Source organism: Pan troglodytes, chromosome Y, assembly GCF_028858775.2.
Source record: "Pan troglodytes isolate AG18354 chromosome Y, NHGRI_mPanTro3-v2.0_pri, whole genome shotgun sequence".
Classification (NCBI taxonomy): Eukaryota; Metazoa; Chordata; class Mammalia; order Primates; family Hominidae; genus Pan; species Pan troglodytes.
Window position 1 is genome coordinate 18664464 of NC_072422.2, and position 144179 is coordinate 18808642.

The 144179-nt window shown below is 38.8% G+C and overlaps 2 pseudogenes; one reads left to right on the top strand and one right to left on the bottom strand.

The window, feature by feature from the left end:
- Positions 1-22011: 22011 nt before the first annotated feature.
- Positions 22012-77625, bottom strand: LOC112208922 (centriole and centriolar satellite protein OFD1-like; annotated as a pseudogene).
- Positions 77626-96333: 18708 nt separating this feature from the next.
- On the top strand, positions 96334-105736 carry LOC473903 (RNA-binding motif protein, Y chromosome, family 1 member A1-like; annotated as a pseudogene).
- The last annotated feature ends 38443 nt before the right edge of the window (positions 105737-144179 follow it).

Sequence of the window (144179 nt, forward strand, 5' to 3'; positions counted from 1 at the left end):
AACCACAGACCCAAATATGTTTCATGTAATTTTGCTCCATAAATATTTTTCTTAAATAGAAAATGTTACTTTATTAAAATGACCCCCCAGTTTTAACCATTTCAGTGGTCTAGTTAAACAGTTTCATACCAACTCTCTAAAACCTAAATTCAAACTGACCATAGGCCACTAATCTCTTACTTTTATAGACTTGAAGACAGAATTTAAATTAGGTTTAGTATTTATTTGTTTAATCTAAATCTTAGTTTCCTGGAATAATAAAGTTTGATGTTTAGCAAGAAAAGTACTTGAGTTTAAGCCAGTTTCAATACAAGCTTGCCTTCTGCATTATTATTGAGTAGCAGACATTAAGTGACTACAGTTACTGGGTATTAGTGATGGTAAACTTTGTGTTTTTCATTATGAAATAATCTGTGTAACTGTTGGGTATATCAGTGCTTTCAAATGTGCTGCTGCTTAGAATAGGATTAACTGTGTAAATTCATGTCAAGAATTAACTTGTGATTTGGCTGTTTCCTGAATTTTATAATATACATGTGCAGAAATGTATTCAAAGTTGAGTAAGGAAGCACACCTCTATCAGCGTGCTATTAAACTTGAACATCAAGTATCATATATCGGTAGAGTTTTGGGGTTTTTTTTATTATTTGGGATTTTTTTTTAATTGAGAGAAGCTCTCTTCTGTGCAGAACGGCTATTTCAAAATATATCACTGTTTGTTTTCCTGTTCCATGACTATTTTTTCCAGCAGTGGTGATGCATCGAAGTCCAGTTTTCTAGAAGGGGAGTGTCTCAACCCTAATTTTACTTTTCTAATTCTGGTAGCTGCAGGAATTTTTGAAAGTTTTGTTTAAGTAGTCTAATATTTTTTATGTAAAGAGCATTAAATTTTGCTGTGTATAAATTGTCATAATCTAAAAGTGAATCAACATTTTCAATCCTTGAATCCTAGAACTTTTGGGAGGCCGAGGCATGTGGATCATGAGATCAGGAGATTGAGCCCATCCTGACTAACACGGTAAAACGCAGTCTCTACTAAAAATACAAAAAATTAGCCGGGCGTTGTGGCAGGCGCCTGTAGTCCCAGCTACTCCAGACGCTGAGGCCAGAGGATGGCATGAACCCGGGAGGCAAAGCTTGCAGTGAGCCAAGATTGCACCAATTCTCTCCAGCCTGGGCAACAGGGCAGACTCCATCTCAAAAAAAAAGAAGAAAAAAGAAAAAACTTCCGTCAGTGCCCAAGTGCCAAGCGCTTCCTATAGTCCTAATCAAGCGTTACAATAAATACTTGTAGAAAATAGTCAATATTTATGCATGCTTATTTTACTGACATCCATAGGTGGAAATAGTTGTAGATGTACTAAGAGTAATGAAGTAATATTATAGCTTCATTTACTTGCCTTTTTACTATATATAAATCTATCTTTGTCCCCAGTATGGTGTCACATTTGAATAATGTGCATAGTAAAGATTTCATGTTGTTATAAAAATCAAGTCTGTGAGTGCTACTTGTTTTATTTTTGGCAAAAATCTCTTCAGCAATTTAAGAAAATATTATAATCCACTGGGCTGTATTGGGCATAAAAGTGCCACTAACACTTCTGTAGTTCTCTGTATAAAGTTATACATTTTATGACCAGTTTTGCAACAAATAAAATCTATCTACCAGTAAGATTAACAAGGCTTAAACTTGGGCAAAGTACAACAATAAGGTTCCCTGTGTAGTTGGTTATTTTTTCAAATCAATAGTACAAAATTCTATGGAAAGGTTTACTCAGGAATATAAAAAAGAAAAAAACCTGGTTCTAACAGTTACTCTCTAGAGTAGCAGAGCTAAATATGTTACTCAGGATTTTATTTAATAATCTGTTTGAACTCCTTATCTGTCAACATGATTCTAAATTTGGGTTCTCTGCATCTGACATTTCTTAGTGCCTCATAGTCTTTATCACTATTGACACATGGCCATCTCTAATTCAGGTTCTGACTCTGGATCATCTCCTTTCATTCATGCATGGCAGGAGAAGAGTCCACAGTTCAATTGGTGTACTATTTGTTACACTACATACTACCTTCTGTTTAAGTAACAATTTGTGCAATTATTTAATTCAAACAAATCAACAGAGGAAAGTGTAAGTAATAGATAGGATCACCAGAAGTCTCTAAATTGTCAAAAGTGATCTTGCCACCTGGGAAGGAACCCTATATTTATAAACTAATGAAATACTTGAAGCCAATTCATGAAATATTATGACCAAAGTTTCCACAATAGAGATGCTATCTCAGTATCTTCCTGTTCCTATAACACAATACCTTAGACTGGGTAAGTTACGAAACCAGAAATATGTTTCTTACCATTTTAGAGGTTGGGAAGCCCAAGGTAAAGGCACTGGCAGGTTCAATGCCTGGCGTAGGCCTAGTTTCTGCTTCCAAGATGGTATCTTGTTGCTGTGTTCTCCAGAGAGGACAAATAAAGTGTCCTTAAATGGTGGAAGGGCAAAAGGGCCTAGTTATTTCCATTGAGCCCTTTTATAGGGTTGCTAATTGCACTCTTAATTGCCTCCAGAAGCCCCCACCTTTTAATTCTATCACGCTGGAGGGTTTAAATTCCAACATATGAACTCTGGAGGGACACACACATTCAAACCACAGGTATTAAATGTAAAGATCAGAGGCAATATTGTACTATTCATAAAGCCTAGGAATTTCTGTGTGTTTTTATGTTCCGGGAGAAAACTGAAATGTGCTGGCAAAAGATGACCTCATTTTACAGATGGCGGTCCTTCACTGGAGAGGAAAGAAAATAGCTTAATCTTTAAAGAGTAGGCCTGGAGTTGATCAATATGATAGGTTATACTCATTTAAAATTTAGGAAATATAAGCTTACAAAAACAGCTCTTTTTAGTGTAATGAATGAGAAATTCTGTGACTGGAGAAGCTGTCGAACATCTTCATTGATTCCAGAATCATCGTCTCTAAAACAGATGGGCATGAAAGCACAAAATACACAAACACATTTATAAAACCTTTTAAGTGTTTAAAAATGCAGTACTATAATTCCAACGTGTATGCCAGTGAACTAATTTTTAAAATTGGAATCATTGCTATCATCAATGGAAAACAAATAGGTCATCTCAATGAAGGAAGTGATTAGTTTCCCTCAAGTGTCCTGTGCTTCAGATTTGAATTAACCAGGAATCTAAGGAACATTCATATGTTGCTGTAATTCAAGCAAGACTTAGCAGGTCTATTAATTGGACAGATAAATTTATCTGCTAGGCCAGAATCAGAATATGGAAGGGAAGCAGAGAACCAGAGGAAGGAGGGAGGCAATGTATGCCCCTGGAAGCAACCTTGGACTGGCAGCCACCTTCACAGTTTGGTTCTTCTACAGCCAACTAGCTGACATTGACAGCCTCTTATTTCAGCTCTTTTTTTAATTTATTATTATTCTTAATTTTTTGTTTGTGTTGAAACTGAGTCTTGCAAATGGATGGCAGCCCTTCTTAGAGTTTCAGCGATTACTCTGATGTGGATCCTTTCCATATCTTTTACTCTACTCCTGATCTCTATACCTAGCCTCCCATCCACATTTCTGAGAGTTTCCTTCCATACACATGTAGAAACTCCACAGCACCAGCTTCATCCCAGGAGTGATCATCCCAGTCCTTCGCTCATGAGCCATCTTCCATCCACCCAGTAACTAGCCCTGGCACATTCACACTCTCTGTCCTGTGGCTGCAAGAGGGGTCTTCCTCATCATCTGCCTGGAATACTGAAACAGCCCTGTCAAGGCTCTCTGTGAATTCAGTCTCTGCCTGTGAGAAACCTGTGCTCATCTGCACCAGGCATTCCCTGAGGGGAAGATTGTATCTCATGTACAGTGTCTCTACTCTGGTAGAGTCCAATGCCATGGTATTCTGGGCTCTGATAATCTGCCTTTTTCTTTCCAGATTGATTTCACATAACACCACCAACATTGTACTACAAATGTTTCATCTGTACCAACCCATTTTCTGGGGTCTGACTATGGCTGTAGCTTCCTTGCTTGGCATTTGCCTTCACTATCTCCTCAGCTGGTGACATTTCCATTCTGACATAAAGGGTGATATGCTGTTGGAGACCAAACTGAAATTCCAACTCTTCCTTATTTCTGAAGTGAAAAGTAATCACTCCAGCACATTAATTGTGCAATATCTTGTACCTGCTTCTTGAAAATATACACATACTTGTTTCTTCTATTTCTATTTCTTCCAGGGAAGGCCCATATTTCAACAAATTGTCTGTTCCCTCTGCATCATGGCACGGGTCCCTACATCTCAAATGTTTAAATAGACCTCATTCTCAGAAACAATTATGCTGACCTTTCTCTTCCAGTTCTACCCATAACCTATTTTTTTATGAGTAAGCAATGCAAATATACAGAAGAATTTATAGATTCACCAGAGGGTCATGAACCTTTTTGCTCTGCCTTGTTCTAAAGTCATCAGCAGAGACTGAGTTAGTTTCAAAAACAGGAGAAAAGCAACACAGTTTTTTCTCTGTCTCCACCCGCCATCTCTTCTCAATCCTTCTCATGAAATTAAAATACCTTAAGAGACAGTTGATCATTTCTGCAAGTAGAAATGCAACTTTCTGTGTGCTAGAAGAACAAGAAGAAAAAAGTTACTTATAAATGAGATTGCTTTCTTATATGAAATAGTAATTTCAAGATAGTAATATTATTTAAGCACCTCTTTATTAAGGAAGAAAGGAAGCAAAACTACTTCACTGCTCTGGTTTATATTTTGTACCTACGTGGTGGAATACTGAAACCTCTTTGGACACAATGGAAAGAAATGAAGTATGTCCATTGTGCCCCTTGCATCAGAGAGAGCATATTTCAGCCTTTTCCATTTCCATTGAGCCTAGAAGAAGTGAAATGATGAATATAAAACATTCTCAGTAACACCAATGTTACTCACTATGCTGCTTAATAATTTATTATTATTATTATTATTATTATTATTATTATTATTATTATTGAATCTCACTCTTTCACCTAGGCTGGAGTGCAGTTGAGCAGTCAGCTTAATGCAACCTCCACCCCCTGGGTTCAATTGATTCTCCTGCCTCAGCCTCACAAGTAGGTGGGATTACAAGCCTGTGACACCATGCCTGGCTAATTTTTGTATTTTTAGTAGAGATGGTGTTTCACCACGTTAGCCAGGATGGTCTCAATCTCCTGACCTCGTGATGCACTCATCTCAGCCTCCAAAAGAGCCACTGCACCCAGTAAATAATTTCTAAATCCAGTATTATAATCTACATTCCACCTCAGAGGCAGAACACCAAGTTATTCAGTTGAATTCCTTTATCTTATTACCTTGTTTTAGTCCCTTTCCCAGGTCTGTGAGAAATGGCTGCCGGTCAAAACTCCCTCTTGTAGCCATGGCCCCTACTCATCTGCTTCAGCCCAACTCTACTGCAGTCTTGGGTAATGGTTTGCTGACCATCTGCCTCAGTGTCTAGAAATTCAGGATGACACGAGCTTGGTTTGATTCACTGTTGTATCATCAGCCCCAAGGAAACTGCCCAGCAGAGACAGGCTGTAGATCAGGTCTTACAGAGTGGTTTCCAAAACGCATTTATTCTGGAATAAGCAAAATCAAACTTCTCAAAATCCCTTGCCTCTTTAAGTAATTCTATATGTTACTGAATGCCATGACTATACCCAAGAAACTGCTAACCAGACATTTTGGAAATATTTTTAAGATGTATTTCCAATGTTTGGGAGGGACTAAGAGGTGGCTTTACTTGAGAAAATTACTTTCATATTTGAGGATGAAACACTTTGGTCCCAAAAGAAAAGAGCCTGGCTGTTTGCTCATCCCTGAAACAAAGGACAAAGCTCCCACTCTTGTGGGAATTAAGGGACAGGAGAGACCAATGGGTGGAACAGGAGGATTTTATTGGGCGTACGTTGACTTAGCGGAATAACATTTAAAGACTGAGCCCTGAACAAAGATAGGGCTTGACTTTCATACATGCAACTGAAGAGGGTTGGCCAGCTAATGGCATGAAATCTGCAGGATGGGCAAGCAAGCTTATAGAAGTAGAACGAAGAGAGTTTTTTAAAAAGTGACAGGTGTTATAACTCAGGCATGTATCATGACTTTCAGTAATATACAGATGGGAAAACAGAAACCTACAAAATTTTTGTCAACTTCCAGAAGTAGTTATAAAAATATATGTGAGAGCAGATCAAAGAATAACGGTATTGGGTGAGAGTACTATAGAGGGGAAACAGATAAGAACGTGTTATTTTCACTCCTGCTCCTGGAACCCATTCTTTACATCTCTGCTGATAGTGCTATCAGAGCCCCAACAGGGCCTGGCTTATCCCTGGGTTTTTGGAGTGAGTCAGCTCAGTACACAGAATATGTTTTTTTTTTTAACATTCCCTGTTTCATTTCCACCTTTCATGCTTTTTGTAAATGAGGATTAATAGAGAGAATCACATAGTAATTCTTCAAGGGGGAGCAGTTCCCTATTTGGCAGGGGTTGATGTTTAGTTAGAGCCATTAGTTGAGTAGTCATGTGTTTGTTTACAAGAGCCTCTATGGCTGCTTGAATGTTTTTAACAAGGAGGGTAAGAGACAAATTAGAACAAGGCAGAATCCTAGTATGCCTAGAACTATTTTTACTAAGATCTTAAATTCTTCAAAGGATGAAAACAAGCCCCCAAAGAGGGAAACTGGAGACTACCCTTTAAAAGGCTGGACTGTAACATGGGCCAATTTTTGGATTTTGGAAGTTGTATTCTTAATGATCTTTCTGTTGGTATTAATTCCTAGGCAGCATTTAGTTAGATTGAACTTTCCACATACCCTTCCTTCCTGGACTAGGAAGTAGTTTAAAGACAGTCTATTTTGATGAATAGCATTCTTCATTTTTGTGGCTTGTCGGGCCTGCAGATTTAGGGTCTTTGCAGTGTTATTAGTAATAATTTTCAGCACTGCCTGTAACCTTATGTTGTGGTAGAATATGTAAATAGGAGTGCAGTATCCCCAAATTCCATTTTCTGTCCAGGTGGCTGAGCCATGGTGTTGGAATTTTTAGGGGGTCATTTATTGTTTTACCAATTTCTTATGGTTATGTCTTTTGTTTGTTTGTTCTGTATTTGTTTTATAATAGACCGGATACCATAAAGGTCCTCCCTGTCCTAAGGCGATTAGAAAGGAGACAGCCTAATTTTTTCCAGTACACTGGCCCCTGACCATTTAGCCAGCAATGGGCAATACGCCCATGGCCCACAGATCCAGTAGAGCTCAGAGGGCACCTGACGGGTATTAGGAGCGTTAAGTTGGTACAAACAATGCTTTAAAGAAGGGAATCAGGAGAATGGGCCTGGTTGGGGCAGTTTGGAATTATTTTTACCCCAACATACAGTTTTTCCTACTCTTTTATTGTAACATTATTGTTCTAGGCAAGTTGACTTTCCTACTGGGCCTGTAAGGTTTTTTCTCCAACAAGAAATGCATAATATTATGATAATGGAGGTCTTTAAGAATCAGATGCTCTGGCTTGTGAACACAGGTTCAGGGGAAGAGACAATAAGTGTGAAGTTATCTTGGGGCATTACCTTTCTTGCCTCCCATGGCCATTGGTGTCCCATGTTGGTCCAACCACAAACATAGCATGAGGAGATATGTAGGCTGCTGGCTATGTTTTCAGCCAGTTGAATATACATCAACTGAATAGGCTTCCATATACTTCAGCTGAATAGGCTTCTGGCTAAGAGAGAGAGTTCAAACAGTTCCTGGTTGAAATTTTTACAGAATGATTTTAAAACAGAGTTTTCAAGTGTAACCATCCGAGATTTCTTGATAATATGTAAATAGGCTTTTGAGTCTGTTTTCTGGCCACTAACTTGTATTCCTAGAGGAGCCTTTAAACTTGTAGCCCATACAGCCAGATACGGTTTTAAGGTACTGAGATTTTCCAGGTAGCAAGTGCTTGCCTTACAGTTTGTTTTTGATGTAAGTATGACTCACCCCAGTGATTGCAGGTTACAGGACTGAATTATGCAGTTCCAGCAAATTGTCTCTGAGAAACTGGCAAAGAAAGCAAGGGGTGAACATATATTTTTGTGGCAACTATTATAGTGCTCTTCGGAATTAGAGATTATGGGAAAGGTTGAGCCCATGGATGTTAACTGGCATATATTAAAGGATAAGGACATAACTCCCCAATAGGAGGATGAGACCTTGGTTTGGTGTAGCAGGTTTCCTTCTATTGACCCGTGAATTTTAAAAGAGGTCTCAGGTAGGAATTTGGGGTTATAACATGTATAAGTCTAGCCATTTCCTGGGTCACAGACTGAGTAGTTTCAATGTGAGTACAAGTTTCTAGGCGGGTCCCTGTACACTTTTAATAAGTGTGACATAACAGGGTTTTGGTTATGGTGCTCCCTGACCATATTGTTATTTCAGTGTGGGCACTCTTCTCTGGTCTCCTTTTCTGAAACAAATAAGGGGAGTATTATAGTTAGGAGGAAAAGAAGTGGGCTTAGCTTTCCTTGTGCCTGGAATAGGAAATAAGTAAAGAGTAACATGTTTATACCAGGGAGGAAAAGAAGAAGTTTTTACACGGGGGAGGAGGGTGAGCAAAGTGACAGAACAATAGTAAAACAATGATTGGATTTAAGATTTTTATCACTATTTTATTATATTTTACTCCAGCTTCAAACGTATGTAGAGTAGTCAGCTTCCAGGATGACTAGAGCAGGGCTGTTGACTCCTGAAGTTTTAGCTGAGAACAGACTAGTCAGCTTTCGGAATGACCAGAGTAGGACTTCATCATTTCTCATGGCAACTTGGTCACAGGATTAGCCAGCTCAGATGGTCTGGGTCATGTTTGCTGGTCCACTTGTCTTGGGCTGCAAGTTTTAGTTGACTGTGGTGGATCCAACGCACAATTTCTGCAATGTTAACAGCAGTGGAAGTGGACAAGGTTGCAGGATGGGGCCCATCCCATATGGGTTCTAGAGTGGTTGGATTTTATTTCTGACCTACACAGAGTCCCCAGGTCTAAAGTAGTGTGCTGTGTTTGTTGGGCTTATGGACAATCTTTCCCATACCCAGCCATGGACCTCTTGCATGGCTCTCTTTAACGCCTGCATTTGCCTTCTTAAAGTTAATTCCCTAGTTTGCAAAGTTCACCCCTAATTTGAGCTATGATTGGGGATGGCCAGTGGAAAATAGTCCCTGAACTGTCTCGGTCACAAATTTCAGTCCATTTTCTGACCCTAGAGTTAGAGGCATTCTCAATCTGGGGATATCGTCTCTTAACAGTACTTCTGTTACTTCTCATGATTTCTCTGTTAGGGTGGGCAAAGCCTCAACTCATCCTGAAAAGGTACAGAAAATCACCAGTATGTACTTACAGCCCACTGATTGGGGCATCTCAGTGAAGTTTCTAAGAAGGTTTTCACAGGGTGTGGCTCCCATTTCCTGAATTCCCAGGCGCCAAGTGGGCCCTTGTCATGGAATGTTCTGGGCACAAGTTAGACATTGTTTGCAGACAGATCAAGTGATGACTGTGAGCTGCGGCACATAGAAATGGTGTCCTAACAGTGTTTTCAGTGCCATTTTTCCCATGTGGGTTCCTTGATGGAATTGTTTCACAAATTTTGGGGCCAGCATTTCGTGGTTGGCTAGCCTCCTATTGGAGAATTTTCACCATCTCTTTTTATATATTTTCCAGACCCTTGGGAAAAGCAGAGCTTCTCATTTGGAGGTAACTTGAAACCTCTGAGAGGTGCATATTTGGGAGGAGAGTCAGCTATGGCTGTCTGTCTGTCTATGGGTAGTCATTGCTGCCCCTTTTGCATACCTGTCTACCTTTTTGTTCCTTTTGGCTTCCAGTGATCCTGGCTTTTGGTGCCCCTTGCAGTGCATAGCAGCTGTCTTCTTTGGAGTCCATACAGCATCTAAGAGTTGCAGAAGTTTTTCTTTGTACTTTTTTTTTTTTTTTGGCCCACCGCAGTTAAGAATCCTTTTTCTTTATATATAGCCCCATTATCAGGCAGCGTGGCAAAAGTATATTTGGAATCAGTATAAACATTGGCCATTTTACGTTTTGTCAGCAGAACGCTCTCATTGGGGCTATTAGCTCTGCCTTTTGGGCTGATGTTCTGGTGGGCTGAGCTTCTACTACTGAATCTAATGTTATTACTGCATACCCAGTTTCATGGACCCCTTTCAGTATATAGTATTTACCATCTGGGTCCCAGAGGGGTTGCTCTATAAGGTCTTTCTGGCTTGAGAATACATCATCTACTGTTTCCACAGAGTCATGAAGGAGGACCCCCGCTTTGATTGGGACTAAGGTAGCCAGGTTAAGAGTGTTTATTATTTCCAAAGTTATGTCGGGATTTTTGCTTATGAGCCCCTGGTACTGAGTCACTCTTGGATTTGATAACTAATAGTGCGCTGTCTAATCCAGTAAAGTTAGAACTGACTGTGGTATACCCGGATGGTCAGTTGTTGTCTTAGAGCTAGTTTTCTATCTTGTTGTTCCAATAGGGTGGTGGCAGCTAGTGCCCTAAGGCAAGGAGACTATGCTAGGGCCAAGGAGTTCAATTGTGTGGATAAGTACATCACTGGGCGAATTCATGATTTCACAACTTGGGTCAGGACACCTATAGCCAATCCCTTTTATTCATGGACATGTGGAAAGAAAGGCTTACTTATATTTGGCAGTCTTATGGCTTGGGCCTGTGTTAAGGCTTCTTTGGCTTGTTTAAATACCTTCTTTTCCTGGACAGCCTCTCAAAGGAGGGGTTTCCTTTCCCCTCTCTTTGTGCCTTTATATAAGGGCTTGGCAATTAGTGAGAAATTTGGGATCCAGATACAGCAGAACCCTGCATTCCCCAAGAATTTTCTCATTTGGCACTGGGTGGTTTGAATTGAGAGTGCATAAAGACATGGCTTTTGCTCACTGCTGAGCTGGTGTTCCCATTGGCTTACTATGAAGTCCAGATATTTGACACTTTCTTGGCAAATTTGGCCTTCTTTCTGAATACCTTATAACCAGTTTTCCATAAAGGAGATGGAGGAAGTCTTGGATTCCTTGGTAGCTGCCCCCTGGGGTTGGGGCTGCTAGGAGAAGGTCGTTTATGTATTGTAGCAAGGTGTAGTTGTCATTTGGTGTGGTGAAGGCCTTGATGTCTGAGGCCAGTGTGTCTCCAAAGATTGTAGGAGTGTTTTTGAATCTTTGTGGTAGTCCATGTGAGCTGCTCCCCTGTGCCTGTGACTCAATCGTCCCATTGAAATGCAAAGATGGGCTGACTAATTGGTGCCAGGCAAAGACAGAAGAAAATATTCTTTAAGTCTAGTCAAGTAAATTAGGCAGCACTTGCCAGAATGAATCTTATTAGCATGTACGGATTTGGTATCACCAGGTGGAAGGTTACAGCAGCCTGGTTCATTTCATGTAAGTTTTGCACTGGTTTAGATTTACCAGACTCTGTATTTTGTTTTGGTAGCAGTGGAGTGTTCCAGGGTGACTCACACCAGACTAAGATTCTGTGTTTGAAGGGTCACTTTAAATGTTTGTGAATACCCCACGTGTCTTCTCAGAGAAATAGGTATTGGTGAACCTGAACTGGAGTTGCTCCTGGTTTTAGCTTTACTATTATCAGTGCCTGATTTACAGCCTTTACAGCCAGGCTCAGTGGGTTATTGTTAGCCCATACTCCAAAATTTTTACTCAGTAGTGTAAACACTTTCTCCAGCCCTGGCTTATGAGACAGTTCTGGTGACTGTTTTGTCTATATTCTTCATTCCTCAGCCTGCAGAATAATGAGGGTTAACACCATGACCTTTGGGTGAGTTAGGCTTAAAGTTATAGCCTCGTGTGGCCCAAAAGAAATCTGTGCTGTCAGTTTCTGGAGCAGATCTCTTCCAAGTAGGGGATCTGAGCAACTTGGGAGGTATAGGAATTCATGTTGGACTTCTTGTCCCTCTATGACATACCTTCTAGGCCAGCAAGATGGCCTCCTTTCTGGATCCCTTGTAGCCCCAATAATAGTTGTATCATGTTTAGATAGTGGCCCTATGGGCTGTGTCACTACTGGTGTTCACCATAAAGTCCATCTGTTGCTCCCCTACTTCTACTGTGATCATGGGCTCCTGGGGACTTGGGAGATGGAGCCCGGTCTTGCATAGTCTTCCTATTTTTCGGTCTCTGCCAGCCCAATTAAGTTGATGCCTGGCTCCCTCATGGTGTGGTGGTCATTGGCTGGCTGTTTGATAGTTTTGTGTCCTCTGTTATTTCTTTTACTACCCTCTAAACACTTATTTTTCCAGGGACCCCCTTTTTTTGCAGTGCAAATATTGATCCCTATCTAGTCTCAGCTGACTTTTGGGTCTCTGCCCTGCTTGGCCCCTTCCACATCTGTGTCTGCATCTGCATCTGCTTGTGATGATAGCTTCCCTTTCCATGAGCGCTGCCACTAGCAGATCGGCCTTCTTCCTGAGTCTCCAATCAGCCTCACTTTGTGCTTTCTGGTCACAGTTAACGTACACCTTGGTGGCCAATTCTGAAAGCTGGGTGGCATTCATGCCTGCAAAACCATCTAGCTTTTGCAGTTTTCATCTTATGTCCCCCTGGGCTTGTCCTACAAATGCTGCATTTACTATCTGCTGGTTCTTATCCTTGGGGTCAAATGGAGTGTAAAGCCAGAATGCCTCAAACAGTTTTTAATAAAACTTGCTAGGGCTCTCGTCAGTTTCTTGAAGCACTTCTGAGATTTTTTCTGTATTGATTACCTGTTTTCTGCCTTCCTTTAGCCTTTGCAAGAGTGGTTTTCAGTATGCCTGCAGATGCTGAAACTGGTCAAATCATTTGGGTCCCAGTGGGAGTGCGCTTCTGGGAACTGGACCTGAGAGTATGCCCGGAAATTAAATGTGCCTTCTGGCACAGGGGCTTCTGGCCAGTTGAGGGCTGAATGAGCCATCCTTCTGTGCTCTTTGGTGTTAAACAGCATCAGGAGAAGATGTTTATTATCTGGACAAATTGAATTATGTGTCTGGAAAATGGACTGTATCAGATCTATGAGGGCCAGGGGCTTCTCCATGTAGGAGAGAATATGGTGTTTCCAGTTAGGGGATCAGTGATTGAAATAGGCTGGTAGATAAGGGTCCATTTCCCCCTTACGTATGGCCATATTCATCAAAGTAGAGGCCTCCCCAAGTCTCCTTGAAAGGCATCTGCAGAACCAGGGCATGGCCATAGCAGAGGCAGCTCACTTGATTATTCTGACACTCCTCCTTGACCTCCTGGGGCAGGGGCTCTGATTTCTCCCTTTGGGGTGAAACCCAGGGTGTGTCACCATCTGAATTTGACTCCTCATGGGCCATTGGCCTTGGTAAAAGGGGGCTAATTGGGGTATAGGAGGAGGGATTTCTGTCTCTTCTGGTGGTTTCCACAAAGCCAGTTTTTCTTGCCCTTCTTATGGCTTTCCCTTTTTCTCCATTGCTGCTGGTGAAGCTGATTCCTCTTTCACTTTAGGCTCAGCTTGAGCAACAAGCGTTTTGCAGTAAGCCATCAGGAAGGACTGTAGCCATGCTGGTTGGGATGATATTTAGCCATAAGTCAATATAAAAAAATTGGTCTGGATACCCTGGCTATTCTCTGACCCCAGTCACCACTTGATGTGCATGGCCAATTATTCCCCATCTATTGTTCCTTCAGCTGGCCACCCAACACTAAAATAGGGCTACTCTATTTTACAAAGACTCTTTTACCTCTGGGGAGTCGACTTGATACTACAATTCCCAGTGTAACATTTCTTAAACTTTTTAACGTGTATTCTAATATGGTGGGTTTTGACCACTTCCCTCACATTTCCTCCCAGTTATAGTGTCATACACTTACTATTTTACTTTTGCTTCAGAATGATTAGACAACCTCTCTTGTGGGAGTATTTCAGATGATGCTTAGCTTTAATGGATGGTTTGTATAACCCCTGAACCCAGACCATCACAATCACTAAATTGTGTGGTGCCTGACTAAGCCATATGTGGTAGTTCCGGAGGACATTTGCCAGTAATCCCGGTTGGTCCCACACTTCACTTGGGACATATGGTCTATGCTAAGAGATTTGCAGCCCCACATACATCACCCTACTCTTGCACATGCATTCACACAGTTTCCACTCTCAGTTCCTCTTCCGAGGTTGTGGCGTAGGTTTCATCTGAATTAGAGAGCAAATCTTGTGTCCTGGTTTGGATAACTAGATACACACTGGGAGGTGATCAGACTCCCATTCCATCTTTATGGTATGGGTCCTTCCTTGGGCCCCAAACCTTCCCATGGTTCAGCTGCATGCTGTCCCTGGAATTGTCCTGTAGCCCCTTAAGTTCCATTGTGCTTTCGGGGGCTGCATAGGGTCACAGGACATCTGGCCTCTCTTTCAGGTTGAAGTTCTTCTGATGGTGCACCTGGGGTCACAGGTCTTTCCTGGCCTGGGGCTCCAGTCTGACAGGCAAAAGAAACAGCATACCTGTTGTCTCCAATCCTGGATGAGCTCCCAGAAAATGTTGCAGGAATTAAGGAATAGTAGAGACCAGTGGGTGGAAAAGAAGAATTGTATTGTGTGCACCCTGATTTAGCAGATTAACGTTTAAACACTGAGCCCCAAACAAAGACAGGGCCTGACTTTTGAGTAGCTTGGATATTCTCTCTAGAAGTGTTCTTTGGATTTGTGTGTTGGTAGGTCATCCTCTTCTGGTTCATTGACTGGGAGAAAACAGTATTTCCTTGAAGCCCTTTTTATCTGTGCCTATTGGACTTTGTCAATTAGAAGCTTCTACAGTCCATCATCTGGGATACATGAAAGACCTAAAAATCCCAGTAAATTTACATACTGTCACTCTTCAAGTTGTGAAGTCCCTAGAGAAAATGTCTTCCTCTTTCTACTTTTCAGAGTCTGTGTTTCCCTTCTGACATTATGTCAGAAACATTGGTATGTTGCAGTGTAACTGGGAATTCTAAAAAGTGAAAGTTATAGAAAGGCTTTTAAAGTATCATGCAAAGAAATCATAGGAAGATAATATTACAGAGAATGGCATGATTAGATTTACCTACAATGAACTGATTGTATAAAATAAAGTTTTCGCCAAAATTAAATAATCTCAAAGAAGTCTTTATAATATATGTGAAATATATGTGAAATAGCCAATGATTTATAGCATATAAATAATATAGGACAGTGAAGAAAAGATAGAATACCTTCCATACACTTGGAAAAATAATATCGTTGGCAATGCTTTCAGAAAATGTAAGCAAAAATATGTCTTGCCTAAACTGCAGAAGGGATATAGTAATAACACCTTTCTCAGAGGTTTTCTTTGTTAAGTAACAAGTGATTTCATAGAAATCAAGCACTTATTTCTAGCTCTCTGGAGCAAAGTGAAAATTTGCAAAAGCAACTCTCATGACAGCCAGAGACTATAAGTGTAAGACAAAATTATTTTTTAAAAATTCAAACTCACTATCAAGAAAAACATCATTTCTGAGGTTTGGACTCCAATAATATTGGTTGAGATTAACCTTAGTAGTTTGTTGAAGTAGTCAATTGAGGAGTAAAGTTGGATATACTCCCAGGAAAGAAACCATTTCTTTGTTCAAGAGGGCTGGACCCCCTGCCTAAATCATTGGTGAAAGTTCGTATTGCTCAGACATTTAGTGGGAACATTTGAGTCAATACTGAAAGCCATGCCCACAGATACTGGGATCTAACACAGAATGAGGTTTTTACTCAAAGCCATGACATAAAATTTCATATCTCAACCTCTATCCAGTGTGATATTCTAGACTGAAGAGATGATTTTCATATTACCTGACATATACAACCACCTTAAAATAAGAAACTGGAATAAAATACTAGATTGAACAATTAAGTTCTTAAAAACCTGAAAAGATTAATATAAAACTGCCCACCCACCAATAATAACTTTACATTTAAAAGGTTAACTTTTATTTACCACTTCAAAGACAACATTGCAAAATCAATGTTGGAAGTTCCATGCCCTAAGAGATAGTCAAGATGCTTAGGGGTCACCCTCAAAAATGAAAAGTTAAATCAAAAGAGTCTTCATAATAACTAGGGTTAGGTGTTTTGGGGGATGAAGAAATGGAATCTAAGGGAAAAACAAGTGGGTAACAGGATACAAATTTTTTAAATAGACAATTATTCATCATTGTCTAAATGAAGCATATATTAAGGGAAATCAAATAATTTTTTTTTTTTTTTGACGTGGAGTCTCGTTCAGTCACCCAGGCTGGAGTACAGTGGCACGATCTCGGCTCACTGCAAGCTCCGCCTCCCGGGTTCATGCCATTCTCTTGCCTCAGCCTCCCAAGTAGCTGGGACTACAGGCGCCCGCCACTATGCCTGACTAATGGTTTTTGTATTTTTAGTAGAGACGGGGTTTCACCGTGTTAGCCAGGATGGTCTTGATCTCCTGATCTTGTGATCCGCCCGCCTTGGCCTCCCAAAGTGCTGGGATTACAGGCGTGAGCCACCGCGCCTGGCCTGTTTGTTTTTTATACAGAAGATTCAGCATAAATATAGCAAGAATAAGTAATTTCCTAAGTAGATGTGAAAGTAAGGTTGCCAGATGTAGGGGGAAAATACAGGAATTTAAATATCACATTTTAATTTGAAATTTGGCAATGTATTGACAAACAACAAAGAATTATATTTCAGTGTAAGTCTGTCCATGCAATATTGAGAATATTACTAAATTACAAAGCTATTGAGAATTATACTAAAATGCTGTTTGTTGTTTATTTAAAATGAAAATGTAACTGGGAATCCTTCATTTTATCTGGTGACCATACATGAAAGGGAAGTTATGAAAGTTGAGCTCAGATTAGGAAACTTTCATCTGCATTTAAAAAAAACACCATGAGACAAAAATGTTTAGAAAGGGCAACAGGCAGAATACAAAAATAATCTCTACACAGAATATTATTCCACATATGTTTTTGTTACTTAGAGATACATTTTTCAACTTATGAAGACTATGCAAATATCAAAGACCTATCAAAACATCAAGGAAAAGAAGAATAAAAGTTTCCTTGTTTCCTTTTTTTAGCAAGAAGAATAAATATCCAAATGAAAGAGGTATTACAAGAATTTTTTATGAGGCTAATAAATGTTTTACTTTGTTAGAAAAAAGTTAACTGGGTTCTACTGATTAGCTAACAAAGTTTAGAAATATCGTGACAAATGTCAAAAGCAGGAAAAGAAATAAATATGAGTAAGAAAATTAAATCAACACAATTAGGAAAATAGGTGGCAGGTGGGGAAGGGGAGAGAAGAACTAAGGCAGATATGCCAAAGCAGAGACAAAGAAAATCTAGGGTAGAACAACTCTCTAATCAGATATTAGTTAGAGAGATATGAGAGTAACCATATTAGATGTAAACAGTTTATATTTCTGTGTTAAAATATAAAGTACTCTAATATTAGATTGAGAAAAAATTGCTTTTACCTAGAAATAATCACCCTGAAATATTGAAAATAAAGGTTTAGAGAAAATCAACAGGTATTTATCAAAAAAGTAAGGTCACTGATATTATACAAGGCAAAGGAGAGTTTTAAGGAAAATACAAACAATAAAGAGGGATAATAAAATAATTTATGAGGTAACAGACAAAATAAGAAATATCAAAATATGAAAATATCTTTTAAAGATAATATAACAGTCACAAATTTAAATGTCTCAGCAGCATTGTCTCAACCTACACCTGAGGCAAATTTTATGAATATCTATTTATGTAGACAAATCCCGATTGTAGTGAGAGGTGTTTAATATATTACTCACTTAGACTGATGAGTATACAGAAATTTAATAGTTAATAGATATACTTTGCAATGTTTATGTACTTACTTTTCTTCAGGTTTTTAAAGTGAAGCCTAGTAGTAGAGCACATTTTCAGGATTTGACAGCTCTGCTAGTAGAGAAAGAATTAATACAGAATAACCCTCATCCCCTTTAACATCAAGTCTCTCTAATCTAAGTAGCACCTTGCTTTACCTTCTGACATGCTCACTAGTCATCATGCTCAACCTTCTTTTCCAGATCCACTTTCTCATGATACTGTCTTCTAACTGGCTTACATGGATGCCAGCAAAATACAGGCTTACCAGGGTATCAAAGCAAAGAAAGAACACAAACTGCAAGATATCCGGTTTCTCTAAAAGGAGTAACTCACTTCTTACACATAAATGTTTGCCAGAGTGTTTCAGCCAACGCATTGACAGCTCTGACAAATTATCAGACAACTGCTCTGCATTACAGATGTGTATCCCACCAAACTAAAGTAGACGTTCAAACACCTTTCTGTTTCAAGCTGCTGAGATGTAGCTCCTGGAATACCTTCCAGTGAGTACATCTTTTTCTTTAGAGCAAATATTGCAGGTTATATGTTAGCAATTTTAAAAGGTAACACTTTGACAAAATGACCTTTCACTCTGGAAATTTGTGGCACATTCACATTTGCTGCTAGAACATTTCTCTCAAGACACTCAATGGAATATGTGATACTCTTTGATAAGGACCTGTGACATGCCAGCATCAAAAATTGAGACGATAAATTCATATATATGCTATCTATTCTCAAATAAGTGTTACCTACATAGGAAATAAAGTGAAATTGGTGTGAAGTTTCAATTCTGACAGCTGGCACTTATTAAACTTTGGCGCATAAGTAACGTGATTCATCTCATGACTTTTTAAATTAGCTTTCTCTCCCAAGTCCGTGTCCCATTAATTTCCTCAGCCAAGAAGAAAATATTTTTCACTAATCCTAAAAGTAGGTACAATTCTGCTGACTCTACTAGATACTCTAAAAAATCTAGATTCAGACTAATTGACAAGAATTCCAGAAGCACTTTTATAATAGGTTTTATTTCAACAAAATACTGATCTAGTTTTTATTATCCTTGAGAAATAAATGTCATCTCTGCCTTAAAGAGTATTTGGTATACATTTTTCAGAATTTATGTCAAAACCAATGACCTAAGTATCTTTCACAGAATTTCGTTCTATGTATTTTTTTAAATTAAGAATTTTTACCTCACCAAAACAACCACCAGTTTAAACTATTTTTTAGTGGTCTGGGTAAACAGTTTCACATCCACTATCTAAAACCTAATTTCAAATTGGCCAAAGACCTGTAACCTTTGACTTCTATAGACTTGAAGATGTAAGTAATTTAAATTAGGGTTGGTATTTCATTTTCTTCTTATCTAAATCTTAATTCCTTGGAATAACAAAGTTTGGTGTTGCATAAGAAAACTTCCTGAGTTTAAGACATTTTCAAAAGAAATTTGCCTTCTGCCTTATTGTATTCCAGATATTCAGTGACTATAGTTACTGTGTGTTAGTGATGGTAAACTCTGTGCAGTTCTTTATGAAATACTCTATATAACTGTTAGGTACATCAGTGTTTTTCAAATGGGCTGCTTAATACAGGATCCATTGTGTATATTCACCTTAAAATTTAACTTGTGATTTGGCTGTTTCCTGGATTTGAGAGCACCGCATGTGCAGAAATGTACTCAAAATTAAGAAAGGAAATACAATTTTATATGGATGCTATTAAATTTGAACATCAAGTATCACATGTATCAGTGGGTTTTTCTTTTTTTTTTTTTTTTTGTGGTTACTCTATAAAAATGCCTGTTTGGGATTTTTTTATTTTAACTGAGAGAAGCTCTCTTCTGTATAGAACAAATATTCCAAAATAGTTACGTGTTTTGTTTTCCTGTTGCATGACAAAATTAACTATTATTTCCAGCAATGGTGGTGCCTTCAGAGTCCAGTATTGCAGAAGATGTAGTGCCTCAAGCCTAATTTTAACTTTCTAATTCTGGTAGCTATTGTCAGAAACTTTTGAAAGCTTTGTTTATGTAGCCTTATTTTTTATGTAAAGAGAATTAAATTTTGCTATGTATAATTTTTTGTAATCTAACAGTTAATCCACATTGTCAATCAGTGTCAAGGGCTTCCTATTGTTCTACTCAAGTGTTACAATAAGTATTTGTAGATAATAGTTAATACTTGTCTATGCTTATTTTAAAGATCTATATTGGTGAAAATAGTTGTGGATATATTAAGAGAAATGAAATGAAAGTATAGCTTCATTCACTTGCCTTTTTACTTTATACAAATCTTATCTTTCTTTTTCCCCAGTATGCTGTGACTTTTGAATAATGTGCATAGTAAAGATTTCACACTGGTGTGGTAGTCAAGTCTGTGAGTGCTACTTGGTTTATCTCTGGAAAATTTTCTTCAGCCATTTAAGAAAATATTATAATCTACCGGGCTGTACTGGGTATAAAAGTGCCAAAAGCACTTCCGTAGTTTTCTGTATATAGTAAGTACTTTCCTGACTAGTTTTGAAACAAATAAAAGCCACCTACCTATGAGATTAACAAGGCTTAAACCTGTGCAAATTACAAGCAATCAGTGCCCATGTGTAGTTGTTTATTTTTCAAATCGATGGTATAAAAATTGAAAGATGTACTCAGAAATATAGAGCAACCAGTTCTAACAATTACTCTCTAGAGTTGCAGAGCTAAATATGTTACTCAGAGTTTTATTATATAATGTTTTTCAACTCCTTATTTGTCAGTATAATTCTGAATTTGGATTGTCTGCATCTGACCTTTTTTAGTGAGGCCTAGCCTTTGTCACTATTGACACATGCCCACTCCTAATTGAGGTGCTGACTCTGGATCACCATCCTTTATTCATACATGACAGAAAAACAGTCAGCAGTTCAATTAGTGTGCTATTTGTCACCTTCCTTTCTGCCTACTTTTAAGTAGCATTTTGTGCAATTATTTAAGTCACATGAATAGACAGGAAACTAAATAATACATAGATGTGATCACAGGCAGCCTCTAAATTATCCACAGTGATTCTGCCAAAAAACCTAGGACAATCTACAGGTTTCAGTAGAGATTTTTTTTTCCAGTTCTGCATTGTAAACGTTGATTTTTAGAAAATAAAAATGAAATCAATTGTAAAGAAGGAGCCATGTGTTTTAAAATTAATGAAACACTTGAAGCCCATTCATTAAGTATGAGGACCAATGGTTCCACAATAAAGATGCTATCTCAGTACATTCCTGCTGCTATAACACAATACATTGGACTGGGTAACTTATAAAACCAGAAATAAATTTCTTACAGTTTTAGAGACTGAGAAGTCCAAGATCAAGGCATTGATGGTCTCCATGTCTGGTGAAGGCCTGGTCTCTGCTTCCAAGATGGCCCTTTGTTGCTGCGTTCTCTAGAGAGGACAAATACAGTGTCTCCTCTAATGGTGGAAGGGCTAAAAAGCTTTGTTAGTTCCATTGAGTTCTTTTATAAGGTCGCTAATTGCTCTCTTATTTGCCTCCCAAAATCTTGAATTTTTACTTCTACCATTCTGGGGTGTTTAAATTCCAACATATAAATTCTGGAGGGACACAATTACTAAAGCCACAGGCATCAAATGCAAAGACCAGAGGCAATATTGTACTATTTCTAATGCCTAGAAAAATCTGTATTTTAATGTTCAGGTAGAAAACAGAAATGCGCTGGGAAAAATGGCCTCTTGTTTTACAGAAGGCAGCCCAGCTCTTCAGAGGAAAGAACACAGCTTACCCTTCCCAAATATAGGCCTAGATTTGACAAATAAGATAGGTTAAACACATTTAAAAATTTGAGACCAAAATAAGAATGTGTTTTAAAAAGAACAGCTCCTTTTAGTGTAATGAATGAGACATTTTATGACTGGAAAAGGGGTTTCACTTGACTTGATTATTCTTGGTTCATACACTATAGTATCAAATACAATTAGGAAAAAACAAATACACTGGATTACACAGTGATTTCTATCGAGAGTTTTGTCTGATGACAGAGAAACATTTACAAAGGGGTAAATATTATGTATCTTCTCATTATATTGCAATAGAAGCTGGAGAGCAAACCTGGTTTTCAAGAGTCATCTGGTCCTTCATGAGAAAATCCTGTTCAATTACCAAAGGGGAGACAAAAATTAAAACGTAAAAATTTTGAAAATTTGTGTCAGATTTATTTGGTTTCTTTGTAATGTTCTCAATTTATTTTCTGGGGAGTTTCTGGTCTTGCTTATCAATTATATTAGGATCAATTTCACAAGTTAGAAAATCCAATCCTTTCTTTTTATAGTCAGTAATTCTGACTGATTCAATAACTTCTTACAGGCAACCTCAAATTTCTAACCATTTCTTTTGGCTGAAAAAATAAGCAATTAACTGTTCACATATAAAACACAGTGTGGGGAAACCAAGTCCATTTCAACTTTGTCACTAGATTGAAGCACGTCTTTAGGGAGCCTTCCTGAACCACCTTTCTTGAGCTCTGATTACCTGGGGGAAAGGGAAGAATTTTGAAATTAGGTATGCATTAATTTTATGAAATACTTGGCTAAGAACTATTTTTGAAACATATATGTAATTTGAAAGCCTAAAAAAGCAGTGACTTATAAACACAAAATTTAGCAAGCACATCAAAATAAACCATAAGGTATGCATTTAACACCATGATGCTTCTGACATATAAAATATTAATGTCAGTACTAATGTCCTTGTTATATGATAATAGCTTTTTTCTCTTGGTCCTAAATCAGTGAACCACCCTACCTTACAAATTTTGACAAACTAAAATCTCTTAAATATTTTGTCTTAAGAATGAAATATTTTATCTTAAATGTTTATCAAAAGAGTAACACCTTTAAAAGACTCGAGGTTCCATCTGAACTTTCGATTTTTTATGCTTTTCACCTTTTTGTCTTCAACGGAGAAGAACGATTACTTGGATGTGCATTCTTGTTTCGAGAAGTAAAAATAAACCACAGAAGCCCTGTGTGTCCCCGCCCACAGTGTGTGTGCCAGTGAACTAATTTTTCATAATGGAAGTCATTCCTATCATCAATGGAAAACAGATCATCTCAATGAAGGAAGCCATTAATTTCCCTCAAGTGTCATGAGCTTTAGTTTTGAATTAACCAGGAATCCAGGGAACATTCTTATGTTACAGTAATTCAAGCAAGACTTAACAAGGGTGTTAAGTGGACAGAGTAATCCATCTGATAGGACAAGAATCAGAATACAGATGGGAAGAAGAGAACCTGAGGAAAAGGGGGTGCAGCATACGCCCCTGGAAGCAAACTTGGACTGGCAGCCATCTCCACCTTTGGGTTCTTCTAGTACCAGCTAGCTGACACTGACAGCCTCTTCCTTAAACTCTGATTTCAAAGCAACATTCTGAAGCAAAGCACAATCTACTTTTTTACAGCCTTATTTAAGGATCAGATGAGAATGCACAAAAATTACCTTCAAAAACAACCATTTACTACCAAACTCCTAAGCTGCGTATTCTACACAGCATTTCTCACTGCTTGTAAGACAAGAAGAGGACAGGGATTCCTTTTTGGGCACCTGCCACTCCTCTGAATTTGGACACTAATTGACTCCCTTCACTCACCTCAATGTAGTTACTAAAGGTGAACAATGCAGCAACTTGTACAGAGAATTAGGTCATAATTATTACCCTTTCTTGATCCAGTTTTTGTAGTTCCCTCTGTTCCCTTTCTAAAATGTAGGTTACTCTGCCTTTTTTTCTTCTCTCTGCCTTCATTCTTTCACTTGCTGTTTCCACATTTTTTTCTTCTTCCTTTTGTTCTTCAATTTCTTTCTGATCTAGATCTAATAGAACAGAAAATAAAGAATTGCTGCCCGTATCACATTGTTCAAATGAATGCAGGACCATTCTGCAGGAGTCCTTGCCAAGATCCAGAGAGACTCTGCTGGGCTTTTGGTTGACATGTGACCTGCTTCAAGTTGCTCTTCCCTGTTCATTGACTTCAGGCCCCCATTCCCAACTCCTTGCCACTGCATTCCACTTCACTTGGCTGAGATGAATACAAGTCACCCTCATCATGGCCGACTCCAACTGACATAGCCTCCCTCCATGTCACAGGTTCTTGTCCTTTACACAGATCTCCTTTCTCTTCTTGAAAGCAAAGCCTACATTTCAACCTCTGCCTTTCATTATAATACCTCTCCTATCTGTATGACCCTGACTGAGCCACTGATCCCTATTTCTATACAGAGCAGTTTTATAATTCTTACTCCCATAAAGATGCTCAAGTCTGTTCTACTCTGAAAAACAGAACAGACATCAAACCCCTGTACTCCCCCAGCCATTCTAGCCATCTCACTGTTCATTTCCCACTTCCTCCAAATGGACGGCAGCCCTTCCTGGGGTTTTCACTATTATTCAGATGTGGATCCTTTCCATATCGTTTCCTCTATTCCTGCTCTCTTCACCTACCCTCGCATCCACACTTCTGAGAGTTTTCTACTATAGACATGTGAAATCCCCACAACACCAGCTTCATCATGGGCGTGATCATTCTAGTTCTTTTTTTTTTTTTTTTTTTCGGTCATGCTCTTTCCATCCTCCATCTGCCCAGCAACCAGCACTGGCACATTCATATTCCCTGTATTTCAGCTGCAACAGGTGTCTTCCACACCATCTCCCTGAAATACTTAAACAGCCCAGTCAGGACTCTCCTTGAAGTCAGTCTGTACCTTCTAGTAACTTGTGGTCATTTCCACCAGGCATTTCCTGAGGGGAAGGTGTGTATCTGCTGTGCAGTGTCTGTGCTCTGGTAGAATTCAACACCATGGTAGTCTGGGCTCCAATAATCTGCCTTTATCTTTCCATATCGATTTCCTGTAACACCACCAGCTTTGTACTAGAAATATTTCATCTCTCTCAACCCACTCACTGGGGCCTGGCCATGGCTGTGTCTTCCTTGCTTGGCATTTGCCTTTACTGTATCCTGAGCCTGTATTAATCCCATGCTGTCATAAAGCCTGATATGCTATTCAAGCCCTAACTGAAATGTCATCTCCTCCTTATTTCTGAAGGGACAAGTAACCAAACCAGTCCAGCACCTTACTTGCATGATATCTTGCACCTGCTTCTTGAAAACCTACAGATACTTGTTTCATCCACTTCTATTTTATCCATGGAATGCCCATGTTTTAATAAATTGTCTCTTCCCTTTGCATCTTGGCACAGATCTCTGCATCTCACATGTTTAATTACATCTCATGCTCAGAAACAATTTTACTGACCTTTCTCTTCAAGTTCTGACACGTAACTTATTTTTTTATAAAGCTAGCAATGCTAATAACAAGAAAAATTCATAGGCTTACTGGAGGATTCTGCACCCTTTTGCTCTTCCTTATTTTAAAGTCATCAGCAGGGAGTTAGTTAGTTTCACGAATAAGAGAGAAGCAACACAATTTTTTCTCTCATCACCACCCATCTCTTCTCAATACTTCTGATGAAATTAAAATACAAAAAGGGACACTTGATCACTTCTGCAGACAGAAATGCAACTTCCTCCTTGTTTAAAGAAGAAACAAAAGTTACTCTAAAGTGAGATTGCTTTCTTACGTGGAATAGTATTCTCAAAATAGCAATGTTGTTTAAGCACATTTATATTGAGAAATAAATGGGAAGAACAAACTACTTTTCTACTCTGGTGTGTATTTTGCACCTGTATGGTGGAATACAGAAATGTCTTTGGACACAAAGGCAAATAAATAAAGTATGTTTATTGGGTACCTCATATCAGAGACAACAAATTTCAGCCTTTTCCATATCATCTGTGCCCAGATGCAGAGGTGAAATGATGAATATAAAAATTTCTCAATAACAACTATGTTACTCGCTATGCTGCTTAAAAATTTTAAGGCAAATATTATAATGTACATTCTCCCTCAGAGGTAGAACACCTTGTTACTCAGTTGATTTCGTTTATTCTAACATGTTATTTTTATTCCCTTGCTCAGGCCTGTGAAAAATGGCTGCCTGTCAGAAACTCCCTCTTGTGGCCATGTCCCCTGTGCATCAGCTGCAGCCCATTTCTTCTGCAGTCCTGGGTAATGGCTTGCTGACCATCTGCCTCAATGTCTAGAAATCAGGAAGACAAAGGTTTGGTTTGGTTCACTGTTGCATGTTCAGCCCCAAGGAAAGTGCCCAGCAGACAGAGGCTCTAGATCAAGTCTCACTGAGTGCTTTCCAAAGCAGATTTACTCTGGAATCAGCAAAACACAATTTCTCAAAATCCCTTGCCTATTTAAGTAATTCTATGTGTTCCTGAGTGCCATGACTACACCCAAAAAACTGCTAACCAGACATTTTGGTAATGTTTTGAAGAAGATGTATTTTCAATATTTGTGGGGGACAAAGAGGTGGCTTAACTTGAGAAATTATCTTTCATATTTGAGGATTAAACACATTGATCCCAAAAGAAAGGATCCTGGATGTTTGCTCAGCCCTGGAACAAAGTGCAAAGCTCCAACATCTCTCTTCCCATCTCCCTCCACCTCCAGCAAGGAAAGTTGGTAATCTTAAAGAAGGCTGGAATAAGAAAGTGGGACAGACAAGAGAAGTCTGATGGCCAGTTTTTTTATAGTGCTAAGTTAAACCAGTGTTACAGCTTTTCCAAAAATTGAAATACGAAATCTATTTCCCCAATTCCTTATTTTTTTTTACTTTTTTAAAATATTATACTTTAAGTTCTACAGTACATGTGCATAATGTGCAGGTTTGTTACATATGTATACATGTGCCATGTTGGTGTGTTGCACCCATTAACTCATCATTTACATTAGGTAAGTCTCCTAATGCTATCCCTCCCCGCTCCCCACACCCCAAGACAGGACCTGCTGTGTGATAGTCCCCTTCCTGTGTCAAACTGTTCTCATTGTTCAAGTCACACCTATGAGTGAGAACATGTGGTGTTTGCTTTTTGTCCTTGTGATAGTTTGCTGAGAATGATGGTTTCCAGTTTCATCCATATCCCCACAAAGACATGAACTCATCTTTTTCTATGGTTGCATAGTATTCCGTGATGTATATATGCCACATTTCCTTAATCCAGTCTATCACTGATGGACATCTGGGTTGGTTCTAAGTCTTTGCTATTGTGAATAGTGCCGCAATAAACATACGTGTGCATATGTCTTTATAGCAGCATGATTTATAATCCTTTGCCTATATACCCAGTAATAGGGATGGCTGGGTCAAATGATATTTCTAGTTCTAGATCCTTGAGGAATAGCCACACGGTCTTCCACAATGGTTGAACTAATTTACTGTCCCACCAACAGTGTAAAAGTGTTCCTATTTCTCCACATCCTCTCCAGCACCTGTTGTTTCCTGACTTTTTAATGATCGCCATTCTAACTGGTGTGAGATGCTATCTCATTGTGGTTTTGATTTGCATTTCTCTGATGGCCAGTGATGATGAGCATTTTTTTCATATATCTGATTGTTGCATAAATGTCTTCTTTTGAGAAGTTTCTGTTCATATCCTTCACCCACTTTTGGATGGGGTTGCTTGTTTTTTTTCTTGTAAATTCGTTTGGGTTCTTTGTAAATTCTGGATATTAGCCCTTTGTCAGATGAGTAGATTTCGAATATTTTCTCCCATTCTGTAGGTTGCCTGTTCACTCTGATGGTAGTTTCTTTTGCTGTGAAGAAGCTCTTTAGTTTAATTAGACACCATTTGTCAATTTTGGCTTTTGTTGCCATTGCTTTTGGTGTTTTAGGCATGAAGTCCTTGCTCATGCGTATGTCCTGAATGGTTTTGCCTAGGTTTTCTTCCAGGGTTTTTATGATTTTAGGTCTAACATTTAAGTCTTTAATCCATCTTAAATTAATTTTTGTATAAGGGGTAAGGAAGGGATCCAGTTTCAGCTTTCTACATATGGCTAGCCAGTTTTCCCAGCACCATTTATTAAATAGGGAATCTTTTCCCCACTTCTTGTTTTTGTCAGATTTGTAAAAAATCAGATGGTTGTAGATGTGTGGTATCATTTCTCAGGGCTCTGTTCTGTTCCATTCATCTATATCTCTGTTTTGGTACCAGTACCATGCTGTTTTGGTTACTGTGGCCTTGTAGTGTAGTTTGAAGTCAGGTAGCGTGATGCCTCCAGCTTTGTTCTTTTGGCTTAGGATTGACTTGGAAATGTGGGCTCTTTTTTGGTTCCATATGAACTTTAAAGTAGTTTTTTCCAATTCTGTGAAGAAAGTCATTGGTAGCTCAATGGGGATGGCACTGAATCTATAAATTACCTTGGGCAGTATGGCCATTTTCACGATATTGATTCTTCCTACCCATGAGCATGGAATGTTCTTCCATTTGTTTGTATCCTCTTTTATTTCCTTGAGCAGTGGTTTGTGGTCCTCCTTGAAGAGGTCCTTCACATCCATTGTAAGTTGGATTCCCAGGTATTTTCTTCTCTTTGAAGCAATTGTGAATGGGAGTTCACTCATGATTTGGCTCTCTGTTTGTTATTGGTGTCTAAGAATGCTTGTGATTTTTGCACATTGATTTTGTATCCTGAGACTTTGCTGAAGTTGCTTATCAGCTTAAGGAGATTTTGGGCTGAGACGATGGGGTTTTCTAGATATACAATCATGTCATCTGCAAACATGGACAATTTGACTTCCTTTTTTGCTAATTGAATACCATTTATTTCTTTCTCTTGACTGATTGCCCTGGCCAGAACTTCCAACACTATGTTGAATAGGAGTGGTGAGAGAGGGCATCCCTGTCTTGTGCCAGTTTTCAAAGGGAATACTTCCAGATTTTGCCCATTCAGTATGATATTGGCAGTGGGTTTGTCATAAATAGCTCTTATTATTTTGAGATACATGCCATCAGTATCTAATTTACTGAGATATTTTATCATGAAGCGTTGTTGAATTTTGTCAAAGGCCTTTTCTGCATCTATTGAGATAACCATGTGGTTTTTGTCGTTGGCTCTGTTTATGTAATGCATTACATTTATTGATTTGCATTTGTTGAACCAGCCTTGCATCCCAGGGATGAAGTCGACTTGATCATGGTGGATAAGTTTTTGATGTGCTGTTGGATTCTGTTTGCCAGTATTTTATTGAGGATTTTTGCATCGATGTTCATCAGGGGTAATGGCTAAAATTCTCTTTTTTGTTGTGTCTCTGCCAGGCTTTGGTATCAGGATGATGCTGGCCTCATAAAATGAGCTGGGAGGATTCCCTCTTTTTCTATTGATTGAAATAGTTTCAGAAGGAATGGTAGTAAATCCTCTTTGTACCTCTGGTGGAGTTCGGCTGTGAATCTGTCTGGTCTGGACTTTTTTTTTGGTTGATGAGCTATTAATTATTGCCTCAATTTCAGAACCTGTTATTCGTCTATTCAGAGATTCAGCTTCTTCCTTGTTTAGTCTTGGGAGGGTGTATGTGTCCAGGAATTTATGCATTTCTTCTAGTTTTTCTAGTTTATTGTATTCTCTGATTGCAGATTTGTATTTCTGTGGGATTGGTGGTGATATCCTCTTTATCATCTTTCATTGTGTCTATTTGATTCCTCTCTCTTTTCTTCTTCATTAGTCTTCCTAGGGATCTATCAATTTTGTTGATATTTTCAAAAACCAGCTCCTGGATTCATTGATTTTTTGAACTGTTGTTTTTCTCTCTATCTCCTTCAGTTATGCTCTGATCTTAGTTATTTCTTGCCTTCTGCTAGCTTTTGAATGTGTTTGATCTTGCTTCTCTAGTTCTTTTAATTGTGATGTTAAGGTGTCAATTGCACATCTTTCCTGCTTTATCTTGTGGGCATTTAGTGCTATAAATTTTCCTGTACTTATTGCTTTAAATATGTCCCAGGGATTCTGGTATGTTGTGTCTTTGTTCTCATTGGTTTCAAAGAACATCTTTATTTCTACCTTCATTTCGTTATGTACCCAGTAGTCATACCGGAGCAGGTTGTTCAGTTTCCATGTAGTTGAGAGGTTTTGAGTGAGTTTCTTAACCCTGAGTTCTAGTTTGATTACACTGTGGTCTGAGACACAGTTTGTTATAATTCCTGTTCTTTTACATTTGCTGAGGAGTGCTTTACTTCCAACTATGTGGTCAATTTTGGAATAAGTGTGGTGTGGTGCTGAGAAGAATGTATATTCTGTTGATTTGGGGTGAAGAGTTCTGCAGATGTCTATTAGATCTGCTTGGTGCAGAGCTGAGTTCAAATCCTGGATGTCATTGTTAACTTTCTGTCTCGTTGATCTGTCTAGTATTGAGAGTGGGGTGTTAAAGTCTCCCATTATTATTCTTTGGAAGTCTAAGTCTCTCTGTATGTCTCTAAAGATTGCTTTATGAATCTGGGTGCTCCTGTGTTGGGTGCATGTATATTTAAGACAGTTAGTTCTTCTTGTTGAGTTGATCCCTTTACTATTATGTAATGGCCTTCTTTTTCTTTTTGATGTTTGTTGGCTTAAGTCCGTTTTGTCAGAGACTAAGATTGCAACCCTTGCCTTTTTTTGTTTTCCATTTGCTTCATAGATTTTCCTCCATCCCTTTATTTTGAGCCTATGTGTGTCTCTCCATATGAGGTGGGTTTCCTGAATACAGCACACTGATGGGTCTTGATTCTTTATCCAATTTGCCAGTCTGTGTCTTTTAATTGGAGCATTTAGCCCATTTATGTTTAATGTTAATATTATTATGTGTGAATTTGATCCTGTCATTATGATGTTAGCTTGTTATTTTGCTCGTTAGTTGATGCAGTTTCTTCCTAGCCCTGATGGTCTTTAAAATTTGGCATGTTTTTGCAGTTGCTGGTACCAGTTGTTCTTTTCCATGTTTAGTATTTCCTTCAGAAGCTCTTTTAGGGCAGGCCTTGTGGTAACAAAATCTCTCAGCATTTCCTTCTCTGTAAAGGATTTTATTTCTCCTTCACTTATGAAGCTTCATTTGGCTGGATATGAAATTCTGGGTTGAAAATTCTTTTCTTTAAGAATGTTGAATATTGGTGCCCACTCTCTTCTGGCTTGTAGAGTTTATGCTGAGAGATCAGCTGTTAGTGTGAAATGTCCTTAACATTTTTTTCCTTGTTTTCAACTTTGGTGAATCTGCCAATTATGTGTCTTGGAGTTGCTCTTCTCGAGGAATATCTTTGTTGCATTCTGTGTGTTTCCTGAATTTAAATGTTAGCCTGCCTTGCTAGATTGGGGAAGTTCTCCTGGATAATATTCTGCAGAGTGTTTTCCAACTTGGTTCCATTCTCCCTGTCACTTCCAGGTACACCACTCAGATGTATATTTGGTCTTTTCACATCTTCCCATATTTCTTGGAGGCTTTGTACTTTTCTTTCTATTCTTTTTTCCCAAAAGTTCTCTTCTCACTTCATTTTACTAATTTGATCTTCAGTCATTTATACCGTTTCTTCCAATTGATGGAATCAACTACTGAAGATTGTGCAATCATCACCTACTTCTCACACCATGGTTTTCAGCTCCAGCAGGTCATTTAAAGACTTCTCTACAGTGATTATTCTAGTAACCCATTCCTCTAATCTTTTTTCCAGGTTTTTAGCTTCTTTGTGATGGGTTTGAATTTCCTCCTATAGCGCAGAGAAGTTTGATCATCTGAAGCCTTCTTCTCTCAGCTCATCAAAGTCATTCTCTATCCAGCTTTGTTCTGTTGCTGGGGAGAAGCTGTGTCCCTCTGGAGGATGAGAGGTGTTCTGATTTTTAGAATTTTCAGCTTTTCTGCTCTGTTTTTTCCCCATCTTTGTGGTTTTATCTACCTTTTAGTCTTTGATGATGGTGACATACATATGGGGTTTCGATGTGGATGCCTTTCTGTTTGTTAGTTTTCCTTCTAACAGTTGGGACCCTTAGCTGCTGGTCTGTTGGAGTTTGCTGGACGACCACTCCAGACCTGTTTGCCTGGTTATCAACCGCAGAGGGTGCAGAACAGCGAATATTGCTGAACAGCAAATGTTGCTGCCTGCTCATTCCTCTGGAAGTTTCATCACAGAAGGTTACCCAGCCATGTGAGGTGTCAGTCTGCCCCTACTGGGGTGTGCCTCCCAGTTAGGCTACTTGGGTTTCAGGAACCCACTTGAGGAGGAAGTCTGTCTGTTCTCAGATCTCAAACTCCATGCTGGGAGAGCCACTACTCTCTTCAAACCGGTGAGACAAGGATATTTAATTCTGCAGTGGTATCTGATGCCCTTTGTTCTGTTATGTCCTGCCCCCAGAGGTGGAGTCTACAGAGGCAGGAAGGCCTCCTTGAGCTGTGGTGGACTCCACCCAGTTCCAGCTTCCAGGCCACTTTGTTTACCCACTCAAGCCTCAGCAATGGAGGGAGCCCTTCCCCCAGTCTCGCTGCTGTGTTGCAGTTTGATTTCAGACTACGGTGCTAGCAATGAGTGAGGCTCCATTGGCATGGGACCCTGTGAGCCAGGCATGGGATATAGTCTCCTTGTGTGCCATTTGCTCAGGTGGTAATGCAGAAATCACCCCTCTTCTGCACTGTTCACGCTGGAAAACGTGGACTGGACCTGTTCCTTTTCGGCCATCTTGGAACCACAACCTCTTTTCCCCTGATTTCTTAAGACACGAAGGAAGCATATAGATGGAAAAAGAAATAATATTTAAAAATTTCCATCACACTAAAGTTATATAATGGGCCTTAACTATTATTTCAATGTTTCATAATGACTTCTCCAGATCATAGGCCCACATGGGATAGTTTTTGCAGAAGAGTTGTGGGGAAAAGTCCACCTAGTATGCTAGACACTGAATAGTTAATGAAAATAATTTTAGGCAACTGATCTCAGAAGCCAAAATGAGAATTCCTTCATGCAATGTGTCCCTTCCTCAGCAGGGTCTTTACGTGTTAACACAGAAATTACTTCAGAAATGTCATTAACAATATAATGACACTATAAGACCCAAGTCAATACTTTGACTAATTTACACCTACAAAAAGACCTTCAGGGATACATGAAATATTCACAGAATACACAGTACACAGAGTACACAGTCCTGACCCTGCTGATTTTTTTGTTAAAATAAAGACCTTACTTGGGTGCTGATATGAGATTGGCACAGCAGCTGCAGCAGTGCCCACATGAGACATACCTCCAGATATGCATCCACATGAGGCATACCTCCAGAAGAGAACTCATCCATTTCAAGACACCTGGGCACGTTTCCTGCATCTACATGAGGCATAAATGGTTCTCCCATGAGTCCTTCCTTAACAATAATAGCAAGAAAAAGGAGAGCAGTGACATGGGGAGGCAACTAGCTGGAGCATGGGAATTGCAGCCAAAGTAGTTAGGTGCACCTTTTCCTAAGAGGATTTTGTGAAGTTCCACACATAACCACTTGCCAAAGTACTTGCTTGTCAGAGTGTTCTTGTACTTGAAATAATTAACTTTGTTTACAGAACTGGATTGTTCAACAGGAAAGTCAACTCAGTGCCGGTGAAGAATTCAAATGGCTTGTTGATAATCATTAGAATTCTATTGAAATGACAGTGATTTAACCAAAGACTTTAACAAACATTCACAAAATTTACTAAGCCCGCTCATTTAACTTTGCAAAATATTATACTTCCAGATTTGAAGATAACTTTTACAAGACTAACCAGTGGGTTACATACAAATATAGATTTCTCAAAAGATTTCTCAAGCTGGAAAGAATCTTAGAGATGGTGAGCTCTACATGCTTATTTTACACTTACAAAGTGATGACAAAGAGAAACAGTCTAAAGCAGGGCCATAGCCAGGACACCAGATTCTGGACTCTTAATATTCTTTTATCTCCACTCTTTCACTAAAAAATGAGGTTTTCTAAATCTGAGGAAATCAACATAATCAGTAAATTTAAAGAAAAATAACACCCTTATATTCCATATAAAGGAAGATATATATATATATATATATACATATATATTTTTTTCTGCACAAGATCTTCAGTTTATTGTACATATTAAAACTTGAGAGGTGCCTTCTTTTTTTATTATTATACTTTAAGTTTTATGATACATGTGCACATTGTGCAGGTTAGTTACATAGGTATACATGTGCCATGCTGGTGCACTGCACCCACTAACTCGTCATCTAGCATTAGATATATCTCCCAATGCTATCCCTCCCCTCTCCCCCAACTCCACAACTGTCCCCAGAGTTTGATGTTCCCCTTCCTGTGTCCATGTGATCTCATTGTTCAATTCCCACCTATAAGTGAGAATATGTGGTGTTTGGTTTTTTGTTCTTGCAATAGTTTACTGAGAATGATGATTTCCAATTTCATTCATGTCCCTACAAAGGACATGAACTCTTCATTTTTTATGGCTGCATAGGATTCCATGGTGTGTATGTGCCACATTTTCTTAATCCAGTCTATCATTGTTGGACATTTGGGTTGGTTCCAAGTCTTTGCTATTGTGAATAATGCCGCAATAAACATACGTGTGCATGTGTCTTTATAGCAGCATGATTTATAGTCCTTTGGGTATATACCCAGTAATAGGATGACTGGGTCAAATGGTATTTCTAGTTCTAGATCCCTGAGGACTTGCCACACTGACATTCACAATGGTTGAACTAGTTCACAGTCCCACCAACAGTGTAAAAGTGTCCCTATTTCTCCACATCCTCTCCAGCACCTGTTGTTTCCTGACTTTTTAATGATCGCCATTCTAACTGGTGTGAGATGGTATCTCATTGTGGTTTTGATTTGCATTTCTCTAATGGCCAGTGATGATGAGCATTTTTTCATGTGTTTTTTGGCTGCATAAATGTGTTCTTTTGAGAAGTGTCTGTTCATGTCCTTCGCCCACTTTTTGATGCGGTTGTTTGTTTTTTTCTTGTAAATTTGTTTGAGTTCATTGTACATTCTGGATATTAGCCCTTTGTCAGATGAGTAGGTTGTGAACATTTTCTCCCATTTCGTAGGTTGCCTGTTCACTCTGATGGTAGTTTCTTTCACTGTGCAGAATCTCTTTAGTTTAATTAGATCCCATTTGTCAATTTTGACTTTTGTTGCCATTGCTTTTGGTGTTTTAGACATGAAGTCCTTGTCCATGCCTATGTCCTGAATGGTAATGCCTAGGTTTTCTTCCAGGGTTTCTATGGTTTTAGGTCTAAGGTTTAAGTCTGTAATCCATCTTGAATTGATTTTTATATAAGGTGTAAGGAAGGGATCCAGTTTCAGCTTTCTACATATGGCTAGCCAGTTTTCCCAGCACCATTTATTAAATAGGGAATCCTTTCCCCATTGCTTGTTTTTCTCAGTTTTGTCAAAGATCAGATAGTTGTAGATATGCGGCACTATTTCTGAGGGCTGTTTTCTGTTCCATTGATCTATATCTCTGTTTTGGTACCAGTACCATGCTGTTTTGGTTACTGTAGCCTTGTAGTATAGTTTGAAGTCAGGTAGTGTGATGCCTCCAGCTTTGTTCTTTTGGCTTAGGGTTGACTTGGCGATGCGGGCTCTTTTTTGGTTCCATATGAACTTTAAAGTAGTTTTTTCCAATTCTGTGAAGAAAGGCATTGGTAGCTTGATGGGGATGGCATTGAATCTGTAAATTACCTTGGGCAGTATGGCCATTTTCAGGATATTGATTCTTCCTACCCATGAGCATGAAATGTTCTTCCTTTTGTTTGTATCCTCTTTTATTTCATTGAGCAGTGGTTTGTAGTTCTCCTTGAAGAGGTCCTTCACATCCCGTGTAAGTTGGATTCCTAGGTATTTTATTCTCTTTGAAGCAATTGTGAATGGGAGTTCACTCATGATTTGGCTCTCTGTTTGTCTGTTGTTGGTGTATAAGAATGCTTGTGATTTTTGTACATTGATTTTGTATCCTGAGACTTTGCTGAAGTTGCTTATCAGCTTAAGGAGATTTTGGGCTGAGACAGTGGGGTTTTCTAGATATACAATCATGTAGTCTACAAACAGGGACAATTTGACATCCTCTTTTCCTTATTGAATACCCTTTATTTCCTTTTTTTTTTTTTTTTTTTTTTTGAGATGGAATCTTACCCTGTAGCCCAGGCTGGAGTGCCGTGGTGTGATCCTGGCTCACTGCGAGCTCCACCTCACAGGTTCATGCCATTCTCCTGACTCAGCCTCCAGAGTAGCTGGGACTACAGGTGCCTGCCACCATGCCAGGCTAATATTTTGTATTTTTAGTAGAGATGGGGTTTCACTGTGTTAGCCAGGATAATCTCAATCTCCTGACTCATGATCTGCCCACCTCAGAAGAAATACGTTCTCTAAAATCACTCATTTTAAATCTGATAAGTTAATGATGTATTTATGAGCTTAGCCCAAACTCTGAAATTTGTCATGCTGAGATTTTTAAAAGTAAACAGACACAACCATAAAAAGTTTCATGATAGGAAAATGAGGTGATACAGCTGTACTTGCAGTTTTATCACAGAATAAAAATGTTCCAATTTGTAGCTGCTTTTTTTTTAATACCAATAGATATGTTTCACCAAAACTAATTTTTCTACATCTTCAACTTATAAAAACTGGTACTTATGTTGAAACTTACCTTTAAAAGGTGAGTCAAATTCGTCATTGTCCTTAAAATTTAGCTTGTTGACAACTGAAAATTCACTTTTGTCTTGAAGTTCCCTCTGTCTGTGGTAAAGGCTAGATTGGAAAAATAAAATTCATGAATATGAAGTTCTAATAATGGAATACCCAAGAGCATCAGGTGGCAAAAAGCCTTCTGTTACTCAAGAAAATGCTCTGAAAAATTTCTTTTCTCTTTTTTTTGTAAAGATTACTCCACCTCACCACCATCATGAGGCACTGTTCTCAGCAATTAATACCTGCTTACTCAGTTACTCACTGTAACTATGTTATGCTGTGAAGTGGGTACTACAGTTGTTAAGGAAGAATAATGTTGGACTCTGAATGCTACTCCTAGGAGTTACTTTTTCAATAATAATAAAACATTTCCAAAACAATTTCTGCATATAATCAGCATGAGCCAGATGAGGAGGCATTAGCAGAAAATTGAGTGACCAGAGTGCCCTACTTAGCATATGTGTGCATCTTATCCTTCCTTTTCACTTATCACAAGTACAAAAAAAAAAAAATAACCTGGCCATGTGTGGTGGATCATGCTTGTAATCCTAGCACTTTAGAAGGCTGAGGCTTGCAGATATCTTGGTCAGGAGCTTGAGACCATCCTGGCCAACATGGTGAAAACCCGTCTCTACTAAAAATATAAAAATTAGGTGGAGCCAAGATGGCCAAATAGGAACAGCTCCAGTCTACAGCTCCCAGCAAGAGCGATGCAGAAGACGGATGATTTCTGCATTTCCAACTGAGGTACCGGGTTCATCTCCCTGCGGAGTGTTGGAAAGTGGGTGCAGGACAGTGGATGCAGCATAGTGAGCATGACCCAAAGCAGGGTGTGGTATCACCTCACCTGGGAAGTGCAAAGGGTCAGGGAATTCCTTTCCTAGTCAAAGAAAGTGGTGACAGACGGCACCTGGAAAATCGGGTCACTCCCACTCTAATACTGCACTTTTCCAACGGTCTTAGCAAATGGCATACCAGAAGATTATATCCTGTGCCTGGCTCAGAGGGTCTTATGCCCAAGGAGCCTCACTCATTGCTAGCACAGCAGTCTGAGATTAAACTCCAAGGGGGCAGCGAGGCTGGGGAAGGGACGCCCATGATTGCTGAGGCTTGAGTAGGTAAACAAAGAGGCTGGGAACCTCGAACTGGGTGGAGCCCACCGCAACTCAAGGAGGCCTGCTTGCCTGTGTAGACTCCATCTCTGTGGGCAAGGCATAACCAAACAAAACGCAGCAGAAATCTCTGCTGACTTAAATGTCCCTATCTGACAGCTTGAAGAGAATAGTGGTTCTCCCAGCATGCAGCTGGAGATCTGAGAATGGAAAGACTGCATCTTCAAGTGGGTCCCTGACCCCCGAGTAGCCTAACTGGGAGACATTCCGCCACTGGGGGCTGACTGACACCTCATACAGCAGGGTACTCCTCTGAAACAAAACTTCCAGAGGAACGATCAGGCAGCAATATTTGCTGTTCACCAATATCCGCTGTTCTGCAGCCTCTGCTGCTGATATTCAGGCAAACAGGGTCTGGAGTGGTCATCCAGCAAATTCCAACTGACCTGCAGCTGAGTGTCCTGACTGTTAGAAGGGAAACTAACAAACAGAAAGGACATCCCCACCAAAACCCCATCTGTATGTCACCATCATCAAAGACCAAACGTAGACGAAACCACAAAGATGGGGGAAAAAACAGAGCAGAAAAACTGAAAACTCTAAAAATCAGAGCACCTCTCCTCCTCCAAAGGAATGCAGCTCCTCACCAGCAATGGAACAAAGCTGAATGGAGAATGACTTTGACCAATTGAGACAAGAAGTCTTCAGACAATCAAATTACTCCAAGCTAAATGAGAAAGTTCAAACCCATGGCAAAGAAGTTAAAATCCTTGACAAAAAAATTAGACGAATGGCTAACTAGAATAACCAATGCAGAGAAGTCCTTCAAGGACCTGATGGAACTGAAAACCAAGGCAAGAGAACTATGTGATGAATGCACAAGCCTCAGTAGCAGATCAGTTGGAATTTGCTGGATGACCACTGCTGTATGAGATACAGCTACTACTGGATCTGTACTGAATCTGCTACTGGATCAACTGGAAGAAAGGGTCTCAGTGATGGAAGATGAAATGAATGAAGTGGAGAAGAGAAGTTTAGAGAAAAAGGAATAAAAAGAAACAAAGAAAGCCTCCAGGAAATATGGGAATATGTGAAAAGACCAAATCTACGTCTGATTGGTGTATCTGAAAGTGACAGGGAGAATGGAACCAAGTTGGAAAACACTCTGCAGGATATTATCCAGGAGAACTTCCCCAATCTAGCAAGGCAGGCCAACATTCAGATTCAGGAAATACAGAGAACGCCACAAAGATACTCCTCAAGAAGAACAACTCCAAGACACATAATTGGCAGATTCACCAAAGTTGAAAACAAGGAAAAAATGTTAAGGACAGTCAGAGAGAAAGGTTGGGTTACCCACAAAGGGAAGCCCATCACACTAACAGCTGATCTCTCAGCATAAACTCTACAAGCCAGAAGAGAGTGGGGGCCAATATTCAACATTCTTAAAGAAATGAATTTTCAACCCAGAATTTCATATCCAGCCAAATGAAGCTTCATAAGTGAAGGAGAAATAAAATCCTTTACAAAGAAGCAAATGCTGAGAGATTTTGTCACACCAGGCCTGCCCCAAAAGAGCTCTTGAAGGAAGCACTAAACATGGAAAGGAACAACCAGTACCAGCCACTGCAAAAACATACCAAATTGTAAAGACCATTGAGGCTAGGAAGAAACTGCATCAACTAACAAGAAAAATAACCAGCTAATATCCTAATGAAAGGATCAAATTCACGCTAAACAAAACAAAAGCCAAAATGGAAAAATGGGATCTAAAGAAACTAAAGAGCTTCTGCACAGCAAAAGAAACTACCATCAGAGTGAACAGGCAACTTACAGAATGGGAGAAAATTTTTGCAATCTACTTATCTGACAAAGGGCTAATATCCAGAAGCCACAATGAACTCCAACAAATTTACAAGAAAAACAAAAAAAAACCCCATCAAAAAGTGGACTAAGGATATGAAGAGACACTTCTTAAAAGAAGACATTTATGCAGCCAAAAGACACATGAAAAAATGTTCATCATCACTAGCCATCAGAGAAATGTAAATCAAAACCTCAGTGAGATACCATCTCACACTAGTTAGAATGGCAATCATTAAAAGTCAGGAAACAACAGATGCTGGAGAGGATGTGGAGAAATAGGAACACTTTTACACTGTTGGTGGGACTGTGAACTAGTTCAACCATTGTGAATGTCAGTGTGGCAAGTCCTCAGGGATCTAGAACTAGAAATACCATTTGACCCAGCCATCCCTATTACTGGGTATATACACAAAAGATTACAAAACATGCTGCTATAAAGACACATGCACACGTATGTTTATTGTGGCACTGTTCACAATAGCAAAGACTTGGAACCAACCCAAATGTCCAACAATGATAGACTGGATCAAGAAAATGTGGCATATATACACCATGGAATACTATGCAGCCATAAAAAATGTTGAATTCATGTCCTTTGTAGGGACATAGATGAAGCTGGAAACCATCATTCTCAGAAAACTATAACAAGGAGAAATACCCAAACACTGCATATTCTCACTCATAGGTGGGAATTGAACGATGAGAACACAGGGACACAGGAATAGGAAAATGACACACATTAAGAAATACACCTCCCTAGCTACAAGTTTCATTTGAATAACTTGATTTCCATAAATAATGCCAATGCACTTACACCAGTTAAAATTTACCAATATCTGGATCTCTGACTCATTGAAAAATTACTGAGCCAAGTAAAAACTCCAACAAATATGTTTCTCTACATACAATTTAGCCCGGAATAACTTGAATTCTATCGATAATGCCAGCCCACATACACCACTTAAAGTCTGCTAATGTCTAGATTTCACATTGTCTGCCTGGTCCCAAGAATGTGCCTAACTAGCATAGCTTTTCCTTCATATATTAAATGACTTTTTTTTTTGTATTGAGCAGCAATCTTTTAATCTCAGGGAGAAAGCAAAGTCTGTCTCTGTAGGGGTTTTGCTTTGTGGATTACTCTCTAGCATTAAGAAGAGAATCTGTACGTCAGGTGCTTATTTGTTTGGATTCTTTTAAAACAAGAAAGAGCATAAATATATTGAATCCTAGATGTCTACTTTAAAATCATCTATCAAATATCTTTCTTAAACAGTAGAGAGTACTTGATGGTTATTTCTGTTTAACAGCTTCTGCAAAAGAAGAATTATCTAGCCCCAACTATAATTCTTGAAAACCTGGTATTTGCTTGGCTTCTTTATTACAAGATTCTAGCAACTTTTGTATCATAAGACACATTCATTTACTTAATCCAGTCTATCATTGTTGGACATTTGGGTTGGTTCCAAGTCTTTGCTATTGTGAATAATGCTGCAATAAACATACGTGTACATGTGCCTTTATAGCAGCATGATTTATAGTCCTTTGGGTATATACCCAGTAATAGGATGGCTGGGTCAAATGGTATTTCTAGTTCTAGATCCCTGAGGAATCGCCACACTGACTTCCACAATGGTTGAACTAGTTTACAGTCCCACCAACAGTGTAAAAGTGTTCCTATTCCTCCACAACCTTTCCAGCACCTGTTGTTTCCTGACTTTTTAATGATTGCCATTCTAAGTGGTGTGAGATGGTATCTCATTGTGGTTTTGATTTGCATTTCTCTAGTGGCCAGTGATGATGAGCATTTTTTCATGTGTTTTTTGGCTGCATATGGCACATATACACCATGGAATACTATGCAGCCATAAAAAATGATGAGTTCATGTCCTTTGTAGGGACATGGATGAAATTGGAAATCATCATTCTCAGTAAACTATCACAAGAACAAAAAAACAAACACCGCATATTCTCACTCATAGGTGGGAATTGAACAATGAGATCACATGGACACACAAAGAGGAATATCACACTCTGGGGGCTGTTGAGGGGTGGGGCGAGTGGGGAGGGATAGCATTGGGAGATATACGTAACGCTAGATGACGAGTTAGTGGGTGCAGTGCACCAGCATGGCACATGTATACACATGTAACTAACCTGCACAATGTGCACATGTACCCTAAAACTTAAAGTATAATAATAAAAAAAAGAAAAATGTTCACACACACGCACACACACAAAAAGACACATTCAGTATCTGTCTTATAAAAACGTTATGCATAATATGTATGCATAATGTGGTGTGCCAATATACATATGTTGATGTGTATTGTGTATGCCTTCCAGCTGTAGTGAAATTTAGCTCTTCACCAATCATCAGTGACTGAATTTTCTTTCTTGGGACCCCAGAAACTTAGATTGTCTAGAGTTTCATTTGCTATATTAGCGTTGCACAGAAATTATAAAAATGTAATGAGAAAGAAAAGGGGAGAAATATAAACTCTATGGTTTAGCTTCTAATCATAAATCAACATAATTGACTTCACCCCATTTATCTCAACTTGAACAACCAAATTTTTCAAAAGCTTCTTAACATCTCTGTGATTTATAAAAAACACAGATTGGGTTAAGAAACCTTGAAAATATAATATCAGAAAGTTCTACACGTATGCCTTTCTTTACAATTTTCAGAAGATATAGTCCAACGCTATCAATTTTTTATAGGCACCTGAGACTCTAGATATTAAAATACTTAGATTTTAGAATATTTATCTTCATTTCTAGCATCTAACCACTAGATGTTAAAAGCAACCTTAAGAATTCCACTCCCAGTCATGAATCAGGCTTAGAGTAAAATCTATTGATCTATAGAAAACCCTAGAAAATCACAAGGAATGTGTGTCAGCTCCATGAGCTCATCAATAATTGTTCCCCTTCCACACTATGCTTCAGCCATGGTGATCTTGCCATTTTTCCTAACAAGATAAGCAGGCTTATGCCAGGAGTCTTTATACTTTTTGATCCTACTGCATAATTACAGGCTTATTCTCTTGTTCTTTCATTTAGATATTGACAGTCTCCATGTAAGCAAATTATTTTATAAGTTTTTTATATACAACCAAAACGTACTTGGTAATATAGAATCCTGCCTAATGTATTTTATATGGAATTGATAACCTTATTTAAGAACAAAGCAAAAACAAAACAAAACCGACTTTATACTATTACCACCTAATATTCAGGAATCCAAATTAGTAGATTGACTTACTTTACTCAACGTTAGTAACAGGTAAAATTATAAATCTTCTAAATATAAATAAACTCGTGAAAATACAATTATCGCTTCATAAATAACAAGTAATTAAAAAATTGTCTAGACCTTGGAAACCAATAATTATTTATATCAACCAATCAAAGAGTTAATCAAGAAAGACAAGTTGAAACTGCTGGGAAATTTTTTGCAGTCTTCCCATTCAACCATCCAGGCACAGATGACGTTTCAAAAGTTAAATTCCACATTCGCACAGTGAGGCTGGGATTTCTGATCTAGGAAGGTGTGAAGAATAACATCTGTGCTAATTTAATGAGTTTGTTCTACCCTTTAGGGGTTACATAAATTATTGATGAGGCACACTTTTCTCTGTTTTGTCTGATGCAGAACTGATTTATGGTTAAAAATGTTAAGCACAGGAAACTAACATTTAAGTCCTGGGAGCAAAGGATACAGTTGATGTATAAAATAGACAACGTGTAAAATAAAGTAAAAGATGAATAGATCTTTATTTCAAAAAAAAATCTTGATGTTCAAAAGTATTAAAATAACCTGAGGTATTTAAAAACTTAGTTACATAAACATAACAGAAGATATTTTCAAAAATGCACAAAACTCTAAGCATTAATTCAGAAAATTAGCTATAGTTTTAATGTGAGAAGAAGGTGAAGGCTAACGCAGAATTTTAAGCTATCTCCCTACATGATAACGGGGAGTGTTAATACAGACCCAATTTTAAAAATTGATCTTTTTATATTACACTCTGTCAAAACGCTGTTGGAATTCCAGCTAAGCCTTAAACAACAAAGGGCACATCTTGAATAAATAAAGAATACCTGACTATCAGAGTTAACATCTTATAATATTTTAAATATAGTGTTCTAAAAAATAAAAGCACAAAAAATCCCACAAAATTATGGCTAATGTGAAGTAAAAACACAAACTGAAACTGTCCTAAACTTTTTAGACAAAAACTTTAAACCTGCAGTTTTAAGTATGAACAAATAAAAAATGACAGATGAAAGATAAAAGATCAACATGGGAATATCAGTGAGATTGGAACAGGAATTAAAAGAAATTAAAGAATGTGTAAGCAGAAACTCAGTTGTATGTAAGAAAACCAATCACCCCTTATTCAGTCTGTGACCCAGGAAATAATCAGCTATACGTATATTATGACCCTAAGTGCTTACCCTGTGAATTCTGGTTTGAGGTATATATTAAATCAGAGGGAGAAAAAGAAGGAGAGTTTATAGATCAACATGAAGAAGCCCCTCCCTCCTATAAAGGGCCTATTCTCTTGTACTTTGATGCCTGCCAGGGCGGGGATGATCATAATCTTAAAACAAAGCAAAACAAAACAAAAACAGAAGCAGTCCGCGGTGGTTTGACACAAGAAAGGTTTAACAGCAGCAGTCTCAAACATCTAGATGGAGACCACAAATCGGATACCCAGACTGTAACATTCAGTGATCTATACTAACACAGCTCCTTAAAGCCAGAGCTACCTTTTTGGTCTAAAGGATGCACAGCACTATTACGAGTTGATAGACAAGGAGCCGGCCCTGGAATTCTGCTGCTAACTGTCAAAAAGGCTAGAAGTAAGCATTTTGATCAGTCAATGCCTGAGCTTTCCCCATCAACCAAAAATGTGTTTGTTCAACTAGCTGAAAACATAGCTGGCGGCTGAGGAATTTCCTCATGCTATGTAAGTGTAGGAACTAATACGGGGGACCAGTGGCCATGGGGGGCAAAGGAATTAATGCCACAAGATAACTTCACTTCGCCAAACCCTACCAATAAGCCAGCAGCCTCAGCCAGTGTTTGCTTGTTGCAAATCTCCATAATTGGAAAGTCTTGTATTGCCTGATGGGAAAAGGCAGAATGCTCAAAAGGTAACTTAACTCTTTGTTCAGGGCTCAGTCCTTCAGAAGTTAATCTGAGTGGGCCGGTGCATCTACATAATAAGTATCCTCCTCAACCCCATCAGTCCCTCTGATTCCTTAAAAAAGTCCTGCCAGAAGACAAATTAAAAAAGAAAACCTGAAAAATCTAGAGATAAGAAGCACAATTACTTGGATTAAAAAAAAAACTATTAAATAACTTTAACAACAGATTGAGCTTCAGTAAATCTGAAGACATAAAAATTGAAACAGCCTAAAATGAGAGCAAATATCTTTGTGTCTTGTCGATGAAAATACTTTAAAATTTCCTATTCTGGAGTGTTCTGAAGAAGAAATAAGAAACCGCTTGAAAAGAAAGGTTGGTGGAAATTTTACAGAAGAGCTGATTTTTCACCAACTGTTTCCTGTTCTAGTTTCCAGCCCCTTTGTATCTCCATCTTATAAGTTGGGCAAATAATATTTTTCTTTCTCCAGAACAGTGTTAAAAACTCAGGTGAAATGGCTACTGAAGAGCTAATATTGGAAGACCAGGTTAGAGTAAGAAAAGAGTTATTGGTCCTTCAAACTTCAGAGGAATATGACACATGTACTGTAAAACAGGTGCTAATCTTATTTTAAAAAGTTCTTAGCTTTGGCACTAACACTATTGCTCATGGCCTTATAAATGTTTGTTATCAAATCTATCTAATTAAACCCTGTATGTGGTGTCTTTGAGTAATCATCTTGATTGTTTTCTTGACCTATTTTCTCTTAAAAGGTTTTTTTTTAACTCAGAAAGCTCAACATCATTAATCAGTAGAGAAATACAAATCACAGTCACAATGAGATACCACCTCAGGCCTGTCAGAATGGTGACTATTAAAACGTCAAGAAATAACAGATGCTGGAAAGTCTGTGGAGAGACAGGAAGACTTCTAAACTGTTGGAGGGAAAGTAAATTAGTGTCAACGCTGTGGAAGACAGCGTGGTAATTTGTTCAAGGATCTAGAAACACCATTGACCGAGCAATGTCATTACTGGCTATCTACCCCCAAAATACAAATGTTTCATATTTGAAAGATACCTGCACGTGTATGTTTATTGCAGTACAATTAACAGTAGCAAAGACATAGAATCAACTCAAATGCCGACTTTACTCAGAGAACATTATCAACTAGATACAGAAAATGTAGTATATATACACAAAGAAATACTTTGCAGCTTCAAAAATCAATTAGATCATGTCCCTTGCAAGGACATGGATAAAGATGGAACCATCATCCTCAGCAAAGTAACACAGGAACAGAAAACCAAACACTACATTTCCTCACTCATGAATCAGAGCTGAACATTGAGAACACCTGACACAGAAAAAGAAACCACACTGGGGGTGGAGCCAAGATTGCGAATAGGAACAGCTCCAGCCTGCAGCTCCCAGTGTGAGTGAAGCAGAAGATGGGTGATTTCTGCATTTCCAACTGAGGTACCGGGTTCATCTCACTGGGGAGTGTCGGAAAGTGGGTGAAGCAAGAGTAAACACATTCAGAAGCTAGCAGAAGGCAAGAAATAACTAAGATCAGAGCAGAACTGAAGGAAATAGAGACACAAAAACCCTTCAAAAAATCAATGAATCCAGGAGCTGGTGTTTTGAAAACATCAACAAAATTGATAGACATCTAGCAAGACTAATAAAGAAGAAAAGAGAAAAGAATCAAACAGATGCAATAAAAAATGAAAAAGGGGATATCACTACGATCCAACAGAAATACAAACTACCATCAGAGAATACTGTAAACACCTCTATGCAAATCAACTAGAAAATCTAGAAGAAATGGATAAATTCCTCGACACATACCCCCTCCCAAGACTAAACCAGGAAGAAGTTGAATCTCTGAAGAGACCAATAAGAGGCTCTGAAATTCAGGCAATAATTAATAGCTTACCAAACAAAAAAAGTCCAGAACAAGATGGATTCACAGCCAAATTCTACCAGAGGTACAAGGAAGAGATGGTACCTTTCCTTCCGAAAGTATTCCAATCAATAGAAAAAGAGGGAATCCTCCCTAACTCATTTTATGAGGCCAGCATCATCCTGATACCAAAGCCTGGCAGAGACACAACAAAAAAGAGAGAATTTTAGACCAATAACCCTGATGAACATCGATGCAAAAATCCTCAATAAAATATTGGCAAACCAAATCCAGCAGCACATCAAAAAGCGTATCCACCATGATCAAGTGGGCTTCATCTCTGGAATGCAAGGCTGGTACAATATACACAAATCAATAAACATAATCCAGCATATAAAGAGAACCAATAACAAAAACCGTATGATTATCTCAATAGATGCAGAAAAGGCCTTTCACAAAATTCAACAATGCTTCATGCTAAAAACTCTCAATAAATTAGGTATTGATGGGAATATCTCAAAATAATAAGAGCTATCTATGACAAACCCACAGCCAATATCATACTAAATGGGCAAAAACTGGAAGCATTCCCTTTGAAAACTGGCACAAGACAGGGATACCCCCTCTCACCACTCCTATTCAATATAGTGTTGGAAGTTCTGGCCGGGGCAATCAGGCAGAAGGAAAAAATGGTATTTAATTAGGAAAAGTGGAAGTCAAATTGTCCCTGTTTGCAAATGACATGATTGCATATCTAGAAAACCCCATTGTCTCAGCCCAAAATCTCCTTAAGCTGACAGACAACTTCAGCAGAGTCTCAGGATTCAAAATCAATGTGCAAAAATCACAAGCATTCTTAGACGCCAATAACAGACAAATAGAGAGCCAAATCATGAGTGAACTCCCATTCACAATGGCTTCCAAGAGAATAAAATACCTAGGAATCCAACTTACAAGGGACGTGAAGGACCTCTTCAAGGAGAACCACAAACCACTGCTTAATGAATTAAAATAGGATACAAACAAATGGAAGAACATTCCATGCTCATAGGTAGGAATAATCAATATCGTGAAAATGGCCATACTGCCCAAGGTAATTTATAGATTCGATGCCATCCCCATCAAGCTACCAATGACTTTCTTCACAGAATTGGAAAAAACTACTTTAAAGTTCATATGGGGCCCAAAAAGAGCCCGCATTTCCAAGTCAATCCTAAGCCAAAATAACAAAGCTGGAGGCATCACGCTACCTGACTTCAAACTACACTACAAGGCTACAGTAACCAAAACAACAGGGTACTGGTACCAAAACAGAGATATAGACCAATGGAACAGAACAGAGACCTCAGAAATAATGCCACATATCTACAACCATCTGATATTTGACAAACCTGACAAAAACAAGAAATGGGGAAAGGATTCCCTATTTAATAAACGGTGCTGGGAAAACTGGCTAGCCATATGCAGAAAGCTGAAACTGGATCTCTTCCTTACACCTTACACAAAAATTAATTCTAGATGGATTAAAGACTTAAATGTTAGACCTAAAACCATAAAAACCCTAGAAGAAAATGTAGGCAATACCATTCAGGACATAGGCATGGGCAAGAACTTCATGTCTAAAACACCAAAAGCAATGGCAACAAAAGCCAAAATTGACAAATGGGATCTAATTTAACTAAAGAGCATCTGCACAGCAAAAGAAACTACCATCAGAGAGAACAGGCAACCTACAAAATGGGAGAAAATTTTTGCAACCTACTTATCTGACAAAGAGCTAATATCCAGAAGCCACAATGAAATCCAACATATTTACAAGAAAAAAAAGAAACAACCTCATCAAAACGTGGATGAAGGATACGAACAGACGCTTCTTAAAAGAAGACATTTATCCAGCCAAAAGACACATGAAAAAATACTCATCATCACTGGCCATCAGAGAAATGTAAATCAAAACCACAATGAGATACCATCTCACACTAGTTAGAATGGCAATCATTAAAAGTCAGGAAACAACAGGTGCTGGAGAGGATGTGGAGAAATAGGAACACTTTTACACTGTTGGTGGGACTGTGAACTAGTTCAACCATTGTGAATGTCAGTGTGGCAAGTCCTCGGGGATCTAGAACTAGAAATACCATTTGACCCAGCCATCCCTATTACTGGGTATACGCACAAAAGATTACAATACATGCTGCTGTAAAGACACATGTACACGTATGTTTATTGCGGCACTATTCACAATAGCAAAGACTTGGAACCAACCCAAATGTCCAACAATGGTAGACCGGATCAAGAGAATGTGGCACATATACACCATGGAATACCATGCAGCCAGAAAACATGTTGAATTCATGTCCTTTGTAGGGACATGCATGAAGCTGGAAACCATCATTCTCAGCAAACTATGGCAAGGACAAAAACCCAAACACGGCATGTTCTCACTCACAGGTGGGAATTGACCAATGAGAATATACAGACACAGGAAGAGGAACATCACACACTGGGGCCTGTTGTTGGGTGGGGAGAGAGGGGAGGGATAACATTAGGAGATATACCTAATGTTAAATGATGAGTTAATGAGTGCAGCACACCAACATGGCACATGTATTCATATGTAACTAACCTGCACGTTGTGCACATGTACCCTAAACCTTCAAGTATAATAAAAAAAGAAAAAATAAATAAATAAAAATACAAAAATTAGTCAAGCATGGTGGTGTGTGTGTAGTCCCAGCTATTCAGGAGGCTGAGGCAGGAGAATTCCTTCATCCCAGGAGGCAGTGGCTGCAGTAAGGTGAGACTGCACCCCAGCCTGGGTGACAGAGCAAGACTCTGTCTCAAAAAAAGATAAAAACTTTGGAAATATGACTGGTGTTGATGGAAACAGAGTATTATGAGTGAGGCTGATATGGGGAAACAGGAGGATTTATTTAGGTGCACCAGCTCAGTGAGCTTATATCCAAAAAGGCTGAGTATTGAATAAAGACTGAGCAGGGTTTTTATGAGCAAACTTACAGAAGCAGACCTAAAGCACCTAATTATACAATGAACAGTTATGTAATTCACAGCATAATTGTTGACTTGCATAACTTCTTGCCTTGCATAGCTGGGTTTTGCACCTAGGTTGAAAGAGAAACAGGAACATACAGATTTTACAAAATACAAGCATTGGTAAACATAGTCATAATTAATGCTTCAGAGAAGGAGAGACAGTAAAGTAATTTGCTTTCCTTTTGAACTTTGCTTCAGTGTGGGGTATTTGTGACCCATTCCCTTGGCCTCAACTTTTTAGACAGTGTTATTTTATAACTGTCCTTGGAGTGAGATAGCTACACAGAGAAAAACATGTTTTCTTTTCATTTGAACCCTTGTCTTGCCAAATTTTTCTGTTTTTTTAAAAAATCATTTTATAGGATAAATTTAATCGAAGGCATTAGTATCATTTTATTCTTTATGGGAAAGCATGTTTTCTTCTTTTGGCACAGGTTGACATTTAGTTAGAGCTATTAACTGAGTAGCAGTGGGCCTGGCTATGTTGTTTTGGGGCTATGTAGTATGAGTAGAGGGTGGGCATCATTTTTTGGGTGCTTTTTTATATCAAGGTTATGTGGGGAAAGTGTTAGCTTTCCTGTTTCTTTTGGCTTTTGATGTCCCTGCCTTTTGGTGTTCCAGATAATGCACTATTGCCACTTTTTCTGGAGCATATACAGCTGCTAAGAGCTGTAGGATTTTTTCTGTCCACTTTATTTATTTGCCTCCAGTTGTTAAGAAATTTTCTTTTTATATATAGTTCTATGAACATGTAGTGTGGTAAAAGCATATTTAGAATGTGTTTAAATATTGACCTTTTTTTCTTTTGCAGCAAAAGGGCTCTTGTTAGGTCTGTTAATTTTGCCTTTTGGTCTCATGTTCCAGTAGGCAAAGATCGAGCTTCTATCATTGAGTTTAATGTTACCACTGCATACTCGGCTTGTTGGATTTTTTTCTAGCTCAAAACTCTTTCAGTTATGAAATATTCAACATCTGGGTTTTTGAGGGATTGATCTGTAAGATCTCCTGGTTCAGAAAATACGTGATCCACTGTTTAGACACAGTTATGGAGGGGAGCATCAAATTTGACTGGGAGAAGGGTGGTCGGGCTTAAGTTGTTTGCTGTATTTTAAGTAATGTAAGGGTTTTCATATAGAAGTCCTTGGTACTGCGTTATTCTCAGATTTGACAACTAGTGATGCCTTATTTGTTCATCAAAGTTTTGACTGAGTGTGGCACATGGACTGTTAGCTGCTGTCTCAAAGTAAGTGTGTTATCCTCTTGCATTAGCAAGGCAGTGGTGGCTAATGCCTTAAGGAAAGGAGGCCATCCTAGTGCCACAGAGTCTAATTGTTTAGATAAGTATTTGACTGGACAATGCTATAATTTTATAATTTCAGTGAAGAACCATATAGCCATTTCTTTTCATTTATGCAGGTACAGAAAGAAAGGCTAAGTTACATTTGGCAGACCAAAGGCTGGGACTTGAGTTAAGGGTTTTTTTTGATTTTTTTAAATGATATTTGCTGTTTAGTTTGCCAGAGGAGGGTTTCGTTTTTACCCCTTTTGTAATATTATATAATGGCTTAGCCATCCATGAAAAATTTGTGATTTAGATATGGTGGAATTTTTCTTCTTTTAAGAATTTTTTAATGTAATGCCTAGTGGTTTGTGTCAGGAGTGCACAAACGGCCTGTTTCTGCTTATGGCCAAGCTGGCATTCCACATGGCTTACTATGAAACCTACATATTTGACATTTTTAAGAATAATTAGTCCTTTTTTAAAAGATAATTTTAGCCTGTTTTTCATAGGAGATGGAGGAGGTCTTGAGTTTTTTGATAACAGTCATCCTGGGTTGGGTCTGCTAGAGGAAGGTCATCCACATACTGCAACAAGGAACAGTTAACATTTGGCAGGTTGTAGGCTTCAAAGTCAATGCTTCCTTAAAGACTGTGGGAGAGTCTTTGAACTTGCGGGAGCCTGGTCCAGGTGAGTTGAACAACTTATTTGTTTTATTGAAATGCAAATATAGGGTGACTAACTGGGGCTAAGCCGATATAAAAGAATACATTCTTTAAATTTAGGACTGCAAATCAGGTAGCACTTGCTGGAATGAGATTTATTAAAATACACATGTTCCAAAAGTGGAGTGTTTTAGAGCAATTGACATCGAGCTAAGATTTCATGTTGGTAAGGCCAGTTTAAATATTTACAGATACCTGGAATAGCTTCTCAGGGGACTGGGTACTGATGAACCCAAATCAGAGTTTCTTTTGGTTTTAACATGACTACCACCTGTGCATGATGTACAGCTAATCCAAGTGGGTTGCCTTTAACCCATACTCCAGGAATGTTATTAACTAAGTGAAAGAATTTTTTTATCCCACCTGCAATTCTAATTTGCTGCTTGCACTTTCTTTCTATAAATTTTCCATTCCTTAGCCTGCAGGATGATAAGGGTTAGCACCATGCTTTTTTGGAGAGTCAGAAAGAAAGTTTTTTGTTGTTGTTGTCGTTGTTGTTGTGTTTTTGCAGCTGAAATGTAATTGGTGCTTTCAGTTTTTGGAGTAATTTTTTTTCCTTAACAAGGGAACTGGACAATTCAGGAGGTATAGGAATTTATGTTGAACTTCCAATCCTTTGATGACACACCTCCTTACCAGAACAGCTTTTTTCTCTGAGATTCCTGTGGCTTTTATAATAGTTTTATAGCTTCAGATAGTGGCCCTAAGGGTTCAGTCAGTACTGAATGTGTAGCCCTGGTGTTTACATAAAGTCCATCAGCTGGCCTTCAACTTTTAATGTGACCATGGGCCAATGGAGTTGTAATAAGAAAAAGCCTGGTCTGTCCTAGTACCCATATCCTTTAGTGCCAGCCAGCCTGTTTAGATTCGTATTTGGTTTTCCCACAGTGAGGCAGCCCTTAGCCGGACTCTTTTATACCACAGTCCTGATTATACTTTTTATTACCTTCTGGACATTTATTCTTTCAGTATTTTTCTTTTCCATCACACACATTGTTTTCTCTCTAGCCTCGGCTGGCTTTTAAATTTTTGACTAAATTGACATCTTTCACATGCACGTGCACGTCCACATTCTTGTATATTGCTAGTCATTTTTTTAATGAGAGCTGCTGCTAAGAGATTGGCCTTTTTTAAACCTCTGATTTGCTTTTTTTTTTTTTTCTTTGCTTCCTGGTGATGGTTAACCTACATTTTGGTGGCCATTTCTGTAAGCTGGGTTGTATTCGTGCCTGCAAAACCATGTATATTTTGCAACTGGTGCACTGGCTTCTAGCCCTTGATGGGCTGCCTGAGTTATCCTCTGGCACTCCTCCATGTTAAACAATGTTAACATAAGTTATCTTCAATTTAGCCAGGTTGGATTGTGTGTTAGAAAGGTGGACTGTGTTAGATTTATGAGAGCTTGGGGCTTTTCCTTGTAGGAGGTAGTGTGTTGATTTACATTTAGGAGATCAGTGGTTGAAAAGGGCTGATAGATGAAGGTTTGCTGCCCCCCACACCAGGATGTGGTACTGGTCATTATAACAGTTGAGTCCTTGCATTTCCCTGAGAGGTATTTATATAGCTTGACCATGATCAGATTTGAGGCAGCCTGGTTCACTATCCTGAATTCCATCACTGGCCTCTCAAGGCTCCAATTCTTCCCTCTGGGGTGAAACCTGGGGTGTACTGGCAATGGAACCTAGCTCCTGGGGGGCTGTTTGCCTCAGCAAAGGGAGGTAGGCTGTGAAATATGGAGCAGAATTTTTTTTTCCTTTTGTAGTTTTTTAAAACTGGGTTTCCTTTCTGTCCTTGGGACTTTCCTTTTAACTCAGTGTTTGCTGGTGAAGCTGCTTCTATTTTCACTTTTGGCTCGGCCTGCGCTACAAGTGTTTTGCAATAAGCTGTGAAGCAGGGCTGGATTCATGTTGTTCTTGTTTGTATTATATTTAATTATGAGTTAATATAAGAAAATTGGTCTGGGTACCCTGGCTATCCTCAGACCCCTGTCATTACCTCAAATTCATGACCAATTCTTTCTGTGTGTATAGTTTTTTGGGTCACCTATTTAATACCAAAAGGGGGCCATTTAGTTTACAGAGAGTTTTTTACCTTTGCAGGGTTAGCTTAATTTTATAGTTACCTGTAAACCTTTTCTTAAAGTTTTTTTTTTAGCATATATTTGAATGATGTATGTTGTGACAACTCTCTTCCCATTTCTTTTCAGTTATGATGCAGTGTACTCGTGCTCACTTTTTACCTTTGTTTCCAGCCAGTTAGACCATCTCCTATTATGGGGGCTTTTAGATACTACTTAGCTTTGGAGAGTTTCTTAAGCCCAACACAATTGCTGAAGTTGTGGGGTAGCTTCTTTTAGCCATATGTGGATCACCACTAGTCTTGATCAGCCCCACACTTGGCTTGGAACACATTCTTCACTAAGAGACTTGTGGTTCCTCACTTTATGGCCGATTAGCCTAGTTAGGCCTCACCACTCACACATCATCCTTCTACCAGTTCTCATGTTCCTGATTGGGGTGGCGAGTCACTTTCACCACCTCCAGTTTCCTTCTGAGCTGATTTAGTGAGCCACTGTCACATGCTGTGTTGGTTGAGGTGTAAGTTTCTTCTGAATTGGTGAACCACTCTTGCGGCCTGCAGCACCTCTGGGTTGGATTACCAGTTATATCCTAGGAGGTGATTAGGCTCCCTTTTGGTCCTTGTGGGATGTGTCCTGCCTTGGGTCCCAATACCTTACTGTGGTTTCTGAAGTGAGCTGTTCCTGGAATTGTCCTATAACCCATTAGGTACCATTGCACTGCTTGGTAGGGGCACGAGGTCACAAAACGGCTGATCTCCCCTCCAGGCTGAAGTTCTCCCAATGGTGCTCCTTGGGTCACAGGACTCCTGAGACCCAGGGCTTAAGCCCCAGGGGCAAAGGAGACAGGAAACCTGTCATCTCCACTCCTGGCTGACTGGCCAATAATGTTGTGGGAAGCAGAGGACCACAGAGATTAATATGGGGAAATAGGAGGATGTATTTAGGTGCCCTGGCTCAGCAGACTTATATCCAAAAATGCTGAGCATTGAACAAAGACTGAGGGGGATATTTGTAAGCCAAATTACAAAAGCAGAACTACAGAAGCTAATTTGACAATGACAGGTTACATAATTTATAGCATAACTGTTGAGTTAGCATAACTTTCGCCTTGCAGAGCTTGTAGCCTTGTAGCTGCATTGAAAAGAAAAAAAAAACAGTAAGCTTCAAATCTTACTAAATACAAGCATTGGGAAACATAGTCATAATTAATGTTTCAGAGAAGAAGAGACGTTATAGATATTTATTTTTCTTTTCTTTTCAGTGCAGACACTGAAGCTTGAGCCTGGAATTGTGGAGTCAGTTCTCTCTGCTGTGGGGCCCATGTATGGGTAGAAGTCTCCTCATGACTCAAATCACAGCCTTGGTAACCCACTGGTCCAGTTCCTAAAAACACCCACTCCTTAGTGTTTCAAGAATCATGCTCTAGAGTCCACTGCCACGTTTGAATTTATTGCAATGTTATGGAAATGAGAACTTTATCTAGGCCTGGCACTGTGGCTCACACCTGTCATCTCAGCACTTTTGGAGGCAGAGCTGGGCAGATTAACTGAGATCAGGAGCTTGAGACTAGCCTGGCCAACGTAGTGTAGTACCATTTCTACTAAATATACAAAAATTAGCCGAGTGTTGTGGCCTACTCCAGTAGTCCAGGCTACCTGGGAGGCTGAGGTAGGAGAAACACTTGAACTCAGGAGGCAGAGGTTGCAATGAGTGGAGATCATGTCTCTGCACTCCAGTCTGGGTGACAGAGTAAGACTCTGCCCTCACTCACCAAAAAACAAAAACATAAACAAAAACAAAAAACAAAAATGTATCTGTTTATATTTCAATGCCAAAATATTTTAAATGACTTTTTAATGATGCGTATAATTTTTCCAAGTTTAGAAATAACCTCCATTTGTTTGTTTTCACATATTTTGTACATTTGTTTTTTTCTTAATAAACTGAGTCTATTGACAGAACTATGAAGATGCTTATTTATACCATATCTCATGTTCTACATGTCCAGTGTAGCAAATATGCATTATCCACTTATTTGCTAAAAGCCATCCTTTTTTCTCTTCATAATTTAGATGATTCTCAAATATCACACATCATTTTGCAATCTGATTCTAACTTCTATACTGCCAAATGGTCTGCAGAATTAATCTAAAAAAAAAAAAACGAACAAAATCAGTGAAGGCTGACAGAGTAAGTAACGTGATTCAGCTGAAGCTAGTCAATCAGAAAGTTGTACTTACCGAAACTTTTGGTCTGGAGGGATGGAGAGGCTGTGCCTTGACTCAGTGGGTGATTGCTGGGGCATTCTGTCGGAACAAGGACTGGGGAAACCACATGTAATCTATCCAGACCTAAGGTTCAGAAGGAACCAAGGCAAGAATATTACCAGGTGCATGAAGATACCAAGAGGTTTCTAAAGAGCTCTATTAGTTCAAAAATAAATTGTTATCCTTGCAAATAGCAAATTATGATGCATAAGATCCACAAAACTAATGATTCAAACACCTAAGTTAATTGCACTGGCAATAATAAAATGCATGAAAGTAACAGGCAGCAAAGGAAAGACAGCTCTTAGTATCTAAACACCTCTGTGTGTAAAGGAGACACTAGACCTTGCCAGTCTGTCCTGCTGACTCTCACAGCAACCCTCTATCATGGGTGGAGAGATGGAGGGTAGCTACCCAACTCCAGAGCAGCACAAAACGCTTTGTCCAGGTGGCTAACCTTCCAGATACATTTCACTTTAAGGTTCCTTTTTGCTTTCGGAAAAGGGGTAGAGAAGACTTGTCTGGAGGAACTGCCACTGTGTAGCCTCAACACTGCACTGCCCATGAGTGCTTCCAGGTGCCATTCCTTTAATCTTTAAGTTTTTTCACTTGAGGCTGCTCAGAGACAACTCTGTCCTCTGCAAACATACGGCTTTCTAGAGAACTGGAAGTAATGTTTTTGAAAGCTTTCAGCAAGCGCAGAGATGGTGAGCTCTTTGCTGGTAGTGGGCTTTTGGTATGATGTTAACGACTCTCAGATAGCAACTTCTGAAAGCCTTTTCCAAGGGTCTGTCCTCTTACTTAAGCTCTTTGCCTCTAGCTTAAGCTCTTTGCCTCTTGCTTAAGCTCTTTGACCCTTGCTTAGTATTAACTACAAACTCAAGGTCAGAATTGGAAGGACTACCCTCCACAGCTCCATTTGGATAATTTGGGATCCTTGATGTAACCATACCTCTTTTCTGTTTAAGAGATTCGTTCAAGAAATCCTCATGTATAGCACCATTGCAAGGCACCATATTGCCATTTATTAATCCACTGACAGAATGATGGATCAGATGCTGCTTTGGATTACAGTACACTTTATTCTCTAGGGCTGCAGAGTACAAAATGCTAATTTCAAAAGTGAGTGGACACAGAAGAGAAGAAAATTCGTATAATTGAGAATATTATTGTTTTGAAAAGTTGAAGAGAGCAATAATAAGGACAAACTTCCACATTAAACAGTTTCTGATGCCATGGTAGTGATAACCACTAACATTTATTGAGGGCTTATTGTACCAGCTACAGCTTCATGTGTCTTTTGTAACACGGTACAACTTCAGAATCCATTATGCTCAATTTCCACATCCCCACAGCTCCGAAAATTGAAAATTTATTCATAACTTAGGGGCATAGCCTAGCCAGACATGAACTCATTTGGTTAAATACTATGACCTGAACTGACGTGAACCCATTTATTATCTTTATTTGCCCCGGCATGAATATTCATACAGTTGACTGGAAAATAACTAATGCATTTCACTACAGCAGGTCCTACAGAATTCACATGCTGTGGATTTCGTGTGCTGTGAAATCCACAGCATACGGCATGAGTTTCAGACAAAAAGTAAGAACCTGCATTCACAACACCACTGTGGTCAAGGAATTCTCACAGCTTCCATTTTATAGACGGGAGACTAAAGCTTATTGACCCTGGGTCACACCATTAGCAGGTTCAAGAGCTACTGGACTTTCCTAAGGCAAAGCCAGTGCATGTGTCTCACTGTCCTGAAATGCCTTCCAATGAAGCTGTGAGAAAGAAGCTTGCCCTCCTCATTGCATGCAAGTGCAAAAGTTCTATTCCCATTCAACTATTTTTATTAACATGAGACTATGGTTTCAGCTGTGAGAAGTTTCACAAACAGAACTGAAAGGAAAATGAGACCAGAAAGGAGAAGAAATGTGTAAAGAGTTAAAAATAAGTCAAGTGCTGGTAGAAGAGAGCAAGGAACTTGTGAGGAAAAAGTGCAAAGGGGAACGAGGAAGGCTGAGAACAAGTTTGAGAAACCAGTTAACTGGTAACACAAACACACTTTCTTTGACCTTGAAAGCAACTGAAGAAGAAAGCATCTAAGCTTCAATATCCTTATTATGAAGTAGGAAGGGGCGCAGATGTATCCACAGTGAACACACAATAATAAAATCATACCAATCATACCAATCACCATTTATTGAGTGTTTTCTTATGTCCCAGGCACTGCGTTGTAACCCATCTCCTTTCATCACTTTCATCATGGCTCAATAGGCATTATTTTCCCCATTAAAAATGAGGAAACTGAGGCCCAATGAAGTTAAGGTAACATGTCCAAGATTAAACAACTAACTTCAAAACAGGGATCCAAAAGAACAGTTGTCTGATTCTGAGAGCAATGTTCTCTTTGCTAAACCGCCTTGCTCCTCCTGTGTGTGCATATATCTATCAAGGAATCCATGAAACTACTGAACTGCTGTTAACATTGAGGTAACAAATAGAAAAGAAAATTCTAAGATAAACCTGGAGACTTCTATGTCACCACCACGCCTTTCCCATTTGAGACACAAGGCTCTCCCAAGCCATGAGGCACCTATGAAACAAGTGACTTTTGCTGATGATCCAGATGGTATTACCAAAGTGGATAGGGAGTTTTACTTCTAAGATGACACACGTTTCTGTGGCTTTTCCTCTAACATAACAATTACTTAATATTCAATAAATTAGGGTCATTCCATTTTCACAAGCATCAGAAGCTTTACACACAGAAAAATATTCATAGATTTAAAATGTCTCTAACCTGTCTGAGTTTGCTTCAGTTGCAATACAAAATCGGCTACCTGAATACTTAACTTTTTATGGAAGTTTGTAATCTAGTATCTGGGCCTTCAGCCATGCAGAATGCTCATTCTGAAAAGATTCGGAATCAGAAAAGAAATTATCGCAAAACAAATCACGGCTTGCTTCACAAGGAGACGTTTTCTTATCCTGTTTGTACTCTTTTAATTGAGAATATGTATGCCAGTAAACAACAGGGTCCCTATTTTAAAAATGACAAACAGAACACAAACTAGGTGGGTTTAACAGATTTCACCATCTTTTTCAGTCATATCAAAACATTCTAGGGCATGTGGGCAGAAGACACGGTGAATGTTTGTAATCCTTAGGGTGAGAATCCAGAGATAATAGTGGAAAAAATCTGGCACTCTGAAAATTTTACGTTTAGGTGTGTTTGCTTTCTTCTCCATGTTATTGCTATTATGAATGTAAGATCATATTATCACTAGAGAATTTTCTCAGATGACAAAGAGGAACTTTACTATATTTGGGAGAGTAATGTTTGATATTAAAATAAATCTGATTTGCACAGGTGTGACTTGGGCCAAGTCTACATATTGAAGAAGTGTATTTGTATCAAAGTGGAACTGGCAAGGAGCAAGACTCACTGCATCTTGCAGTTGTACTGCAGAGCTGGCCTGTGGTTTTCGAACTCCTCATGCTCAGCTATGATAGCATTTCCTGCTTTCTGCAGTTCTTTCTGAAATACCACAATTTCACGAGCCAGTGGAGCCAGATATAAGAAGGTCAAAAGAAATCCTAGTCATTATCTACCTTAAGTTTTCTTATTTCATTTAACAGAAACATTTAAGCAGGTTTTACATTGTTGTTTCTTTTCTTGGTACTCATGCAATAAATATAATATTAATTCTATTTAATGAGCTCAGAGTAGTCCTGACACTCAAATTTCAGAACAAAAGTATTTAGTGCATTTTATTGCAAACGTTATTACTCTTGGAGTCCTACTCCAAGTAAAAGAACTCTTTCAAATCCTCAGATTAACCTAAATAGCTGTTTCTCTTCTATACCATGAACAGAAGGAGCTCTCTGTCTCGTCTACCTGTTGATGACATCCCCAACATCCAAAATAATCTGTGCATCTGTCAGCAGCAGTTGGGATCCAGGCAGAAAGCAGATGGCTCCCACAGACAAAGTCATCTAAGAGTCCTTTAATAAAGGGTGACTTATGCAGCATGCCCACAAATGTTGGGGAAGTTCCCTTACATAGTAACAGGGCAACTCTATTAGCACTGACTACTCTAAGGAAAGTTAAAGGCGCTAGGTATTAGCTCCCTCTGCTGGCAATCTGGAAGGCCATGGAGAGGTAAAAACTACATTTATTTTGTATGTATCCTGAGAGAGAGGAAATAGCAGTAGAGAAAATTGAGGTAGGGAAGTGATAAACTGTCTGCCAAAATGTTGTTCCTTATTTTTTTTCTGTCTCTCTTGATTAACTTACTTTTTCATTATTGCCAAAAGAAGAGTAAGGTAGGCAGAGGTTAGAATCAAACAAATCAAATCTAAAGAAGGGAGAAAACAATATTAAAGAATATGGAGGCACATTTTTTAATGAACGAAGATTCCTGGCATATCTATTTTTGTCAATTAACAAAACATTCCCAGTGGAAAATAAGGCTTATTGCACAAACTACAGACAGATGAGCTTTCAGTCAATCCCAGGTAAGATCTGAAAAATGAAATATTTGTGAGCACTTAAAAAAGGTGAATAACACAAAAGAAATAGTTTCACCCAATGCAAATAAAGTCAGACTACCATACTTTCTTTGTTGAGCATATAGCTGGTAAAAGCTGCAGGTGTAGAACTCAGTTCTGGACATATGGAACTCAGTTACTGGACATAAACAAAACTATCAGAACTGAAGGATTGAAATTAACTGCAAAATGTATGATCTGTTCAAGTATTGGTGGCCTCTCAAAATTTTCTGTCTGGTCTTACTGTAAGCTGGTGATAGCATCTCAGTCTCTTTTTCATCTTAATATTTAATATGTCAAAAGCAAAACCCTAGTGTTTTTTCCTCTTAATTTGTATTTTCTAATTATAGGTGATATCACCTTTATCAAGAAGAACTCTACTTGGCAATAAACATTAGAATATTGTGATTATATATATATATATTTATCATGGTTACTGTGTATACATATATACATATATATGCATATATATAGTAATTTTTTTAATCTCATAATTCTGAATTTCAAAAATAAACATGCATACTTAAAATTCAAAAGCTTCAACCCAGTGCTTCAGCACTACTTCTCTTCCTCTTAGCAAATCCATGGCTTTTACTTAAAGTTGCCTTTGGCCATAAATTTCTTTTATGTCAATCTACATAGAAAATTATTAATTTTTCACAAGAAAACTGATGAAAGCCAAACTGATGTAAATGAATATACTGTTTTCTAAATTCCACAAAGCAACAATTTCACCTTCAAGAGACTCCAACTTGGCTGGTTACTGTGGCTCACAACTGTTATCTTAGCACTTTGGGAGGCCAATGTGGTAGGATCACCTGAGGTCAGGAGTTCAAGGCCAGCCTGTGTAGCATTGTAAAACCACATCTCTAACAAAATGCAAAAATTAGCCAGGCATCATGGCGGGAACCTGTAGTTTCTGCTACTCAGGAGGCTGAGGCAAGGGAATCACCTGAACCTGGGAGACAAAGGTGGTTGTGGTGACCTGATAATTACCATGGAACTTCAGCCATGGTGACAGAGTGAGACTCCATCTAAAAAAAAAAAAATTCCAGACTTGAGTTTGAATTTTTTCAACCTATTGGAAAGCAAAGTTTCAAACTTATACAACTAGATATTCTAGCTGCATACAAATTGACTCTCCTAATTACTGTTTACCTGTATTTTCATATGTTCCTAACATCCCTTATGTAATATATGCTACTTAGTGCTTTAAAATCTCCAGTCCTTTATCTAAAAAAGATTTTTTGACAGGTTCCTGCCCTATTGCCTAGGCTGTAGTGCACTGGTGTGGTCTTGACCCACTACAACCTCTGCCTCTTGGCCTCAAGTGATCCTCCTACCTCAGCCCCCCGAGTAGCTGGGACTACAAGCACACACCACCAAGTCCGGCTAATTTTTTGTGTTTTTTATAGAGATGGGCTTTGTCAAGCTGCGCAGACTGCTCTTGAACATCTGGGTTCAAATGACATGCCCACCTCAGCCTCTCAAAATGCTGGGACTGCAGGCATAAGCCACCACACCTGGTCCCGTTAACTAAAAATTGATGAGTTCTTCAGGAAGAACCATTGAACAAAATGTGCATTCAGCAATAAAACTGCAAAAGAATATAATCCTACAGTTTTTAGTGATGGTGCTCTCTGTATGTTTCAGTTCATGGGTCATTCTGACCCAGAGTTACAAGCTCTTATGAACTCCTAAATGAATGGGCCATCCTTCCATTTATGTTTTCACAGAGCAAGAATTTACTAACTACTTAACACATATCAAGCAGCATACTGGGAACAAGTTAGACAAATGTAGACAGATATAGTCACTGTCTCTAAAGACCTCACAATTTAATCAGGGAGAAATAATCACAATAAGGTATAACTTCATAACTGAGGTAAATAAAGACTGCATGCAGGAATGAGACCTAAATCATTTGCTCAGTGGGAGTCAGGGAAGATATCACCAGGGTGACAGTCCAGCTGTGTCTTGAAAGACAGTATGGTTTTATCAGGAAGAGAAAAGGATTGACATTCCAGGTGAGGAAATACAGCCATGGCGGTTTGTGTGAGGATGACAATCTTCCTCAAAGCCTTCAGAAACTCACAGTTAAATAAACAGGAATCTAGCCACTCCCGTATCTTGCAGATGAAGTTATTAGTCTAAACACAATCCAAACATCTCAAAAAACTGTGCTTCCAACATTCATTTTTATAGCTGGAGCAAGCCCAATTCCCAGCAATGCTATACAAAATTGTAAAGGGTGTGCACTTAACATTAAACAAGTAGGTCTCATTGAGAAGCCCAAAGCAAGACTTAATGCTAGGGTAAAGCCTTGCTACTTTTAACATCTGGCAGCAGCAGTTCACGATGTAGGCCAAAAATACTGCTGTAAATCCAGTGTGGTCTAAGACATACACTTAGAAACAGAATATGAGTTCTTAAAAAATAGATTCAATCCCACTTGCTGAAATAGACTCCCTGCCACTCCTCATCCTCACTTTCTCTTGTCCAGTTACTTCCCAGATGACCAGATCAAATAGCCACATGGATGACCTTTGCAGCCCTGGTGACTCCTTCACCCCAGGGACCTTGAACTTTGTTCATTTCCATGACTCCATCCAATGGCAGCACAGTGCATTTGCTTTCCAGTATCCACCTGAAACCTAATCCTGCAATTCTGTACTCTTGGACAATTGTTATAATTCCACCTGCCAGTCTCTCCAGATCTAGTCCTTGATCCCTGAGACCGCTAATCCACCCTCCCTTTCCCCCTGGGTTAGCTGCCACTTGCCCTCTCCTCTGCTTCCCTTCACTATGCAAGATAAGCCCAGAATCTTCAGTTAAATAGGCTGCCATTCTCACATCAAATAAGGTAGGCTCTGCAAACCTCCAATCCTTAAACATCTTCATCTTTCCACCCTCACTGAAAGGTGAAGAAGAGATGGATGCTTAGAATTCCTCCACAGACCTACCAAAAGTAAAAATAAAAATGAAAAATAAACTCCCCTACAAGCACATGGTTTGGGCGTACTTAATTTCAGGCTCCCCCAACTATAGCTGGGCCCTCAATACAGGTGATCAGTCCTCTGTGCCTTAAAGAGCTGTTCTTCCGTTACACACTTGAGCTGCTCTGTACCTCTGAGCTGCTCCTAAAACCCATGATCTAACCCTCTAATCTGCCTGAGAAGATGGAGCTTATTTAGAGTGTGTTTCTCATTATCCCAACTTGACTGTTTACCTCTGACATTCTTCCTTTTCTACTTGTCCCAGAGGAAGCAAATGTGTTTACGTTTCAAGGCCCATGCTCCTTTTTCTTTGCAATCTTGACCCCAGTTCCTATTGCTCTTCTGGGGCCTTGTTACCTCAATTGTATCATCTCATTCCTGGATCTTGAGCCAACCTACTAATAGCTGCAGGAAATAGGTACACAGTAAAATATTTGTAAATGCCACCTGTTGGGAACAGTCCCCCAAAATCTGGCCATAAACTGGCCCCAAACTGGCCATAAATAAAATCTCTGCAGCACTGTGACATGTTCATGATGGCCATAACACCCACACTGGAAGGTTGTGGGTTTACCAGAATGAGGGCAAAAAACACCTGGCCCACCCTCGGTGGAAAACTGCTTAATGGCATTCTTAAACCACAAACAATAGCGTGAGCAATCTGTGCCTTAAGGACATGCCCCTGCTGCAGATAAATAGCCAAACCCATCCCTTTATTTTGGCTCATCCCTTCATTTCCCATAAGGGATACTTTCAATTAATCGAATATCTATAGAAACAATTCTAATGACTGGCTTGCTGTTAGTAAATAAGTGGGTAAATCTCTGTTCAGGGCCATCAGCTCTGAAGGCTGTGAGACCCCTGATTTCCCACTTTACACTTCTATATTTGTGTGCGTGTGTGTGTGTGTGTGTGTGGTTTAATTCCTCTAGCACCGCTGGGTTAGGGTTTCCCCAGCTGAGCTTGTCTCGGCAAGGGGCACCCATACGCAAGGGGTTGAATCCAGGTCAAAGGATCACTGGAGTGATGGTTGGAGAATGTGGAACCAGCTGGAGGACACCCGAGGACTCTTAAAGCAATCCCCTTGGTGAGTAAGAAGGGGAGTTCAGAAGCATCAGGGTAACAATGGGACCAGTGAGGGCTGTGGTTAGTTCCACCTTGGAACTTTTTCACACTGATGATGGGGAGGAAGGAGAGTATAACGAAAGTAACACAGGAGGTTTCAGAGCAGGTTTATTTGCCAACTAAAGCTAAAGCGGCAAAGGAGGGAGAGGTTCATCCCTATCCTTCTGCACCCCCTCATTATTATACTGAAGAAAAAGGCCCTCCAGATCTTTCTTTTCCAGAGGACCCTGGGTGAAAACTTTTTGCCCCAGTGAGTGTTCAAGCAGTGCCTTGAGTGCTCTCAGTTCTATACAGGCAGTAATTCAGCAAGCTAGAAGACAGGGTGATTTAGAGGCTTGGCAGTACTCTGTTAGAATACACCCCCAGATCAGCAGGGAAATATTTGAGGCTTTTCCTTTTAAATTACTCAAGAATTTAAACAAGCTATTCATACTAAAAAAGAATGTAGAAAAAATCAGTGAGTCAGCCTGCCAGATAGCAGGAAAAAGTAACTGCTGAGTCTGAAATGTGTCCAAAATGTAAAAAAGGAAAACATTGAGCTAGTCAGTGTCACTCTAAGTTTGATAAAGATGGGAACCCAATTTCAGGAAATGCCATGAGGTGCCAGCCCATCCCAGCCCCCACTCCAGACTGGGGCATTTCCAGCTCAGGCCATTCCTTCACCTCTGTACAATATCTGTCCCCTGCCACAGCCAGTAGTGTGGCAGTAGATTTATGCTGCACAAAAGCTGTGAGCCTTCCGCCTGGGGAACACCCACATAAGGTCCCAACAGGAGTCTGTGGACCCTTGCCACTGGGAACAATAGGATCACTTTTAGGAAGGTCTAGTTTAAGTTTAAAAGAGGTACAAATACATACAGGAGTCATTGATTCAGACTACAATGGGGAAATTCAAATTGTTATATCTACTTCTGTTCGCTGGAAAGCAGAGCCAGGAGAGTATATAGCGCAGCTCCTGATTGTGCTGTATTTGGGAATGGGAAAAAGTGAAATTAAATGAAGAGGAGGATTTGGAAGCACAAATAAACAAGGCAAAGCTGCCTATTGGGTAAATCAAATTACTGATAATTGTCCTACCTGTGAAATACGTATTCAGGAAAATAAATTTAAAGGTTTGGTAGTTACAGGAGCAGGCATTTCAAACATTTCTCTTCAGCACTGGCCGTCTGCATGGCCAATTCATTGTATATGAAACTGACTAATGAATGGACTCTTTTTAAAAGAAAACAATAAGCATGTATTTTCTATTTCTCAGTTACTTTTTTTAAAATTGGAAATTAATGTGGGATTTTATTCATATCCTTCTATTTTTCTTTTCCTTTAGCTAGTATTAATTTTTTGTCTCCTAGATGACAGGCAGTCATATATTGTAGGTATCACAATGAACAAAAGACAGTGAGATAATTTGTAAGCTTTAATGAAGCTTATAGTCTTTATCAGTCAGGGTCTTAGCAAATAACAGATGGCATACTCAAAAGTTACTACTACTCCTAGGCCTAAAGGGTCAAGGGGAGGAAATCCTTTCTGGAACCCACAGTGAAAGTTCTATCTGTATGAAAGATTTGACCACACGAGCTATTAACAGATAGACAAATCAGCCCAGACAACTTGCAGTCTCTAAGGGAAGGAAACAAAGGAATTAGTACTTCATTCTCTCCTTCCACCCTCAGATATCTTGCCAGTAGTTTCCTTTGGCCAAATCTAGTTGGAATCCAGAGGGTAAAGAAACCCAAGCAGGCCAGCTTCATGGAAAATACTACAATATGAAACTAGATAGAGAATCAATCTATAGCAGATATCTAGCCAGTATTTTCCTTTGGCCAAATCTAGTTGGAAGCCAGAGGGTAAAGAAGCCCAAGCAAGCCAGATTTATGGAAAATAGTACAACATGGAAACAGATAGAGAATCAATCTGTAGCAAAAACTAAAGAATAAGCAGCACACAATATATGGAAACTGGCATTTAAGTAGGTAAGTATTATATAGAGTGATAAGTGCTATGTTAGAGGAAGTTCTGCATGGCATTACAACTTTTAGAAGGGGCATCCCTGATTTGCTACTCTGCAGTGTACCTCTTGGACAGGTGTTGTCCACCAATTCTGCTCTAGTCAGATCAATTCATATTCAGTAATTTTAAAAAGCATTTTATTATGCAAATTTTTGAATTCCATATGAAAGCAAAGAGAACAGTAATTAGTTGCGATGTATCCATCATGTACAGTCAACAACCATCATTACTTTGGAATATTGAGGCTTCTATCGCCCAACTACTCTTTTTAATTTTATTTGAGAGGGGTTTATAAAATATTACAGCATTATGTTATTTTACCAGAAAATACTTAAATACACATCTCTGACAATAATATTTTAAATAGATTTTACATATCACCATGTCACTGGCATACTTAATAACATTAACCTATTATGCTAAGAAAATTAATTAAATTCTTTAACACCATCTAATATCATCTATACTCAAAAATCCCTCAGATCATGCGATTGATTGAGAGAGAAACCGGACCGTTTGTCCTATAGACCATCCCACATTCTGAATATCACAGATTGGTTCCTTATGACTTCATTTAATATACTCCTCTTTTTCTGGTATTTCCCTTAAAATTGTGTGTAGCTCCAGAGCCTTAATTGTATTTTGTTCCAGTTTTAGGCAATAATATTTAGTGAGTGGTGGTGTATACTTTCCATTACACTGCCTTGGAGGCATATAATGTCTGATTGTCCTACTTCCAGTAATGGAAACTGTCACTGTGGGTTCAGATGATGTCAACCTGACCCTTCCATCATCAAATTTCTCACCAACACTTCAACTAAGGTTTTTAGAATTAATTGATTATTGTTGTCAAGTTACATTACGCTTTTAGGGGACACAAAATGGAGATTTTCTTCTTCTATCATTCCTTTTGAATCTATCAATTCAACAAAGAATAACTTTCTCTCCATAATTATCAGCTTATCTTAAAATGCTCTTCATCTGGAAAGGGACGATGAATGCTTTAAAATTTCCCCTTCATCTCTTTTCAGAAAAATGGGTCGATGTCTTAGCAACTTCCAATGATATCTAATAAGTTTTTATCATTCTGAATTTATTTACTTTTATACATGTGATGTGTTTTTGACGACTGAAGTTATTGCTCAAATTATGTCTTTTTCTGTCCAGTGGGAGTTCACTAAGTTAACATGTATGTTAATATTTTGCTTAACTTGAAATTGAGATGCCTCTTTGAATTATACTCACTCCCAACATCTCTCCCTTTTAAAATACTATATGTTGCTACAAGACTTTGACGGAATATCACATGAATACATTTGAACCTCTAATCACTAGCCACATATTGGATAGTGTTCAATATTCATTCTAACTTTTCAAGATATCACCAATTAACTCCAATTCAATTCTATGTCAGACATGTCACTTAACTGAAATTTGAGGTTCTATCACTCTTCATACCTACGAATTCTGTTTATACTCATTGTTATGGAATTTGGAGTTCTCCACGATTTGTCCTTAAACTTATTTCTCATTACTACTTCACCCTACCTCATTGCTGCCCTATTTGTCTTTTTCAGCTTCTGAAAGGCAGATCCTTATTGAATACTTCCTGCAAGTCTAGGCTCGTGGAAGTTTCTGAGTGAATTTGGGAAAGGGTAAAGGGAGTTGAAATCAAAACAGTAAGAGATGTATTCAAATTTTTTTGCTAATTCCCCTAACTCCCTTTGCTATGGCTCTAGGCTCACCAAAAGAATACTGTCAGTTATGGGTCCTTCTAGGTAGATCTTACTTTCAAAAAGAGATTGCTCTCACCAAAGTAATATATTGCCTATTTCTCTTTCAGTTATGTTTTTTTTCATTATAAATAAGTTCCTGGCCTTTTCATTACAGGTAGCTTTCCATGCTGTATCTTTTACATACAGTCGATAGAAAAAAAGATGCCTCATCTACAGTTCCTACAGTTATTATCATAGTCCTGTTTTTCACTGCAAACTAATTATTTGTATTTCTGATCAGTCTTGTGAGCCAGCACAATGTGAATCTACCCACTCTCTGAGTGCTGATAACTTAGATCACTGAGTCAAAAAGGCTGCAGAGTAGATCTGAGGCCTTGGCATCATGATAATGAATATAACCGTGTGAGATGGTCAACAGCCTTTCCCCTGGTGGCACAAGTCTTTGTGTTAGCCTTATCCTCATCTATCTTATTTGAACTTCTGCAGGCACAACTCACAAGGCATCACAGATTAGATTGTGCTTTGATCCAATTATTTTATTTTACACATGAGAAAACTGAAGCCCTAAGAGGAAAGGACTTTTCTGAGATTACAAAGTCATGAAAAAGCCACGATTTATTCCAAGTCTCCTGATACTCAGTTGAGCATTCTTTGCCTTGCCTGATGCGTCTAGATGGATAAAAAAGCATTTTCTTATTATCATTTGGATTTCATAAATATTCATGGATTATAAAAGTCTAGTGATGCCTGAGACCTTAGAGACCATATAATCTATTGTATCTCAACGGGGATCTATGGACTAGATATATTAGAATGATCCCTGGAAATTTTCATTCTATAGGACTGGGATGAGGATAAAAAACTGTGCTTTTTATACAAATAAAAACTTCCCAGGTGATTCTGCACAGTAAGACTTGGAAACCTCTCCTATTTTATAATTCCTTACTTTTGCTGATGAATTAACAGGCCTAGGAAAGAGAAGAAATCTTTTCTTTACACATAATTTCTTGCTTAGGGTCTCGATCATACCACAGTTGACTTTTGAGCAGTTATTTACAACTCCAGCACTATGTACTAAAAGAGATTGAAGCGGTTCAGTTTGGAAGATCTACATTAGGGAAACAACACCTAGAGTAAATCCTGGAGCAGATTGTGAAGTCAGTCCCAAATGTCATTTGGGCACAAGTGTTTTTTGCTTCTATTGCTGAAATGCACATAACTTATGCCATGGGACATATTCAAAGAGGCAGAAAGCTACAATTAGAAGGTGGCAATAACACACATTACCATCAATGAATTTAGAGAAAAAATAATTGAACTTGTCATTAAAGTCAAAGCTGGATGCATTTTGGAAGGGTAATCAGTTTCTGAAGGGCCCTAGTGCAAACTATTCACATCGTTGGAGGTTGTTCTCAGCTACATGCTACAATTAGGCAAGTAGGTTGTACTTTAATACTAATGGGTAGTTCTTGTTCTGTGATATAAACCCATTTTCGAGACTTCTATGCCTATATCAATTGTATATGCCAATACCTCCTCAGATGTGTATCTGTACATTATTTTTCTTAATGATATTGAACACTTTCGTATGTGAGGCAAAACCATAAAGCATTTTATTGTCAGATAAGGCAGTACGACAACTTGTATAGGTTTGAATTAAAAGATAAGTTTACTTAGTAGTATTGGTTCAGAGGCAAGAATTATCACATTCAATTTGTGGAAGATAATGAGAAAGATTGATGGCATACGAGGTGGGCTTTGGAGAATGGGGTGGGTGGAGACAGATGAGAAAGATGAGGGGAGATGGAGGGAGGGAGGGAGAGAGAGAGAGGGAGAGAGAAAAGCAAGAAAGGAGAGAGAAAGAATGAACAAACGCATTCATTCCAGGTTTCCAGGCTTCCAGGCTCAGAGAATTGTATGAATAATGCTACAGGTGAATGAGAGTACAAAATAGATCAGGCTAACCCAGAGACTTATCCTTAGCAGACATTATTTGAAAGGACAGTTCACCCTCTAAGTTTCCTTAAGAAGTTTTCACTGGAAAGCTCCTGTCTTCCGCTTTCATAGTTTGGTGGTAAACAGAGAGGTGTAGTTGAACATCACCTGTAGACCAAATAGGGTATTAACAGAAACCTAGAACTCTGACAATGATGCTACAATTATGCGGAAGGAGGGTCAGTAGTGTTAAGGAAAAGGGAGTAAAGGATTTAGAAACTGAAGGGTAAATTTTCAGCCTCTTCCTTGCTACAAATTAAACATATCACCTTGGGTTTTTACTCAATGTCTTTTGCACCTTGCTTTCTTTCTTTATAAAAATAGGATGAAAATGCCTCTTCTTTCTAGGTCTGTGGATTGCTGTGAGGATCAAATAACATAAATGCAAATTTTGGTGTTATTATTAGAAGTAATAATGGTAAAATGGAGTATTTCATATCATTTAAAGATTTTTTATATATGCTAAGATTTTTTTCATACTTTTTCAAAATATCAATTCAGTAGTGCCATAAATAATTGTATTAAATGAATCGCTGGTACAAAGATCACATTCTGGTTCATAAGTCCTGTCTGGATGACTTAGAAATATTTAGCTGTTAATATGAATATGGAAATCCAGCAGACTGAATCATTAAGGAGGAAAAAGGACCCGTTTTATGCATCAGACAGATTTCAGTAGCTTATATTGTCTACCTACAGGAGCTAGACACAATGATTCTTGCATATTTTGGATTCAAATGCATTTTTATTATTATTTTACCCCTGAAGCTAGGTTTGGAAAGACAACATTTGTTACTTAAGACAACTTAGAAAAAAAAAAAAACTATTTCTAAGTTATCACATTGAAAGGGTTGTTATGAGACCATCACGTTATTTTATTTGCCAAATATGAATATGTTTCCTCAGTAATGTACTTTTGAATTTGTGTAGTTGTTGTTGTTTTTAGAGAAAGAAGATACTGTTCTCAATAAAATAAAGAGCATGCTCAAATAACGAACTAATAAACGGATAAAAATAGTCAACATTGAGATTCTTGTTCACTGTCACTAGTAATCAAATAAATACAATGCAAATAAATCATTGAGTTATTATTTCAAACTATCAAATTTGCAAACATTTAAAAGAAAAACAGCTGGCAAATTCATAACCTCCTTTAAAAAGGGAATACTTAAATGAATTATAGTAGAGTGATTCAAGTACATTCTAAAGAATAGATGGCAGTGAGGAAATAATCATTATAAATACACAAAAAAATCTGATGTATAATTGGTGATCTGCAAGAAAATGTGGGGAAAAGGTAGTAGCATTTACTTCTGAATGGTTGTACAATTTTTAGAGTTTTAAAAACTCCATTTCTGAATTTTCTGCAATAATTATTACTGTTATTATCAGTAAAAATGAGAAAACAAAAATATGTGTGTGTGCACTCATACATGAATGCACACCTACTTCTTCTAGAGTTGTTTGGTTCTTAGTTACAGTAAAACTATAATCTACCACAAAATGACAGCAGCATGCTTTATTGAGCTGCAGTTGTGCATATGGCCTGTTTATTCTTTTTTTTTTTTTTTTTTGGTCAACCTATACTTCTTGTTTGGCTTTCTGTATTATAGATATTTGATATTATAAATATAAATATTATAGATGTTTGCAAGTTACATGTTTCTAATTGCCCAGCTACAAATATCAGTGGTGGTATATGCACTATCTACTACACTCATTCGGGACATAAATTTATATAACAGAAAGGCTGCTGTTTTTGTAATTTAAATACACAGGGCTATTTTATTCTATGGGAGCAAGCAGAATTTAATTTAAACTGGCGTTTTTTCTGTAGACGTGGGAGTAGAATTTTTTTTTTTTTTTGAGATGGAGTCTTGCTCTTAATTTTACCCAGGGATGCACTATTTTATTATTTTATAGTGAATAATATCTGACAAGCATACATTATATTGCTACCTGCTGAGTCATGAATACATGAATACTACCAAGTAAATAGCTCAAATTTATAAATTTTAAAGCAATTTTTATTTTTGAATTGATCTTGTGTTTTTGATAGAATATACCTAATAGGCTTAAAGTGCATGTAACTGAGCAATTTTCTTTTATGTAATGATGCAAAGTATATGAATAGTAAGTAATCTGACTCAGCAAAGAGACAAGAGTTCATACCCAAGAGATTTGTGCTTTGAGGTTTGGAAATAGCTCTTGTTATGTATTTTTGATCTTGGGTGGGCTATTGGCTATAAGTCTTGGTGTCTTCATCCATAAAATGGTATTAATAGCACCTGCCTTTTCTGCTTTTCAGGTGTAGAGACTTGAAAAGTAAATAATAATATGTGGAAGTTCTCTAACGCCTTCTGTGCCCAGCTTGACCACATATTCGGGTTTTTGATAATTAGCACAATTAAAGTGAACCAAGGGGGAACAAGTTGCTGATTTAATTTTGGGTTAAATTGTCTTCACCCTGTGTCATAGGCTTACTTAGTCCAAGTATTCCTTAAGTATGCGTGTCTATTTAAGAGATTAGCTGAGGGTGGCTATTATTCAATCTCAATTTATCTCAGCTTTGGGAAAACAATCCCTGCGTGTACCCTATCTGTGCTTGTGAGTCCACAGTGGGATTTTGTATAAAGAACAGCATGTTTATATTTACAAGATTGAAACTGTAGGTGAAGTTCATAAACATCTGAAATAATTCTTTTTTCCTGAAATATTTCCTGCTCTTCTGGCATTCTTCTTTGTAATATTCAGTTTCACATATACTTTCCTAGTTACATTGCAAACTCCATGGGGTCAAAGTGTGTGCTAGTTTTGCATACTACTGAGTCTGTTGTGTCCATTACAGTGCTTGACACATAGCAGATGCTCAATAATTATAACAGCAATTATACACACACACATATATAAATATATATATATTTATATAAAATATATAAAAACAATGGACTGACAGACTCATTAAGTCCCACCACCCACCTCCTATTTCCTAGCATAGTGTCAGGTACTTATTAGGTGAACAACAGATAGTGACTGTATCTTATTTATATTATTTAGGATGTGCCTCTAGGAGTTCAGTAACTTATTGTTTTGGAGTAAATCAAAATATTAATCCTTACATGACACTTAAATGCATGAATACAGTATTGTGCTTAAGTAGGATACTGTCCTCAATAATTTAAAAATACATGCACCTATTTTTTTTCCATGCATTGAAAATGACTAGTCCAGAGATGAATATGAAGGCAGTGATAAAAGTCTGGGAGCAATATCGTCTAACTTAGGGCTTGAGGCTCATTTGGATTCCCACTTAGGGCTGGAGGCTCATTTGGATTCCCTAATTATGCTGATCTAGATCTTCAGGCTTGTAGTTCTCCCTGAGGGTCTTGGTTATTTTTCCTAATAGACTCACCAGTCTCGTTAATCAAACAAGTCTTCAACACTAAATATAAATCTCATCATAAAATCAAAGTTGCATTTATCCTAGTAAAAGTCTAAAGCTACTTCTACTAATTACTAACTTTGGGGAATAATTTGCCTAGACACCAGCAATGTGCTGGGCCTACATTTGGGCTACAGTGTATTTACTTACCATAATTAGTGATTTTTTAAAAAGGTAATTTTCCCACTTGGAGTAAAAGAACATCAAAAATAAATGCTATAATTCAGTGAAGTTTGTAAAAAAAGGGTCTATGTCTATATATCCATCCATACATATGTATGGTATTCATGACACCTTCTAAATTAGTGCAGCAATACATTATATTTTATCTCTGATTTAACTGTTCTTATAAAATAGCAAGATTATAAAAATTCCCACTTAACCAACATTAAAAGCAGCATTAAAATCTACAGTACTTAAAGATCATAATATCAATAACTTCCATGATATGTGCTTACAAATTTTTTCCAAATATTAGATGATTGATACTTCATTTTCTAATAGCTTTCAGACCTGACAATCTGGATGGTAAACTGTAATTCAATATCTCCAAACTTACATTTGGCCAGATTATCATCTTGTGTATGTGTGTGTGTGAAGGAGTGTGTGTATGAAGGGGTGTGTGTGTGTGTTTGTAGCAGAGAGAAAGATAGAGAAATAAAAAATAAATAAATAAAACAAACCTGGTAAAAGAAAAATTATGCTTTGGAAGATAGGGCTTATTTCCCTCTTGGTATAGCCTCTTCACAATATTATTTATTTTTATTTTTTGGGGGGGGACATAGTAGGTGTGTATATTTATGGGGTACATGCGATGTTTTGATGCAGGCATACAATCTGGAATAAGCCAATCATGAAGAATGGGGTATCCATTCCTTCAACACCCATCACTTGAACTACAAACAATACAATTACACTCTGTAATTATTTTAAAATGTGTAATTAAGTTATTATTGACTACAGTCATCTTGGTGTGCTATCAAATTGTAGGTCACAATCATTGTTTCTATGTTTTCTTAAAACCATTGACTATCCCCATCTCCCTACCAGGCCCCCATTACCCTTCCCAGCTTCTGGTAACCATCCTTCTACTGTTTATGTCCATGAGTTCAATTATTTTTATTTCTTGTCCCACAAATAAGTGAGAACGTGCAATGTTTGTCTTTCTGTGCCTGGCTTATTTCACTTAACATAATGATCTCGGTTCCACCATGCTGTTGGAAATCACTGGATCTCATTCTTTTTGTACGGCTGAATAATACTCCATTGTGTATGTGTACCACATTTTCTTTTGTTTTTTTTTTTATTATACTTTAAGTTTTAGGGTACATGTGCACATTGTGCATGTTAGTTACATATGTATACATGTGCCATGCTGGTGCGCTGCACCCACTAACTCATCATTTAGCATTAGGTATATCTCCCAATGCTATCCCTCCCCCATTTTCTTTATCGCTTGATCTGCTGATGGACATTTAGGTTGCTTCCAAATCTTTTATTTTTTCCAAAAATCTGAAATTTGAGCTACCATATGATCCAGCAATCTCACTGCTGGCTATATACCAATATCAAAGTAAGCCACAAAAGTCATGTCCTCTATATCATTAATATAATTTAGAGGTGGACAATAAAAAGAAAATTAATGGAGAAATAAAAGCAGAAGTTTATAAAAAATGTATAAACAAATGAGCCCACATTACTCAACTTTATATGGGTAAAAATGGAAGTAAAGTCACAATATCAGGCATTGAAATTATTCTGTATTCTGTTACTTGGTGTAAGGTGATTTGCCACAATCCAAGAGTCTATGAAGTAAGTTTGTATGAGATAGGATGGAAGGAAAGGAGAATTTGAACTATCTCAGGGATATTTTTTAATGATTGAAAGCTATGCTATAAAATCTCTTAGGAAAAACATGCTATCAATTGCCTGATGGAGTAATGCATATCTCATATCCTTCTCATCTCTATTCCTTCAGATCACAGTAGCTTTGGCAGCAATATCGAGACGTTGTCAGTTAAGCTTCTAGATCCCTCCATCTGCCACCATCAACATAGTCACATGACTAGAAATAATAATTTATGTATCTAGAATCAGCCACAAGTAGACTGCTGAGTACTTACTACATAAAGGCAAAGCTAGCATTTTTGGGTTGGGGGGGCAGTTGTAGAAACACGTTAACAGTTCTGTAAATACACATAAAGACATGCATTTTCCTTAATCACAAATAAACCAGAAGCATTTTCAGTGATTTAAAAAAATTAAGAAATAGGGAACTTAAGAAGCCTTTGAAGCCACAGTGGCTCTTGCCTGTTATCTCAGTATTTTGGGAAACTGAGACAGGGCCTCACTTGAGGCCAGGAATTCCAGAGGAGGCTGGCAAACAGAGTGAGATGCTGTCTCTAGAAAAAATAAATAAAATTTAAAAATTAGCTGCTTATTTTGCAGTGTGCCTACAGCCCTAGCTACTTGGGAGGCTGAGGTGAAAGAATTGTTTGAACCAGGGAGTTTGATGTTGCTGTAACTTATGATCTTGTCACTTCACCCCAGTCTGTCCAGAGGATTATCTAATCATACTGTGGACTATCGCCAAATCTGCAGCAGTGAATCTCTGGACACATTCTGTGTCTGGTAAAGTCACACTTTGGAACCAAGAAGAATTTCCAGCCTTACTTCCCTTGACAGAGCCTATCGCTAAGACAGTCACAACATAGATCCAGGATAGAATTCCAACAATAAATCCCTGAGCAAAAACTATAGCTGAAACTGCCATACCATGGATCCTCGATGAAATGCCACCAACAAATCCCTGGAAAAAATACAGCCTGAATATTTAGCAGTAAATACCTGGCACTATCTGAATTTAACCCAGTCTCATTGTGGATCTTGGCTTATTTGTCAGTAGGAAACTACTCTACACAGTTCCATACTGAAACAATAACACTGTGAACCCACATTGAGTCTCCAGCAATACTTTCCTGGAAACAGTTGGGAACTGATATAATCACATTAGGGACCCATGCTGAATCACTAGTGATGAATTCATGGATATATTCTTCTATATGTGATACGGTCACAACACGTATCCAGGCTGAATCAGTTATTAAATCACTGGACATACTCTGAAACTGATATACTCACAACATGGATTCTGGCTGAAACTCTAGGATTAAGTCCCTGGGCACATGATATGTTCCTACCATGGACCCAGGCTGAAAGTCCAGCAGTATCTTGGATTCAACCATGGATTCTGGGTAGAATGCCAGCAATGAATCCCTGGAGAGAGGCTACAGCTGACATTGTCCTACCCTGGAACCAGGCTGAATTTATGTAGAAGGAAATGCCTGGACACCGTCTGAAACTTATACAATCACAAAGAGGATCCTGAGTGATTCTCCAGCACTAAATTCATGGACATGGGCAATAGCTGATGCAGACCAGCTGTGGACCAAACCTGAATTTCCAGCAGTAAATCCCTGGACAAAGTCTGTAGTTGATAGTACTATACCATGGATACAGGATGAGTCTCCAGCAATAAATCCATGGACACAGTACGTATCTTATACGATCAAACCATGAGCCCAAAATGACTCTTCAGCAGTAAATCTCTGTACACTACCTGAATCTGATACCATTATCCTGTGGACACAAGCTGAGTCTCCAACAGTAAATCCATTCACAGAGGCTGTAACTTCCACAGTGACACCATGGGCCCAGGCTGTATCTCCAGCAGTAATTCCACGGACACAGCCTATACTTTCCATAGTCGTACCTTGGACCCAGGTTGAATGTCCATCAGTAAATACCTGGAGAACGTCCATAGCTGATGCCATCACACTGTGGATAGGGGCTGAATTAACCGCAGGATATCAATGGATACTGCCTTGGGCTGCTACTGTCACACTATGGGCACAGTCTGAATCTCCAGCAGGAAATCTTTGGACACAGTCTGTGTATGACACAGACACACCATGGCCTCAGGCTGAATCTCCAGCAGTAGTTTGCTGGACAGAACATGTAGCTGATACACACCGTGGACTCAGTTTGAATTTTTAACCGTAAAGCCTTGGATCCAATCTGTATCTGATACACTCATACCATGGACCCAGGCTGAGTCTTCAGCACTAAAGCATTTGACACAGGCAATAGCTTATACAATCAAGCTGTGGAACCAAGTCAAATCACCTGCCGTAAATCTCTGGAAACATATGAAACGAATATGTTCACATGGTGTACTGAGGTTGAATCTCCAAAAGTAAAGGAGGGGACACATCCTATACCTGCTACAGTTATACCGCTGAACCAAGCTGAATCTGTAGGAGTAAATCCCTCCACAAAGCTTGAAACAGAAATACTCATACTGTGGAACCAGGCTCATTCTAAAATCAACAATCTCTATACATATACTCTACTTGATAGAGTGACATCATTGGCTAAGAATGTTTGTGTAGCAGTAAACCCATGGAGACAGTCTAAAACTGAAATAGTCACATCATGGGCCCAGGATCTGTTGCCAGCAATAAATCCCTTAACAGTGGCTGTAACTGGTATAGTCACACTGCAGTACATGGCTGTATCTCTAGTAATAATTCCCAGGAGAGAGGCTCTAGCTGATACAGTCATAATATGGACACAGACAAAATCACCAGCAATCAGTTTCTGGTTGTAACCTCTGCCTGGCACAGTCAAACTACGGACCCAAGCAAAATATACACCAGTTATCACTTGGAACCAGGCTGAATTTCCAGCTAGAAATCCCATGATACAATCTTAGCCTCCAATTGTAAAGATCTGAACAGAGTCTGAATCTCTAGCCCCAAGTCCTCTGTTATAGGTGGAGACTGATATAGTCATACCATGGACCCAGACTGAATCTTTGGCAGTAAATCCCTGGACAAAGCCTGTTGCTGATACACTCACACTGTGTACACAGCCTGTAACTCCATCATTAATCGTTTTTTCACAAACTTTTCATGGTACACTGAAAGCATGGGCTCAAACTGAATGCTTACCAGTAAATACCTGGACAGAGGCTGTAGCTTCCAAAATTATACCCTGGACCCAGGCTGAATTTCCAGCAGTAAATCCTTAGACAGAGCCTTTTGCTCATACGGTAACAATTTCGGCACAGGCTGTATTTTCAACAGTAAAGATCTGGCCACAGCCTTCATTTAATACAACCACCTTATGTATTTAATACAACCAATCTGAATCTGCAGCATTAATTACATGGATACAGCCTGCATCTGATACATACATAGGATTGATCTAATCTGAATCTTCACCAGTGAATCCCTGGAGACTGCCTATATCTAATATATTATCATTGTGGACCCAGCCTGTATCTCTAGCAGTCAATCTGTGAATAAAGGCAATAGCTTCCATAGTCATACCTTGGACCAAAGCTTTGCTTTTAGAAACAAAACCCTGGACACATCCTGTATCTGATATACTTATGCTGTGGACCCAGGTTGAATCTTCTGCAGTGATTACCTCCACACAGGCAGTATCTCACACAACTATACTGTGGCTGCATGCTGCAGGCCTCCAGTAGGAATTACCTGGATACAGACTGATCTGATCTTCTTATATCTTCTTATATCATGGAACAATGATGAATCTCAGCAGAAAATTCAGGGGCATGGGCTGTAGTTTCCACCGTGTTACCATGCAACCAGTTATCCCTTCAGCAGGAAAAACCTGGACATCTACCTGTGTCAGAATCAATCACCCCGCGGACCCAGTCTGAGTCTCCAGTAAAGAACACATGGACAGACGCTGCAGCTTCCACACTCTCAAAGTGGACTCATGATGATTTTCCAGATGCAAATGCTTATACACAGAGCGAAATGGGCACATACTGGACAATGCGTAAAACTGAAGCTAAGAGGCCGGGCGCAGTGGCTCACACCTGTAATCCCAGCACTTTGGGAGGCAGAGGCGGGCGGATCACGAGGTCAGGAGATCAAGACCATCCTGGCTAACCCAGTGAAACCCCATCTCTACTAAAAGTACAAAAAATTAGCTGGGCGTGGTGGCGGGCACCTGTAGTCCCAGCTACTCGGGAGGCTGAGGCAGGAGAATGACCTGAACCCAGAAGGCGGAGCTTGCAGTGAACCGAGATTGTGCCACTGCACTCCAGCCTGGGTGACAGAGCAAGACTCCATCTCAAAAACAAACAAACAAACAAACAAACAAAAAAAAAACACTGAAGCTAAGAAACTCTGAACAATGCCTGAAGCTAAAATATTTAGAGTTTCATTACCACCTCAACCTGATACTCATGACCTGTGATTCATGAAGAAAATCAAGCATCTATTTTATGGACACATCATGAAATTGAAAATATCAATGAATAGACGTTGTCTGAATTTGGAACACTTATATCTTGGACAGTGCTTGTACCACAAGCAGCAGAACCATGGCCCCAGCCTGAAGCTCTGCTTAGCACACCTTTGTTTAAAACTGGATCAGAAGAAAATGAAACCTTGGGCTCAACCAGAATTTCAAACACTGAGCACATTTACTCCATTTGGACCTGGTAAACTAGAATCCTGGGCCAAACATAACACTACTACATTGAAAACAAGGATCTAATCCGAAACTGATGTCTTCTACCCGTGCACCCAATCTGAAGTAGGTACAATGAGATCCCAGACCATTTCTGAAGAAGATACAGTAAAACTATGGAACTGGACTGAAGCAGGCACAATCCACCCCTGGACTCAACCTAAAACTAATACAATCAGACTTTTGACTCATGTGAATTTCAAGCAGTCAGACCCTGGACCCTGTCCTTGTCTGATACACTGTTGTATCAGGCTGAAATGCAAGCTGCAAAATGCTTGACCATGCCTGACATTAATACTGTGAGTTCTTGGTTTCAGACTCAAAACAATGTAAGAATAAATGTTACTCAACCTCATTCTCGAGCAGGTACTACCTGGATGCAGCCAGAATGGCAAATAATCCACCCATGGAACCAATCTGAAAAGAATGCAGTCAGACCCTGGACCCAGTCTGAAGGTGATGTTCTGCAACCTTGGATCTATGCTGAAAGCAATACAGTCAGACTCTGGGCCCATTCTGAAACTGATAAAATAAAACAACGTACTGAGCCTGAATCTCAAGCAATTAGGATGTGGCCTGAAGAGGATATGTTCGCACTTTGGTCCCGAACACAAAACGATGCAGTTTGGCCATGGACCCAAGTGGAATCACAAATGACCCACTCCTGGACCCAGAATCAACTTAGTATAAATTACCCTTGGACTCAGCATGTACCTGCTGCAATCAGACCATGGACTTACTCTGAAATTCAACCCTGCACCCACCCTGAAGCCAATACAGTGATAAGATACTGGTTCCAGACTCAAATGAGTTCATTAAATCCTGGGACCAACCTGAAACTGAAGTATTCCAAATTTGGACTGTAAGCCAAGTAATAAAACCCCAAAACTTCATTGAAATTGATACAGTCACATCTCGCTTACAGACTCAGTGTGATACAATTAGACCCTGGGTTCGTCCTGAAAGTCAGCCACTCTCTCCTTGGCCCCACACTGAAGCTGGTGTCAGGCCTCTGAGCCCAAGCTAAGCCATCATATCCCTTGTGACCTGCACGTATACATCCAGATGGCCTGTAGCAACTGAAGATCTACAAAAGTGAAAATAGCCTTAACTGATGACATTCCAACATTGTGATTTGTTTCTGCCCCACTCTAACTGATCAATGTACTTTGTAATCTCCCCCACCCTTAAGAAGGTTCTTTATAATCTCCCTCACCCTTAAGAAGGTTCTTTGTTATTCTCCCCACCCTTGAGAATGTACTTTGTGAGATCCACCCCCTGTCCCCAAAATATTGCTCTTAACTCCACTGCCTATCCCAAAACCTATAAGAACTAATTATAATCCCATCACCCTTTGCTGACTCTCTTTTTGGACTCAGCCTGCCTGCCACCAGCTGAAATAAACAGCCATGTTGCTCACACAAAGCCTGTTTGGGGGTCTCTTCACACGGACACGTGAGACAGTTTGTATATTTCAGCCCTGGACTCAGCAAAGAGTTACTACAAATCGTTCGTGGACCCGCCCTGAAACCCAAGCAGAGAGACTCTGGATCAAGCAGAAACTGAAGATAGAGACAGATCTTCGTTTTACATTCAAATGAATAAAGGCAGACCATGGGTTTATTTGAAATATCAAATAGTCGGCGCCTGGATCCAGCCTGAACTTGATGTAATTCACTCTTTTATCCAGTCTGAAACCTTCCTATTAAGATTCTGGCCCAAGGTTCTATCTCCAGTAGTCAAACCATGGATCTTGCTTAAAGGAAGAACACTCATATCTTGGATACTGCCTGTAACCCGAGCAGACACTGGATCCAGTCTGAAGTTCATCTTATTGAATCCTTCGGTGTTTTTAAAGCCGGCAAAGTGAGAACCTGGATCCAGCCTGAAACAGAAATACTAAGACCCAGAACCCTATAAAGCTGTTATAATTGCATCATTTTCTCCTCCTGAAATTGAGCCGAACAGAGAAACACTATTAACGAGTCATTTTGGCTGCTTGTCCAAACGTGTACCCTTTTTGCTAGTAAAAACCGTTTATTCCCCAGATCGGTATTTTATAGCTTTGTCAACTGAGATAACTGCCACACAAAGCCAATATAAAATCAATTCTATCCAACCAAGCCAGTTTACAAGCATTTGGCTTCCTGGAAGAGTTGTTTACCAGCTCTATGGCAGGAAATTAAAAATTATCAAGACAAAAGAAAGCCCTCATGTCCCAAGTACCTCTCTTATCTCTCTTTATGCTTTTTCTTTATTCATTCTTGTTCTCTTCCATCTGTACGTACACTGACCCCTTCTTGTTCTGTCTTTTCTTCTTGTACTTTCCCTTCATTCTGTATTTCCCATCTTGCTCAGGTATTTCTCCTCTGGTCTCCTCTCCTATTCTGCTATCCATAGGCTCTTTTGCTAATCCTCCTCAGAATATATTTCCCTCAGCATTTACTAAAGAGTCAATTCTTTCTCATTCTTTTTCATCCTTGCATACTGCTCCAGCCGCACTTTTAACAAAACAACCTCTCCTGATGCCTGGGTGTCAGTCTGGACCCAAGCCTGGACAACAACCTCTTAGGCATTCAGAACTCAATGTTTCCCTGGATGAGTGTCAACTAGCTGTGATTTGGAAAGAAAGTTTCCAGGCTTTCTGGCTCTTCAGGACAGCTGTTATTTCCCATGAAACCACAGGCAGCTTTAGTTGAGTCAGATATTTGAGTTAATGTACTTGGTATGAAGACTCTTGTTGAACCCTAAAACCAGAGTTTGTAGCAACAGAGGTTATGTTCTCAGACCGTTGCAAAACCAAAATTTAGGTTATTGTGTGAATCAGCAGAGATGTGTAAATATTGAGAGAATATCTTTTTTTTTTTTTTTTTTTTTTTGCCAAACAGGATGTATGAGCTATGTGTTATGAACACAATTCTATTCAGAGAGCAGTATTTTAAAGATAGCCTTACTCCTTAGAAAGGTTTTATTATTTTCACTTGAGGTATATACATATATACACACACTATTGGATAATAGTATAACATCTTGGATACTAGTATCAGATATAAATAATAATATACTACATATATAAACTATATATACATATATTTATATATAGCATCTATATAGTATATATGTGTATATATGTAGTATATATGTAACTGTGTGTGTGTATATATGTGTGTGTGTATATATATATATATATATATATATATATACGCTTTATTGTTAGAAGGGGAAGTATGAAGATAACCTCTGTACTATATTTAACATTGTGGGATGAATAATGTATATTTCTATGTATTTTCTCAGAATTGAAGATAATGAATTTCCAAGCATTTTTCTAAAAGTCTAAATTTAGATTTTAGAAAAGGAAGGGTAGTAACACTAATCACTCTATACCATGTGTGGGTTCCTCTGCAGAGTGTGGATTATGCCCTGGCATTATCCCTGTCTGTCCTAACTCCTGGGAGGCAGAAATTGGTGAAATCTCTTGGGTGATTTCTGCACAAATGTTTTTCTCCCATTTTTGTGCTGGCTCCATACTACATGAACAGTGGATCATTAGCACAGCTAGATGTGTCAATTTTATGTAAGTCTGAGCAATTCATTTCAAGATTATGATATCATTATAAAGCAAGTAAAACATTGAGATTGTTACTGAATATGTTTCTTTTCTATTTATTTATTTATTTTTGTTTGTGTGTGTGAGACAGAGATAGGGAAAGAGAGAGAGACAGAGACAGAGAGAGAGAGAGAGAGAGAGAGAGAGAAAGAGACTCTCCCTCTATTGTCCAGGCTAAAATGCAGTGGTGTGACTCACATTAGCCTCAAACTCCCAATATTAAGGGATGCTCCCACCTCAGCCATCTGAGTACCTGGGACCGCAGGCACACGCTACTGCATCTGGATAATTTTGTTGTTGTTGTTCTTGCTGTTGGTAAGGAAAAATTCTCATCATGTTGACCAATTGGTCTCAAATGATCTTTGAAAATAGTTTCTAAAGTACTATTTGCAACTGAGTGCTTACCTGGACTTCATGTGATTCACGTGAACTCCAGGATTTTTTCACACTGAAATGTGGAAATAATAAGATTTTTTCCTCGATTTTTTTTTCCCCAGAAAAAATGCAGAAGCCCTGGCTGTGGTCCGAGTGGGGCTTATTGACCTCCAGGATCCTGCCCAAGCTGAGATTGTCACCTTTGAGCATGCCATGCCCTATTTAGGTCCCAAAGGACCTCTAGGACCTGGGTTGATCTTCCTGAAGCAACCACTACATTTTCAACCCAGGTTCCTTCCTATACGCCTGGAGCAATGTCTGGAACAAGAGAAAATATACAACTATATGACTGTTGGCTACGTAGTTGGTCCCTTATGAGGGGGTGAGTAAAGAAGAAGACACTGGAATGAAAGAGAAGCATATTTAGGAAGAGAATAGTATCCTCTCATGAATAATAAATGATTTGTCTTTCCCTTCACCATACTTCTCCCTCTAATGTGGGCTAAAATTTGAAGACAAACACAATACCTCTTCTCTGTTTTCTATCAGAAAGTCCTGGAATTGTGCAAAAACGGCACCTGAGCATCCTACAAGTCAGCACTTGTGCCCAATTTTGGCTCAAGCTGAATGAACTCACTTTCTGGGTGGAGGCCAAGAAAGCCATGTGGGAGGCTGACTGTCAGGTGACAAATTCATGGGGTATAAATATCAGGGAGAAAGAGGAATATCTTGAAAACCAAAAGTTACTTCTGGCCCTCCTTTAAAATATTGTTTGATATCTTGTCTCTTGTTTCTTGCAAGGTGACTTGGGAGCACCTTTCGTATGCCATCTACAGCAAAAGGACACTTGGGTGCAAGTGGGAATCTTGAGTCACTTTGAGGACCATTGCACAAAGCCCTAAGTCTTCGGTCAAGTGCACCCTTTCCTTTTCTGACTCCAGGGAGTGACACAGTCTAGCTATGCTCCCTGGTACAAGCAAGGGCCCATGACTACCTCTGCTTCTATGTCCCATTCAGTCTCTACCTCTACAAATGCTTCAGCTTTTACCTCCACCCCTGCTTCTATTTGGCCACACTTCTCTCTGCCACAGCCTCAGAGTAAGGCTCAAAAACTTGGTAGAGGTAATAAAGGAAGAAGAGAATGGAATTAGAAAAGAAGAGAGGGAAGCAGAGAGGAAAGAAAGCTCTTCCTGAAAAATATATGAGTTTTTTATCTACCAAATCACAGAAATTATTTTTCTTGTGGTTTACAAAGGTATTTCACACTTGATCTATGATTCAATTTCCATTGTATCCCTGTATGATATAGATTACTGTATAATACAGGTCATGAAACATGATTACTATAGTTACGTTAATTGCTTACTCTTATACTAGATAAGTAGAATGGATTGTTCAAGTTCTTATGGCAAAAGATGAATAGGACTAACATTAAGACACACTCTCCTAACACAAAGTCATTTCTACCACACAGTATCTTACATGTGTAATAGAATTATTTTGAATTGAATATATTTTAAGTTAAAGACATTATGATGTTTGGAAACAGCATAGCAGTTGGTAAGTAATGTGTTTTAGGTGCTGGTGTACTAGACTGTATTACATTGTGATTATCAGTTTCCTCCTTCCCTTGGCTATCAGAAAACCTATCACAATATTAGCAATGGCTATTTCACATTACTGTACTTCCACTTATTTCCTTAGAAACTGAGGGATCTCTTTTGGTGTCATGTACTAAATGTGCACTTAACCACAGCTATATTATAGCTAACACCTATTGTCATAGCTACAGTGAATAACACATTAAAACACAAAGGAGGCCACAATTATTTGCTCACATTCTGCAAAGTCTGATTCAAAGACAACTACACTTAAGATCATAGTTATGCTTCTAATTTCATCTATATTTCCTCACTTCTTCTAGAGAGAGCCTATCTTCATCGTTTTTATATCTATATATGCATTAACCAGCATTGCTTCAACTCAGTTTTCTGAGAAACTCTCAAATGTTTTTTAAAATATGAGCTATTTCCTTAACCCAAAACTTGAATGTTCTATTTAAACTGTCATTCTGATATCACACTAAGATTGTAAGTTCAGGAAGATAAGCCCCCTCCAATTTAGAGACAGGAGCCTTATCTCCAAATTTTTCCTTGTTTATCTAATATCTCCAAATCAAATAATTTTTTGTTGCCCATCTACTTTGATAACTTTTAAGTAGCTAAAATCATAGCTATATAAAGGTTGCAATGGGGAGAAAGCTGGAATGACTCCCAGTACTTTGACTGAAGAAATTTAAGTTAGGACATAAAGAAACTGGGAACTTAGAAAAATAGTAAGAGGAAAACTTTTTTTTTCAGAAAAATGTAAAAACAAAAACAAAGGAAAAACAGAAAAGAGGTAGAAGTTTGTGTTTGCTAGTCATATTTAACAATGCTGACCTGGTTAGCAGAAATAGGAGGGATCTAAATTTTTTTTTAAATGGTCTACATGTGGCAATTCTACTCAAATTAATTGTGTGAATTTTCCCCTTGGCTTTGGCAGATCAGATTTATCTGCGATATGCCATGCCTTGGAAGGCTGTCATCATCATCTGTGGCAGTCAGATCTGCAGTGGTTCCATAGTTGGCAGCTCTTGGATTCTCACAGCTGCCCACTGTGTCAGGAACATGTAAGTTTGTGCCTGCCTCTTCTCATGTCCTATAATTCATTATCCCAAAATTACATTGCTGGAAGTTTATCTGTCCAAATTCACTTCTATAATGCATGACCATATCACTTATACAATAACTTTTTTGTTTTAGGCTAAAAAGAAATTGCCTCACTGTGTTTGGCTTATTAGTACCTCTGTTAGTTATCTCCTCGCAACCCCATTGTCTGTGGACTCTTTATTCATAGATTTCTGATTTCAATGAAGATGAGCTAGGAACCTTGTGTATCATGACAAAAGCAATATTCTGGAAAGCCTGATGTAGGTTTAACGTTCAGGTTTTCTAATGATTGCACTGTGTTAAATCTTTGCCTATGCACTCAGGAATCCTGAAGACACTGCTGTGATACTGGGCCTGAGGCACCCTGAGGCACCACTGAGAGTTGTGAAGGTGTCTACCATTCTACTGCATGACAGATTCTGGTTGGTGACTGAGGCAGCAAGAAATATTCTGGAATTGCTACTCCTCCACGATGTCAGACTCCCATTTGGCTCTTATCACTCTTGGGCTATCTGAGGAACCTGAATAGTTCAGAATGCTAGCTCTCTAGGCCACAAATTGTTACACCAGGTCAGTGGTTATTTTTCTTATTAGCGTAGTAGTTCTAAAAAAATGAGGTTCATATTTTTAATATTATGATTCAAGGCATAAGTGTAATCACATTTGTATACATCATTAATTATAAGATATTTAATCCACATCAGAGACCCACTAGGAGATTTGTTTTTGTTTTATAAGATGATGGTTCTGATGATGACTTCACAGGATTTTAGATCTAACAAAAATTATATGAGGAACTTTCTCTGTACAGTCCAGATTTGTAAAGCAAGGTAGAGATGATTTCCTTCCCAACTCTTTTCTCACTTCGGTACAAAGGAAAAAGAAGGGTTTTGTATTGTTTTGTTTCATTTTTACTTCTTTATGAAAATGTAGCTTAACTTGACTTGGAATTTTGAATTTCAAAAGTAAAAATTGACTTGTTAATTTTGCAGAGTAGAATTTAAAATGTTTTTAAATAGTGACAAGTCTGTCTTCATTGACTCACCCCGGTAATTCCAGCAATGTGGGAGCTTAAACTAAGAGGACACTTTGAGTCCAGGAATTTGATACCAGCTTGAGCAATATAGCAGGACTTCATCACTAAACACGTAAACAAAAACAAAGCCTGGTTGATGTTGCACACAGGTAGTCCCAGCTATGTGGGAGGCTGAGGCAGGACGATAGCTTGAGCCCAGAGGTCGAGGCTGCAGTAAGTGAAGATTGTGCCAATGCACTCCAGCCTGGGTGACCTAAGAAGAACTTGTCTCAAACAAAAAAACAAACAAAAAAAGGCCAGACATGGTGGCTCACGCATGTAATCCCAGCACTTTGAGAGGCTGAGGTGGTAGATCACCTGAGGTCAGGTGTTCAAGACCAATCTGACCATCATGGGGAAACACCATCTCTATTAAAAATACAAAATTAGCCAGGAGTTGTGGTGTGTGCCTGCAATCCCAGCTACTCAAGAGACTGATGCAGGAGAACTGCTTGAATCCTGGAGGCAGAGGTTGCAGTGAGCTGAGATCAGGCCGCTGTACTCCAGCCTGGGTGACAGAGCGAAACTCTACCTTAAAAAGGAAAAGGAAAGTGACCAAAAAGATAATGAAATAGAAAAATTGTGTGATGTAAAATGTTAATGGTGATGAAATGAACTGAATTTCTGTGTAAAAGTTATAGATACAAGTTTAAAGTAATGACGAGACAGAAGTGATGAGACAAATCGTAGTCTTATCTTAATATTCAGGGTTTAAATTTAACATATATTCTTAAGGATATAGTCCATTTGTCTTTCTAGGAGGGACCAATGACAATCCAGAAATGTTAGGCGCAAGTGACGAAAGCCTCCAGCTGTGCCCACCTGTACCCTGACATAGGCAGTTCCATTGTTTGCTTCATTACTCAGGACAAAAACTCTGATGAAATTGTGGTACACCATCAATTTTTTTTCTTACTACATGATAGAAACTATAACTTTGTTCCTATACAAAGGGGCATACTGCATATGCCTAAATGATAAATATAAGTGAATCATTGATCAGTAGGAAACCATTTTAAAATTCTTTAATTACAGAACAAAGTCTCTAAAAAAATCTGTTTTTAATCTCTGAGTTTTCTTACATACGATTTCAATCTCTAGCCATACTGTATAGCTATTATGCTGCTGTACACACAAATCAGACATTCTATATTATTCTCTTATTCTAATAATAGTATCTTTACACCTCAGAGTTTAAAACGAGTCTCACCTTTTTCTATTTCCCCAATTAAAATAACTTTTTAACATTTAATCTTCAGTGATTTTTTGTAGTAATATTTTTGAAGGTATTTGATCAGGATGATTTATTATGCACTTATCTGATGTCTCCTTTTCTTCTGAATACATGTTTTAATATCTACTTATTAAATCTATGATTAATAATTTGGAATAGGGATTTAAATCCAAATTCTATGTTGGAATTTACAGGAGTCAGTGAGCCTACAAAAAGCATTTATGTGCAGACCAGTATCTGACAATGGCAGTTGGAGACAAATAGGCTTCACCAGTCTCAAAGCCCTAGCTACTACAGTGAGTCCACATTTTTCCTGGATATTATCTACTTCAGCAAAAGAAGGTCACTCAATAAACCAGGCCCTTGTGCCTTGGGTAGAAACTCCGAACTCCTCTAGTCTCCTTAAACAGCCAACCACACTGCCACTTTCCTCAATAATAATTACTGCAGCCCAAGGACTTTGGTAGCCTAGTGACTATAACTACTGATGCCACAGTCTGGTCACAGTATGATAAAATGCCAGAGCATCAACAAGGAAAATTTTGACTTAGCCTTCCAAAATCTATCTAAATATATCTTCAATAAATATGGCTTTTCTTCATAATAACTGCTTTCTACTACTTCCTGAACTAATGCATGGTCTTGGATTGTTTTCATTCTTGAAAATGATTCAAAAGTTCATATTTAACATGAACGTGAATGCAGGATTTTATTTATCAGCAAAAAAAATTTTCAAAATGATGCGAAATACAAATGTGGAATTGTATTTGTGAATATTAGTCTTTCAAATTATATTTTCATCCCAACTAACTCACACAGTTTTTTGTAACTATCTACATATTCTCCTCAGGTGGGGGAAAAACAGTATCAGAGTTCTTGAAGAATTTCTGAAAAAGAAAATGACAATACTAAACAAGGTTTAACCTATTCACAATACTGTATTTAGTGAATGAAAACATTGCTTTTAAAATCCTACTTAAGTATTGAGTAAATAAATAAAGCATATTATTTCAATAACTCTAAAATACATGTTCACGAAGACAATACAACAAGGGTTAAAATACATAAACAAACAAATGAGGCCGGGCATCATGGCTTGCACCTGTAAGCCCAGCGTTTAAGAGGCCAAGGCGGGCAGATCGCTTGAGGTCAGGAGTTTGAGACCAGCGTGGCAAATATGGTGAAACCTCATGTCAACTAAAAATACAAAAATCAGCTGGACATTGTGGCGTGCGCCTGTAATCACACCTCCTTGGGAAGGCTGAGGCAGCGGAATCGCTTGAAGCTGGGAGGCTAAAGTTGAGGTGAGCTGAGATCATGCCACTTCCCTCCTGCCTGGGTTACAGAGCCAGACTCTGTCTCAACACACACACACACATACACACACACACAAATCTAAAAAAACGGAAAAAAAAATCTGTACTAGAAAAAGAGCTCACAGGCAAACTCACATATCTAACAGGAACAAAAATGTCCTTTCAACAAAGGTTGCACAAGAGGCAAATTAAAAAAAAACAAATGTATCACCTTGCATATAAAGTACAAATAATATACTGAAGAGAACCACAAGGGGAAAAAAAATCAAAATTTATAAGTATGTACTCTAAAAGAAGCTGAAAGTCACTTAAAAATTTTCTGGATTCTATGTCTCTATATTGCAAAAATGATCATAAAATTTGCAGGAGCAGAACAATCAAAATCTATCTTAAAACTCAGTAAGCACTTCAAGTCTCACATAAGAATTGCAACAGAAAATGGATGTGTCTGCAGTATTTCCATACAAATCTGAACAAACACTATTTCTTCATACTCTTTGTTTCACTATTCTAAGAAAATAACCTCCATATTAATATTAGGTGATGCGACAAAGCAGGTCTTCATCATGATAAGCAACACTGGGTGTCCACACCAGTACCCAAGTGGGTCTTAATTCCCGGCCAGTTTCCCTCCCTGGGCACATACCAGAGGAGTCAGCCATTCTGCAGTCTCTTCACATTTCCTCCTCTGAGCCCAATGTGGTCCTCCAGATTCTCTGTGTAGTGGCCTCTCTTGTCTGGGTAGCAGGGAAGTGTGAGTGAAGATGGCAGAAAGGAGAAATCATGTCAGGGGAGCCTGGGTTCATCGTAACGGAAAATGATGGGCCTGGGAGAGCCATTCTGGGAGGACGCAGACCTAGACAGGCCTTGGGGGGACATCTGCATGGAGGGTGAGAGGGCCCCGGTTGAGCCCAAACTGAGCCCCAAGTGTTAATCAGCCTCAGGGTGGGGAAGGGAGCCAGCTAGAGATGTTGAGCAAGTTATCCCTTGAGACTTGCTTCTCACCCACTGACCTTAGACACTTATGCCTCTCAGGTGACTTAAGGTGCCCTAATCCTGAAACGTGAGTGTTGCAGTTCCCTGAAGTCCGTTTCTCCTTCAGCCCATGGATGGCCTGGGATTGCTCACTGCAGTCTCTTCCCTGAAGCTTGGGTTCTCCTAACCTGACCTCCTCTCTGTTCCCTCTCTAATGGCCTCCCTCCCTCGGGGAGTACTGAAGGGGATTGAGCCACAGGCCCTGGCTGATGATCTGAGGGACTGAAGAAGGGGGTACAGGACAGGTCAGGTCATGGCTCAAAGCCAGTTCCCCAGAGGCCAAGGAATGACCGGCAAGTTTTTTCCCATGATGCCCCACCGTGGCACCCATCTCAGCAATCCTGCCGGGACCTGGGTAGCCAGGGGCAACCAACCAGCTGAAGAAGGTCAGATGTAGGTGTACTGCCTGCAGCTGGAGGCTTGACCTTCATGATCCCACAACCACTGGACTGCAGTGGAATGAGATACCCTGTTTCTTGGAGGGATAGGAATCAGGAAGGTTCATGCCAGACATACCCTCCCACACACAACCTCCCCTACCTTGCTGGGAGGCACTCCTCACCGAGGATGCCAACGCAGTACTCCTGAATGATCACTTTATTGTGGAAGTAAAGGCTGTGACAAAAGGAAACCTTCATCCTGATGCCAGTACCTGGGGTGGCTGAGTTCCTCCATCTACCTGGTCAAGAAGGAGAAACAGGATGGACTCAAAGGACCATTTCATGTAGCTGGACTGAAGTGACCTGCTAGCTGGAGTGAAGCATGTGTTTCCCCTTCTCAGCTGTCCTGCTTAGAAACCCCTGGGCCCCAGGGGGACCTCAACCTCACCCAGGCACTGGACCACTCCCACAGATTCAGGCTCAGCAGCCTAACCTGCAAATCCATCATGTAGCTCAGCAGGACTTCATCATTTGCGACCCTGGTCCATATGTGGGCCCAAGTCTTGAGCACCATGTGTTTCTGGGGTAAGCCTGCTGGACACAGGCACAGGGAGTAGGGGTAGTTCCATGGCTGGCATGGGCATACAGACTCCCCTTCCTCCAGGGACTTTCCCAGGGAAATGTACCCTTCGACTTTCTGCAGTGCATAAAGGGTCCTTTGCGCTCCTATTCTCTCTTGTGAGTGCAGTGCTTTGCTTCCTGTCCCTACTCTACGTGCTCTCAGGGCAACTGCAAGCAAGCTGCCCTCCTATCTGCAGAAGTCTGGCCTCTGCTCCCTTCATTGTTCCTCATCCCCTGACTCCTGGATGACCTCCAGTGCCTACCAGCTGGCTCCCCGCAACCCTGCTCCTGGGACCTAGCGCCCACCCCCTGCTGCCAGCCATCCCGAATTGGCAGCTGCAAAGACATGGTTCTGGTTCGGAAACCGGGGATGCCCTGTGGCTTGAGGCATTTACAGAGCCCAGCTGCAAATGATGGACCTCCAGCGAGTCCGTTGCGGGCCGGGGCATACTGGGGCCAGGGCCCGGCTCTGCCCAGTGGTCCTCCTGCTGCTGCTCCACGTCGGCCTCCTCCTTGGCCACCACTTCCACTTCTGTCATGATGTCATCCACCAGGAGCACGCCTCTTCCCCCCAGGCTGCCCTCTCCCGCAGAGCCTCCAGACTTAACACGGTGCCCTCCTAGGGCTCCCACAGACCAAGGTCTGAGCCGCCCACCCCATGCCCCTGGCACCCCTAGACTCTGGGGGCCGCTCCTCGAGAGGCCCGGGGGCCTCGCCTAGCTGAGAATCACGGTCTCACACCTACGTGGACCCAGGATTCCTGGGGAGTCCCTCAGGGCCCACAGTCTGCCGCAGTCACCATGAGGTCCAGATTCCCTGCATGGTTAGCTGCATACAGGAGCCATAGGCAGAGGCCCTGGACTTCCAGAGCCCCGCTAGCAGGCACCGCGGCCGGTGGGTGCTGCGCTCACAGCAGCCTCTGCGCCACCAAGGCAGTGAACACAGGTCATTGGATGGGCGACCACGGCAGCTTGTCTCTGGTGTGCCCAGGGCATAGGACAAGAGATCCTTTGGAATACCCCTGGGAGTGCAACATCCTAGGGAGGATGCATGGAACTTGGAGTCTGTATTTCCCTAGATCTGAAAGAGTCCTTGCGGGGTTTTGAATTCCGGTGCTGACGAATTCCACCCCAGGAAGGTGCCAGATGACTTTCCTCCCAGATGCCCCCTCGGCCCCACTCCCCGAAAACCACCGCCGCTGCCCTTGCCCCAGCAGGCAGGACTAGACCCTCTCTCTTGCCTCTGGATCTCCAATATTCAGTGCCATCAGCCTAGCCTGCCTAATGAAGTGAGATGTTTCATGTGTTCCCTGTGAGTCAATGGCTTGCGGCACTCAGGATGCCAGTTAGGGTATAGGTCTTCCATGTCACAATTCCAAAGGGCTCACAGTCCGCGTGTGCCTGAACCCACCACCACCTTGCACAAGCATCTTCTCAGAGGAGGATTACCGCGGGAGGATGGAGCTGCAGGCCACCCAGGGGAGGGGCTCCTCAGGAGATGCCTACCGCTCTTGCAATAATTGGCAGATGCCAATTATTGGCTGGAGGTAGGCGTGATTTCCGGGCATGGCTTCCCACTCAGGCCAGCTGCAGGGGTCTTTCCTGCAGTTGGCCCTGTGGTGTCCCGAAGCCGGATGCATACGACCTGAGTGACGGGAGACCCTGAGGCTGTTTGTCCTACTGAAAAGCACCTGTATTTTCTGTTTCTCTGGACAGGTTGGTCTCTCAGCAAGACTAGAAAGCAAAGCGAATGGGCTTTCTATATGTGGGCTTGAATTATGGGAGGAGACAGTGGGGAGAGAACTCCTTAGTGCTCTAAAGAAACTCATTTTTGTTAAACTCTTTGATTTTTCTTGAAGATTCTACCTTTAACTGTCGGACATATCTGACATGTGGGCAAGTTCTGGGAGATGGTGCTAAGGCGCCATTGTTTTCATGGGCACTTTTTATTAAAGCAGTTTTTCTCTGTGAATGTCATCATAATTCAAAATACAGGCAATATACTTAACCACTGCGATTAAAAACCCGTACTTTAGTCAGCACATGTCACATATGTGATTTGCTTGGGGGGAATTATCAAATATTGACGTATTTTAGTGTATGTAGAAGTCTGGGGCCATAAATAACCTCGGTTTAAATTTGCCTCTGTAAAGCCTGTAATTGTCTCCTTTCTTGTATGACAGTATTTGAAACATGTTTCATGTATCTGTGGCACCTAAGTAATTTAAACCGAATAAGTGGGTGTAATGGAGTTAAATGGAGTTGGATAGACTTAAACGAAAACAAAATAAATCTGCTTGTTATTCTACTATCTTCACACACTGACTTACTTTTGTAATCCTAGCATTTTGGGAAGTGCAGGTAGGAGGATGGCTTGAGGTCAGGAGTTGGAGACCAGCCTGAATAACATAATGGGCTCCTTTACTCTATTGCCATTTTCGCACCAGGGACCGGTTGGTGGAAGACAATTTTTCCTCAGACAAGTGTTGCCCAGCGGAAGAAGGCAGTGAGATGGACACGTTTAGGGGTACGGGCTGGCGGCAGGGCCCCGAGGGGCACGTGGTGGGGCGGGGCTTCTGGTGGAAGAGGTGTGAGAGGGGGCAGGTGGGGCAGTGGGGCTGTCACCGGGACAGGGTGGGGCAGGAGGGGTGGGGGGCGGCTAGGGAGGTTTCCGGATGAAACTGTGCCACATCAGGTCATCCTCAGGCGTTACATTCTCCACAGACAGGTATTACAGGTTATCCTCAGGCATTACATTCAGGCCACAGACAGGTACGGTGTGAAGGCCAGTGTTTGGGGATCCTTGATCTATTATATATTTCAAATCACTAAAAGATGGTAAAATACTTAAAATGATCTCCCCCTAGAACATTTTAATTAGCTTGATTTAATCTTTCATACAAATATCACGCTGGGTGTGGTGGTTCACACTTGAAATCCCATCATTTTGGTAGTCCCAGGCCAGTGGACTGCTGGAGCCCAGGAGTTGGAGACCAGTTTGGGCAATATAAGGAAAACCATGTCTATTTAAAAACAAACAAACAAACAAACAAAACACACACACACACAAATTGCCCAGCCAGCTACTTGGGAAGGTAAAACGTGGGAGGATCAGTTGAGTCTGGGTGGAGGAGGCTGTAGTGAGCAGTGCCCTTTAGCAACAGGAGATATACATCTCAAGAAAAAAAAAATACACAAAACATCACACCATACCTCATAAATATATAGTTTTCAAATAAAATTATTTAACTGGGAGCATCCTTCATATTGCAACTTAGGAAAATTACAGTAGCTTTTCTTATCTAATTTTTAGAAATTAGATTTTGTCACCTACATAGTAAAATGCAGCATTTGTCCATGAAGTCAGTGCCCCTTTTGCTCTGTATGCTATGAATTTTACATATTTAAACTAAGAAATACTAAAAAGATGTTAGCCTCTGGAAGGGACTTTTACTTGAATTTTCAACACAGTATGTAATAAAATTTTATCTTTTTAGTTTGTTTATTTTTATCTAATATAGTTTTTTTTTAACCATTTACAGCACAATGGTAGAAGCAGATTGTCATGGCAAGCTTTTCATTGGTGGCCTCAATAGAGAAGCCAATGAAAAGGTGCTTAAAGAAGTATTTGCAAAACATGGTCCCCTTTTGGAAGGTAACTCTTAAAGCCATGTGTTTTGTGTGTGTGCGTGTCTCTGTTTGTGTGTATTTTTGTATGTATATTTCAATATGTTATTTAAAATATGTAGGTTATATATGTATTTTAAAGTATGTATTTTTCAAAGTTCATTGTATACATACATTAAAACACCTTGTGATTTGTAAACTCTTATTTTGAAGTATCTATCTGATATTTGGAAAATTCTCATAGCAGCAGGTGAAGGGTAAGAATCACTTACTGCTTAGAAAGGAAAATGAGGAAAAGTAAATGTGTTATGGAGTTAGGGAACAAACTGGAATAAAATAGGCTGACTATAGGGGTGACTTAGTATTAAGAATCATAGTAGTGATGTGAAATGCAGTTATTTTTTGATGTAACTTTCAGATGGTTAGTACCTTGGTGAGTCCATTCTATAAATATAAAATGTTTTTATGTATCTTAGTTCCTTTGATAAAAGGTCGAACCAGTAAGTCCAGAGATTTTGTGGTCATTATTTTTGAGAATGCTGCAGATGCTAAGAATGCTGCCAGAGATATGAATGGAAAGGTAAGAGTCCCTTATTAATAATACTCTAACTCTGGTTTTCAGTTAACAGTATTTCTAGGTCTTTTTAGTATTACTAAAGTGTTGAAGATAGTAGAATGCCATATGGACCAAAATGCTTTAGCCATCGTCTTCTTTGTGCCATACACATGCAAGTGTATTTGGAAGGGTACTGCAATTAACATTACATAAATTAATATATGGTAACTTTTTTCTATTTTTATATTTCAATATGGGTGTAAATAGATTTTCAAAGGTTTCCAAGAGCATTAAAACCTAGAAGGAACCCTCCTCTAAATGAAAGGACTAAGTCAACATTTTTAAAATGCTATCAATGGAATTACTTCCAATTCATGGAAATACTTCTATAGCATATACAAACTGTGGATAGACATCTAGACAGACTCACAGGAAGGAAAGATTCTCTCCCATTTTCTGCAAATATATTCTTGAGAAAGTACATTTAAATAAGACCTTTACATTTAAGGATGTGTTAAGTACTTGAAAATAGAAAACAATATCAGAACATTGAAGTTGGACAACAGAAGAAGTAACTGGCATTTTTTGCCCCATCCTTGCTCTTTTCTCCTAAGGATGTTTTTTTCCTGTCACCAGAGTGATTTATGTAACATGAATACCTAATTGCTCATTTTCCCAATGTGTTTGAGAACGTGTTTTGATCAAACCAATGGTCTCTTGTCCAATTGAGTCTTAAATCTAGGGATTGTGTGTTTACTAAAGCTTTAAAATTTTATGTAATTCTATTAACTATTGAATTCCTTTACATTCTAGTCAAGATCATTCCATTCTGGGCCCTTTAGAGCTTTTCTGCTTTCTAACATTATCCAAATCTGTCTTTCTGCTTTATAACATTATCCAAATCTGTTTTTAGCTCCTGTCACTCTTTATGCTACCCCTAAAATGCTTTTTTGGACTTATTGACAATTATTCTTTCCTATGTATGTCTCAGAAATAACAATTCATCCTTCAAAAACAACTTCAATTTTCTATTTTCTTCCCCGTTGCAAATCGTAGATATTTTATACTCACTGTACTGTGTATTAATCTATTGATGGTTAAATTGTCTACAGTGCATATTTAAGGCTTCCTAGTTGCTTTTATTTTTGTTGCATCTACTAGAGTTGCTGACACATAGCAGAAAGTACATTTTTATTCACTCTTATAATTAGTATTTTAAGCTGTGGTAGAAACCCAGAGTAAATTTGTGGTAGTTGTGGAGATAATTTTTACTTACGTATAGTAATCTATGATAATTTCCTTTTCCCCCCTAGTTTTCAAGCACAAGAGCAGGTAATTTGTATAGATTTTTTGCTTGTTTGGTTTTTTTGTTTTTTAAGATGGAGTCTCACAGTGTTGCCAGGCTGGATTGCAGTGGGACGATCTCGGCTCACTGCTACGTCCCCCTCCCGGGTTCAAGCAATTCTCCACCTCAGCCTCCCAAGTAGCAGGGACTACAGGCGCATGCCACCACGCCCAGCTAATTTTTGCAGTTTTAGTAGAGACTGGGTTTCACCAAGTTGGCCAGGATGATCTCTATCTCTTCACCTCATGATCCACCCACCTTGGCCTCCCAAAGTGTTAGGATTACAGGCATGAGCCTCCGTGCCCAGCCAACGTTATTTCTGAATTACTTCATCTCACATATTTTATTGTGTAAACATAAATATGAAGTTATATGCACATAAATGTTAAGACGGCCAACAAAAGAGGTTCTTAGAGTTAGCAGGGGCAATTAACAGTTCAAGGAATTTTGACTGACTTTGAAACACTGGGAAGGAAGCAGCCATGCGCAAATCTGGGGAAAATATTTTGGGCCCAGAAATAACAGCAGAAGTTTCAAGGTAGGAACAACTGGCGATGTGGCTGCAAGAGGTCTTGTAAGGGATTTAAGATCTTCCCCCAAATAACAAAAAACATGTAATTTTAAAATAGAGTTATTTATTATATGAACTGTTTTCAAAAATACTTTGGCCTATAGAAAAGATCATACTGAAAAATGTTATTGTGAAATTAATTAGCACATTTAAGCGTTTCTGAGAAACAACATGAAGTACTATATTAAGAGTCATTTTTTAGGGGCACGTCTAAGGCAATATAAGAAATGAATAAGGCAAGAAACCTTAATGAGATCAAACAAGGATCACATTTACAGAAATGTTTCTAGAGTAAACATAGAATTATAAATCATATGGGGATATTTTACGTAAGTGTTAGCAGATCAAACAAGAAACAACTCATATGACTAATGTGACTAATCATTTTGAATAAGTAACCTCATTTTTTTAAATGACACAAGTTTCGTTGGGACACTGAAACTTTTAAGTCAGTGATGCAAATACAAAGATGAAGTGGATGATATATTGAAAAAAAAAAAGACATGCCACATTCTTCCATAGAATGTGTGATGGGTTAATGTTTTTTGTTTGAGGTGTTTTTTTTTTTAATAATTGAGAAGTTTTCAAGGAATTTGAATAATAGAATTTGTGTTTGATCCCTTAATGGAAGGCGTGTGTTCAGTAAATGTCTCAAATTTGGTATTGTGAAAGACGTGTTCATTTTAGGAGAAAAAAAAATTTGCTTTGGGAGAAAATATCTAGAATTGAACTATGGTTGATGTAGAAATGTTTGTAAAATGTGCTTAGGTTTAATCTTGCCAACGTTATTGATAGTACTCTTAATACTTTTAGTCTTTGGATGGAAAAGAAATAAAAGTAGAACAAGCAAAGAAACCATCTTTTCAAAGTGGTGGTAGGCGGAGACCACCACCTTCTTCAAGAAACAGAAGCCCTTCAGGAAGTCTGAGATCTGCAAGAGGAAGTAGTGGAGGAACAAGAGCGTGGCTGCCTTCACATGAAGGACACTTGGGTAATGTTCTAAAATATAAAGATGGAACCATAGGACTGAAAGAAAATAAGTTTGAAGATATCAAAATTTCGCAATTTTATTTATTTTGGGAAATTTACTTATTGGTAAGAAGTAATTTTCTTATTGATAAGAAAATTAACTTATTGATAAGAAGCAAAATTATTTCTAAGTACTAAAGGTGTATTATAAGAATGATTGCACTAATATCTAAAATTTGTTTTAAAATTGTAATAACTTTGCATTGAAATAACACAAATTTCAAACTGAATTGAGTTTATGAATGCTGATTGCCTGTACTCAACAGGTTTTCTGAAGAACTCATTTATATTAATTATACTTCATAGAGTTTTCTACTTTGGGGCCCAGAACTTCATATCAGTTGTATTATCAAAATACAATGGAATATTTAAAACTTTCCAACAGGAAAAAAAGTAATTCAGTACTTAGGATTGATTTTCCAATATTTGTTTTTTTTGTGTATACATGTGCAAACATGTATGCAAATCTATTGCTTTGTAATTTTCATATGGAGAGTTTGTACATTGGCCTGCCATAAAGCATTTTGAATTTAAGAAACGTAGAACTTTAATTTCTAAAAAAAGTCTATGACTCTGGAAAGGACAAAACACCACTGCTTCACAGATATGTATGTATCTTTCTTGCTGGAAGGTGAGTCACTGAAAATGGTATTTATGAGTGATTTACACAATAGAAATGAGGGGTCAATTTCTACATAAAAAAGAAAAACAAACCATGTATTTAAAAATATATATATATTGGATGGGGGTGGGCGAGGTGGGTCACGCCTGTCATCTCAGCACTTGGGGAGTATGGGGCGGGTGGACCACGAGGTCAGGAGTTCCAGACCAGCCTGGCAACCATGGTGCAAACTGTCTGTCCTAAAAATACAAAAAATTAGCTTGGCATGGTGGCACATACCTCTAATCTTAGCTACTCGGGAGGCTGAGGCAGGAGAATCACTGGAACCTGGGAGGCAGAAGCTGCAGTGAGCTGACATAATGCCATTGTACTCCCACCTGGGCAATAGGGCAAGAGTCCATCTCAATCAATCAATCAATCAATCAACCTATTGGTTAACTTATATTATCTATTAACCAACCTTCAAAAATCGATCTTTAATTTTGTGTTTTAATGACCAGATGTGTAATTAATTGGAGATGTGTTTTTAAAGTTGAAATTGCAGTGTTTGCTGCATTTTACGATGCATAGCTTCATGGTAATTTTGTCTCCACTGATCTTGAGGGTGAGATTCAATAATACTCTGCCATGTATGAGAATGTGCGTATTCTAACCTGTAACACCACCTAGTAATTGGCATATGTCTACAGATTTGTAGATATATAAAATATTTTTATATTATTTAATAAGCAATTCTTAAAGATTATTAAAATTTAGCATAGTCTAATCTGAAAATTAGTGTTTCACAAGGGAATTGTAAGAATTCTATACTATGTTAACAAATTTTAGAGATAATATATTTTCCTGATGTGTCACCTTTTGATATTGTAAATATTTGAGTTTCTTTGAATGGAATTTAGTTTATCTTTTTGATATGCTTTGAAAATTTTTCCTCATAATAGAATGATATAAACAGTCATTTATCATTTTTTAATATTTTTTCTTTATGTATATTATACTTAGATATTTTACTGATAGATTTCTGCTCCCTGTTCACTCCCCATTTTTCCCACATCTCTCTCTCACACCAATATATTATAATTCTTGAGTTTCCTTCTAGATTTTCTAAACAGACTTTTATTGCTTGAATTGTACTAATTTCATATAGAAATGTTAATTTTATTAGTTTAAACAAATGTGAATTTGTAACATTTTAATATGTAGAAAAACAACAAAACTTAGCCATTCAAGAAACAGTGATGCTAGTTAACTAAAACGATTTTGTTTGAAATACAGATGATGGTGGATACGCTCTTGATCTCAACACGAGTTCTTCTAGGGGAGCTATTCCAATTAAAAGAGGTCCATCTTCACGAAGTGGAAGTCCTCCTCCTGAAACATCTGCTCCTTCTGCTGTGGCAAGAAGCAATAGTTGGATGGGAGGCCAAGGTAAATGCTACCTGATAAAAGACCATATTTTTTGTATGACTAAAAATGAGCTATTTTAACTGGATTCTTAAATTTAAGTTCATTGAACAAAACAGAAGTGACACATCATTGGGCATAATTACTGATCGATAGCTTTTATTATACTTTCTATCTCACTAGGTACACTCAGATTTATGTTGAAGAAATACTCGAGCTTCTCACTGCAGTTGAAAGAAGTGATTAGAGTGAGGCCAACATTCCTCTTAATCCTGTGTTTGCTAGATAATTCCCCTTAATTTTTCTAAAAGTCCCTAGCAGTATTCTTTGATGATAGGCTTCTTCCTCTAATGAATTCTTCCATTTCCTAGGTCCCTTGGTAATGGTCCCCTGGCAGGCCAATTGAAAAATTGCTTGTTCAGTTTCTTCATTGGGTTGGAGTCTTGCTCTTACCAGGTCAGAGTGCATTGGTGAAATGATGGCTTACTACAGCCTCAAATTCCTGGGCTCAAACAATTATCCTGTTTCAGCCTCCTGAGTTGCTGCAACTACAGGCATGCACCACCACACCTAGCTAATTTTTTTTCCTGTATTTTTGTAGACAGAGGATGTCACTACATTGTCAAAACTGACATAAAAGCCAGGGGCTCCAGCAGTCCAGCTGTCTCAGCCTTCCACACTGGCTCGCACTGTGAGCCGCTGAGCCTGACCATCCAGCTTCTGAGACCTCAATAATGTTTATGTGCAAGGCATTCTTACTGCTTCTATGAAGATTCAAAAGAACTACAAGAGCATTTAGCAGAAAAGGAGTCACTGGGCTTACCTATTATTTAAAAATAAAATCAAGTCTTGAAAGGTAGACATGAAGGAGTCCAATATTCTTAAATTAAGTGGATATCACAGAAGTGCAGAGGTGTGAAATATAAGGTCATGTAAATCAATAATTAAGATTATACCGGGATGTTTAAACATTAACACAAGATCCTTAGCATAAGACTGGAAATTATTTGAGGAGAGAATTTAGAACTAAGCAACCTGAGGTGAGCAGTAGGATTGAATAGAAGTAATATTTTTGAGAAGGAGAATTGTTAAGATTGCAGACAGAACAGAAGAAAGCAAGACAGTAAATAAAAGTTCTTAGCAAAGAAGTTTAGGCAGAACAAATTAAAATTCTTAATTAGTCCTCCACCCTAATATGGAGGAAATTGAAAACTGCCGTTTTCAATTTTACATTTCATATGTAGAGTATTGGTGAAATTAGATGTTTATTGACTTCAGCATACATAAGCCAACACATTTCCATTGGAAAATTAGCCAGTGAACATATCATAGGTGAAAGACTGAACTCTAAGGAATAGCACGTAAAGAGTATATTAAAGGAGAACATTTTCTATTTTGAAATAGCAACAATGTCGTAATGACTCCTTTAACAGGATTGCTTATTGCAGTAAAAGTAAATCTTGGTCATCATTAGAAAGTTTTCACTAGTACATTTCAATTTGTCAACATTTAAGGTAGAGCCAACCACTTAGAGATAAAGAAGACCTTTTATGTAAAAATTTAGCATCCAATCATTCAAAGGTAGCATCATTTGTGTGTGTGAGGTGGATTGAACAACATAGGAAAATTTACCTTCTTCAGCTGAGAAGGGACAATGTATGTAAACGTAAAAATCTGTGAAGAGTCTGGTGGTTTTACATGTCTTCCCTGTATCGTTGGTAGTCATCAGTAATTCATATGAAAAGAAAAATAATAACTAACTAGTTATTTACCATTACAAATGAACTTTTACCTAAGAATTAATGTCTGTCTTCAGCTTTGTTAGAAGAACTGGCCTTGCAGTAGCCATGGGATTATCCAAAGCCATAAGAAATATTCACAGTGTCATGACTTTCTAGTAATTTAGGGAATGAAAAATGGAGTCATAGAAGAAATAATTTTAAAAAGTTGTTTGAGAGAAGAGAAAATAGTATTTCGGATTTGCTGTTCTTTCCCTGTTTCATCATTTTAATGTTAAAGGTCCCATATCATGTGGAAGAGAGAATTATGGAGGTCCTCCATGCAGAGAGCCAATCTCTTCCTGGAGAAATGACCGTATGTCACCAAGAGATGATGGTTATGCAATTAAGGAAAGGTAAAGAAAAAAATTTTTAGAAGTTGATTTTTTTGTTATGGTGATGAAATTCACATAATAAAATTAAAGATTATAAGGTAAACAGTTAGGTGGCATTAAATACATTCTGTGTTGTGCAGCAGCTACCTCCATCGAGTTCCAAAACATTTTCATGACTACAAACTAAAACTCCAGCTACCAGTTAAGCAGTCCCTTTCATTTTCTTCCTTCCCTCAGCTACTGGCAAACATCAGTCTTTGCTCTGCCTCTGAACTTACAGGTTGTGGGCATTTAATGTTAATGGGCTCAAACACTACATGACTTTTTGTATCTGTCTCCTTTCCTTTTCCATGATGTCCTGAAGGTTCATTTACATCATAGCACTTCACTCCTTCCACAAGCGGTTAACCCATTATTTTATTTGGGTTGTTTCTACCACAGTATTTCTATGCTCCAGTATTTCTTTGAGTACACTTATTCAATTCTGGGTGTATATATAAGTGGAATTGCTTGGTTCTGTAATAATTATGTTTGTTTTCTTGAGGAAACACCACATGTCTCCATAGTAGCTGCATCATTTTCCCTTCCAACTAGCATTGTATCAAGGTTCCAATTTATCTTCACCCTCTCAAACACTTGCTATTTCCTGCTTTTTATTGCCATTCTAGTGTGTGTGGGAAGTATGGTATCTCACTTTGGATTTGAAATGCTTTTTCTGAATCACCGATTATGAGTATCTGTTCCATGTGCTTTTTGGGCATTTGCCTATTTTATTTGGAGAAATATCTGTTTAGATGTTTGGCCTTTTAATTTTGTTTAAGTTGTAAGTTAGTTATGTTTTGGATACTAGAAGTTGAAAATTTAATATTTGTTGTTTAAACTTATGCCCACAGAAATCATCCACTTTCCTGAGAATCTAGGGATTATGCTCCACTGTCTAGAGACTATGCATACCATGATTATGGTCATTCTAGTCGGGATGAACATTTCTCTAGAGGATATAGGTATTATAACATTTCCTGGATTTGTCAAATAGAATTCTTAAATGCTTCATTCTGACATTAAGAATTTTTTTTTCAATTTAGTGATTTTGATGGCTGTGGTGAGATGATGTTAGAGATCATTCTGAACGTCCAAGTGGAAGTTTTATAGAGATGCATTTCAGAGATATGGTAAGGGTCCAGGATGGATTTGTAAATTATGGAATTGTATTTAATAGACCAGATCGTTATTCTAATGAAATTCTAAGGAAAATTATGAAGGACAAATATAACATGTTGAAATATTGAGTATTCTTAACAGAAGAAAGCATAGGGAATGATATGAAGGTGAGAACTTCAGTTCATGTTCAGAAAATGTGACTCAACTTTTACTTTAGAATTAAATTTGTTAAGCTTCAAAATACTTCCCTTACACTTCTTACTAATAAAACCTTCAGATTATTGCAGGCATAATTAATATCCTGTCCACAAAGACAGAGGAAAGTAGATATTTCCAAATAGTACTTTAACTTAATCATGCTTTAGTGATAGCAGTAATAATGTTTAAATATAGTCCAACATATTATTTTATCAACCCTGCAGGGACCTCTCATGGTGCACCATCTGCACGAGTGCCTCTGTTGTCTTATGGTGGAAGAAGCCACCATAATTATAGCAATAAATGAGATAGATATGGCGTAAGTCAGGAGAGTTACTCAAGGAGCTGTGGTGATTTTTATTCCCGTGATCGTGGGCACGTTGACAGAAAAGACCAAAGCAATCTACCTCCTCTGGATAGGGTACACCCTGCTCCTTGTGAAACATGTGGTAGCTCAAGATATTTGTCATCTACAGGAGATGGTGGGGAAGGTGGATCTGACAAAAGAGGCTGAAGCAGATATTAAAGCAAGTATTCAAATAATAGTTATTGCATACTAAACCTTGTTTGCAAATCGAAAATTGACCTGTTATTTCTGCATTGTTACCTGCGTCTTACTAAAAGAAACATGTATGTTTTGTGGAGAGAGGTAGATACTAACTTCCTCCATGAATTTTTTTGAGGTATTCAAAGGAATTTTATTTCCAATAAATAAAGGGAATTTTATTTCCAAGTAATTTCATACTTGCTAATGCTATTTGAAAACTATCTGTTTAGATGTAATATCTACATTAAAATTTTCAGAATAAAATTTTACATGTAATGCAAAATGCCTAATGTTTTTGCTCAGCTGCACATGCTTAAAAGCAAATTCAATGAGAGAGTAAATTGCATTGTTTGTTGAACATTTTCCTTGATTTCTTTGAACATAAATAGATACAAAATTAGGCATATGTTATGTCTCCCTTGCAAGCTGCACAAGTTTTCTAAATAGGCTGTTTCTGTTTAAAAACTTACAAGCTTACAATGTTTGAGTAGTCTTCAGAAAGACTACAAGACTCTCTGCCTCACCATATGTTTATCTTTTAGAGGAATAGTACAGGACAAAGGAAATAATTAGATGTGGTTGATACTAAAATTTAAGACATCCAGAACATTCTACTTGAAGCATTCTGTGACTGAAGAGGGATAATGCTAATGAAAACTTTTTTTTACCTAAATGAAATGTGAACCAGCTAAGTTTCTCAAGTGCATAACATAATGAAATTAAATTTTCCTAGTTTAAATGGTGGAAAGTAAGTTTTTGGTCTTGGGAGGTAGTCATGTTGTTTTTTTCTTAAAAGTTTTGACAATGGTTGTTGTAAATCATGGTGTAGTAATAAGTTGTTACAAATAGGAATAATCTAGAGTGGTGGAATTTTATCAGTTTTTTTTGTTTGTTTGTTTGTTTGTTTGTTTGTTTTTTTGAGATGGGATGTAGCTTTGTCACCCAAGCAGGGGTGCAGTGGCTCCATCTTGGCTTACTACAACCTCCACCTTCTGGGTCCAATCTATTGTCCTGCCTCAGCACCTTGAGTAACTGGTATTAGATAAGTGTGCACTACAGCTGGCTAATTTTTTGTATTTTTAGTACAGACAGCATTCCACCACACTTGCCAGCCTGTTCTTAAAATCCTGATCCACCCTCCTCAGACTGCCAAAGTTCTAGGATTACAGGCATGAGCCACCACTCTCAGCCTATCAGATTTAATTGGTTATATGAACGGAAGCACTTTCAACCTCATACTTTTGGGAAGTGAAGTGTATAAAACAAAACAACAGCATAACGTTTCAGACAGGGGATTGCTTAAAGGTTTAATAAATCATCAAATGGTAAAAATAAAAAGATTTGGACTTAAATAACTAAACCAATTAATTTTTCTGATTATACAACCTAAAGAAATGAAATACATGAAGTTCCAGAAGTTTTATAATCCATAATTCTTACAATTAACAGACTAATCTGAAATGAGGAAATATTTTCTTGATAAAATTTTGACAAGATCTTCAATTTCTATAGGTAAGGGTGCAAATAATTTTAAAGGGAGAAGTTACCAACTTGGATTTTCAAGTGAGTTATTTGTGTTACGAAGTTGTGTTTTCATTCACCTACAATGTAGGATTGTGAGGATGAAGTGAAAAAATAAAACTCCCTAGTCTTGTGTATCTTACTGCCCTGGTGTGACGGCTCAGGTTTTTAATTCCAGCATTTTGAGGCCAATGCTTGCTGATCACTTCAGGTCAGGAGTTCCAGACCAGCCTGGCCAATACCATGAAACCCCATCTCTAGCAAAAATATGAAAATTTGCTGGGCATGGTGGTGCACACCTGTAGTATGTTACAGTTAATCGGGGGGGCTCAGGCAGGAAAATTGTTTGAACCTGGGAGCCTGAGGCTGCAGTGAGCCAATATTGCACCATGTACTCTAGCCTGGGTGACAGAGCGAGACTCCAAATCAAAAATAATTATATAAATCTACAAATATGTAAATAATAAATAAGGTATCCTTCATTTCAAGCATTTATTCTTTCTTTTTTCTTTTTTAGACACAGGGTCTCCCTCTGTTGTCCAGCCTGGACTGCAGTGGCACCGTCAAGGCTCACTGCAGCCTCGAACTCCTGGGTTCAAATGCACAAGCCTTCCATTTCAGCCTCCCAAGTAGCTGGGATTACAGACACACATCACTGTGCCCAGCTTTTGTGTTTATGTGTGTGTGGTAGGGACAATGCTTTGGATATATTGTTCAGGCTGGTCTCAAACTCCCAGGCTTAAGTGATCCTCCTTACTTGGCCTCCCAAAGTGTTGTGATTACAGCCATGAGCCACTGAGCCTGGCATATAATTTCTTGGTATGTGCGACATTACACCTTTGCTCTATTAATTCTTTTGAGACATATGATAAGTGATTATTAAATGTACTCATCCTGTGCTACTAAACACTAGATCTTATTCCTTCTAAGCGACTATAATTTAACACACCCCATCCCCTCTTTGATCCCTTCCTTACCAGTAAACATTGCTTGTATCAAAATATCACATGTATGCCAAAAATACCTACAACTTTTATGTACAAATTTTTAAATAAGTAAAAATTAATTAAAAAGGGTATCTCCAACAAAGTGATAAAATAGGAGGCTCTAATTTGTTCCTCCATCCACAAATGCAACAAATAAAAAGCCACACCCACATCAATTCCCTATGAGATAAACTTAGAAACAAGTTGGGATACTCTTGCACATAGGGTTATGAAAATACTTACTTAAAAAATGGTAAGAAAAACTGAATCATGATCTTTTTCTAGCGTTTATCTCTGACACATTGCCCTAGAATCAATAGGGAACTGTTATTTCACAGCTTCTCTCAGAGAACTGAAGTATTAATCCACATATGTAAAGCCCCAGCTGTTAACAGCTGCTTCTCAATGAAATGATTCCTCACTTGCCTATCTCTGGATTCTAAAACAGACTGGCATTCATAACTCTCCTAGGACCTCCAAGATAAAAGAGGGATTTAAATAGACATTCAAGCACTTCCGAAACTGTTTCCTCCTGGCTTACTGGATGTCAAGCAGTCAAGAAAGCTCAGCTCCCACTTTGTACCTCAAAGAACTTCTATTGTACATCTAACATCTTGACTTTTTTTTTTTTCTTTTGAGATGGAGTCTTGCTCTATTGCCCAGGCTGGAGTGCAATGGCACGATCTCGCCTCACTGCAACCTCTGCCTCCCAAGTAGCTGGGATTACAGGTGGCTGCCACCATGCCAGGCTAACTTTTGTATTTCTTAGCAGAGACAAGCTTTTGCCATGTTGGTCAGGCTGGTCTCAAACTCCTGACCTCAGGTGATCCACCCACCTTGGCCTCCCAAAATGCTGGGATTACAGGCGTGACCCACCACATCCAGCCATGTCTTGACTTTTATAGCTTCTGCCCAGGTATCTTGCTTCTAATCCTCCTGACTTTTGTATCTGTCAGGGTCCTCTGAGAGCAGGCACGTAGGCATTTCTCATCAGTCTTCATCGTCACTCACTCTAGCAATATACTGAGCTTCTAAATTTTCCTTCCAAGAAGTCAAACTACCCAACTATTGCCCTGACTTCTCAGGTTGCTGACTAAGATTTTGAATACCATCTTGCCAATCTCTGGAAGCTAATGAATCCCAGCTTTTTGTAATCTCAAGATTCTAAAGAGGAAAAAGGATTGTTTTGTGAAAACTCAGCATGATTTTTAAACTTCCCTATTGATATAGTTTGAACATTTGTCCCTCCAAGCCTCAGGTTGAAATGTGGTCCTCCACACTGTAAATGGCACCTAGTGTGAGCTGTTTGTTTGTGTCATGGGGATGGATGCCTCATAAATGGCTTGGTGCCCTCGCCATGGTTAATAAGTGAGTTTTCCACTCTATTAGTTCCCACAATGCAGCTTACATCCAAATAGGTTGTTGAGAAGTGCCTGATTACCTTCTCCCCTTCTCTCTCTTGCTGTCTCCACATGTGACATGCGTTATTTCCTTTTACCTTCTGTCATGAGTGGAAGCCTCCTGAGGTTCTCGTCAGATGCAGATGCTGGCACCACAGATCTTTTACAGCCTGCAGAACCAGGAGCCAATGAAAGATCTTTTCTTTATAAATTTTCCAGTCTCATATTCTTTTATAGGAACACAAACAGACTAAGACATGTATCTCTGGCTGGTAACTTGCCTATATCAGTAAGCAGTGGAGATCAGCATTCACCATTTCTTGTGTTTCATATGGGACAAAGAGGTCGTTTTCAGAGGTCCCGTGAGCTCTTCCTTATACCCAACCCTTGGATTGCTCTACCTTTCAGCTTTTCCATGGAAGCACCCAACCTTTTAAACTCCTCCCTTAGGAACAGTATTTTGTTGTTGTTTTCATTTTTATGTATTTGTTTGTTTATTGAGATTGAGTCTCACTGTGTCACCCAGGTTGGAGTGTAGTGACATGATCTCAGCTCACTTCAACCTCCACCTCCCAGGTTCAAGAGATACTCCTGCCTCAACCTTCCAAGTAGCTGGGACAACAGGCACAAGCCACCAGGCCTGGCTAATTTATTTGTTTTGTATGTTTAGTAGAGAGGTGATTTCACCATGTTAGCCAGGATGGTCTTGACCTCCTGACCTCATGATATGCCTGCTTCGGCCTCCTAAAATGCTGGGGTTACAGGTCTGAGCTACTGTGCTCAGCCTGGACCAGACTTTTAACTTGCCTGTTTCTAGGGTCTGATGCGACAGAACAGGCATTCTGTGATTCTGCTAATTCCCACCCTCTCTGCAAAAAACCTCAACTCACAACTATCCTTAGATATGGACACCTGAGTGAATGATTCTATAGCTTGGGATTGGATCTATCACACCTTTTTTGACTGTAGAACTGAGAATAGCCACACAGATAGGATAAAAGAACAGTTTTAATTTGATGCTTTTTCTCCTCCCCAAGCCAGCACAATGTTGCATACAAAAAATTCCCCTGGACTCACAGTTTCTTCACAGAGGAGAGAGTTGAAGATGTACATTCTGTCCTTTCTTTTCCATTTTGCAATTCGTCACATGAAGTTCTCTCTAGTCTTATCCTGTGGGAAACAGTGGGGGTATCGGACAATGACGGTCAATTAGAAACAAAGTACATGGATGGGGCTCACAGTGACCATAACAGTAATCTTACTCATGGCTTTGCATTCCAGCCAGCAGAGTTGCACCATCAGAAAAACTAGGCAACAGCATCATTCTGCAGCAACCAACCATGGTTGATGGGTCTGCCAGGCTCAAATCACTGGCCAACTGCCAAATCCCACCCTGGTTTTCTCTGCAAAACTTCCAAGACTGTGACAAAGAGGCAGCTTGGTGATTATCCATGGAAGGGTCATGTGACCCCACCCATTCCCAGCTGCCATACTTTTGACCATCCTAGCCCTGTGTGCTCCACCCATCCCCAGGCTGAAAAGCAGAGGAAATTTAGTGGTTAAGGATGAAGTTTCTGGCCCTACCTGGACCCAGTGGGCAAGTAGCTTATATAATAAGTCTTGGTACCCCTGGAAGGAAGTTCACTTCTGATGTATCTAGTGGAAATCACTGGGGTGTTAGAATCCCTAGAGCACATGACTTTATTGAGAAACAGAGAATTCCAGTCTTGGCTCCAGCCCCTCCCACTGCTGTTGGGAAGCAACTACCCTGCTGGGGAAAGGGCCTGTCTGAGCTAATGAATGTAGGCTGTCCAGGCTCTGTCCAGCAGAAAATGGATCTAGACTCTCCAGCCTCTGTCCCCTATAGGGATGACCCACTCTCAGCTCTGGCCCTTCCACTTTAGTCAGGGAACTCTATAATCCTTGAGAAACTTTCTGGGCAATATGCAACTTTCTTAGGAGAGACCAGGCTCTAAATGATCTGTTCAACAGCAGGTGTCAAGGGACCTGATTGTCAGCCCCAGGCCCTTCTGCGGCAGGCAGAAAATTAGCTCAACTGTGCAGAGACCTTCCAGTAACCATCACAGCCAAAATTACAGGCATTCCATTCTGTGTTCTGCAACAGAATCTAAGTGGACACAGTCTCAGCTTCAGCTTGTCCAATTTCAATTTCTGAAATGGAATCATTAGTAATAAATAACCTACAAGCCAAAAAAAAAGCCCAGGAACTGATAGATTCTGGATGAATTCTACCAGATCTACAAAGAACTGCATCATATTCCATTGTGTGGGTGATCCCAGTTTGTTCAACTGGTTATGTATGTATGCTTACACACACACACACAGGCACACACCTGTGTTTCATGTTCCCTCAAAAAGCTGCAGTGGAAATGCCAGGCCAGCCTCTGGTATCATCCGAAGGATCAGTGGGGAAGGATCCACTCCTTTGCTTGCATTACATTGTTGCCAGCAACCTTGTCCACAATGGCATCTTTTCAGTGGTTTCTTACAGCTCTTTAGAGAATCTGCAATTACGTTTATTTGTATGGTTTACAATATATTCGTTAACCTTTATCTCTAAACTTGAGGCTGGGTACAATGGCTCAAGTCTGTAATATCAGTACTTTGAGAAGCTGATGTTGGAGGATCCTCTGAGCCCAAAAGTCTGAGACTACAGTGATCTGTGATTCAGCCTGGTGACAGAGCAAGACCCTGCCTCTAAGTAAATAAATAATAAAAATACAACTGATAGTAATATTTTTGTTTTACAGTTTGGAAACACAAATTTCCTTATCAAATAAATGAATATTTGATAGTCACTAACACAGGACATTTACTTGTGTATGGGAACCAACGCAGGAAAGCAGTAGGATTGGATGCTCTTTCCCCTTAATCCCTGAACATGTATATACTGTGATGATGATAAGGGGTGAATTTGGATCAGGAAGTCTTTCTGCCAGAGCCATCAAAACTGTGGAAATAAAACCCTCCACAAATCAGGAAACAAAACAGTTTTTACTGATAATAATAACTATAAAATCTTTTGCAGATTTGGTTTCATTTTTAATTTAGTGTAGATTAGGCAGCATACCACAGACTACCCTGCCCCTAATAGTATGCGATTTGATGACAAATGTCAATTAGACTTAGTTATTGAAAACTACAAGAATCTTAGTTAACACCCTAGTTACATGAATAATTTTGACAATATAAACCAGCTTATTTTAAACTTTCAGTTAGTCCACTAGACACCAAAATATTATTTTAAACATAGTTCAGAATTGATGTGGATAATAGGCAAAATGGCAAGCTTTTATTTTTATTCATTTCCTTTGGTTTTATGCCCTTCATTCTCTCCTTTCTCCCCTTCCTTCCTTCCTTCCTTCTTTCCTTCCTCCCTCTCTCCCTTCCTTCCCTCCATCCCTCTGTCTCTGTTTCTTCCTCCCTCCCTCCCTTCCTTCCTTCCTTCCTTCCTTCTTATTTTTCTGTATCTCTGTTTCTCTCTTTGATTTTTTTTTTTAGGTGAAACCGTACTCTGTTGCCTAGGCTGGAGTGCAGTAGCATGATCTCATCTCACTGCAACCTCCCCATCCTGGGTTCAAGCGATTCTCCAGTCACACCCTCCTGAGTACTTGCGACTGCAGGCATATGACACCAATCCTGGCTTTTTTTTTTTAATTGTATTTTTAGTAGAGGCCAGGTTGTACAATGTTTGCTCAGGCTGGCCTCAAACTTCCATCCTCAAGTGATCCACCCACCTCAGCCCCTCAAAATGCTGGGATTCCCATCATGAGCCACAATGCCCACCAAGTTTTATGCATTTCTCTCCTCAGTCATTTCTCCTATCTCTTTTATTATTTTTTATTTTATTTTATTTTTATTTCTGAGACAGAGTCTCGCTCTGGTGCCCAGGCTGGAGTGCAGTGGTGTGATCTGACTTCACTGCAAACTCCGTCCCCGGGGTTCAGTGGATTCTCCTGCATCAGCCTCCCAAGTAGCTGGGATTATATCCATGGGCCACCACACCCGGTTAGCTTTGGTATGATATTAGACATGGAATTTTACCGCGTTGGCCAAGCTTGTCTCAAACTCCTGACGTCAAGAGATCACCCACCTTGGCCTGCCAAACTACTGGGAGTGCAGGTGTGAACCTCCGTGCCCTGCCTCATATCTGTTTTAAAGCTCAGTTGATTAGCAATATTATCTTCCTGGAATGCTTTATGTTTACAAAACAACTATAGCATTATTATTTAGCCCCTTTGGATAAAATATGGTAGTACTCAAAACATACATACAGTCAGTGATCAAAAGATCAGTGTAGGCCAGGACCTAAAATGAAAGATGAGTTGCTGCAGTTGACTAGCATAAAAGCAGATCAGAGTTGACCCATACCCAGCCAGGAGATGTGAACAGAAGCTTTCAAAAAACTCCATCAGATACATGTTAGATTATTCTCCAGCCATAGCAAGGGGACATTAAAGATCTGTTTGTGTTTAGAAGAGTCTCGATGGTTTGGCTTTTCCAGGGTATTAGCATTCATGACATTGGCCTTTAAAGCTCTCTGTAATTACTCAAATCAGTAGACAACTCAGTTTTTCTAGGAGTCTAAAGTGCTTTTCAAAGTTATGTAAAACTTAATGGCTTAAAACAATAATTATAATTTACTAACTTCAGTCTCTGCAGTCTTCCACAGTCTCTCAGGCAAATGATTGTGTTTCAGGGGCACTCAGGAGGATGCAATCTAATGATGGCTCAGGTCAGGTGTCTTCTCATCTCCCTGGTGCCATGGCTAGCATAACTCAAATAGTGGGGCTGGACTGCTGAGATTCTCGGGCATCTCATTCTATTTCTATGAGTCTCTCCATGGGATGTCCCTTCTGCATAGTGTTATCAGGGTGTTAGACTTCGTGATATACTTGTCAGGGGCTCCTGAGGAGTTTGGCCCCATGAGAGCAGGAGACTTAGGCAGAGCTGTGTCACCTTTTCTGACCTAGGCCAGAAGTGGCCCAGTATCCAGAAAATGCTTGCACTGTTTTCTATTCATTAGAAGCAAGTACTGTGTTCAGTCCCATCAGGAATATTTTCAAATGGGTTTGCAGAGAATTTCAGTGTTTTAGACCAGTACAATGGCGATGCCTAATAATTACTTATTTTTATAAGTGCTGGATGGGTTTTACCCAGCATAATAGCAGATACAGACTTTTAAGCTTAAAACCTAGATGTCATAGCTCTGAACATTTGGTTGTATGTTGAAATAATTCTTACAAAAAAATTGACTTTGAAATGAGAGCTATAAATAAATAAAATAAATGAGATAAACTCATAAATATCTGCATGAAATGCTTATAAAGAGGTCAGCCTTAAAAATGTCATGAGGTCTAATGTGCCACTATTTTACTATTTCTATGGATATGACTTGGACAGGAGGACAAGGACTCAGGGGTCTGCTGGTCAGTCTCTACATCTTGAAACAGCGGCTGGGGCACCAGGAGTAACACTTCCAGCCAACACCATGTAGTGAGGACAAGGAGTCCATCTGGGTTAAGGAGGGTGTCAGCATAATCTGACCTGAAGGAGAGGTACACCTTCTACAACCAGGATCAAGTTCTCTGGCACACGTTGAAATCCGCCATGCCCAGCTGTGGCAGAGTGAGTTGCTCAGCTGGTGCTGGGTTTCTAGGTGTGTTCGGGAAGCAGCTCCCTGGGCTGGGAAGGATCCCCTCATTCCCTTGCCGTGTGGGAGGGTAAGGTTTGTGGCCTCTGCTCTGTCTGTTCCAGCTCTTTCCCTTCCCATTATCCTGCTGCTGGGAAAGATGGCAGGACCCTGGAATGGAGAAGGGCCCTGGGTTGTTGACAGTGCCTGTGGGTGGTCATGTACTAGGAGGAGAGTCCTCACTGAGCCTCCTGTGAGCTTGGAGGCTGGGAAGGAACACTTATGGGGCACTGGCTGTTCCAGAGTCCAGGGGCCTGTCCTGGAGAAGCCTGGGGGGAAGTCGTTAAGCCTGTGGTTCTGCAATCTAGGTGGAAGAGCTGTATCTGCCATGGCTGACATCATCAGGGCAAGACACCCACTGGGTGGAGAGTTGGACTTGTGCATTTTTATCCCTGTCCTGAAGGGACCCTGCATGCCTGCCTCTCCAGGGAGCAGTCATCCTGGGGACCCCCTCTCTGGGACCACTCATGACCATAAGCTTAGGATCTTGTGTGCCTTGCTTCCTGTCTGCCCAGGTGAGGCAACCTGGAGAGGATATGCGGGGCGAAGCTCATGTGCACACGTGCAGCACTGGAACGGGGTGTCACCAGCCAGTTAGGCCGCTGCTCACCAGGCCCTCTCCTGAGCTCCCACCTGGCTAAGTGGTAAGTGTCCCATCTACATGACCCCACAGCCCAGGTTTCTCCTCCACCTACCAACCCTCTTGGGGAGAATGCCATCTTCCCTGGAGACTCAGGACCTGCTGGACCCACATGCTGTCCTCCACTCTCATGGGCTGGACACTGTCTACTGCACAGGGATTCCTGGATAGCGAATCCCAAAACCACGTGGGTTCCATTGCTTCTTCTCTGAATGCCTGCCTTCCCCAACTGAACACACAGGAAGACCCAGCTGCTAGGTTTTATTTCCCACCAGGTGTCATTTCAGGTCCATGACATCTCCTATAGGTAGCTCGCACCAGGCACCCATTTCCTCCTACTACCTCTGCCATTTGTGAAAACCATGAAGACTCTTCCTGTCTCCCAAAAGGGCAGGCTTCACAGGTCCTGAAGTTGGATTGCCAAACCCCGCAGTGCCCTGCTTGCCATCTCAAGAGCTGAGTTTGAGGCACACATGTGGGCAAGACTGTGGCCCCCCCAAATCAAGGTACACAAAGGTACACAGGCACAAGTGTGCACATGCGTGCACACCTCAGACACGGAGGCTAGAACATACCCACCCTCACACTGGTATGATTGAAACTGGGGGACTACACCAATACTAATGTAGACCTTAATGCTCAGCCACATTCCTTCGCTACACACACAGAGAAGGTTCCCTGCCATTTAACTGATCATCTACAATGGTATTTACTTTTACTTTCATACTTTTTTTTTAACTTACCAAAGTATGTTGCATTCTTTCCCCCATCATGAAAGACGTTGATACAAGTAAGGAGGAAGGGCACTTTTTATAATAAAATCCTGTATCTGCATCTGTATTATTAAGGCATTTAAAAAACTTTATGTCTATTTTTTAATGTCATAGGAAATGTCTCAGGGGCCGGGGAAACATGAATGAGGATGGCAGAGGGGAGAAAGCATGTCAGGGGGGACTGGGGTCATTGAAACAAAACATGACACGACTGGGATAGCCATTCTAGAAGGACACAGACCTAGACACGCCTCATGTGCACCTCTCTGTGGTGGGTAAGAGGGCCCTAGTGGAGGTCAAACTGAGTCCCAGGTGGTAGCAGGCCTCAAGGCGTGGAAGGGAGCCAGAGAAGGATGATGCGGCAGCTATCCATTGAGATTGCTTCTCACCCATTGACCTCTGCCACTTCTGTGTCTTAGGTGACTTTGGGTGCCCCAGTTCTGAAATATGAGTGTTACAGTTCCCTGATGGGCTTTTCTCCCTCAGCCCAGGGATGGCCTGGGATTTCTCAGGGCAGGCTCCTCCCCAAGCCTTGAGTTCTCCATGTGCGTCCCAGCTCCAGGACCCACAGGCCCCTGAGCCCCCAGCCCTGGGTTGCTTACCTGGTTTCCTCTCTGTTTCCTCTCTGAGGGCCTAACTCCTTCCGTTAGTGCTGCAGGGGATTGAGACAGAGGCCCTGAATGATGATCTGGGGGACTGAGAAAAGGGATCCGTGACTGGTCAGGTCATGGTTCAAAGCCAGTTCCCCAGATGCCAAGGAAAGACCAGCAAGGTCCTTTCCCATGACACCCCTCAGCGGTGCCCACCTCAGCAATCCTGGCTGACCCTGAGTGGTCACGGTCAGCCAACCAGCGGAAGAAGCTCAGTTAGGCTGTGTCCTGCCTGAAGCTGGGGGCTTCTGCTGCATGACTCTAGAAACACTGGACTACAGTAGAGACAGATGCCATGTATCCTGGAGCAAGAAGATTTGGGTAGGCTCATGCCAGGCCTAGCCTCCCACACTCCACCCGCTCTATCATTCCGGGAGGCACTCCTTACCGAGGATGCCAACACGATATTCCTTAAAGATCACTTCATTGTGGAAATAAAGGAACACTGTGACAAAAGGAACACTTCATCCTGCCACCAGTACCCTGGATGGCTGAGTTCCTCCACCTGCTACACCAAGAAGAAGAGGACAGACTCAAAGGATCCATTTCATCTAGTTGGGCTGAGGGCCTGCTGGCTGGGGTGAAGCATGCGTTTTCCCTTCCCAGCTCTCCCACTGAGACACCCCCAGACCCCAAGAGGACCTCAACCTGACCAGGACCCTCGATCCCTCCCCCAGACCCAGGCACCCTAGCCTGATTTGCAAATCCATCATGTAGCTTACTTAGCAGGACTTCCTCATGGTTTCTGAAACCTGCCGACATCTGGGTGTGCGTCATAATCTGCCTCTGGTCAAGGAGCCTCCGGATGACTGGGTGGGTGTGCCAGGAAACACCCTGCAACTTTGCAAGAGCTGGGAGACTGTTGGGCAGGGCTATCCCCTAGACCTTTGGCCTGGCACTTTGCATTGGTGGTCCTGTCTCCGTCCAGCATGAGGGGCACGGTAACGGATATGGTGGTCTTGTGGGCAAGTGGAAGGAGGCCCAGAAAGACTCTGCCAACAAGGAGTGGGGAGCACAAGTTGGCAGGGGATTGGGTGTGGGGTGCTGTGGTGTGAGGCAGCTGTTTCCTCAGAGTTCCTGAGCTGCACGTGGCCCTTGTGCACTGGGTGCTAGATAGGCTCTGCTGAGGGTGTCAAGGTGTGTGGTACCCTCTTCTGTTCTCCCTGAGGGGTGGGTGTGTCCACTTGAGGGAACCGGTGTGGGTAGAAAGGACTGCAGGGCTGTACCTGGTGCTCCCCATGGGGCTCATGTGTGTGCAACGGAGGCATGTGTGCAAAGGAGGTTATATATGCTCAGGGCCCGCAGCTCTTTGGGTGCAACACAGGCAGAGGGAAGAAAGACTGTCTGGGTAGCTGGTGCCTGCCTTGCAGAGGACAGCAGCCCCGTGCACCATGAACCCGAGTCTTGAGTACCTTGTGTTTCTGGTGTGAGGCCTCTGGACACACACACGGGGAGTGGGTGTGGTTCGATGGCTGGTATGAGCATGCAGACTCCCTTTCCTCCAAGGACTTTCCCAGGGAAACGTGCCCTTCAACTTTCTGCTGTGAGTGAAGGGTCCTTGGCACCCCTATTTTCTCTTGTGAGTGCTGAGCTTGGCTCCCAGTCCCTATCACATGCTCTCAGGGCACCCGCAAGCAAGCTGCCCTACTATCTGCAGTATCCTTGCCTCAGCTCCCCTCGCTGTCTCCCATCCCCTGCCTCCTGGCTGACCCTGTGTGCCCCTGGCCTGGCTCCGTTGCTACCCGCCCCCCGGAAGCCCGACTCCCACCTCCTGCTGCCAGTCATCCCGAATGGGCAGTTACAAGAATATGGCTCTGGCCTAGAAGCCGGAGATGCCCTGGATGATGGCCCCTGTGCCCTCCAGGCCAGGCAGACGCTTCTGACAAAGCTTCTGCCTCAGCCATGGGCAGGGCATGTGGCCTGGGGCATTCACGGAGCCCAGCTCCCTGTGAAGGACCTCCAGCGACTCTGTGGCCGGCTGGGGCATGCTGGGGCCAGGGCCAGGCTGTGTTCACTGGTCCTCCACCTGCCGCTCCATGTCGGCTTTCTCCTCAACCACCACCTAGACCACCGCCGTGACGTCGTCCACCACCAGCACCTTCTCCTCCTACAGGCGCACCTCCACACTCCGTGCCCTGGCTGCCCTCTCCTGCAGAGCCTCCAATTTCAACAGGGTGCCTCCTTTGGAGGTCCCATTGCCTACAGCCTGCACTGTCACCTTCATGTCTGGATAGGTATATCCTTAAAATATACTTAAAGAAAAATAACTTAAAAGTGTTCCCGTTTCTCCACATCCTCTCCAATGTCTGTTGTTTCCTGACTTTTTAATGGTCGCCATTCTAACTGGCATGAGATGGTATCTCATTGCGGTTGCAGGGCCATGGATGAAGCTGGAAACCATCATACTAAGCAAACTATCACAAGGACAGAAAAACAAACACCACATCTTCTTACTCATAAGTGGGAGTTGAACAATGAGAACACATGGACACAGGTGGGGGAATATCACACATCTGCCCAGTTCGGGGGTGGGGGGCTAGGGGAAGGATAGCATTAGGATAAATACCTAATGTCAGTGACGAGTTGATCAGTGCAGCAAACCAACATGGCCCATGTATCCCTATGTAACAAACCTGCACGTTCTGCACATGTACCCTAGAACTTAAAGTATAATTTAAAAAAATGAAAAAAAACTGAAAAGGAAAAATAGCTCTCCAAACCCAAATACTAAGCCGAAAATTAGTATCAAGTGGCCTAGAATGTAATTTACATGAAAATGTCACAAACATTCAGCAGATAGTTTCTAAATGCTACAATAAGCCTGACAGTCTGCAAGAAGCTCAGAAAAACATGGTCCTTGCTCTTCTGAGAGTGCAGTTGTTACAGGCACAGATAAATGAGGAATAATAAGTATGATAACTGCTGTAATAGGCAAATACAGGAACTGTAACTGGAAATAAAGACAATGATTTTGATAAACAAAACTTTAATAAACAATGAAATATTTAAAAAAAAAAAGACTCATGATTTTAATAAACGTTGCCTCCTTCTTCCCTCCAGAAGAAAACTCATGCCTCTGCTTTATTGGCTGATATGTTCCTAAGGAGATGTAACAGGTCTGATTTGTATTAGTAAATCACATTTGCCTCATTTATCAAACATGTGTTTAAAAATCCTCTTAAAGTTCAAATGAGACTATTTGCTGTTGCTGGATAAATTGTCAAGTGCTACCCAAATATTATTTTCTCATGGTGATTTATACCATGTGTATATTACATAGTTAGTGTAGCATTCTCATAAAGGAAACCTTGAAACACATCTGCTGCTCAGTTTTTATTTTTCAACTGTTTCAGTCATTATTATTTATCACATGCTTTCTAGGGGCTTTTGAATTTTAAAGAGATATGTATACACCAAAAAGGGAAGGACAATGAAATTGTGAGACTACAGTCATAATGATTTCATTGATTAATTCAATTGTTTATAGGGCTAGATTAGATTATATTTCTCCCAAGAGATTCTCGGAGAAATTCTAAGATGACGCACCCACTGTTTGAAATGGCCAAAAAGTTGTTGCTTAAGTTAGAGTTAACTCTTTTTAAAGCCTGAAGATACAGTAATAGTTTCATGAATTACAACAGGGAAAATAGGATTTTTAGTGCTACTTGCTCCCATCAGAAATAATTGTTAACTTTTAAATTGTTCTTTATGTCACATTAAATTTTTCATTTCCATCTCATGTTTTGGATGTGGTATGTATTTTTAAATGCATTTTCACCCTTATTGTGCTTCTGTGAGAAACTGCGGATTTAAGTTCATATCATAATTATCTTTTAGTTTTATTTGTTTGTTCCTAAAGGTTCACAGAAATAAAAAATTCCATTTATGCTTGTATCTTTCAGCAACCTCATTTCAGATAACGGTGCACATTACTGCAGGTATCACATGTACAGGTCCAAAGGGAGAAAAAGAAGAAAGTAAGCTTTTAAGTCTAAATATTTGTAACACTAGATCAGAAACTCAGTATTCATAGTGAAATCAAAAAATGATCACAGTCAATTCCATCTCATACCTAGACTGAAATAAGAACCTTCAAAAGCAAAGAAAGTTAAGAGCTTTGGGCTTGTCAAAATTTTCCTATAAAGATAAAATTATTGGTGACTTTCTCTCACTAGAAAACATAAACAAAAATTCATCCTTCATATATGTGTAAATAAAATATTTTTATTTCTATCAGTTATAACATGCAAGCAAGTAATACAGTGAAAGTACAATAATAAAACGATATAAGGAAATTTCTCTGTGTCAACAAATTCCATCGAGGCCATTAATTTTACAAAACCCATAGAGAATACTTCATGAAACTACATTATACTCTACTCTTTAGTATTTTACTTACATTTTAAATAATCAACAAATTAAATAAAATTCTTAATCATTATTTATTACCAATAACATTATTCTACTCAAGTAATCCTTTTGAGATTAAATATTTTAAATAAAACATTAAAAACAAATTGTATTGACTGATATCAGCTTTTGATGAAATAATACTTCTGTATTTGTAGTCATGTGAAGTATAACTTTCTCCTCACAATGGATCTTTTATAACACCAGTGGTATTGCTTTCTCTGATACAAAGCCTTTTTGATCTCACAGCTTTACTGTATCTACATATTACATTCCTCCAGATAGTAGACTTCAAACAGATGGAAAAAATTATATTTGTGACAAAATTCTAGGAAAGGGAATGGTAAAATGGGACAATAATTTCTAAATTTCTAACTGTTCATCCATGGATTTGGATATATTAAGATATAGACAAATATTTGCACACTGCAAGTTTGCACATGTGTTTATAAATTTAAATGAGGTATCCATAATGTATGGGTTGTGTAATCTTTTAACTAATCCTCAATTTTACATGTGGGAAATTTGAAAAGGGTTTATCCTTATCAAATACTCAATTCGAAGTACTATACTGAATTTGATGTAAAGCCAACAAAATCTCTGTCAACGTTCATTTCAATTAATCCATTGATGTTAACTGCTGATAGCTTCATTCTCCTTGATCCCTGTTGGCAGCCTGAAAGCTAATTCTCACTCTAATTGAGCACTCAGGGTGCCACCCACAAGTTACTAACACCTTGCTGTGGATTGTGACCTCTGACTCTACCACTTTTGTCCTATAACAGTCCTACCTTTGCATATTTAATGAACTTTGTACATGGTTAAAAAATAAAACTGTAGTGAAATGTCAGGCCATGCTGTGAGATGTTCCATTGCTTCTGTATCTCTAATTGACCTTTCACGTTATAGAGGACACGAAAAACAATTCAATACATTTCTTAGTATCCAATCCAATGCACCCTTTCTTATTAATATGCCAAACCCATCCCTTCAAGGCACTGACATCTAAACACAGCTAGATGTATCAAAATCTCTTCTCATTAATAACCATTATGTTAATCATTGTTGCCCAGATCTGTACTCTGACTGTGAAATCCTAGGGTGGAAATTGCTATAATGGCTCAAACTACGGGAATGACTATGTTTCGGCATAATTACTGCTGTCATCTTACTGAAAAATATCACATTAGATGGCAGCTTCTAGTTACATAAATCCTGTTGATTAATGTCCAGCATTTATGATATTGCACGAGTAAAGATCTTTGATAACTTAAATGATTAGCTGAGCAATAATTAAAATAACTCACAGCAATTTAAATATTCATTTACTTACTAGAAGTGCCATACATCATTAACTCCTGATGAAAACAAAGTGGGGAAATTGCAAGTGCTGAACTGGTTACTAAAGTATGTATTTCGGGGTATTTTATAAAACTATCCATGCCATGTATGATGCCTCACCTGCAAGGATAAAGCTTTAGCATATATGAAAAATAAGTGTCGTTGGTTCTTAATATCTTCCTACATTTGTCTTCATAACCTCAACACAAAAACACTCATATACTCGACTTTTGGCTGGGCTGACTACCAGTTATTAGGATTTAAGTAAATAGAATAAAGATTTCAAAATTCGATGACCAAATATGAGAAATCACACTCTCCCCGTAACATACAATTATTCTCAAGTGCCACTGCTAATGCAAAATTGAAAGAAGAAATTAAGTCTAATATATTGCAATATTCTAAAATCTAAAATTTTTTCTTTGAGGTCTGGTGGTTCATGCCTGGAATTGCAGCTCTTTGGGATGCTGAGAAGGGAGGATTGCTTCAAGCGCAGGTTTCAAGACCAGCCCAGGCAACATAGCAAGTCCTATCTCTACAAATGTAACTAATTAAATACTTAATTAAATTGGGCATGCTGGCACACATCTATCTTCTATTTACTCAGCAGTTCAAGGTTGTAGTGAGCTGTGATTGCACACTGCACTTCAGCCTGGGCCATGAGGTAAGACTTTATCTCTACAAAATAATTCAATATAACAAAACAAAATAAAATAAAAACAGTTTTAGTTGTTTTTTGGAAGTTTGCTTAATTGCTCCAAAGCATAGACATTGTTTAAAAAGTTAAGCAGTTCATGGGGAATCGGCAGTGAACATTGTTTATATTGTTTTCCAAAAATTAGAATAAATGTTAGAATATTATATATAAATATCTCATAACCTTTTGTACAATAAATATTGACAAATGTCAAGCCATCGTGTTTATAGACTTTTCCTTCAAAATATTCATAGTTTAATTGGAGGATGAAGAGAAGAGCAATAATTGCAATGTACTCTGACAAGTGTTACAATAGATACAATTTAGTAACTTAGCTGGAGAGGAAGGAAGTGCTTAACTGGGTTTACAGGGGTTGGGGGAACTTTCTCAGGTCAGGAACAACTGATGCATCTGTAAGGATACAAATTTGCAAGACGAATGTTTGGGAGAAAAACACTGTAGAAAACAAGAAACATTATTTCTATCAATGATAGACATACTAACAGTGCATATGATGCCATCTGCCCAATTCTTAGACTATACTAGCTCAATAAATATTTCTTGAATGAATCCATGAATGGAAGATACTGGGAAAAGAATGCTGGAAGGGATTTTCAAAATCCAGTGAAACAAAGGTGAATACCCTGGACTTTACAATTTTGCCTGCCTTTCTTTAAGTTCCTGTTATGTTTACTACCTCATAAGCTCTGTTTTACTTTTTGTTGTTTTCACAAATATCACGCATGATATCATTCCTGAGACTAATTCTCTCTTGATCCCTTGATACTATATTTGTCTCTGATATTCCTTTGTGTGAGGTCCTGGGTTTTTATGCCCACAGCTATGTCACTCACCTCTCCCTGGCACTATTCTGTAATAGAGAGGCCTGGCCCCTGGGAGGCAGGGTTCCTAGGCTCTCATAAAAATTACTTCCTGTTTCAGCTCAGCCAAGGGATGACACTGCAGAGATTAGAGAACAAAAAGATGAGAGAAGCCAGTTTGTGTCGCCTTCCTTCTCAGCAAGGTATGTTTCCACAGTGATTCCATGCCTGCAGGACATGCTCTCTGTGTTCCCATTTTCCATGTAGTGACCCGAATCCTAGACTGACTCTTCTAATGCCGTTTTCTCCAATTGTCTTTTTGAAGGATTTGGGTACTATTTTGGAGTTTAAAATTTAAAAAAATATTGATATGGACAGGAGGGCAGGGAAGTGCCTGATAGAGGAGGGTGTGGTTCTTGGCTAGGGATTCACCCTCAGGCCTGTGCTCATTGACCTAGGTGAGGCCATGCACTTCTGTTTTCTTGCCCAAATTGGTGAGGACATGCGCTTCTGTTTTTTTGCCCAAGTGTTGCGTTTTCCAAGAGCACCCTGGCCTGCCATACCCCCATCCTGTGCTATCAGAAACCCTGAGACCCTAGCGGGCAGAGACACAGTAGCTGACGTCGAGAAGAACCATCAGCAGAAGAAGACACAAGCAATTGGACCTGGAGAAGACACCGGAGGAAGAAGAGCGCAACGACAGAGGCGGCAGGCCATCCACCATAGAAGAACACAGAGTTGCGTGGGGCTGTGGAAGGAGAGTGCTCACCTGCCCCATTCCGAGGGAAAACCACCTTCCCGCTCCGTCTCCCTTCTGGCTCCCCATCCATCTGCTGACAACTTCCACTCAATGCAACCTGCACTTACTCTCCAAGCCCACGTGTGAGCCAGTTCTTCAGCTACACCAAGGCAGGAAACCCCAGGATCCAGAAAGCCTTCTGCCTTTGCAGAAAGGCAGAGTGTCTAATTGAGCTGACACAAGCCCTCTACAGATTGATAAACTAAAGTAACACCGTGTAACACATGCCCGCTGGGGATTTAGGAGCTGTAAACATTCACCCCTGGATGCTGCCTGGGGTCAGAGCCCCACAGCCTGTCCTCATTGCTAGCTCTGCAGCGGGGGATAAGGGACGTTTTCCCGTTGCACTATAAGTCTGTTTCCAATGCAGTGTGCCTTCTGCAATACTGCAGTGTTACCTCATTGCATATATTTGACAAAATAAGTTACAAACTATAATGTGAGAAGAAAATAAATGGTGGAGAATAAGGAAGAAAAATGAAACATTGTGTCAGTAAGGAATGTTTTTTACTTCATGTAACAGAAAAAGTAAACATGAATTAAATAAACAGGAATTTCCGGTTTTCACATGTTAACCAGCCACAGTTAGGCATTTGGCGCCTTTGATCAGTTGCATTGCTGCATGGAAGTAGTGTAGCTGCATGGTAGTAGCACTGACTTTTTGTTTTTTTTTTTTTTTTTGCTATTTTCTCCAAGGTGAAACCTAGCTCAAATCCAACACCATGTTGGGTCCAGTTGTTGCTAGCCAGCTTTGCCCACACTCTGGTTTTTCAGTCTTATCAGCTTCTAGTGTATGCAGCTACTTTAACAGTGTGTTTTTGCTAGTCATGTGAAACTGCTGCCTGAGATTTTCTATTCTCCTGCAATCATCTAGTATTTTTCCTGGCTCAAATTATGTGACTTGCTCATTTTTCTCCTCAGGACACTGCAGGATGTTCTTTACCTGGTTTTTTAAAAGAGCATTGGTAAACCAGTTTCATTTCCCTCAAATACTTCTGAGAATTCCTGAGAAACTTATACGTGTCTCACTGGACTGCACTACTGCCCACTCAGCTGCCTGTTATTGACTTCTTTGTTTAGATAAGATCCCCCAGACAGCAACTGCATGGGCCCTCCCACCCCCACTCCCACTAAAGACCAACATCCAAAGTTTAAAACATTTTAAGTCTTAGATATAGCATAAAGGGATTATGGAATACAAAACAACACATCAGACACATATATTAAGAAAACTTCAGCCAGTATCAGTCTTTGACAACAAAAGTAACCATTTTAACTACACGGTATAAATATATTTACACATAAAGTGTATGCATAGGGAAATGTTTCTCACATTGTATATACTTTCTCCAGTGATGTCTTAGGCACTCATTTAAAATAGGTCACTGATTGAATTACAACTGTAACCTATAATGAAAATAGCAGAGTAGAAAGGTGTAGAAAGGCTTTTTTTTTTTTTTTTAAACAGCTCATATGTACACATTGTTTGGTCTTCCAGTTGTGCTGTTTCTTTTGTATGAGTGTGTATATGTTTATGTAATTTTAGATAGTTACAGAGAATAGATTTAGTAGAAGTAATTAGAAATTAAGCAGACTTCTTTGTAATAAAAAAGGAAATGATTAACTTTAATTGAATTTTAGTGCAACAGTAAAACTGGATAAGAATTTATTCTTACTCAGGGAAAAGATGCACTGTGTTTTGCAGACTGAAAGAGTTCTTTCCTGAGTAAGCCAGTGTTGGCCTTTATTGCAGAAATAGATTGTTTTTGGTAGACCCCTACAGCCAGCTACCTGCAGAGAAAGAAATCCTACTAGAGAGGATTCTAAACTGAGTATTAAATACTCTTTCTTTAGGTGGAGCATTCACATACAATATTCTTTTACATTCAGCATAATTATAAAAGTTAATTTTAGAACACTTTCCAAAAAAAATAAAGCAATTATAAAAATTAGGGAGATAATTGTATATTCCTCCTTTAAAAAGTTTTAGCCTATTCAAATCTAACAAGTCCACTCTGAAATACCTGTAAATAAGATATGAAATGAATAAGAAAATACAGCAGAATGTACCAGATGTTTTCTATGTGTTGGATATACATACATCTGTTAGTTTTTAATGGCAGACAGAGTGCAGTCTACATAATTTTATTCATAGGAGATGCCTATGCATCATATATTCACAGATAACTATTATTTCTCTGAAGATTGAAATAGAAAGCTAGGAAAACACAACACAGCACATACACTGGATTATATTTAAGCAAATGTGAATTGTATAGTTACATGATCTCTTCCAGGGGCTTCTTATCACTCTCTCACTGGGTAGTCTAAGGATTGATTAGTTAAAGTTCCCAGGCTCTTTCAAGCTAAGAAACACTATGTAAGTGCTATGCATTATCATGGTAACACGAGAGTGAGGCATAAGTGATTTGCAACGTCATAGGCTCTTTGAAATGTGCGTCTAGCCTGATTGAAAGTTTCCTCTAACAGTGTTTTATGTATTGGAAAGTGCTTATCATATTTGAAGATGAAATGTGCTCTACTGAAATCATGCAAATCTGCAAAATCAATCTTTGTTCTATATATTAGTATAATGATGTTTCTCAAAATAGAAGAAAACTTGGGATATGATTTCAAAGGTAATTTATAATAAGGTAGACTTTTGACATCAATTATAACTTGTCTATTATCATTTGATTGACTCAGCTGTTGCTCTCTTAATTAGTGCAACTGAAGTCTAGTTAATTTGCATAAAGGTAGCTATCCCATCTTACATACTTTTAAAGACAGTCGGGAGACTATTCACTGTTTCTATAAAGCTTACATAGATTTTATCAACATGTTTCAGTCATGTATGACTGACTGCAATAGTATCAGTTCTAAAATGTAATTTATACATTAATAATTCCTTTAATATTTTTATTTTTATTTTTATGTTTATTATGGATTCAGAGAGTACATGCGCAGGCTTATTACAGAGGTGTATTACATGATGCTGACATTTAGTCTTCTATCGATCCCGTCACCCAGATAGTGAACATAGTACCCAACAGGAAGGTTTTCAGCCCCTGCCCCTCTCCCTCTGTCCCTCCTTTGGAATCTCCAGTGTCTATAGTTCTCATCTTTATTTCTGTGCACCCACCCAAGTTTTAGCTCCTATTTATGAGAATATTCAATATTTGATTTTCTGTTTCTTCATTAATTTGCTTAGGTTAAGGCCTCCAGCTGCATCCACGCTGCTGCAAAGGACATGATTTTGTTCTTTTAATGGCTGTGTACTATTCCAGGGTTCATATGTACCACATTGTCATTGTCCCATCCTCCATGGAGGTGCTCCTAGGTTTATTCTATGTCTTCGCTATGGTGGTGAATATGAGAATTCTTGTGTCTTTTTTTGGTAGCTTTAATAATTTATTTTCATTTGAGCATATACACAGTAATAAGATTGCTGGGTGAAAGAGTAGCTCTATTGTGAGTTCTTTTAGAAATCCACAAACTGCTTTCCACAGTGGCTGAACATTCTCTCCACCAGTGTATAGGTATTCCTTTTCCTCTACAGCCTTGCCCACATATTTTTTTTTTTGGCTTTTTAATAATAATACTCATTCTGACTGGTATGAGATGGTATCTTGTTGTGATTTTGATTTCCCTTCTCTGATGATCAGTGATGTTGAGCACTTTTCTTATGTTTCTTATCCACTTGTATATGTTAAGAAGATATTTTAAATAAACATACAATTATTTCCTCTACTCATAGGTCAAATTCTGCCTATGTCCTTCTCTCTTTTTCTACTACATGATTTTACATGGATAATGAGTCAAAAAATGTGATGTGCTAGTAATACATTTTATTTCATACTTATAAATGTAAAATGTTTTTCTTTGAAAGATACCACATTCTCCAATTTTTAATTTTTTTTAATTCCTTTAAAGCGGCAATGGGGACAGGGAAATTTTAAAGCAATTACTTCACAAGGTGATTCCAATTTATACAGAATATTGTTCATTGTAAAATTATTTTGTTTTGAGTAAAATTAAAATATATATAAAATACAAAATAACATAATAAATACTAATTTTACCCCACTTAAAAATAACAGCTATTACTATTTTCCTTGTTCTATGTATATTACCTCTGGTTGTAATTGGAATACACCCCATCAGGTTCATTTGCTTTTCTCCATTTCCAGAGGTGCCATTATCATCAACCTGTTATTACCTTCATATTTTTATAAATTTATTAAAATATTTATTTCTAAATAATACTGTTTTGTGAATTTTTAATGTTTCTGTGAATACATAAGGTGTGTATTATTTCACATTTTTTGTTAACATTCTTATTGAGAGCTGCCATTATTGATGGCATAGTTCTCAGTCTACAGAATTTCATCATGTTCCATGATGTGTTTGTCGAAATGCTACAAAGAAAAACCTTCCCTATGCCTCTAGGTACACATGTGTGAGAGTGTCTAATGAATATACTAGAAGAATGGCTGGACTGCAGTGTGCATACAGTTTTAATTTTGAGGGGATGAAATATATTCTCATTAGGTCCCAGGGCTACCACTTTATTACTATTGTTTATCCAAGCTAATTGGCTTAGCATATGTCTTAGATTTTTCATTTTTAATGAAGTATTATTATAAGTTACATTGATTATATCCAGCATGTGTTTGTTAAATGTTCATTTTGTTTAATAATTATAGCTATTGTCAGGGCTCCGTCATTAGGTGAGGAAAATAAAATATTAACAGAATGATGACTTCAGTAGGGGCATAAGTCTGAAAATCAACTTTATTTTCCTAACACGGTTTATACAAAACATAGATGATGCTTCTTTTTCAGGGACAGCATGCAGCAGAGTGCTTGATAATAAATCAATATGCACTGAGTCAGTATTGGCTAGGAATGGCTAGCTCCTTCCAATCTTCCCTGGTGATGGAAGAAGTATTTGACATAGTTTTTTGTTTGTTTGTTTGTTTGTTTGTTTGTTTTCTCTATATGGTTCATTTACATGACACTGCCAGATCATCATATGGTGGGTTTGGGGAAAAAGAAGGAAATAATAGGCTAGATATATGTAAATTCTGTTCTAGAAATAGAAGCTTAGCACACAGAGAGTAGTTAATTGGTCTGGCCACAGTGGTTTTGTCATCTCTCATATGCCTACAACTATTTATTTATGGGCTATTTGCTTATGACGATTTAAAAAAAAAATCTGTTTCAGCAGCAATGACTAAAAAATGCAAGTAGATATTTAATTAAAAACAACTCTAGCCGGGTGCGGTGGCTCATGCCTGTAATTCCAGCACTTTGGGAGGCCAAGGTGGGCGGATCACAAGGTCCTGAGATTGAGACCATCCTGGCCAACATGGTGAAACCCCGTCTCTACTAAAAATACAAAAACTAGCTGCGCATGGTGGTGCATGCCTGTAGTCCCAGCTATTCGGGAGGCTGAGGCAGGAGAATCGCTTGAACCTGGGAGGTGGAGGTTGCAGTGAGTCAAGATCGTGCTATTGCAGTCTAGCCTGGGCAATAGAGTGAGACTCCATCTCAAAACAACAACAACAACAACAACAACAACAACAACAACAAAAAGAAAAAACTCAATTTCCTTTTCAATCAGATTATGGGTTGAAAAGTGTCTATAAACGCATGGTGTAATCATAAAGCCTTGTATTCTGTGATTGGGACCACAGTCTAAAAGTGATATCCAGAAATCCAGAATATAGAAGGCTGAGGGAAAAAACCAGCTGCTACTTCAAAAGGTAATACTTAGTTACATTAAGAAAACTATGCCTGAAGATGACATTTTCACAGATTTAATATGTGAATTTGGAAAAATTGAACATATAATTCTGAGATGATTGGCTTTTTATTGACATCAAATTACTATTTTTTAAAAACAATCGTGTACATTTTTAATTCTAATTTTTCTGCACTTAAGAAATATGCATCAGTAATTGTTAGTATATTAGCTCCATTAGCTACAGAAGAAATTCCAAAATAATTGAATAATGCCATCTAGATGTTTCAAACAGAAAATTGGATTAAAAAGGGTTTGATTTTTAATCAATCATTGGAACCAAAATAAAGCTGTTGAAATATTATTGTGTCAGGAAAAAAAAATTGAACAATATGATACTTTTTTTTAAAAGTTCACTTGCAAAGCTAAACATTGTGGATAACTTTTATTAGTGACAAGAAAAAGCAACTTTGGAAAAGTTTTTGCAAGTAACTTTATTTAAAAATCAATATAAAATTAAAACAAATGCATTTTCCAGAAAAAAACTACAGATAATTATTAAGAAACAGATTAATACATATAAATATGTTCTAGAATAATTATTCTTCCTCTTATTTGTAATACTTCAATAATAAATACAAAGAAGTTATTTTTCTATTTTGCCTCAAGATATGTAATTGTGAATTTAAATTTCTGAAGGGATTTCATTTTCAAAAGTAATTGGAAGGTAACGATTTCATAGCTCCATTGATACAGTAAAAAAAACAAAATGCCTGTAAGGAAATAACGTAATAAATATTAAATAATTTTGCATATGTTGGTAATCTTTTATTCTAAAAAAGTTTCCATTGGAACAATAAATATTTTAGTCACCCTAATTTTACTAAATATCATTAGATAATCCTGTGATTGATGGAACCAAATTATCATTCCATACATCCTTGACTACACTTGATATTATTATTTTAATAGTTGCCAAGCAAATGAACAAAAGTTGGAACGTAATGTGGTTTTGATTTATATCCCCAGATTACTAATGAGCTCAAACATCTAGCCATTTATCATTGGTCATTTGACTTTCTTCTTTCTAAAATGTATCTATTTACCTGTCCTGCTTTCTTCTACTGGGCTAGATTGTTTATAGATTTTCTTGTGTAGTTATTTTGATTTTTTGGGGCACTGGTAATTTTATGTATATTTTTCTTAGTGATTTTCTGGAGTTTTATAAACCCCCAAGATAATTTTTAGAATTTATGATCTGAAGATTTTCAAAAAGCTAACTCAGAAGTCATTTGTGGCCATAATGCTAACTTCTAATGGAAAAAAATAATTTTGCCACTTTAGCAAAACATACTTTAAAGATACTAATTAGAAAGCACTGAAGTGCTCAATTCTATCTTTTTAATAAAATTTGCATTTAAATAGTCATTTCAACAAAATCTTTTACCCTTACAATAAGAACCAATTATTAAATGTTGATTACCTATCTCCTGCATGGTTTTCTAAATATTTCACAATTGTCATTTTGGTAACAATCACTTAGCATACTTGTTAGAATTGCTGGTTCTCCAGGTCTCATTTCAAATGATTGAACAAGGATTTTGAACCAAATAATGAGAAATATTTGAATATATATTTTATGACCCACGTAATTATTTGGGGATATTTGTGAAACTCTGGTCTGACACTTAAGATAAAGTAAAACAACAACAACAACAACAGAAAGAAAACACACAAAGAACATCAAGTCAGGAGTCAGGAATAAATACCTTATATTTTCCTCACTCCTGACTTCTCAAGTCATATGCCCCTATCTTCTTTCTCATTCTTGATAAATACTACTCCATCTATCTAGCACTTCACAGGAGTAATTAACCTGTTAGTTTGCAATTTAGCAAAAAGCAAGAAACCTACTTCTGAACATTTTCTTTAGGAACGTGGTTCTAGCTATACACTGTGTGTCAGGTAATGCTATGGATAGCCATAAAATAGCAGTATTTAACAAAAATATTTGACCACGGTGGCAAAATTATCTTTTCTAAATGATCCACTGCTACTAAGATTACCTTGATATTTTGGAGACTGTACTCACATTTTGAATTTCACATATTCATGGGAGATTGGAAAGTGTCTTCAGATATCAGCGTCTATAATGTTAATACTTGTATTAACTTCCAAATTTTTCTGTGTTAAAGCAGGTGTGCAGTATTGGATGAACAGGTATGCCACTGAAGCATAGCTGTGATTAAAATTGTATACGTTTTCATGAAATTGCACATGACAACATCTCCACAGAAAATTTAGATTTTTGGCTCACCTGGGAGATGTTCAAGAAAAGGACATTTTATATTCTTAATGATTTCCCAGCTGGTTCTTAAAGTGAGGTAGCACAATACTGTGGAAAGAGGCAGTTCTGTAATCTGACATTAGACTTTAATATATGCTAAATATTTTGAGGCCCAAATTTCAGATGTATGAAGTGGGGTCTAAAATATCTAGCACCTGTGTGTGTAGTTATAAAGATCATATAATAATAATTGACTCTGTTGGCCTGGTACTTTTCTGTAAAACAAAGACATCATTTAACTATTTAACTTTGTTACTTAGTATAGCTTCATTTGGGCATTTTTAAGGAATATTTATATTGTGATAAAGAAAACAGTTAATACTGGCAGAGAATGGTACTTACTCCAACATTGACTTTGCAGAGCTCCAGCTGTTCTGTAAAGAAACTGACGTGAATTGCAAAGAAAAAAAATAGTGGACGATTGAAGGTTGTTTAGGGGCCAGTCTCTATTTACTAAGACTATGTAATTTTCGGAAAGGACACACAACCTGTGAAGTGTTGGGCGTGAAGGATGAAGACTCATCAAGAAGAGGCTGCCTCAAGGATCATCCTCTACATTTCTAGCTTGAAATACAAGGTATATAGTGCTGTGAATTTCTGAAATAGTGGAATACTGTAGGGGGAAACATGTTTGGAGGATGAAATATTATATAATTAAAATAATCCCTACTAACCAGTAGAGATGGGTTTCACCATGTTGGCCAGGATTGTCTCAATCTCTTGACCTAGTGATCTGCCCAACTCGGCCTCCCAAAGTCCTGGGATTACAGGCGTGAGCCTCCACACTCAGCTAAAATTTTCATTTTTTATTAAAGCCTTTTGAACATTATTAACAGTATTTTTCTGATATTATAAATTATTCTCTAATATTTTCTTCTAGCAATTTGGCAGCTTTGGTTTTTACATGTATTTTTAAAATCATAGTCCATTTACTCTTGTGCATACTGTGACGAGAAGATTTATTTTTATATGTCTTTAACAAATGTGTTTAGTCCATTTTGCCTTCAATTTTTTTCTTAGGATATTATTGAATAGTGCATCACTTCAGCATTGCTTAGACTGCAACTTCTGTCATAATAGTGTATTTACTTCTGGGTTACTTCTATTTGCAATAGATTTCCATACTACAATATTTAGAAACAGCTGTATGAAAGTGTTCCCTATTAAACAGAGTCCTCGGCCGGACACATTGGCTCACACCTGTAAACCCACCGCTTTGCGAGGCCAAGGGGGATGGATCACAAGGTCAGGAGTTCGAGAACAACGTGGCCAAAATGGTGAAACCATGTCTCTACTAAAATTACAGAAACTAGCCAGGTGTGGTGCAGGCATCACCCAGCTACTCGGGAGGCCGAGGCAGGAGAGTCACTTGAAACTGGAAGGTGGAGGTTGCAGTGAGCCGAGATTGTATCACAACACTCCAGCCTGGGCAACAAGAGCAAAACTCCTTTTCAAAAATCTATTTAAAAAAAGAGTCCTCTTTTCCATCTTCCTCTTCAACATCATTGTTCTCCCACACTTACTACAAATTTGCCCAGATGAGTCCCATCCCTTTTCAATTCTGTATTTAGAATTAGCTTGTCAATGTACATGAAGCATCTTGCTGTAACTTTTATTATTATTGCCTGAATTTATGTATTAATATAGAAAGGGATGTCTTATCATGTGAAGATTTTTTAACAATTGCCTGGCCACCTTTTTATGTATATTTTGGCTTTCATTTATTATGCCCTTCAATAAAATTTAGTACTTCTGTTTGAAAATTGTTGTGTTTTTTAAAATGTTTATTTTTATATGGCTCACAATTTTGTTTGTTCTCATAAACTCTATCAATTGTAATTAAATTCTAATCATATTGTTTAGAATTTTAGGCACAACTTACCTATATGCTTAATTACTCACTGTTAGTGTTATTGTTTATATTGTTATTGCTAGCTTAGGGATATGCTCTTCTTTATTAATTTGTCTACTCACCTTCTTGAATTTTCCCTTTTGTGTGAATTTCCTCTTTACTGAAACTTAACCTTAAGAAATTATTTCAGCAAACAAATTGTTTGTACTACATCCTTTCAAGTTTTATGTATCATGAAGCATCTTTATTTCACAATCACATTTTAATGATAGTTTTTTAAAAGTATATACATTATTTTAGATCGTGGCTTGAAAAACCCATGCTTCTTTATTTTTAATTATTGCTTTTTAGAAACTTCTTGCTAGTGTAAATGCCATTCACATATAGGAAATTTGTCATTATTTCTAGTACCCCTTTAGATAATTTCATTGTGTTTGGTATCTGTTTAGGGTGTTTTCTCTTTGTTTGTTTTGGGGGAGAACAATAAATTTCTACTCTCTGAGCAAGTTTTTTAAGTATACAGTACAGTATTGGTAATTGTAGTCACCATAGGGGAATGTTTGCATCAGCTATCAGTGAAGTTCCAGCTGTCAAGACTTGTTGCAGATAATGAGTTTCCCTCTCCAGATGTCTCAGATCTATAATGGTATAGCTTACTTCTCCCAGCATTTAAAAACTTTCATTCAAAAAACAATAGTTGCTGCAAATGTGGAACCTTTGCACTCTGCCTGATGTCTACAAATATTTATTATCTTGCACTCAATCTGAATGTTCTATATCAGACCTATTATCTAATTTTCACTACCACTGTCATAGCTTGTGACTGAGGATCAGTGCAGGGACAAGCAGTGGCCCTCCTCGCACTCCCGGCCCAATGTATTACATATAAAGTAAGTGAAAACAGTGTGCTTACTTTGCAGATACTGCTTTAAGACATATCTCTAAGCATCTTGTCTATATTCACTTAAGTTTAGCCCTCATGGATTTCCCAATGACATTGTGCTGACTTATTCTCTACTTCTGTTTAAAAAAAAAAGTTTATTTCATTTTTGTTAGTTTTTATTCTGCCTGTATTTATTCTTCATTTTTAAAGAGAAGAACATGACACAAGACTGAAATATTTTATGCAATCTACATAGAATTAACCCTGTATGTCACTTAGAAAGCCCGGTGTGTGTAGAACAATTTGAGTTGTGTGTTCGTTTTCATTATTTTGCCACTGTGTCAATAGGTAGAACTTGTGTTCTTCTCCATTAGTTAACAAAAATAATGTGTGGGTATGGTTGTGTGACTTTAAAACTCAAAACAAGTTTATTTGATTATAAAACATTCAATTTTGTGAAATCAGACATAGATTTTAAAAATATCTTTAAATCAATTTAAAGTCATCTAACTTCTTTTAAATTCAATTAAGTACCTCTTTTTGTTTGTTTTTTGATGGTCTCATATCTTGCTCCATATCATTTTCTCAGAGAAAATTAGTAACACAACATCAGCTTTACCAACTAAAAATTTTCAGTGCCTTACCTGTGCTTGATCTTAAAGTCTTAGCTGATTTTATTGGTAGACTACGCCATCTTTATTTCAACTAAGTTCTTGAAGATTTCAAAACTGAGTGGTTAAATAAATTACTTATCACCTATTTCTGTGAACTACTCCTACTCAGGGTGCTGGAGATGATACCATTTCATGGTCTTAAGTTTCAAATCAAAGACAAACTAAATCATATTGAATTATTCACTGCTTTTCCTTGGCCACCTGATATTATGGTCCAATCAGGAACATTTTAAAGCCTGTATGTTAGGTCAAAAAAAGCACAAGGCATGGTTCAATTGGACTCCTAATTTAAAATGAGGAAAGGAGAAGGGAAGGAAAGAAAGAAGGAAAGAAAGAAGGAGGGAAGGAAGGAAGGAAGGAGGAAGGAAGAAGAAAGGAAGGAGGAAGGAAGATGGAAGGAAGGTAGGGAGAGAGGAAGGAAGAAGGAAGAAAGGGAGGGAGGAAGGAAGGAAGAAAGGAAAAAGGAAGGAAGGAAAGAGGGGCCAGCAAAAAGCTAAAGATAACTTAGAGCTTGTCATCAGCATGAACTCTGTTACTGTATTATTTCATTAAATAAGAAAGCCAAGATTTGTGCTATGCAGGAAGTGTAAATGGAAGTGGATCTCTGTTATCTGTATATTATTTGTAGGTTCTGGCTTCAACTGAGCCAGTCAAACCCAACTTGCACCGTTTGGCATGACCTGATCATGCTCCTGAAGCTTTTTAAACATGGTTCATTTTTTCTGTTTATGGCTTTATTTCTTCAGTGACTTCCAGATAGTCTTATTAACTTACAGTCCCTTATTCACTCTCAGCCTCTCAGTTTATTATTTCTATGTGTTTTTTTTTTTTTTTTTTTGAACTTTGTATTTTAGGAAAGACCCCAGTGGCACACATCTCCTTTAGTTTTACTCTGGCACTAAAGTTGATGTAGGGCCATCAATCCTCTGTCTTTAGAATTATACATAAACTATGATTTACACCCAGTTTGTCATAAAAAATTGCATACATTTTCATTCAACATCTCTTTCCACTTCGCTAATTCACCTTCTTGTCTTCTGAATGCTTTTCCAATTGGACCTTGCCAGCCACCTCCCCTTTCTAGGAAGAACTTCCTTTTTTCAACAATGTAAATGAGACTGCTTTTCTAACAGCAGTGATGGCTCTAATTGAACTTCATAAATCTTTACAAAATTACAACTCATAAATCTTTACAAAATTACAATTGCCATCAGTGAGGTACCACTGAAACTATTTTTGTCAAAATAAATCTTGGCATTGGATGGGCAGAGATGTGGGGATGGACTTTTCCAAAGGAATACCATCACTTTGTTTCAGTGTTTAGAATACACTTTTTTTGGTGGGGGAGGTGGGTAGAAGGGAATAACTGTGCCTTCAATGAGTTAGAATAAAACAAACCATCATCACTTCAATCTGTAATTATAAGAACTTCAGAAGAACCAGTACACTGAGTTTAAACTGTAGTATCAATTCCCAGAATTCCTCCTTTTGATAATACAGCATATTTCCCAAGAGAAACACTCTTTAGTCAGATGGGTCCTGTATTTACAAGTGGCTTTGGAGACTTGTGATTTTACACCAGCACCTACAGTAACTAGAGTAGAGTTACTGGTTCCCTAGCTTTGTGTCTCTCTATATGTCAACAGCAGGAAAAAGACTTAAACAATCAAAACTGATGACTCTAGAGGGAATCCCTCTAATGCCTCGGCTGTTATTAAGGCACCCTGAGGGGAACACTTTAATGGCTCATGACCATGGCCCTTCTTTCCTGGCCAATCTGCCCCCTGGATCTTCCGTAAGACCAGTATAGCCTCTGTTAACTTTAACTCACCAGCAAGGCACCTTTTTCTGGCTCCATAGTTCCTACTTAAACAAAACAAAACAAAAACAGACAATACATATCTTGAATATCCTCGAATAAGGCTTCAGTTAAAACAGAAGACAAAAATTGAGACCAATTGATAACGTCCTTTTTAAATAGAGCAGAACTGTCTTCTATTTCTTTACAAGAAGTGATCACTTGGTAATGAGAAACCTGGAAAGGTTGTGAAAATTAATTTGCTTCTCCAAGAACATGCAATAAATCATCCTTTATAATTTTACTCAAGAGGCACAAGAGTGATGGTCTGCATATCATCGACTATTCTCTTCACTGCAATGAGGTTAAAAGATAGCGTGAACAATAATGGTTAATACAATACTTACCTTTCAACCAAAAAATTAATGTTTACAATGCATCTTATTTTACCCAGAATTGGGTAGCCATTATTCCAACTGTATTCATTTGGATGTGTTTGAGGATTAAATTCATAATGTCTGGAACACAGTGTACAGTCGTATCTTATTCTCCCTGTCTTGTGGGTAGCTGATCCACATTTTGAAGAGTTGTGTCACAGATTCATGGGTATAAATGTGAAATAAGTGAAAACTAGTATGTATCTTGAGTATCCCTTATTCTTGCTAGACACAATGTCACGGACGCAGTACCTCTCACAAAGTTTTATGGATCACTTCATCACTAATAATCTATGTCAGAGTTTCAAATTACTATAACTCCTAGGAGGATTTCTACTTTGGGATTTCTGGAGCCTAGGTTTCCGTTCTTCCTACAAATTACAGGTTTCATTATTTGGTGACAAATCAACTATTTAGTAGTAATATGTGCTGAATGGTTGTGTAAAGTAAAGCTAATAAGCTTTGTAGGATGGAAAGTATTTAAAAATGATTGTCAAAGGAGTCTATTTTTAACAATGGAAACAGAAACTAGCAAGTGCATATGTTGAAGGCAGTAACATGCAGAACCTCTTTGTGGTTTCAGAGGAAAAGATGGCAACCCAACCTCAGCATGATAGCATGTTCAACTTCAGTAGGATACTGTTTGTATTTTTAGGTACAGTGTGATTTTACGTTGCTGAGTTGGTAATTACAGTTAAGGTAGGTGCATGAATAATTCCTGATAAATGAAAATAAATATATATACAAATGATACTACTAGTCAGGTATTTAGGAATTACAAAATTTGTTCTCTATTGTTCAGATATTCATTTCCTCCAATGAAAACTGTATAAGATTACGTTTTTCAAAGCAAATGTAAGTCTGTCTCTGGTAATAGTTGTGTGATTGAAACTCAATGATTCCTTCTCTCCTAGAGGCTTCTAATGGAGAGACATCATTATTGAAGCACATATTAAAATATACTCCTGATAGAACATTATTTATGTCAACATGAAGAATAATTTTGGGAGGTGTTTGTAGTTCTTTCTTTTTTCTTTCTTTTTCTTTTTTTCTTTTTTTGAGACAGAATCTCATGCTGTGTGCCCAGGCTACAGTGTAGTGGCATGATCTCAGCTCACTGCAAGCTGCACCTCCTAGGTTCATGCCATTCTCTGCTCCAGCCTCCTCAGTAGCCGGGACTACAGGTGCCTGCCACCATGCCTGGTTAATTTTTTGTATTTTTAGTAGAGATGGGGTTTCACCATAGCCAAGATGGCCTCGATCTCCTGACCTCGTGATCCACCGGCCTCGGTCTCCCAAAGTGTTGAGATTATAGGCGTCAGCCACTGTTGACAGCCGTAGTTATTTCAATGTCCACTGAACAATTTTAACTTAAGGTAACTTCATACTTCTTTGTAACATTAAAGAGTCTTTGGATTCAACTTTAAATCTTGAAATACAGTGGATTTAACTATTTAGAATAAGAACAGATATATTTAAGGTAATAATATTGGTTGAAATGTCTAATTTATGACAGAAAATATGCTGTCTACACTCATCATTTCGCAGTTACTTTGTGAAAGATCATAAAGCACCACAGGCAAATCCAGCATTCTATCCTTGGGCCCTGATTGTCCTTGCTGGGCCTTCCTCCAAATCCTGACTGCCTCACTGCCATTCAAGTTTGAGTGGGTCACTGTACGTGGTATAAGCAATGAATGCTGACCTGCAACCGCAAAAAAAAATTAATCATATAATTTTATTCACTTTCTTTGTACCACATGATGATACTAATCCTGCTGAGCATAGCTCACTTTCTGCAATCCTCTTGAATGAGGTCTTTGTTAATAATTTTCCATGGAAACTTACTTGATCGGGGCAATATATTCCTCTCGGAAATTTAGTTGTGTGTATCTATGATGTGTTGATTAATTCTTGGCTCTTTCACTACAAGCAACTATCCATGAGATCGAAATAAAATTAGCAAAATGTCAGGTGCGATGGCTCCCATCTGTAATCCCAGCACTTTGTGAGGCTAAGTCGGGTGAATCACTTGAGGTCAGCAGTTCAAGACCAGCCTGGGTTATATGGCAAAACACCCATCTCTACTACAAATAAAAAATTAGCCAGGCATGGTGGTGAATGCCTTTGGTCCAGCTACTCAGGAGGCTGAGACAGAAGAATCACTTGAACCCAAAGTTGGAGATTGCAGTGAGGCAGGATCACACCACTGCACTCCTGCCTGGGTGAGGCAGTGAGACTCTGTCTCAAAAATATATATAAAATAAAATATAAAAGCTCCAGGATATCCTTTTGCCTATGTATCATACACCATCATTTAAAGAACAGGACAAATATTTATAAAAATGAGACTATACCACAATAATATTAAATATAAAAGTTTAATTTTGAAGTTCATTATTAAAGGGAGCCTTAAAAAGGTGCAGAACGGATAAAATTCAAATGTGTATCTTTATTAAAATAGGAAGAAATTTTTGGATCAAAAGATGAATTAATGTCAAAATGTGTCAGATGGAATGTCATACATATGATACTGTGTATTAATACTTTGACACATGTGTTTGGCAATTTTGTGACAAAAAGAAAAAACATATCAACTTACCCTGTATTTAACAAAAAAATCCCTTCATTATATGATATAAACATATTTATATTATATTAAATTAAATAGTTAACATTTAAATATTTAATATTTCATGTTTATTTGAATTATAATAAATTTGCCATGGAGACTGTGTGTGTGTGTGTGTGTGTGTGTGTGTGTTTGAGAGAGGAGATTTCTTATTGTAAAATGGATTATGTTACAAAATTATTTCAAATTAGTTATTTTCAAAACGGTATACATTTTCCCATAATAATAATACCATAAGAATTGGAAAGATACATAACAATCTTTATAATTTCAGGATCCAACATTAATAAACTCTGACAAGCAAGACATAATTCACTTTGACTTTAAAATGAATAGGAGGATGGTTAGAAGAGTGGAGCAATACAGCCAGTGGAAGTGAGAAAAAAATCTGACAACTGAACACCTCTAAAATCAGGAGTGATGGATAAAGCTTTCTGGGTATGGATTTCTAGTAGAAAGGTAACATGTACAAGTCACTTGCAATCTAATTGTTCATGGAATAAAAACCACCTAACAGCTTATTATTTAAAATTAATAGTCCTGTTGCTTAGCACATATTCATACTTTCCATGGCAGAACTGTGTTTCCCGTTCCTTTGCTTCCTGTTAGGGGTTATTGGGATGCCCAGACATGAAAAACAGGGAAGGTCTTGAAATGTGTTTGGCAATTGAACTTACCGTCTTGCTTTCCTGCTTTTCTTTACAAGAAGAAAATAACTTAGCTGTAGGTTTAAAGAGAACACATTAGAATCGACTGAGACAAAACCAATTCCAACTTAGCTTAGAAGAGTAAAAAATCCCTCTTTTTCTGCAGTTACAAAGGCAAAAATACATGCTTACTATAAAATACCACCAAGTTTTGGTATGGGTAATTATGCAACATTATTGAGACACTAAATTGTATACTCTTTACCTAAAAAAATAGTTTTGCCAAACAAGCATTGGTACAGAAAGTGTTAGCTTAAGGCCCATACAGGAAAATTCAAAGTAAGTAATATTAACAAGAACAGTGATGATAACCTCAGTAGCAATAACAATTAAAACCGAAAATTAAAAGTAAGTAATATTAACAAGAACAGGGATGATAACCTCAACAGCAATAACAATTAAAACAGAAGTGTCTTACTTACATTATCTCATTTTACATAAAAAAGACAAAATTTACATTGTGAATTGGAATGCTTAAAACTTCATCTTTTTTATTTTAAAATACTATATTTCCATGTAAATGGGGTCCTGCATTTTTCACTCAAATCAGTGAGACATCTCTTTATTGTGGCTGAGCTGCTCTTACCTGTGTATGTGGGAATAAATCTTGTCCTCGTTTTCAGTTTCTTGAATGAAACAGCAGTAATAACAAAAATGAGAGGTCCTCATCACTGACGCTACGTATGGCTTTTTTAAAAAATCAGTGTTGGTTTCTTTATTTTTTGGTTGGCCTGTCCTTAGCTTTTCAAACAGGCAATATCTGTCTTTAGAGAACATCTATCCTTGCCTAATCCTTTGCTAGCATATAATATAAAGCAGGAGAGAGAGAGAGAGAGTGAGAGAGAGAAACATACAGAGAGAAGCAAATAGAGAAACAGAGAGAGGGAAACAAAGAAACAGAGGGAAACAGAGAGAGAGAGAGAAACAGAGAGAGATAAAGAGATAAAGAGATTCTTCAAAAACAATAAATTATGTCTGCATCTGAAAGAAAGTAAAATGTACTGATGAGCTTGAACTAGGGAATGAAAACTTTGGTTCTATATGTTTAATTAGTTTCTAATTTCTCTGTAATCTCATCATGAGTCTCTAACAGGAAATAATATTGACCATACATTTGGTACAATTAGGTGCTCATATCTTAGATCATTCTCAAGGGGCTCACTAAATTATTTACTAAGCCTAATGTATTACCAATGCAGGTTTAACTCCACCTCTAGTGTAACTGTAAAATTCAGTGAGTAAGCAGTGCCCTGTGATCATCATGGGCTTGTTGTTAGAGATAAGTGAATAGAGTGCCTCGCACAGTGTCTATAAGGAAATACTGTATCACTTTGCCCTGCTCCATTAAAGGAATGAGGGTTTACATCATATTCCACACAAGGAAAACATTTT